The sequence below is a fragment of the Trifolium pratense genome, linkage group LG6, assembly GCF_020283565.1.
Source record: "Trifolium pratense cultivar HEN17-A07 linkage group LG6, ARS_RC_1.1, whole genome shotgun sequence".
In the NCBI taxonomy this organism is placed as follows: domain Eukaryota; kingdom Viridiplantae; phylum Streptophyta; class Magnoliopsida; order Fabales; family Fabaceae; genus Trifolium; species Trifolium pratense.
In genome coordinates this window covers 28,452,761-28,594,741 of record NC_060064.1, presented here as the reverse complement: position 1 = coordinate 28,594,741, position 141,981 = coordinate 28,452,761, and the positions used below count along the sequence as shown (strand labels likewise).

Sequence of the window (141,981 nt, the reverse complement as noted above, 5' to 3'; positions counted from 1 at the left end):
ATAGTCCCTAAAAAAAATTTGATGTGAGGTTCACCGAAGATTGAACTCAAAATAGTAAATACCCCAAATTCTCATTTTTGGGTTGTTAATTGTTATGCCTCAATTGTGCTTTTATGATTTTGCATAGTTTAGGACTTTGTTTCTCTCTTAACATCACCTTAAGAATTTTTATCTGACGTCATACTTTGTGCACAAAGAATCGGTAGTTGCACCGTTTTGGTTTTCTACTGTGCATAAAGAATCAAATTACTCTCTGCATACTCTGTGCATAAGAGAATTAAATTCCAGTTTCACCGAGTATATAGTAACACTTTAATAGTTTAAATTTAAAATCAAAATAATTTTTAGGGTTTATTGAGATTTTGGGGATTTTGATTTTTGAGTTTAGAAAGAGATTGAGAGGAACATAAAATAAAGATTCATGCTACTTTGAGATATATTTGAGTAAAAATTGATTTTGGATTAAGGAAGAAAATGATCATGAAGATGAAGATATGAAGATGGGAAGAACATGTTCATAATCTTCATACATTTCTGCATTTTTTTTTTAATTTCAATCAAAATAAATTTAAAAATATAAGATTATCTTATGTGGACTGACATCTCAGCATTTTTTAATAAAAAATGAGAAAAAAGGATGTATTTGTGCACATTATAAAAGATAAAGGACTTAAACGGTAAAAAAAAAAAATTAAAGGACCAAAGTGTTACAAATAAATAAGATAAAGGACATCCAGTGTAATTTTGCCAAAAATAAATAAATATTTTTTTTAATTTTTTTTTATTAGGGGTCCATTTTTATTATTTGTCCTGGACCTCTAAAATCTTGGAACCGGCCCTGATCCTGTCGTAGGTGAAGAAAGATGTTTTGTTCTTAATTTTAATTGTTGAATAATTTTATTTTGAACGATTAATGATAAATTTAAAAGAAAGATTAAAGATTTAGATGATAAAAAATAACTTATTTTAAGGGGAGAAGCTTTATAAAGTAAACCGACATCAATAACGATTTTACAATCAATCCTCTAGGATTTGAAGTAGTACCTAGAAGTTACAAGATTCAACCAAGATACATTTTAACAATGGAGGGTGGGTTGTCCCCGTTCAACCACGCCTTTCTCTGCGATCACATAATAGTGTTGTTTGCATCCATTAATTCGATACTTTTCCAAGGATCACACTTGTAGTCGTTCAAACAACCTCCATTTATGTTTATCAACCAAGTGCAACTTGTGCAGGTGTCACGTTTTGCATCATAAACATCAAGATAATGACGATAGGGGTTTCCAGGCCATGTAAAACTGCAAAAAAATAATGTTCTACCAAAAATATTTGGATTGAAAGAAAACAGGTAACTATAATATAACTTGATTGTGTGAAATCCAAGATCATCATCTTTGGATTTGCAATGAACAGTGATATTTGCGGGACGTGGAGATTCCACTATTCTATGGATAATAGTTACTGTTGCCGGAGGATTAAAAATTGAAGCTTCTCTAAACTCAAATGCAAGTAGTATAATTAGGAGTATTGAAAATTTGAAGGTAGTTGGATTTGGTGTTGCCATTGTTTACGGATAATGCCTACAAGACAAACATCCATCTTAATTTAAAGAGAAATAAAAAACTTTAGTCAACAAATTACCTTCTCAATTAAAGAAAGTTTCTTATAGTCAAAAATAAAATTAAAGAAAGTTTCTTAACTTTGTTAACTTATTAAAATGCAATTATTATTTATACAGTACTATATTTTAACATACTAAAATAGAAATGTCCATTATCATAAAATAAAATACTAATTTAGGAACATAAAAAAAATAAAAAATAGACCAGTCCAGATTTTTAGACAAAATCCAAAATGATGCTTAAACTATTCAATGAGTAATTAATTTTAAAATATTTCCTATTATTTTTCTAATTAGTAATATGACATATTTCTTTTGACCATCAATAATTTCCTTTTGTAGCATCAATGTTTAACTTTAAGGTAATATATGGTTTAAGAAAGAAAATATTCTTTCTAAAAATGCCTTGAATAAATCTATATACATCATCATAAATGTTTTTTTTTTCAATTTTATGAGTTGAGATCCTCTCCATTTCTTATGTTTTAACTCCAATTTTATATATACTAGTATCCGGACCCGTGCCAAGCACGGGTAAAAAATATATTTATAAAAGAGTTAAAAGAAATTTTTCATCTCTATAAATATTTTAAATTTTATTTTTAGTCCCTGTATTCTTTTTAACATATTTTAGTCCTTTAAATTTTTTTGTCACAATATTTGATTCTTGTTTTTAAGTCAACTCATATGCACTCTTTATATTTCTAAAAGAGTTTTTTTATTCATATTTATGTTTATTTTGTTATAAGAATCTCAAAATGATGAAATTTTGAATTTTTTTCACAGTCATATTTATTAAATATATAGAAATCTATCTTGCAAAATTTTAATTGTTTTTAACATGGGATGAGTTAAATATCAATTTTTAAGTTTGTGACGCTTAATTCGTCAAAAAAAAAAATTGGCATTTAAAAATTCATCTTTTGTTAAAAATTTTATCGAAATTCTCCTATTGAAGTTTAGAATTTTTAACAAAAGATGAGTTGACTTAAAAGCAGAGACTAAAAGTCGTTACGAAAAATAAGACACATGAATTGACTTAAAAGCAGAGACTAAAAGTTATTACGAAAAATATTTGAGGACCAAAATTTGTTAAAAAAAAATTATAAAGAGTAAAAATGAAATTTGAGATATTTATAAAAATAAAAAATTTATTTAACTCTTTATAAAATTTGCAATTTTTTAATATAAATTATAAAAGATGTCTTTATAGTCGTAAAAAGTCAATAATGAAAAATTGTAGATAAATAGTGGAATTATCATGAACCTTTAAAGTCAAATTTTCATGTTTTTATTTATGACCACTAAGTAAATTTTCATAAACGATCATTTTAACGTTCGTCAAGTGGAATCATTTTGTCCACATAAGGTGGAGGATATGAGAATTTCAAGTATAACACATGCTAGAGTTATTCGCATCATGTGGCAAAGAAGCGAGAACTTAAAAACTTAATTAGTTGAGTCTAAAATTAATCCCTTACCTTTTGTCAAAAAAAATATAATCAATTTTTGGCTATATTGCACTTTTGGCCCAAGTTTTGCAAAGTTGCAATTTTGGCCCTCTATGTTTCAAAATAGCATTTTTGGTCCCCTATGTTTACCTCATTTTGCAAAAGGTCAATTTTGACCAAGTCAATGCTGATGTGGTAAGTCACTTAAGTGACTCAGCTGCCACATCATCTTTTTTTGTCACTTATAATTTTTTTTTAAAAAAAAGAAAGTAAAGGAACTATAGTATAGTAGAACGACTGTAAAATCTATGCACATAAAAATGGTCCTTCGCTATTAAACAAAATCATTTTGATGTCACTGTAAATTTTGAAGGAAAAAAAGAAGGTTGAAGCTGTAAATTTTTGCAATTAAATATAAGTTAATTAGAGACTTTGATCATAATTTCTTAGGGTGTGTGTGGTTGTGATAAGAAAATGAGAAGAGAGAAATATGTGAGAGAGAGTGTGAGAAGAGAGAAATAGATGAGAAATATAGTAGATTTGATGTATTGATTGGTTTAACAGAAAAAAGAAAAGAAATCGAAGAGAGAGAAGTGTGTTTAATTTTTTAAAAGACCAAAATATCCTTGCATTTTAATTGAGTTTATGTGTAATGCAGGATTTAGATTGCTGTAAATGAAGTTAAACTCTTCTTTCTAAAAATGTCACGGTATAAGCAATGGAAGGGCATTATAAATAATATCATGGGTAAAAATGCATTTGTAAATTAGATGGAAGGGCATTATCTCGAAATGTCACGAGTAAAAATGCGTTTGTAAATTTATTGACTTATAAATAATATATTTTATTTTAAGCTGAAAAATTAAAATTTTAATTGTTAATAGAAGATAATTAATGACAACTACATGAATATTTACAATCTTATATAATTTAATAATAAAAATACCACTTTGTGATAAAAACTAACAGTAAAATTTATGTATAATATCATAGATTTTTTTTAAGAAATATTCCTATAGTTCGTATTTTTTTTATCAAATTTAAATTGTATCATACTTATTGTTTATATTATTCTCCACTAAAAGAATTATAAAGTTGATGGAAAATAATTTCTCTATGGAATATATGGAAGAGGCTTTGAGGTTTCGTAAAAAGGCTTTGAGGTAGATATGAATTACAGGAAAACAATGTTTGTGGATAGAAATATAGACTACAATATATAGGTTATCGTTGAAATTAAAAAAAAGTAGTCTCCCTATTAATATATAACTAAAAATTATATTAATATATGCAGAAGTATAAATATATGTTATCATATAAATTACAATAAAAAAATAGGCCCCTATTGATGTATGTTGTAATTTTTTTATGCTTGTCCAACTCAAATTAGGGTTATATTTCACTTTGATTTCTTGGAAAACACTACCCCTCGAGTGATTTCTATGTAATTGTTTTTCTTTTGGGATTTTAGGCCTCCTTAATATATATAAAAAAATTGTCATCGTATTAATATGAATAAAAATATAGATTTCATAAAAATTACAAAAAAAAAATATGGGTCTTCATATTAATATATATTAATAGATATATAAGTTTTCGTAGAAATTACAAAAAAATAGTCCTTCATATTAACATGAGTAGAAATACAAACTATAATATATATTACAAAAATAGAATAGATCCCGTAATAATGTATGAATCTATAGATTTCTTTATTGTCATAATTAATGCATATTAATTTATTTTGTTGGATGAGAATGCATATTTTTGTAGACTTGTTATTTTCTTTTGTTAAAAAACTATACTATGTGTTTTTCTTTGTGTGCCCAATTTTGTGTTAGTGTAATATTAATACGCTAGCTATATATTATTTCTATATTTGACCTGAGCAATTGAGTGACAATGAAATTTTTTTTTATCGAAATTGGCAGTGAAACTTCTAAATAATATTCCACGTACAAAACAAAAATTTACACACATAAACTTTAATTTTCTTCGTTTAATTACCTTTTTCCGTTTTTTTCTTCATGTTTTCCTTATATAAACTTTTTTTATTTTTTTTGGACACATAAACACTTTTTTCTTCATGTTTCCCTTATATAAACTTTTTGGACAAAATATCCAAATTTCCATGTTACAATTATAAGATCAACCAAAAGTGACAAACACACAAAACTAATTAAATGATAAATCAAATTTCAATCGACTCTATAACATATTCATTTGAACAATAAAAATTGTATTTCAGGTAAACATTTCAAAACTCTAATTAATTCAAATTTAATTACAATAAAATCAATAGTTTATGAATCTTGAAACTGCCAATAAAAAAAAATATTGAAAGTACCAAAAATAAACCTTGAATCATCTGCAAAAAAGAAAAAAGTTGGATCAAATAAATCACATTCAAGTTTTGAAAGAAATTAACAATAAAGATTAACTAACCAAATATAAAAGAATAAAGGAGTATGAGAAATTATATCGCCTTTTCTCCTCTTTGGTGGTCTACTCTAAATAAATAAAAAATAATACGGAAAATAATTCTAACCTAATAAAAAATAAATCAATTTTCTCCTCAATTGCAATTATCTTGATCTTAATTGAGTCATTTCACATTGTTTCTACATATCTGAAAATGAAATATAACAGATGATTAAATCCAATATAAAACATGATATTGACAAAATCATAATAAAAATAAAAAATCGGGAGTAAATACTGATAAAAAAAAATACATCATATATTTGCAAGAAAAATAAGATATGAGAATAAAAAAAAAAAAGAACAGAAAGACATCAAATAATCACATTAATTATTTTCCCTGATTTATGGATGAAATATCTTAAAATTAAAAGTGTAAATAAATATTAACAAATAAATCTGTACAATAGTAGTCATTTTCTAAATTTGTAATTTTGAATTATAAACAAAATCGTATAAAGCTTCTCAATTTTTAAAAGGAAAATGCTTATTCCTACGAAGGATGTTTTCACGATAACAACGAATCCTTTATTTTATATTTTTTTGTTAAGAAACAAACTGCTTAACCTCATCTTTGGTCTTTGCTTATTATCGTCTCAAAGCGCAAAAATTGTGAAATTCAGGAATGGAAGCAACCCACTCATTCTCTCATGATTATTGCGGCCTTTCCTCCATCAACAACCATAACTTCACTGTTCCTTTTCCTTTCTTCAAAACCTAATTTGATATTTATCAACCCAACATATTGATTTTCTTACTCGATTTTTCAAGATCTACAACCATAATTTTTACTCTATGATTAGTTTGATTTCTTGGTAATCTCTGTTCATCTCTCTCTTTTCTGGGTACTACTTTTCTTTACTCTCTTTACCAATTTGGTTTATGAGGCTTTAAGTTTATTTGTTGACATAAATTTTCTTGTAGTTCATTGTTTGTGCTTCATCAGATTCAGTTTGCATTGGTTTTAAAATTGAGTACCCTAATTTATAGAAGAGAAGAAAGGTTGGAGCTTTATGCAAATAGCTCAATTTAAGTCTCCTAGCAAAGTGGACGTGGAAACTTTTGGCAGTGGTTGGGGAGACAGAAGGATTTTCGGTGAAAGCTACTTACCTTATGATGGTTGCAAAGTTTAATAATAATAGTATGCGTGAGCCTCATGAGGAATATGTGTTCAAACACTTGTGGAAATGTGCTGCTCCGTCTAAGGCTTGTGCATTCTCGTGGCAGCTGCTACTTAATTGAATTCAGACCAAGGATAATCTTTGGAAGCAGAGGGTTATTCGGCAACATCAAACTGATTGTGTTCTCTGTGGTGCCATAGCGGAATCGGGGGTCCATTTGTTTCTGCACTGCAACTGTACGGCGACTGTTTGATACCAGATTATTATGCGATGGTTGGGACTTGTAATTTTACTCCCCCCTAATCTGGTCCTGTCTTTTAGTATGTTATTGGGCTGTGCGTATAACAAACGGCAAAAAGAAGGATTGGCGCTGATTTGGAACCTTTTATCTGATCGTATTTTCAATATCGGTTGGAAAGTTTGGAAAGCTTTTGTTCTCTTTTAGGCATAGGCAATATAGGCTAAAGTGTATAGGAATAGTTGCACAATGTTGTTGTATGTGCTGCAACTAATTGTTCATGTGTTGCACAAAATTTGATTATGTTTACATTTGTTATATTTCAATGTTAAATGTATTGAAAATAGCTTCAATGTTTACTCCAAAGTCTTGTATTATTAAATAACAAATCTTTTAGCATCAATAACATCACAATCCTTACAAATGAAATAAGCAAATGAAAACAGAAAAATAAAACTTCATGTCTTTATGATGATGGATGAACCATTCTTCTCATATCTCGATGATTCATGTTTTCATAATGTTGGCGGCTGGTCTTTCATATGGTTTTGTGCCTACAAAAAGAGACAACATGTTGGTCATTTTATACTTAAAAAATTTGATTGTATTTTCACATAATGAAACAATCATACCTGTGAAACTTTAGAACAAGTAGCAGTTTGGTTTATGTTTTGAGAATAATATGAAACCTACAAAATAAATATACTAAATAGTTATATACATGGTGTGTTTTAAAAAAAACTTAATAATTGTATGGTATTAGACTATATATATGTGCAGCAAAGACACATAGCAGTGCACCAATGTTGCACAGTACCTGTCTATTCCTTAATTTGATTTTGGACTTATAAATGAAAATAAATAAATTCTATATCTATATCCACACCTGATCTAATTCACCATTTTGTACTTGATTTGGATTGAAGGGAGCTAAATTGTATACAGTACCATATTCAGTCCTCCATAGATACCTTTGCTCACACTACAAATGTACACGAGAGAGAAAACATAGATGTTATTCATTTGAAAACAAAGTGATATTTGATTTATAATATAAACAAAGAAATAGATATAAATAGAGCATAATATTCTATGTTTACACCTGATATACATCACCATTCTGCTCTTGAGTTGAATCAAATGGAGCTAAGCTATTTATACCACCATTTCCACTACTCAAAAGATCATTATGCTCATGCTATAGATATAAAATACAAAACATAAATAGTCAGTATGCAGTTTCATATGGATTGTTTCAAATTAAAGTTTTTGTATTATTTTTAATGGGAATGAAGAATCAATGTAAGATAAATCACCTCTTCTTGACTTTGGGAATTTTTTCTCTTTTGGCTAGTTTGAGTTTTCTTTTTTGCAAGTTTCTTCTTCACAATTTGATCAACTTTAGCAGCCTTTCTTTTTTCACGAGGACGTCCTTTTCTTCGAGCCTCTACAGGGTCAAGAATGCTAGACACTTGATTTGGAATTGAACCATCTTCTTCTCTAATTCTTGGAGATGACTTTTTACAAGTTAACTCTATTTTCAAGTCCTTGATCCAATCCATAACTTTTAATAATTCTTCTTCGGTCTTTATCTCTGTAGAAGCAACTTCGTAAAAGGCATCACAAGCCTTACCAACACGCTGGAATTCAGCATTTCCAGTCAAGTTATCAAAACCACATTTAATAAGTGTATGTTTTCGCTTTATATCCTTCCTCCACTGTGAAAACATATAACAAGGCGGCACTGACTCTGTTTTACGTGACAATTGAAGCACACAAAGGATGTGTCTACACAAAATACCTTTAAACTCAAATAAGCAACATGTACATTGTAATTCAAAATCTTTCTCATTGAATGACACCTTGAACTCGATGTCTTTCATTTTGTCATATACTTTCTTATTTTCCATCACACTAAATATTGAATTCACACCATCCAATTTCTCAAACAAAGTATTGCAATACATCATAGCAGGAACCTCTAGTTGAAATTCTTTAAATTTTGCATTAGTAAATGCTTTTTGAAATTGAGACTCAAAGCCAAAATGACTTAAACATGGAATTACTTTATTAAATGAATTGAAATCAGCAGTGCTTTCCTTTTCAATCTTATCTTTTAATGCATTGTCATATTGCTCCACAAATTGCTTCAGTGATGTCTTTGAGTTTACATACCCATCAAAAAATGAGTTCATGCTTTCACTTCTTTGTGTGGTTGACATCCCGGCCCAAAATGTGTCCTTCACATACACAGGAACCCAACGGTGCCGCTCATCAAATAACCCTTTCAACCATTCATTATCATGTAGTTCATAAGATTCAACCATTCTTTCCCATTTCTCCATGAAAACACTTTTACTCAATGAATCATAAACAACATCATGCAAAAGTGTTTTAATAGACTCATAATATGTGTGCCTGCCAAACTTTTCTGGAATCTTTTTCATTATATGCCATAAACACCATCGATGATGAGCTTTTGGAAAGACAATTTCAATTGCATTTTTCATTGCTTTATCCTGGTCAGTAATAATGGCATTTGGTGCACGTTGATGCATGCACTCTAGCCACGTTGTAAACAACCAAGTAAAAGTTTTAGCATCCTCATTTGATAATAGCGCACAACCCAACAACACAGATTGACCGTGATGATTTACTCCAACAAAAGGAGCAAAAGGCATGTCATATCTGTTTGTTAAATAAGTGGTGTCAAAGGTTACAGCTTCACCAAAATATTCATATGCAGCCCTACTTCTCGCATCTGCCCAGAATACATTTCTCAAACGACTTTCATCATCGAAATCCATTACATAATAAAACTGATTATTTTGCTTTTGCATTCTAATAAAATAGTTTTGTACTGCATCAGCGTCTCCTGTCCCAAGTCGTAGACGTCTTACCTTATCTATATAATTTCGACAATCTCTTTCTCCAAATGTTAGATTCTCGTACCCGTTTGCTTCAACAACCAGAGACCTAAAATTTCTGCTCACATTGATTCCTGCCTGGTCATTAAGTTCTAATCTCCTTTTTATATGAGACCCCAAATTCTTGTTGCATCTAAAATACCGTGCTTTGGTTGGACTAAGTTCATGATTATGCTCAAGAATAACACTTGAAACAACAACTGTTCCATCCGAGCATATACATGCATTCAGTCTTGCCTTACATTGTGTTTTAGTGATAGGATTTGGTTTCAAAACATTCTTGGGATTGCTCACATACTTTCCTGCACGACTACATGCTAAAGTAAAATATTTTTTTCCTTCATCTCCATTTTTCGAACTTATTTTACTAATTCCAAAACCCATATGTCGAGCATAATTCATATAATACAAGGTAACTTCCTCTTCAGAACTAAATGTCATTGCAGTCCTAGGTGCTTCTTCTTCGCAAACAATATTTGAATCTAACTTATCATCATAAATTTCAGATTCTTTGTTTTCTCTTTCACGAGATGGTGATTTAGATATTTCTTGCACTAATACAATAAATTGTTTAAAGATTAAATTAATCAACCAAACAATTAATCTTAATCAAAAAAAGAAAATCAAACAATTAATAGGTTAAAACTATGAAACACTTATCAATGTTCCATATCGGACACACGTCGGTGTCCGTCATGACACACCGACACAACATTAACACATATAATTACATTGAATTGTATTTTTTAAAAATTACTTAGTGTCGACATGTTCGTTTTGTATTTGAAATCATTCTTCATTGATTAAACAGCAGTAAATTGAAAATATAGCAAAGATGCAGTGACAAATACTTACTTGTTAATCCAGTTGAAGTTGAAATGTAAACAAAATAGAAACTTTTGCTTGAGAGGTGGTGGTTTAGGTTTAGGCGATGTAACCACTGAGTTTAAGCAGAGAATATGAAGCAACAATGGAAGGGGACAGTTGAAATTGAAGAAATGAAACTGGTATGTGCCAAGATTCAGCGCGGCAACTATAAGGAAAATGGGAGTAAATCGCGCATATTGAAAATAAAAGATTTGATATTTAATTAAATAAAAAAGAAAACAAACCCAATAAAATAGGCACGTGCAGCAGGTATTGTCGTGATTCTCGTGAAAATTAGTTTCGTTGTAAATAGCGGTGCTGTTTTTAAAAATAAATTAAAAGAGGATATCACACTTTTTTTTTAATAAATATGTTTACAATCATTTTTTTTATCCTATTACAATTGCAATGACTAATAATAATTCTTATTTTAAATTGTTTTAATAGTAAGAATAATTCTTATTTTATCGGTTATGTATATTCATCATTCATTAATTTCTTAGTCTTTAATGGCATATATTTCTCATATGTACAGCTTTTTTTTATGTCATTCTTTAATTACATAATTACATAATTGATTAGCATTTATACGATTTTGGCCAAAAATAAAAGTATAAATTGAACAATTTATGTGAAATTTTTTTTTCGCATAAAATTGTGGAATTAATTATTGCTATTGCTATATTTAGACAACTTTTTTCTTGTCATAAAAAGATTCAAATAAATTTTTAAGTCATTTTATTATTTGTATTTATATCAGTTTAATGTTATAGAAAAACTTTTCCTTATTAAAAACACATTATTGGTCTAACAAATGGAATGACTTTTATTTCATCAAATAAATAAATCAATGATGCGTTTAAAAAAAAATGCAAGAATCATAAATGTAATTAATGTGATAATTGGGATTATCATATTTACATATGGTGTGTGGTCAACAATTTTATTAATTTGGTTTAATGAAATAAAATACGCAAATGGACTGGACCGGATAATTGGTTGTTCAAAAAAATATACAAATGGACTGCATTGAACAGCTTTTTCTACATGTACCATTTTCGTATTTTATCATCACTTTGGACAGATTATTTTTTTGTCATTAATTTTAATAATCACATTAAATTTCAAATGCATGAGGAATGAGAATAAATGAGAAGAGGAAAGAGAAAGACAAATAAATCTGGTTTTATCATATGTATAGATTTATAGATTATAAATATAGATAGATTTCATTGAAGGCAAAATCAAAGGAGATGTGTTGGTTGTTTTAATCAGGCCATATGATATAGGAGAGAAAAAATGAAATCGGTTTATATATGATTGCTTATAAAGAATTATATAAATTAGAAATTACATTTTTTTACTTAAGCTTTAATAATAAAAGAATAATAATTTATATATGTATATATATATATATGTAGAATGAACCAAAAGAATAAAGAATGAGAGATGAAAAAATACGTATAAAAAGAATTAAAAAAATAGAGAGTTTCAAATTTTTATTTTATAACAATAGAGAGGTTCAATAAACATGTAAGATAAATATAATATTTGATCTTCTCAATAACAGAGAGGTCCATTAATATAGATGTCTACTACATGTAATTATTTCATCTTCTTAACATGTAAGATATGAATGTCTATTGTCAAAAAAAAAAAAAAAAAAGATATAAGATGTCTAGAAATACCAATATAAAATAAAAACAACATATCTTGACCAAATAAATAAATAAAAACCACAGATCAATCACATATATAGATGGTATAACATTCTTATCTTTTTACTGGATCATGAATCTGCAATAAACAATGAAAACAATTATAATCAAAATTAGAAACCATGTATTAAGGTTATACACGTTGCAAACACTCGAATCAGGGTATTCAATTATGATAGAAATGTATAAAAAATTAGACCAAAAAAAATGTCATACAAATAAGTCACACAAAAGAGGTGAAGAGAAAAAGAGAATACCTATGATTGTTGTAGCTGGAAAAAAAAATAGATTAAACAAAAGTATAAGAAGATTAAAATTAATGTGAGGAAAATTTGATGAGAAAGTGAATAAAAAAAAATAAAGACAAAAAAAGAGTGATATTACTATACCTGAAATACCTATCACGTAAATAAAATGGTGATATCTACATATTGCTGGTAAATATAAATCAATATCAAAATAATAGCATGATTAATTATAATTGTAGGAAAAATAATATCTATCACATAAATAAAATGGTGGTATTTATATATATATATATATGAATCGAGTATATGTTTAGTCCTTCATAACATGATTAATTATAATTGTAGGAAAAATAGAAGAATAAACAATTGCACAAAATAATAGTACCTCAATAATATGAATGTTGCATATATTTTGTTAGATGAATCTCAACTTTATCTCCACAAATCAATCTCCATGGGAATCCCTGGAAATCAAAACATGTATATTTACATCAAATTAACAATAAGAACCATAACACAAAATTCTACCAATGCAAAACCACATAAAAAAGTATATTGTATAAATTAAAAGTAAAAATATTAAAAAACATATATACATAAAAATCAACAAAAATACAACGTATGATAATAAATTAGTTCAAACATCTCATCCATCATTATGTATGATTTTCATTCACAAATAGTATAAGAATTTTTCTTCTATTGCCAAGAAAAACGTATTTTTACCATAATTAGAAATAAATGTATTACTGAAATTATATCACATTTATTGCTCCGTGAAAATTAAGGAAATAATTTTTAAATTCAAAATGTGAGAAAATGGACATTAAAACTCATAATTGTATTTCTTCTCTTAATTAATATGTATATCAACATTAAATATGAGGAATGAGGTTGAATGAGGAGAGGAGAGAGAAATGTAAATATGTCTGGCTTATTACATATTATAGATACGTTTTTTTTTTAATTTGATTAATATTAAGGATACAATTTTTGTTACATCCCTAAATTAAGGGAATAATCAATATAATTATTTCCTTTTTTTTGCTTTTGAGTCGTAGGGTCCGTTTGATGCACAAAATAAGAGACAAGATATGATAGTTGTATCATATGTTGTTTCAATCTAGTGTTTGGTGACACAGCAGGATATGATACGTTAATCTTGAAGCTTATTTTATCTCGTCTCTCTAATTAAAATTCTTATCATGATTTTGAGTTTGGTTACCAACAGGATAGGATAAGAAAAAAAAATTACTGATTTAATCTATAAAATATATTTTAACATAAATAAAATGAAAATTAAAAAAATATAAATAATTAAATTTTAAATATATATATATATATGAGTCAGGATCCGTTGACACCAACTAGTTTGACACCAAATGTTACACCTCTCAATAACGTTTTAACCGATATAAATTTTATAAAATCCACCGTTGGATTGAAAGTTTACATCATATAGATCATTTGTGTAAAATTTCAGACAAATCCAAAATCATTTGATATGCTATTGAGACACATAAAGATTAACGGCATTTAAAAAAATACAAAAACCGTTAATTTTGATGTATCTCAATAACATATCAAATGATTTTGGATTTATTTGAAATTTTACACAAATGATCTATATGATGTAAACTTTCAATCCAACGGTGGATTTTATAAAATTTATATCGGTTAAAACGTTATTGAGAGGTGTAACATTTGGTGTCAAACTAGTTGGTGTCAACGGATCCAGACTCTATATATATATATATATATATATATATATATATATATATATATTTAAAAAATCAAAACTTGCAAAATAGTGATATTAATTTAAAGTAAAATATAAAATATAAAAAATCAAAATTCTACTAAAATTATAATATTTTAAAGTAAAATAATTATTAAAAAATTGCAAAATAGTTATATTAATTTAAATTTTATAACAAATTAAATATAATTCTTTTGTAATAGTAGTTTTATTATTTACGTATGGGATATATCATATATTTATTTAGCTTATCTAACATGTATATATTATTGAGTTATTTATTTGATCATGATTCATATAAAAAATTAAACTTGATTATTTTCTCATGGTTTTTATTTGAAATTATATAAAGGTATTTGATTACTTATTTATATTTTTTATTTATAAAATTCAAAGTATTACCAAATTATTTTAAAAAAATAACAATTGTTTTAAAAAGATAATTTTGTCATTTAAATATGTTACATATCTTATCATATTATTATGAGCAAGTATGTATTAAAAAAAATAGGATATAATAGTTATCATGTTTGTTAGAATGTGTGCACCAAACACACATGATATGATAACTTAGGATAACTGTTATCCCGCTGATATCATATCTTTATCCTGTTTTATATCTTATCCTGTCACTGTCCTATCATGTACACCATCATGAAACACATTATGAAAGTTTGAAATTCTTCTCAAAATCTCCCTATTCTTTTATGAATTTAATTTATATGCACCGCCAGTGTAAAATTATTTTACACATGCATCCAATTATATACTGACACATCATGTATGATATTTAAAAACACATGATGTGTCACATTCATTAAATGATGTGACAACGCATTTATCTCATTATTTCATTCCCTTAATATGGGATTCTAGTTTTTAGTTAATACAATAGAGCTACAAAAACTAGCCCAAAAAGCTATCAACCAAAATTACAAAACAACAAAGGCCAATAAAGAAAACACAACAAAATAGAATTGCAAAAACATCGGAAAAACCAGCAAAAGTCCAAACCCCCATCACAGTCGCAAACCAAAAAACCGCACAAAATTATGTATTTTCATTTTATATTGTTAGAGATCCAGCGGCGATGAAACGAAAGGAAAGAAACTTTTCTGGGTTGTGGGTTGTTTTGATTTTTTTTTTAACAGTTTGGATTTATTTTATAAAATTTAATAAAGGAATGAAATAATGAGAAGCGCACGTGGCAAAATTTGGTAAATCAGATTAATCAGACGGATAAAATTGGCCCAAAGACCGCCATTTTTTCCCGCAAAAATGTCAAGTAGCGACAAATGAAAAGGGGAATTTTACTTTTACTTTGAGTTTTTTGTCTTTTAGTATGGATGTTTGATGCTAACAAACACCTTCATGAGTGTCTTGTAGCAATACCCATATATATATATATGGGTCAGGATCAAATGACACCAACTAGTTTGACACCAAATGTTACACCTTTCAATAACGTTTTAACCGATATAAATTTTATAAAATCCACCTTGGATTGAAAGTTTATATCATATAGATAACTTCAAACAAATCCAAAATCATTTAATATGCTATTGAGATATATCAAAATTAACGGCTTGTGCCTTTTTTTAAATGTCGTTAATCTTTATGTGTCGCAATAGCATATCAAAATATTTTGGATTTATCTGAAATTTTACACAGATGATCTATATGATATAAAATTTCAATCCAACGGTGGATTTTATAACATTTGGTGTTAAACTAGTTGGTGTCATTTGATCCTGACCCTATATATATATATATATATATATATGGGAATTTTTTTTTGTAATTTATACGTGGTTTATATTTATACTCATATTTTAATTTTTTTTTTTTTTTTTTTTTGTAATTGCTAAGGGAAATATATTTATTTATACTCATATGTTAATATAGGGGGTCTTTTTTTGTAAATTTATACGAGGCATATATTTATACACGTGGACCTATATTTGCAATCATATATTAATATATAGAATTTTTTTGTAATTTATATGGGGACCTATTTCATATATTAAATTAGAGGAGCCTATTTTTTATTTTTTTTAATAATATATATGCTGCCTATATTATAACTTTGAGAAGGAAATGGAGGAAATATTTATGTGATTTTTTTTAGTGTTGATGTGTCCCGCGAGAATTGTAGAGATCTATGAGGATGAAGATGAGAATGTAGATGGCGATGAGGATCATTTAAGATGGTGGAGAAGGAGTGAGGATGTACTCTCGGCTCAATCAATATCCCGTTTACCTCCCTATACGTAAAACATATGGCTATACGATTATTATAAGTTTCCATTTCTTATTTTCTAACATAATTTAGCTAACACGTTTAATATGTAACATATACTGAGTGAGGTTTATAAAATATTTTAGAAATAACACTTATTTATATATAATTTTGAGAAGGAAATAAAAGTGGACAACATGTATGCCATTGCTAATTTTGACCTATGTATGATATAAATTGGCCTGGAAACTGGAAAACCAAACAATCAACCAAAAACTTGGAGGAAAATTAGCTGAACAGGGAAAAATTCGACGGTTCAATTTATATCTACTCTATTTTTATTTCTTTTTCGGGGTTAGGTGTATGTCCCCATAATCTTCTATTTTCCTTTATAATTTATTTCTTAATAAATTTTTAGTTTATAAAAAAATTAACTTTAAAATAAAATAATAACATATAAATAACATAATATTTATTAAACTTTTTAAAAAAACATTTAGTCGAATTTCTAGCTCGTGCTTGGCAGGGGAAGCACGGGTGTTTATACTAGTTATTATTTATACAGTACTATATTTTATTATTCTTTTTTAGTCAATTTTTTTTCTTTCACATCCTCTAGTAGAGCAAAGCAAAATAATGTTTCATAACTATAGTGAAATTACAATTAGGCAAAAGTATTTTACTAAATCAGAACAGAACAAATAAGGTGCTGAGTTCTTTGGATGTTCAATAAAATTTGTCTCGTCAGATATTTATATTTCAATATTTGTGATCATTTATTGAGTTCGGACTGTATTGTTTGAAAAAACAACATCGCTTGCTGCTAGCCGCTGGAAGTGGTGAGTACGTGGATCGTTTTCTTGTTTACGGCCGGTCCATTAGCTCCGATTTTTTAGGATTTCTATTTTGTCTTTTAGGATTAACTAGAAGTTGATATATTTTATTGTCCTACGCGATTTTGTGTTGACGCGCACTGGATTAGGTCTATGTCCCCCAATTTTAGTATATATTTAATTTTATTTTTTTAATAATATGAGCTATAGATTGAAGACGGGGGGAAGCCGGATGCCAACAGAGTTGAAATATATGTCTCTACTTTAATATTTAGATGTTCTTAATTTATAAAAAATAAAATAAATGTTATTAAATAATAATTGGTGAACAATTACAAGGATTTATAAGGATGTATAATTTGAAAGAATATAATATTGCAAAAGATGCCATTTCAATGTTATAGAACTTGACTGTATGAAATGTACAGACCAAATAGTTAAGAGATTCAAGTACCACCTCTGCTATATTATGTTGGTGTTTTTTGTTGTTGATGTTAATATTCTTATATATATACTCACGTAAAATACTATGATTGCACAATGATACACATTGCTTTCTTCCTTATTGTTTCCAAATTGTCTCTTACGTAAACATCAGTATTTGGCTTGTCCTCATGAAGTGGATCGAAGATAAAAACAAGTTGTGGGTTTCAATATCATCCGAACTAAACTTATACTAAAAACATTAAAATTCTCTCTAAACTAAATTGAATTCATATGAAAATGCATGTAACAGTTATCATTACCCAAATATGCTTGGAGTGGACCATGCTATTCCTATATATCTACAACTCTAGGATATATAATTGCGTTATGGGAGAATTCTTACGTTACCCACTTCCAATCCTTTGAACACTTATACTTGTTATTTGTGGCTTCACAGTTCGGTTTAGCAAACGATTCATAAGCTCAGATTATACTCCCTCACCACACGAAATTTGTCTTCAACGTACCATTATTCAAAATGTACATTATTCAATGAGTCATTTATTATATGGGAAGAAACCTTAGATGTAAAAATATAAAATAAAATAAAATACAAGGAAGTGCATTGTCGAATAAACTATACCATCTTATTATTTATTTTTATCATGTTGTACGTGAGAAAGATGTTATGTTCTTAATTTTTATTGTTGAATAATTTTATATTGAACGATTAGCGATAAATTTAAAAGAAAGATTAAAGATTTAGTGGATAAAAAATAACTTATTTTAAGGGGAGAAGTTTTATTAAGTAAATTGGCATCAATAACCATTTTACAATCATTCCTTTAGGATTTGAACTAGTACGTAGAAGTTACAAGGCTAAAATCATTCCACCGAGATACATTTTAACATTGGAGGGTGGGGTTGTCCCCATTCAACCACGCATATCTCTACGGTCACATAACAATGTTGTTTGCATCCATTAATTCGATACTTTTCCAAGGATCACACTTATAGTCGTTCAAACAACCTCCATTTATGTTTATCCGCCAAGTGCAATTTTTGCAGGTGTCACGTTTTGCACTGTAAATGTCAAGATAATGACGATAAGGATTGCCAGGCCATGTAAAGCTGCAAAAGAATAACGTTCTATCGAAAATATTTGGTTCGAAAGAAAACACGTAACTATCATGTAACTTGATCGTGTGAAATCCAAGATCGTCATTTTTGGATTTGCAATGAATAGTGATAACAGCAGGATGTGGAGGTTCCACTACTGTATTGATGATAGTTTCTGTTACAGGAGGATTAAAAATTGAAGCCTCACTAAACTCAAATGCAAGTAGTATAATTAGGAGTATTGAAAATTTTAAGGTAGTTGAATTTGGTGCTGCCATTGTTGTATGAATAATGCCTACAAGACTTGCGTCAATCTTAATTTATATATAGAGAAATAACAACCTTTAGTCAACAAAGTACCTTTTCAATTAAAAGAAAATTTCTTAACTTTGTGAACGTATTAAAATGTAATTATTATTTATACTATATGTTATAAATTTCATATATATGTTATTACTTATAAATGTTAATTCATTTTGACCAAACCTTACTCTTTCAGATTAATGGACCTCTTATTATATATCTTCCAAGTTTGTTGATTGACTTACTCACGTAAATTACTATGATTGCACAATGATACATTGGTTTCTTCATGCATTAATACCATTTTTCATACATGCATGTTGACTTTTCTTTTCTGTAATTTGCGGTAATTTTTATTAATTACTAATATGACAATGAAATATGATTGTGGCTCCATGAATACTAGAGCAATCTGCAAAGTTATTCCTTATCTTTCTTATGAAAAAAGAATTATTCCTTATTTTTATTTTATGTTTCAAGTTGGTCCCTTATCTTTTCTGCGGGTTTCAAGTTGATCCATCCCGTCAACTTTTTTCACTATTACCGTTAAATTTGGACATGTGTCATCTTTCCAAGTGTGGTTTTCGTTTGCCACGTGTCCAAATTTAACGGTAATAGTGAAAAATTTGACGGGAGGGATCAACATGAAACCTGCAGAAAACATAAGGCACCAACTTGAAACTTTTAAAAGATATGGAACCAACTTGAAACCTAAAATATAGATAAGGGACCAAAAATGCATTTAAGTCCAAAAAACAAAAAAAAAACTTTTTAGTAAGTAAAAAACAAGTCCAGTATACCATTAATATAAGAAGCCCAATAAGCCCATCTTGACAACAAATATAGAGTTTTACTTACGCACCCGTGACTTACATGTGCGCCCCTTGATATTTCAAATTTATCCCGCAAACTGTCATGATTTTTTTCACTTAGGGAGCGCAGACGCTGGGTTTGAGTTAAAATTATTGTCACTCGCTACTTAGAGTGCGAAAAGTGCTCAATCTTAGAAAGTGTGCGAAAAGTGCTCACATCATAGAAAGTGAGAGGTTAGTTTGGTAATTTTAGGGGGAGCGTTGACGGTGGTTCTGCAAGTACACAGAATTGCTACCAAGTAATAAAATGATAAGTTTATCGTTCTCCACATGGATTGTGTCAAGGTTACTAGTTTCGCTTAGGAATATGGATAAACTATATAATAATTAAAATTATTAAAAATATATAATTAATTTTAGTTAAGATCCAATACCATAAATATACTTGTTATCATTTCTTTTGAATTACCCAATCTAAAGCTCAAAGTTTTTTTTTTTAATTACGAGGGGTTTGAGTAATACGTATAAAGTTTTAAGTTCAAATTTCATAAGCTTCAATATAACAAAAATAAATAAATAAAAGTTATCTATTGAGAGCTGAAACCCTATATATCTAGAGTCCATTTGCAACAGCTAATACAAATAAATAATTTTTTTTATGTTTTTTATTATAATTTTATCAAGGTATTTCGTAAGAAAATATAATTCTCATCAGTTGAAACTTATAAATTTACATAAAAATTTATTCATTTACATAATTTTTTTTTATATAAACTCAAAAATAAATTTTTCCAAATAAAAAGTCAGTTTAACGAGCGGTCTAATTCTGATTATCTCGTCACCGTTGAAGCAAAAGAGTTAAAAAATGTTGTCTTCACATCCCCCTCATCCTAGAACCTTCTTCCCCAAAACCAGCAACTCTATTTGACAGTTGAGTTGACCCAAAAACAAAATTAAAAAAAACACCAAATCTCATCAAATTATTCATTCACCAAAATCACAAAACTCAATTCATTCATTCATCATAATCATAATCATAATCATAATCAATCATAGATATGGGTCTTATTTCCTATGCCTTAACAGGCACAGGTTTAATCCTTATAGGATCTCTTGAATCTCTCCGCGGATCACAAAAATCAAAACTAAACAAAAACCAATCAATCTTTTACATCACACTCTCAATTTTCACTTCTTTCGTTACAATAACTTCAATAATCTCTCTTTTCAACGCACACACTTCAAACGACGCCGTTGGGTTATCACTTCATCTTCAAACCCTACCAATTTCATTACTCTTCCTAATTTACTCAATTTTATCACTTTCACTCCCTTTTCTTCCTTCAAATTTGCTTAACCTAATAATCACATTCGGTTTCGCTGAAGAATTTCTCTTGTTTTATTTGCAAAGAAAAGATCCTAGTGGTGTTGAGAATCGTTATTATGATTTATTGTTAGTTCCTATTGCTGTTTGTGTTTTTTCTACTGTTCTTGAATTAGGATCTTATGAATCGAATGTTCCCAAATTAGGTCGTGGAATTGGACTTATTTTACAGGGTACATGGTTTATTCAAATTGGTTTGTCTTTGTTTTCGTCGAATTTTGTTGCTGAAGGATGTAATTTGCATTTAGTTAGTAGTGGAAATTATAGTTTGAGATGTAAAGGTCATCCTGAATATCATAGAGCTAGAGCTATTGCTACTCTTCAGTTTAATTGTCATCTTGCTCTTATGGTTGTTGTGCTTGTTGGTTTTTATTCGATTGTTTGTGGTCGAAAAATTGGGAATTCGGTTGTGAGTGATTCCACGGGGAATTTGAGGTATACGCCGCTTGGAGCTGAGATGCATTCTTTGGAGAATTTGGATGGGAATTTTACTTTGGATTCTGATGACGAAGAGATTAAAGATGGTAATGTAGGGAGCCAGAAGGTAATGAATGGAATCAATGGTAATTAATTCATCTCATCATTGAAATTAGAATTTGTTTGTTGTGTTTTAGATTATGGTGAAAACAAAGAGGCAATTTAGTTCATTTTATATAGAAGGATTTATGGTTTTTTGTTATGTTTTTGGGTGTATCTATGTAACATAGCGTTGTGTACTTCGAATAAAATATGTGATTTCTAGTTGTGTTGTCAATCGCAGACAATGGAAATTAGTTGTTTGTTCAAATTCGGCTATACAATAGTGATATAATCTTGCTATAGCTGTTATTTGACAACATTTTGTACCAAGTAGTGTATCATTAAACGATAGCTATACGCCATAACACCACTATAGTTGTTATTTAACAACGCTGATTTATAGTATGTGACTCCTTGAATTTTTTTGGTTTTTTTTGGTTGCTATATATGATATGGTTTTTGTGATTCAATGTAGTTGTGATTGGAAGTTCTTTTCTGTATTATATTGATTTGTGTATATGTGTAGTTCAATGGTTTGCTACAACATAATTAAATATTAGTCATTACATAGCTTAGACCCTAAAAGTTGGTTCATTCGATTACAGTAATAAAGTGTACAATTTTTTTATTTGGAAAGACCTGTGGATGCTAAAATCACTAGCAAGGTTTTAAATTGTGGTTGCGGTAATGCTGCAAACCTTGATATTGCGGAAAATGCGGGCATATAGAGTTGATGCAGCCCCAATTGCGGTTGCGATGTTGTTTCAGATATCTCTAAAACCTTTATATTGAGGCTGCATTGCCGTTGTGGACTGCAATTTAGAACTATGCTTACTAGTTAACATATAGAATCATGCTAGTTTACAGTAATGGATAAAAAAATTGTGCTGACTCACTTTCTTGCTTGTTTCTTGGGATACCTGGCTATACTTGTTTAGATTCGCTCGCGTTTACTAAATTAGCTACTCAATGATTCTGATTTGAAATGTATTTTTCCCCAAAACTGATTAAAACAACATGTTATGAGATGTTTATGTATAATGATAATGTAATATACAGAGCAGACCCTGTGAGCTCCATGATAGAAATGTTTTCTGCCATTTGTTCATGACCAAGCAAATTATTTTCTGCATGATCTTCTCTCTGACTCACAAAAGGAGCTGAAGCCTGAACATATTGTATTTGTTTCAAAATTTTTTTTTTTTTTTTATGTTGTTTCAAATTGATCGTATCCGCTCTTCAACTAGTTTTAATGCACTTTGTGTGATTTGTTTGTGCTCAAGTTCTGTTCTTTTCACCATTCTGATGTGCTTCTTTTACTTGGATGCCTGCAATTTTCCTCCAATTTGAATTTGTTTTTCCGTTTTCATTAATGAATGTCTGCAAATCATGTTGAATATCCTCGAGCAATGAAACTTTGTTTTAACATACCATGATCTGATCATTTATGTATGCTATGCTATTAACATATCATACTTTGTATCTTGGTTTAATTTTGTTAAAAGTGCTAAGTTGGAAAGTTGATTATTCATTCTGTTATTCTATCAAGTTATTTGTTTGTCTATAAGTCGAGTTTGTAGGTTGAAGTTATTGATATATGCTCCATAAGTTTTAGTACACTCTTGAATTTGAGACTTCCAAGTTCAATATGGTAGTCATCCTAATTGATGTGCTGAATGTTTTTTGTTAATACTGTAATCGATGAAAGAAACTCGTGTTGTTAGACTAAATATTTAATTGACAGAATATAACTTTTTTTAAGGGTAAAAAAGTTGGGTCATGCTAACTAGTGCCGTGGGAGGGCACTAGGGCAGTATTTAAGGGTAAATTTTGTATTGAAAAAACATTTTTTAAATATTGAAAAGATAAATTACACAAATTTTAATATCATTTTATTATATTAGGCTCCTTAATTTTCATTTAACAACCATTCCTGTTAAAATTTGAACAAATAATTTAAAAGGTTCGAGTGTGGACATCCATTTATTGAGTCAAGGTTTGCTCCATTTAGATTAGTATCCATTTAATCCTTTTAAGTGTATAGATGTATGACATGTGTCCAAAAAACCATTGAAAGGCTGAGATTAAAAGTTGGAAAAAGAGTTAGATGTGTTCCTCTTTGGGTGTGTTTGGTAACACAAATAAGCTAGCTTATAGCTTATTATATGAGCTTATAAGCTTGTTTCAAAAAATTAGAGGTGTTTGGTAACAAGCTTTTTGTACTAGCTTATAGCTTTTTTTCAAATGCTATTTCAAGTAGCATTTGAGCTTATAGCTTATAGTTTTTTACACTTTATTCCATTTTTACCCTTTAATTTAATAACTACCCACTCTGAAAAATAAACTACCCACTATCAATTATGTAATTTTATATTTAATAACCACTTTAAAAGCTAATTTTACCAAACACTTTAATTTCAATAAGCTAGCTTTTCAGCTATCAGCTATAAGCTAGTTTTTCAGCTATCAGCTAGCTTATCAGCTATCAGCTAGCTTATAGCTTATTTTTACCAAACAGACCCTTTGTAACTCTTCCCTCTTCCTCTAGTGGTCACCGTCGGCCATCTCTGCCCAGCACGGCAGCACTGCCTCTCCGTCTGTTGCAGCGTCCCAAATCACCTTTCTCTATTCTCTTCTTCGAATATATCATGAGTGAACCACTATGTTCTGCTGCCGCTATCACGAACCAATCCAGCACCGCCGCCTTTTATGCGATTTTTCATTTTTGGATTTTACAAACAATTTTGTTGATGAAATTTGAAGGAGATTTGAATAATGGGTTTTCCAGTTTTGGTTTTACAGTTCTGCGATTTCATGGTCTTACAAACATTTTTGGATTCTTCTTGTTATTGTTCTTCTTGGTGTTGTCCTTCAACCAAGAAGCTAGATAACCAGCTCACCCCAGAGAAAATAGCAGAAAACTAAAAAAACCCCTATACAATGAAAATTTCCGTAGAAAGAAAATGGAGATCACCATCATGCTTTCCATTGTAAATGTCAAGATAATGACGATGAGGGTTTTCATACCATGTAAAGAAAGTTACAGAAGTATAATGTTTTACCAACAATATTTGGGTTGAATGAAAACTGATAACTATTTGAAAATGGTAGTGTGTAAAATCCAAGATGTCACCTTTGCTTTGGCAATGAACATTGATATATAGATGTTGGATGTGTAGGTACCACTACTATATTGATAATCATTTCTTTTACCGGATGATTAAAAATTTAAGCTTCTCTAAATTCAAATGCAAGTACGTAGTATAATTAGGAGTATTGAAAATTTTAAGAAATAGTTGAATTTAGTGCTGCCATTGGTGTATGCATAATGCTTACAAGACTTACATCAATCTTAATTTATAGAATAATAATTAAAAAAAAAACTTTAGTCAACAAATTACCTTTTACATTCAAAATAGATTGTTAACTTTTTTTCAACTTATTAAAATGTAATCATTATTTAATACTATATTTCATTGTCTTTCTAGTCAATTTTTTTATCCTTTCAAACCCTTAATAAACTAAAACAAATTAATGTTTCATAATTATATCAACATTTTTTTTTTTACTAAAACAGAACAAAAATGAGATGGAATGTTATTATATAATTGGAGAACAAATACAAAGGTGTATAAGGATGTATAATTTGAAGTGGTTTCGTCAAAAAAAAAAGAATGTATAATTTGAAAGAATATAAAGGAGGTGTATCTTAATGATAAAACAATGTTAACTATGAAGTTAGGATCTTCAACTAAAATGAGGATGTTGTGGTAATTTATCTTATTTTAGATTGTTCAAAAAAAAAAAAGAGTTCAATTGTGAAGGACCAAGAAGAAGAATCAAAATGTTATCTCAAACTATGCTTTCATAAGTGGATTTTTATTATCATATCGTAGGTGGAGAGAGATGTCCCCTTCGTATTTTAAATTTTTTTTAATACTTTTATTTTGAGCAATTAGTGATATTTAAAAGAAAGACTACCTATTTAGTTGACAGAAAATAACTTTTTCTAAGGGAAAAGTTTTATTAAGGAAACTTGCAGTGATAGCCATTTTACAACCATTCCCGGAAGGCTAAAATGATACCACAAAGTTACAACTTTAACATTAATACTTTATAGCTATGTAATTAAATACTCACTCCGATTCTTATTATAAGAAGTTTATATTTTAGATTCATAGAATATTAGATGTATCTAATCCATATTATTGACTAGATACATTCAACATTCTATGAATATAAAAAGTGAACTTCTTATAATAAGGACCGGGTGAAATAATTTAAAAGGTTGAACAATGGGCATTCATTCATTGATTGCATCTATTAATTGGATACTTTTCCATGGACCACATTTGTGATCGTTCAAACAACCTCCATTCACGTTTATTAGCCAAGTGCATGTATGGCAACCGTCATGCTTTCCGTCGTAAATGTCAAGATAATGACGATGAGGATTTCCAGGCCATGTAAAGCTGCAAAAGTATAATGTTCTACCAAAAACATCTGGACTGAATGAAAATTCATAAAAACCTGTAAATGGAATTGTGTGAAATCCAAGATCGTCATTTTTGGATTGACAATGAACAGTAAAAGTTGTTGGGTGTGAAGGTAGCTCTACTCTATTAAAAATCGTTACATTGACCGGAGGATTAAAAATATTAGCTTCACTAAATTCAACAGCAAATAGTATAATCAGGAGTATTGAAAACTTTAAGATAGGTGGATTTATAGCTGCCATTGTTGTATGCATAATGTCTACAATACTTAGACCAATCTTAATTTATAGAACGATAAAAAACTTTAGTCAACAAATTACCTTTTAAATTCAAAAAAGTTTCCTAACTTTTTTCAATTTATTTAAATGTAATTATTATTTAATAATATATTTTATCATTCTTTCTAGGCAATTTTTTAATACTATATCAAAATTATAATTAAATAGTATTTGACTTTTTTTTGATAAAATTAAATAGTATTTGACTAAAACAGAAGAAAAGTATAATTAAAATGTAATAATTATTTAATACTTTTTTCGATTTATTAAAATGTAGTCATTATTTAATACTATCCAAAATTATAATTAAAAAATATATTTGTTTGACTATAACAGAAGAAAATGAGATGAAATGTTATTAAATAATGGGAGAACAATTAAGAATGTATAATTTGAAAGAATATAAGGGTCAAAGAGGTGTCATGATAAGATTTTGACTTTGTAAAGTCAAATTTATACTAGGGTAGGGACATTTATAAATTTTTCTTTTAACAATTGCTTTACTATTATCAGAAAAGCTTGGAAGCACTGTTCTCTTGTGATTGGTTGCTACGTGGCTTCCTAAGAGTCAAATTTTGGATTTGTTTGATACTTGTATGTTTTTGTCCTTTCTAAATTTTTTACTTTTTCCCCAAGTTTCTTTGCCCATATGTCCTTTTCCCAGTGTCTATAAATACCACCAGTTGCCAAAGCATTCCATACACCAAATTTAGTTGCTAATAGTTTTTTTAATTTTTTTATCAACTGATGTATGCCAGAGATTGTTGTGGCGTACAAATTTCATAGGATCTTCTTCTCAACATAACAAAAGATAGAACATGAGTTTAAACAGAAGATAACAATACTAAAATTTTCAATTTATATTTCAGGTTGATTTTCAGATTCAAACTTTAAAAGTGAAAGATACAAGCTATGAAGCCCTGATACGTGACACGATACCGATACGATACGTCTGAGATACGTTATTTAAAAATTAAATTTAAAATTAAATATATAAATTCACAATATATAAACATAACTAAAATCGATAATGATAAAAATTAACATTCAAATTACTTAAAATAAAAAAAACAAGTGACAATTACATATATTAAGTTAAGTACTACCCAAAAATGGGTTGCTAAACAATTTTTTTTTTTTGAGCAACAAAACTTTTATTAACAACCACTGCATAACATAAGGCATGTTATGAGGGCTAAAAGAGTACAACAGATAAGCACAATGGAAAGAAACCAAAAGCTAGAAATAGGGCTAAAACAAAAGCCAGTTACTGCTCACATAAAAAGCAGCAAACCATCCATAACATCTTCTCATGCAATTAATCGGACTCTATTTCCATTCATACAGCATACACGGACCCTTCGTCATCCTCCCAATGAACCATTGCCATGATACAACCTTAATTTGCTCTACCACGTCCTCCACCGTAACTGCTACATTGTTGAACAAGGAGTCATTACGTCGCTTCCAAACGGTCCACATAAATGCGTTCCAGATCAAGCACATCCCTGAGGGATTGGTTATTATACATAAGCTATCCTTATGCACCATGCATAAGTTACTTAGTGCACCCCCCAAATTACTTGTGCACCCCCCAAATTACTAGCACACCCCCAAATTTCTCATGCACCCCCCAAATTTCTTGTGCACCCCCAAACTTCTCATGCACCCCCAAATTTCTCGCACACCCCCAATATGACTTTTGCCCCCCAATTTTATTTTTTTGGTCCCCTCCACATTTCTAGCCTAAACCATTTTGTTGTGGGAATGGTTTCAGAGATATGCACTCCAAAACCATTAAGTGTATAAGATGGTTTTAGAGTACAACCCTATAATTAGAATACAAACAATAATTGTGATTTGAAACCATTTAACCAACATAATGGTTTCCAGAATTTTTAAAACCATATAAACACACATAAAACCATTTTACAATACAAATGGTTTCAGTGTATAACTATCTGAAACCATTTAACCAACATAATGGTTTCCAGAATTTTTAAAACCATAAAAACACACATAAAACCATTTTACAATACAAATGGTTTCAGTGTATAACTATCTGAAACCATTTAACCAGCATAATGGTTTCCAGAATTTTTGAAATCATAAAAACACACATAAAACCATTTTACAATACAAATGGTTTTAGTGTATAACTATCTGAAACCATTTAACTGGTTTTAAATAATGATTATAATTGTACCAAAAAAAACAATTATGATTCTAATTATAGGTTGTACTTCAAAACCATCTTATGCACTTAATGGTTTTGGAGTGTATATTTTTGAAACCATTCCCACAGCAAAATGGTTTAGGCTTGAAATATGGGGGGTTAAAAAAAAATTGGGCGCACAAGTCATCTGGGGGTGCGTGAAAAATTTTGGGGGGTGCGCTAGAAATTTGGGGGTGCGCGAGAAATTGGGGGGGTGCATGAGAAATTTGGGGGTGCACGAGAAATTTGGGGGTGCGTGAGTAATTTGGGGGGTACGTGAGAAATTTGGGGGGTGTGAGATTAGGTGTGAGTGTGTGAGTTGAGATTGGCTAGGATTATTACATGTGGATGCTCAATCTAATGGATGTTATTGACTTATGTACCATGCATAAGGATTACACTTATGTATAATAACTTCTCCCCATCCCTGACTTTTCTTTCTTATTCGTAACACAAGTAGCCCACATAGCAAAAGAAATAGCAAGACTTGGTGGAATAATTAAATTAAAACCCAGCCAACCATTGATTTTATACCAGATATTAGCCACACACTCACAATGCAGAAAGAGATGAATTGCAGTTGAGCTAAGCGTTAAGGAGTTGGAGATCTATAAGGTGAAATGCTTAAAATCTTTAGATGATTTTAAGCTTTTCATGTAACCTGACATAATTGAATTTCAAAAGAGTATGCAAAAGATGTGAAAATGAAAAATATTTATAAAAACATAAGGTTAGATATATAGAATATACCTGCATTGGTGTAAGACGTGCATTAAGACAACTTCTAATAACAACATCCCATTTAAAAGAACTTCTAACTCTTCTTTTCAAAAACCCAGAAAAATCATCCAAACTATATTCCAAATAAGCTCTATCAGGTTGAATCATACCATGACCACAAACAGTGACCATATAAACAAAAACAACCAAGCAAACAAGGAGTATTATGAGAACAAGCATTGCAAGGTAGAATATAACAAGACATGTGATTCAAAATTTTCTAAACTTTTCTTACCTTTTCACCTTGTCGTAACAAAGTCAATAATAAAACGTATGACATGTGTTACCTTTGCAGTCTAATTTTGCTTTAATAAAGAAAAAAAGAAGAGCCAATAACCAAATTTGTAATGAGCTTGTGAGGAAAATAAAAGGTTTAGAGACTTTTCCTATGTTTGGTATCACCGTCGTCCACCGTGATTTTTTACACCCTATAGCTTCTGCAAACTCACGATGGATCACCGTGATTCTGACTTACTCACCGTGATTCTATGTTCGGTATCACGGTGGATATGTTAGAATCACAATACTGTTATTCTAGTACACTTACCGTGATATCAAACATACACTTAGTGATCCTTCAATAGCAGAAAATTGTTTAATTATTCATGTCATTTACTTTATCCTACGCATAGTGTCTTAATATACTGTCCTAACAAAAGCAGCTTTTTAGTCGGTTCATTGTAAAAAAAAATACCTCCGTTCTCAGTCTCACTCACTTCCTTTTGCAAATCCCAGTTTCCCTTTTTCGTCCTTCCAATTTCAATGGCGGAGGATGATATAATAAGCACTTTACCGGACGCGATTCTGTGCCACATTCTCTCTTTTCTGGAAACCAAACAATCAGTTGCCACAAGAATTCTTTCCAAGAGGTGGAACCCTCTCTGGCGTTCAGTTACCACTCTGCGCTTCAACACCAAAGTTACAAACCAAATCTCCAATTTTGACTTTAACGACTTCGTCTACTCCGTTTTACTCTCCCGAGATGCCACATTACCCATTAAGACTTTCCACCTTGATATTGAATACTCGCAAGATGTTAAGTGCCCAATCAAGAGTATCACCGAATGGGTCAACTTTGTGGTTCAACGCGGTGTTGAATACCTTCATCTCTATTTGGTGTCAATGTCAGAGTCGTGGCTCAAATTGCCCATCACCATTCTCACCTGCAAAACCCTCGTGGTTCTCAATCTTTCTGGTTTCCGTGTAGAACATTGTTGTTTTTCTTCAATTCTACTTCCTTCCCTCAAAACCTTTCATTTGGATTATGTCCAGTTCCCAAAACTTCAAGATTTTATGCTGTTTCTAACCGGATGTCCAATTCTTGAAGATTTACTCACATGTGATGTGTCCTTTGATTCCGATGAGTCCTTTGATTGTAGCAAGTGGATGAGTTCTTTATTAACTAACTTGGCCCGAGCCGACATTGATTGCTTTAGTTATTATCTTCCTCTGAAAGCAGTTCACAATGTACAATCTCTGCGATTTCAATTTCATCAGGTTTGTTTGTTTTTGATGCTTTCTGATGATGGAATGGAAAACTTGATATGTGTTTTGCTTTCTAACAATTTAACTTTCTACTTATTTGAAACAGGTATATTACCATGATGATATGATTCCTACTTTTCATAATTTGACCCAACTAAAGCTTATTTGTTATGATTATAGTAAGGACTTCTTACTTGATGTTCTCAACCACTGTCCTAAGCTTCAAAGTTTTGATCTTGATGAGGTTTGTTACAGATATTATTCATATCATACTCTTATAATTTGTGTGGGGGACTTCTAACACACATTTTTATGTTTTTTTTTATTTTTTATTTTATTTTGTGCATTATTACTAGGTTGTAAAAACTGAGGAAGCATTGGATAAAAAAGAAGACAAAGAAAATTGGGTATTCCCTGATGTTGTTCCGCAATGCCTTTCATTACACCTTAGAACATGCAATTTGTTAAGTTTCTCAGGTTTACATGGTGAGCTTATGCTAGTAAGGTATATTTTGAAGAATGCAAGTGTTTTACAAACCATGAAAATCTGGAACAGTGGACAGCCTGAAATAGAAAGAATATTATCCGAATTGCCAAGGGCCTCTGTAACGTGTAAACTTACAGTTAATCGTGCTCCATGTAAGTAGTAGTTACTCTATCTTTCTTATCTTTAATTAGCTTCTGCAATGCAACTGCTAGATTTGGTGCTTTGAACTTGAACTTTTTATCGGTTCACAAGTTGATGGAAAGTGATCTATAATTGATCTAGCACTTGCTTACCTATTTGTAGTTTTACTTGTTTATGACATCATATCCACGCTGGTCCATTTTGTTAGTAGTTGTATGCTAAATTTTGATTTGATCCATAAACATATTGTCAGAGGGTGCAATTGTTCCGTCAATAAAAAAAAAGAAGAGGAGGGTGCAATTGTAAATTATTGTCTTATTTATTTCATGTACTTTCTTCATTCTTTTACATAAGCATGGAAAAAGATTAAACAGAGTAATTTTATTCTCAAAGGAATCCATATTTATCTATCAACTGACAGTGTTTGTTTTGACTTTCACATGAAAAAAGACTTAGATCGAAATGGAAATTAGTATAGTAGATGATTTCAATAGACTTATATGTGCTAGATTCAGTTGTGGACTTGTGGTCTCAATTATGCTTAATTTGTAGCACTTTTTTTATCTGTTAACATGTTTTAATTTACCAGTGATTGGTTATTTCGGAGAGAAACCAGAAAACTGAAGAGTCAAAAAACAGCCAATTAATCTGGCATTACCATGAATATTACATGTTGTTATCATGTATCTGTTTGTTTCTCTTGGATTTGTTTATTTTGGGTTATGTTGAGTGGCATACGGACTTTTTATGCACTCTTGTATGTATGTGTGGGATAATATCTGCATAATGTAGAAGGAAGACTTCTTTCACTTGTGCGTTTTGAATGTTATTCTTTATTTATAACATTGATTGAATATACCTTCTGCAAAATTAACCCTCTTCCATTTTGTGGATGTATTGATAAAACTACGGCCAACTGAATATAATGCATACATAGTTGTTTTGAGCTGATAATGCATCAGTTGTGGACTGTAAAATTAAAAAGGACTATCATGAATGCTAAAACACTTATATATGATTAAAAGAAAGATCTATGATTTATTTTGATTCCAGTTTATATGTTTTTATTGTGGTTAAGTTTTTTTTTTTATCCCTCTGTTTTTCAGGGGATGGGGGGCCCGATTATCCACGGTTCGGCCGCTTGGTAAGTAAAGCCTTTTCATTTTTTTAATACTTTATAGAAATCTCCTATGTCCAACTTGTTTATGATAAATTCAATGTTAGGTTTGAATAACCCTTTGGCACTAGCTTCTGAGTGGTGAATAAATATCAATATCATACAAATAACGCTTTGGCACTAGGTTTGAATAGTGTTTACCCCTTCTAATGGACTGTTGAAATATGATTAATTTATTCTTTGCTATTTAAGATACCATTAATATTGTCACTTTTACAAGATTAAGTTCCCTTGAGGCATCTTAGTACGATGCAGTTGCTGAAGTGAAATTTCCCTTTAGACTTAAATATTAATGTTGCTAAGTTGTGAGCTTGAACGACTGGAAAAATAGTTGTGCTGCTGTATACTGTTAATTATTATAGGCCATGTTGTTTTTTGTATACTGTTAATTAATTATTATATGTTGCTTATATTTATACTTTTATTTTTTTGCAGTAACATATCAAGAACGTGTCAACGTTGATGAGGAGTTTGAAATAGTTTAGGATCATGGACCTTGGCAATGAATTTTATGATCTTTTTTTGGAGATAGCTTTGTAGCACCGACACTTCTGATTGAAACCGTGACCGACGTAGACATATGTAATTGTGGTCAATTATATCATTTTCTCAAATTACTCCCGGTTTTGGTGTGTCAATGTTGTATCGTGTAATTGCTTAATAGGGAGGTAAAGTTTAGACTTTATATATGTTTGTACTAATGTTTTTCTGGACAAAACAATTTGTGCATGGAGTGAAGTGACAGTTCTCCATGAGTTGTATTTCTTTTGTAGTAACAATACTTTAAATGCAAAAGGAATTAGTTTTCTTCCTAATAATGAGCTCTGCAACATGTCAATGTGGTTTGAGTAGCTTAAAATTGTTCCTATATTATTGCATTTGTAATTTGTTTATACTTATAGGATTTTAAAAAATTGAAAATTATTTGATGTGTTTGAGACCCATGAAGATTAACGGTTTATGAGTTTTTTTTAAAAAATTGACATGGATGATCTATATGATACAAACTTTTAATCCAATAGTGAATTTTGTAAAATTCATATTCCTTATAGTGATATCAAGAACTTTTGTCTTTTCTTCATAGAATCATTTTCAAAAACACAAGGTGAGTTCTTATTATACTGTAATAGAACTTATGTGAATGAAGTGTATGTAAAGGATTTAGGGATTTTTAAATATATTGCCTCTCAACAATCATCAAGATCATGATTTAGGGATTTTAATGAAGTGTTACGTGAATGAAATGCATGTTGTATATATTGAATGATACTTCTTTTTACCTAATTTTATTTTATCATATGTAATTATCAAAAGTTGTTTATAAAATTTCGGTGGATTAGTCCATACAGTGTAAAAAAAACTCCCGGAATTGAAATTCTGCAGCAATCTAAAGGTAGTATACAACAATTTGGCATTATACTATGTGCTACATTTAGAATTTAGAAAATGTTTTTGCTTTTCTTTTAACTGATCTTCAGAATTTTTGAAATGTAGATATGGGTGATGATCGAATCAGCTCCTTGCCAAATGAAATTCTATGTCACATTTTGTCATTTCTACCAACTGAAGATGCTTTTACAACAAGTCTTCTTTCAAAAAGATGGACCTTACTATGGCTATCAGTTCCCAATCTCGACCTTGATGAACAACGATTCATAAAAAGTGGCAAACCTATGTCACACTCTTTCCAAAATTTGTATTTGCAGCCATTTTCAAACGAAGTGTGTACCACCAACCCATCAAAAACTTCCGCCTCGTATGTGATGAGACTTTTGTTGGTGACACATTCAAATACGATTTTGAGATGTGGTTAACCGGTGCAGCCAAACATAAGTTGGAGCATCTCGGAATCGAATTGGACCTTGGCTATCATTTTCCTAGTTGCATTTTTAGTTTTAGAAACCTTATGGTTCTCAAATTGACATACTTAATCATGTTTACTTTTTCTGATGTTGATTTTCCCTTACTCAAAAGCTTACATTTAAATTATGTTCATTTTGAAGAACGTTGGTTTATTTTCAAATTTCTTGCTGGTTGTCCAATTCTTGAAGATGTTGAAGCAGAAAATATAACTATTGCGAGCATGTCCGATTGCCCTGATTGAGTTCATAAAAGGTTACCCAAATTGGTCAGGGCAAACATTTCAAACATGCCCATCATTTTTTTGCCTTTCGAACCCTTTTGCATCGTTGAATCTCTTCGCTTGGAAGAGGTAACATTTGTGCTTAATTTGTTCAAATTAAATATTATAATGTTTGTCACCATACTCACCTATATGTATTATCATTTTATTTGTGACTTTTGCAGGTTTTTTTCAACAACATTCCTGTATTCTGCAATTTAACTCATGTGCAGCTCGTCTATTATACACATGCTGATTGGCATTTGTTTTTTGATGTGTTGAGAAATGTACCAAGCTTCAAAATATTGACCTTGACACGCCGTCGCCTACATCATTTTTTCATCATATTTCTGGGCCAAGTAATTTGCCTGAATGCATTTCATTGAAGTTACAAAAGTGCATTATTAAAAATTTTATTGGAGAAGAGTATGGGATGAAATTTCTTCAATATATTATGCTGAATTCAAAATCTTTACAGAGGATAGCAATTAGTTGTGAGTCTTTCATGCATCCGCATAGGAAGCTTGAATTGCAACAAGAACTATTCTCCTTTCCAAAGAGCTCAGCTACATGCCAAATTTGTTTTGAATGATTCTTGTTTCTAAATTTTTGTATTTGGTTTTTGGTTTTTACATGTAATGCAACATGGTTAGACTTATGATTGATTTTGCTGATAAATTACTACTATTATAAGGTCCATATATCTGTGAATCTTTCAATACATTTGTCAAGTGAATAATCCTATATATTACCATGATTTGTGCATTATTAGAACAACAAAAAAGTATATATTTTTTCTGTAAGTATAGCTCAATTGGTAGCTATAAGAACATTCGATAATCGATATGCATGGCTCTGGGTTCGAACCCAAAATTCTCCACATTTCCATCAAACGCAACACAATATTTTTAACTAGGCCCAAACAATTCTTTTATTATTATGATCATAACAACAATGTGGAAATCTATTATTGCAAAAAAACATCAAAAGAAGTTACTGTAAATTTAAAATTATCTTAAAAAAAATTTAATATAAAAAACTAGTAGTAGAGTATTAGTAACTCCACAAAATTTCGTTGAGAGTGATTCGAGTAAAGAATTCATCTTATTTGTCCAATATATTTTTTTGACAGAGATTAATTACCACTTATATATACCAATAATAAAAAGAAAACTTGAAATTTGATGTAGCCTCTTTTGTTATTTCCATATTTACCCTTTATTTGAAATTTCAAATCTATACTAAAAAATACCACAATATCCTTAACATTTTTTTTAACTCTTCTTAACTGCTACAATTTTATTTTAAAAAAATTATTCTTAACTTCTATAACTTCTATCCAATTATTAAAAAAATTAAAAAAACTAAAAAAAATTAAAAAATAAACTATACAAAAATAACTTTGTTACGTCACATACGTTCACGTGCCCGTCTAACCACTAGTAATAATAAGGTTTAATTACACTTTGGTCCCTTATCTTTATTTTAGGTTTTAAGTTGGTCCCTTATCTTTTAAAAGTTTTAAATTTGTCCTTTATCTTTTATTCAGGTTTCATGTTGGTCCTTCCCGTCAAATTTTTCACTATTACCGTTAAATTTGGACACGTGGCAAATGGAAATCACACTTGGAAAGATGACACGTGTCCAAATTTAACGGTAATAGTGAAAAATTTGACGGAATTGACCAACTTAAAAACTGCAAAAAAAATAAGGGACCAACTTAAAACTTTTAAAAAATAAGGGACCAACTTGAAATCTAAAATAAAGATAAACGACTAAAAGTATAATTAAGCCTAATAATAATAATGATAATAAAAAATTCAAAACTTAGTACCTTGAAAAAATATATAATAATTCAACAAGCTACACGAGTACAAGGGATGTCAAAAGGGCGAGAATTGAGCCGATGATAAAAAATATCGGTACTAAAATATATAATTTTTAAAAATTGTGAAAATATGTTACAGTATATTTTATGATGTTAAAATAATAGCGAAAAAAAATTATGCTATTTTTAAAAAAAAAAATAAAAAGATTGAATTATTTTTATGAAAAATACAATGATACATCATTTAATATTAAACAAATAAAAATAATTTAAGTAACACTATTCACCCAACAAAATCTGGGTTATTTTACAACCCGACCCAATCCAAGCTATTCACCCAACATACGTATAAGCGTGTTTCATTTATTTGAGATTCACGTAAACCATAAACAGAACACAACTGAGACAGAAGAAAGAAACTGTTGGATCTAAAGATGGCACCGATTGTAGCAGAAACGAAGCCGAAAACGAAGATCGTTTGCACCCTTGGACCTGCATCGAGGTCTGTGCCAATGGTCGAGAAACTTTTACGAGCAGGCATGAATGTTGCTCGTTTCAACTTCTCTCACGGTTCCCACGAATACCATCAGGAAACTCTCAATAATGTTAGAACCGCTATGGAAAACACCGGCATTCTCTGCGCCGTCATGCTTGATACTAAGGTACCGTTCCTTTTTCGATTTTGTTTTATTATACATCTTGAATCTCAACTTTTGATAATTTTGAATGTTTTTTATTTGAATAGTGTGTAAGAAACACAGACACCAGACACGACACGAACACTTTAAGAAAATGACATAATTCAATGTAATCATTAGTGTTGGTGTCAGACACCAACAGGTGTGTCCGACATCAGGACATGCCTAATCTGAATAGTTCATACGAGATTAATCTGTTATTTATATGAATCAATTAAGCGGCAAATGAGAGTAAGTTGATTGTGACCTTATATAATCTTTCATGTATAGAAAAGATCAAAGTCTAGTTAAGGCTCTCTAAAATGGTCTAGTATAATGGGGCTCATAAAAAATGAAGTGGAAGAACAATTTGATAGTGTTCACCATTGGAGAATGGAGATGTTAGAGCATCCACAATGGACCTCGTCACTTTTGGGTGTATGAGTGTGGGTAGGGGATAAGGGTGCGTGTGATTCGCAAAACAGCAAGTACTGGACAATACATGATAGAACAAGATAATACAAGACAAAACAAAAGTTTGAGAGATATAATATGTTTAATATTTGAAAATAAAATAGACCTAGTCACTTTTGGGTGTATGAGTGTGGGTGGGGGATTTACGTTAGTGTTCTGAAGAATAGTTCAAGAACATTTATGACTTAATTGTTTGAGCATGTAATGTTTCCTATAATGAACTCCATAAAGTGAAACCTGCATTGTCATTTTCTTTCAATTTGTATCTTTCATATATGTATCTACTTACATTGCTGTAGGGGCCTGAGATTCGAACTGGATTTCTCAAGGACGCCAAGCCAATCCAACTGAAACAAGGTCATGAAATAACTATTTCAACTGACTATAGCATAAAGGGTGATGAGAATACGATATGCATGAGCTACAAAAAGTTGGCTGAGGATGTGAAGCCTGGTAGTGTCATACTCTGCGCAGATGGAACCATATCATTTACAGTTTTATCATGTGACAAAGCAGCTGGTTTGGTTCGATGCCGTTGTGAGAACTCTGCCATGCTTGGCGAGAGAAAGAATGTTAATCTTCCTGGAGTCGTAGTTGATCTACCAACTTTGACTGAGAAAGACAAGGAAGATATCATGGAATGGGGAGTTCCTAATAAAATTGACATGATTGCGCTTTCTTTTGTTCGAAAAGGTTCTGATCTGGTGCAAGTTCGCAAGTTGCTGGGGAAACATGCTAAGAACATACTTCTCATGTCAAAGGTATGGTTTTTTGTGGTTTTGTGGTTCATGATAATGAAAAGTGATTGTTGCACTGTTTTAAAAATATATTAAGAGTTATGCATCAGACATGATACGATAGAAGAAATGCTTATTGAATCCACATTAATGTGTGTTATTGGGCATCAACTAACAATTCAGGTTGTTCTTTAGATAAACTATGTTTTTAGTACCTAGCGATATTTTCTATCTCTCGTACGTATTATGTTTAATTACTTATTTCTAGTTGTTTTTCCTCTGTTACTTCTAAATGTATGTGGCAGGTTGAAAACCAAGAAGGAGTTGCAAATTTTGATGATATCCTTGCAAACTCTGATGCATTTATGGTTGCACGTGGTGACCTTGGAATGGAAATTCCAATAGAGAAGATATTTCTTGCACAGAAAGTGATGGTCTATAAGTGCAATATCCATGGAAAACCAGTTGTCACTGCGACCCAGATGTTGGAGTCAATGATCAAATCTCCCAGACCAACCAGAGCTGAAGCTACTGATGTTGCTAATGCAGTTCTTGATGGCACAGACTGTGTCATGCTTAGTGGTGAAACTGCTGCTGGAGCTTATCCGGAACTTGCTGTTCGAACCATGGCTAAAATATGTGTTGAAGCTGAGAGCACCATTGACTATGGAGATGTATTTAAAAGGATAATGCAGCACTCACCAGTACCAATGAGCCCATTGGAGAGTCTAGCTTCTTCTGCTGTTAGAACAGCATTTTCAGCTAGAGCAGCTCTCATATTGGTTTTAACTCGAGGAGGAACTACTGCAAAATTGGTGGCTAAATATAGGCCAGGCATGCCAATCCTTTCTGTTGTCGTACCTGAGCTTACGACTGATGCCTTTGATTGGTCATGTAGTGATGAGTCCCCTGCGAGACATAGCTTGATATTCCGAGGATTGATTCCAGTATTAAGTGCAGCTTCTGCTAGAGCTTCTCATGAAGAAACAACAGAAGATGCAATAGAATTTGCACTTCAATGTGCCAAGGGAAAGGGACTCTGTGTTAATGGAGATTCTGTCGTGGTTCTGCATCGTGTGGGCACTGCATCAATCATCAAAATTTTGACCGTGAAATGATCTCTCAATATAAGTAGTATTTCTGTTTTTTGGCAGCCTATTTTTACGATGGGAAATAATGAACTCTTATATTATACCATCTCCAGTCTATATTGGATGCAAAACATCAATTAGATGCTTTTATAGGGGTTTCCCCTATTTCACACTTGTCCACATATCACTGTTTCCTTATTATTGTTATGTTTGAGACAAGTTGTGAACTCTTAATTTTTTTGAGATTATATATGAACCTTGTTACTCGAAAATATGGCCAACTTTTGGCTTTTGATTCTTTTACACTAATGTTGGCAAAATAATACAATATATATCTTGTTTTTCAGGCAATATATATCTTGTTTTTCATTTTAACTTTTGCTTTTTCATATTTATTTGATTATGTTTCATCATTTTGAAATTTAATGATTTGGTCTTTTAAATATTAATAAAATTTCAAATGTTTAAATCTGGTTGTTTGATTTTTCGAATTTGTTATTTGATTCTTGCTTATCTTGGTTCAACTCTAGTTAAGATTAATTTGACAGTTTCAATTTTGTATGTTAGGGTTCATTTTTTTGTTGATTTAATTTTTCTCATTTTGTTTTGGATTTGGGAAATAATTTCATTTTGGTTACCAGCTTCAATTAGTGATATTATTATAGGTTATAGGTTATAGATTCTTAGATTTGGATTTTTAAATATTACCTCCATCCAGTTGTCTTAACAAATTTCCATGTTCATGTCTTTTTTCTTAACAATGGAGATAATGTGTTAATAAGTTTCCCTTCTCTAAGGTTTTAATAACAATGGAGATGATGTGTGAAATTACTATATGAGGAGATAACAAGGGGATTTTTTTTTTCTCTATTTATTAGTATTAAAATTCAGGGTTTGTATCTGCTCGCAACTTCTCTCAGACATGCAGGCTTTCAAGGCTGCGAATCCTGGATGTATTTTGGAGGATTTTGCAATATGGCACTAACCTCCTGATTGGACAGACAATGAGGCTAGTATTGAGGACAGTGATGTTTTTGACAGTGGCCAGTCATTGTCGACCAGAGGCCAACTAAGCCGGCGTAAGCAAAAATAAGGTAATTTGTGGCATGAATTGTGGGAAACATCTAAACCAGTACCAAATGTTAAGCAGAGGCACCTATCTTCGACGAGGATTTGGCAGTAGAGGGCATCCCCAATACATTTGAGGACATCCATCCTTTCGATCTTTTTGAGCAGTTGTTTGTTTCTTTACTTGCGTTAGGATTTGCGATTGCTGAACCTCTGCTGTCTAGTAACAAGGACTTCTCAAAGTTGTTCTATGACTGCAAGGATTACATAGTTACTACATGCCAAAGCACCAAATGGAGTGAGAATGTTGATGACCTTGTCCAGGTATATGAAACAGTGGAGATAATGTTAATGAATACCTGCTATCCCCCTTTAAGCATATAACTGTTCAGTTTCTTTATTCTTTTTCACAATACTGGATTGTTGAATTATATAGCAAATTTTCATGAATGCTGTGTTTTTTCTTTGTTAAAATCTGAAGGAAATGAATATTTATCTGTTTTTTTTTATTTGTTAGATATTGAGTTAACAATTTCATTTACTAATATATTCATATGGTTGTTAAATCATAACTAAAGTTATTACTATTGCAATTAGATGGTTTCTAATGCTTTCTGATTTGAATAATTATTTATAACAAGAAGTAGTTTAATTTCTCTAATATAATTACATAGAATTATATCTATATATGTTTGAAATTGCATTTTTTTTTGAAAACTTGGTATCCGGCCTTAGGACCGACTAATCCAAGGAGACCAATCCTACCGCCCACTTGCGGGGGCCCCATTTATTATTCATCATGTTCATCATCTTATTCATAAACTCAAATTTGAATAATTCTATGTATTTTGTTTACATCAATCTTATCATAAACTACAAAATTGAAATCCCCAATTATCATTAAACCCTAAAATTCTCAAAATCCCCAAATTTTTCATAAAATTAAAATCAACCTTGAAACAAATTCTAAATTTAAACCCAGAAATCTACTTTATATCCAAAACACTACATCCACTAAAAATACTAGAAAACTTTTTCATGTTTCATCAGTTCCCATACCCATATATCATTATATTCCAAGAAACAATATTGTGCATACATCCAGTTTAACAAAAACCCTTTTGGCACCATCCATGACCAGTATTAGCATACATATAAAGCAAAGAATTACTCAAATTGAAGATCTCTCTCAAACCCATGTTAATGAAAATTGTTAGGTTTTAATTTTTTATTTTTAAAAATTCAAAATTTCTTTTAAAATAATTATATGGAAAAAATAATTAAAACAAATTGTGACATGACTGCCAAATTGCTGATTTGTCAGTAGTTTTTAAATAAAAAATGGAGTAAAAGATAAATTTGTGCATATTTTAAAAGATAAAAGATCAAAATATTACACAAAAAAGATAAAGAATCAGAAGGCTTCCGTGTAATTTTACCTAGAAAATAAGTAGCTTCATTGCTCTAATTATTATAGATAGATAGATTGTAGCCTGTAGTTGTAGGTGTAATAAATAAAATAGATAGATTGTAGGAGTAAATAAAACTTTGGGGAACGTAAAATGACAGAGACTTCACTATTCCCGTAACACTTTTCATTGTTCAATCTATACCTATGTCAATATTACCATCAAATCCAGATGTCCAAAGCATGTCTGATTACTAGCTTCTACTACTACTTCTCAATCATAATCATTTACTTCAAAGTGTAGATTACTAGATTTCATATTTACTGCACTGATCTCATCACATCTTTCCCATACACTGTGCTTCTGTATCCGGCCACTTTCAAATGTCATATCTCCGTTCAACTCCTCCAACTGTGGACAGAATCAGCACCCTGCCGGACTCCGTTATCTGCCACATTCTCTCATTTCTCCCTACCAAAGAAGCCGCTGCCACAACCATCCTCTCAAAGAAATGGAATCGGAATCCACTGTGGCTCTCACTTCTAACTCTCGACTTCGACCAACAAAACTTTGCAGACTTCGCCAGTTTTCGACATTTTGTGTACTCAGTCATGCTCATGAGAAACATCACGCTGCCCATCCGATCATTCCTACTCAAATGTGGTAACTCTTCTGACTTCAACCGACACGATGTCAATAGATTTATTCAAGCTGTTGTGCAACGTGGAATTCAGAATCTCAATCTTCACATGTTCACTGCAACGAGTCATTGCTTTAAGTTACCACAATGTGTTTTAAATTGTAATAGCCTCACTGTTCTTAAGTTGAAGTGGCTAAGGATACAACATTTTTCCAAAGTCAATTTTCCCTTACTCAAAACTCTTCATTTGGAAGATATCCGCTTCTTCTTAAGACATCCTATTTATCTTCAGAAATTCCTACATGGGTGTCCCGTTTTAGAGGATCTCCAAATACAAGATATATTGCTGTTTGATTATGAATGCGGAGAGTTTAACGGCTTACTCAAATTGGTCAAAGCAAATATTTTTAACTCAACAATGTGGAATATTCCTTTTTCTTGGGTTTGTAACGCAAAGTTTCTATGTGTAAAGCTGGTATGAATACCATGGCTCCTCCCTAATTTGATACCATAATGTTAACATAAATTTGGTTGTTTTCTAAATTTCTTTTTTGCAACTCATGCATCCAGAATCGCCCTTATGGCTGTCAAGTCCCCGCCTTTCTTAATTTAACCAACCTGAAGATTATATTTGGATCGACTACAAATGATTGGCTTGGGAAGTGGAAGTGGATGACAGAAGTGCTCCAAAATTCTCCTAAGCTTCAAAATCTTACCATTCATGAGGTCTAGTTTAATCTGTTGATGTTATTAAAGGACAATAGTACTTTTTTTTAAAATTCTACTTTTATTATTTTGATTACTTTTTCTAAGAAAATTGTCTATTGTTGACAGAGAAAAATATATGAAATTGGCAATGACGATTGGGTGGACCCATCAATTGTTCCCAAATGCCTTTCATCGGAGCTTAGAACATGTTCGCTTATAGGTTATGTAGGCATGAAGCGCGAGTTTCAGTTTGCAGAGTACATTTTGAAGAATGCAAAAGCATTGCACACCATGAAAATTAGTGCATCAGATGTGGATTTAAGCATAAAGCACCAAATGCTGATGAAACTATCTTTGTGTCCTAGGGGCTCTACTACGTGTAAACTTTCATTTGATTGAGAAAGGTTGGAGCACCGCTACTTTGGTTTCTACTTCCTTACTATTATGTTAGATTCTAGATATGCAGTATTAGCATTGAATGTTTTCAAATACATGAACTGGTGACGCCGACCTCACTAGGTGGTCTATGTCATATATTATCAATTAGATGTTTTGATTATAGCTTCTTCAAACCTTTGTGAACTTTCCCTTCTTACTGATAAATGTTTTGTTTTGAGTTAGATTGATGCATAATTGCATATCATTGTTTTGCTATTATTCATAAATATTGTTATGATGCATAATCATGAATGACAAAGGTGTAAATTCTGAATTTGTGTTTCTTAAGTTTGTTAATCATGCTTTTTATCTCTCACATAAGGAAATTGTTTGTGCACAACGTTTATTGTGGACTTGTGGAAAGGAGGAATTGATATCATAATTTGCAGCTACATATATAGACTTAAGTAGTTGAATGTGAGGGTGCTTTCAATGGAAATTGAATGGTTTGTTCTTAGCTTTTAGAATTTTATCTTTAGAACTTGGTTGTTTTTAACTTAATGCATCCACTTGATCAGGGACCATTGAAACGTTCTCTATTGGATTTTACAAACCTATCCATCTCTGATGATTCTCAACACAGTGGTATATATTATTCATAAATTTTAAAAACCTATCTCGGGAGAGTTTATAAAATTTTGAACTTTCCCTGCCAATTGGAACTTGAAGTAGTCCTGAACAAGGTTTTAAATTACGGTCCGCATTCGCAATTGCGGCCGCAGTATTGTTGATGCGGTAGCGACCGCAACCGCATCGCACCGCAATTGCGGTGTGATCTTAATTCACGTGTACGACCGCATCGTAACCGCATTGGAAGCCGCATCAGATGTTTTCGGCGATATTCATTCAAATTTTCTCACAAAAAAATAAAATTTATGAACTTCAAATCCTAATTTGTGTCAAATTAATGAAAAAACTTACTTTTGACAATCTCTCAACCGTGTATTTTCAATACATTCAAATTATTGTTTATGGAATAAACTAAGACTATGTATTGTTTATGGAATAAACTAAGACTATGTAATGGTGGATAAATAGTGTAGTTACATACTAGTTTCATTTTATATAGCTTGTGAAATTTAAAAATGATTTCAGGCCGCAACAACCGCATTGCGCGTTGCAGTAACCGCAATGACCGCATTCGCAACAACTGCAACCGCAACCGCAATTTAAAACCTCGGTCCTGAATATTGTTTCAACTCTATTCATTTGCGAAAAAGTGTCGAAACCAAAACTGAATAGAGCAAATTTACAGTGAGGTCTCATGTTTCTGGCCATGTTCCGGCATCATCTTCTTAGCAGTTAAATGTATTTTTCATTTATTACTCTCCGTCTCTAATTTTTTATCCTTTTAGCTTTTAATTTTTGTCTAAAAACTTTGACTCTTTTAAGAAATCTAGATACAGTTAATAATGTTTTATCATTTAACCATTTACAAAAGCCAAAAGTATCCATTATATGAATTTTACTTTTTCTAAATGACTTAATGATAAAATGGTCTCAACTTATCTAAATTTATTATTTTTTTAATAGGTGTTCTAGACATTCTATTTACTGGCACTTAGTATGTTCAAACTGGTTTGGGTTTTGGATCCAATTTCCATCTTTAATCTGGCTCAAAATTTCGCTATTAAAGCTATCTCACGAGATGAGGGTGCCCGAGCACATATATACATCCAATAACAATATATATGAGGCTCCAATACAACATCAATATTGTAGGATATTTTAAAATATTTCAAAAGTTTCTACGCTATGTTTAATATTTTTTAGTGAGAAACCTTAAACCTTTTTACTTATTGTTGGATTTTGCCTTCTAATTGAAGTGGAAAAGCAGAAAACAGGATTGGGGGCTGCCGCCTGGGCTAGGCGCAGCACCCCTTGCGCCAGGCGCAATTGAGTTTTGCAAGATGGTGGTGATTGGCTGCTAGCCGCGCCAGGCGCAGGGCTGCTGGTATAAGTGTTCTCTGCTGTGAATAGATTTATTCAAGCTGTTGTGCAACGTGGAATTCAGAATCTCAATCTTCACATGTTGACTCCATATAGGTTTAAGTTACCACAATGTGTTTTAACTTGTAATAGCCTCACTGTTCTTAAGTTGATGCAGCTAACGATAAATAATGTTTCCAAAGTTAATTTTCCTATACTCAAAACTCTTCATTTGGAAAATATCCGTTTCTTCTTATCAAATCCTGAATTTCTAAAGAGATTCCTACATGGGTGTCCCGTTTTAGAGGATCTCCAAATATAAGATGTATTGCTGTATGATTAAGAATGTGGAGAGTTTAGAGGATCTCCAAATCCTGTATTTTGATTACTTTTTCTGAAAAAATTGTCTGTTGTTAACAGGTTTCACATGAAATTGATGATGACGATTGGTTGGAGCCATCAATTGTTCCCAAATGCCTTTCATGTGAGCTTAGAACATTGTTCTCTTATAGGTTATGAAGGCATGAAGTGTGAGTTTCAGTTTGCAGAGTACATTTTGAAGAATGCAAAAGCATTGCACACCATGAAAATTAGTGCATCGGATGTGGATTTAAACATAAAGCACCAAATGCTGATGAAATTATCTTTGTGTCCTAGGGGCTCTACTGTGTGTAAATTGAGAAAGGTTCCAGCATCTCTACTTTGATTCCTACTTCCTACTGTTATGTTAGATTCAAGCTATGCAATAGTAGCATTGAATGTTTTGAAATACATGAACTCTACTTCACTAGGTCGTCTATGTCATATATTTTCGAATAGATATTTTGATTCTAGCTTCTCCAAACCTTTGTGAAGTTTCCCTTTGTAATGATAAATGTAATTCTGTTTTGAGTTAGATTGATCCGTATCATGAAAAATTCAATCAACTAATCCATCTTATCCCTTGCCCTAGTTTTATATTGTTGGAAGTTGAAATGCTTTAGAAGTTTATATGTTATTACTTGGATTTGATACACCCTGAAGTACCATGAAACAAACATAAGTGCTTAATCTTCCTAGTATGCTTATTTTTTAAAGGTTGACACTATGTTTCCATGTTGAGTAAATTTATTTTACTTAATTTGTGTTGGGTTCATGGGACAGCTAACCAAGGCTAATCTCCCGCTGAGCTGTTGGCTTATCGGTGCAAGCTTACCCTAGAGTCGAGCTTCTGCATCTGGGACATCTCAAGCCATCTATGGTGGCCAAAGACTTTTTGCATTTGCAGATAGTGTATAGTGTGATTTCTATTTGATTCAATGGAGTCACTTGTAAAGGATGGAAATATAGTGTTGGATAATGAAGACTGAGGGTAGTTTTGCTCTCAGCCACATACATGGGGCTTCTAATGGAGTCACTTGAACCAAACAAACCCTAAACCTTTTTACTTATTGTTGGATTTTGCCTTCTAATTGAAGTGGAAAAGCAGAAAACAGGATTGGGGGCTGCCGCCTGTGCTAGGCGCAGCACCCCTTGCGCCAGGCGCAATTGAGTTTTGCAAGATGGTGGTGATTGGCTGTTAGCCGTGCCAGGCGCAGGGCTGCTGGTATAAGTGTTTTCTGCTGCGTTTTGCAGCTGCAAAAGGGAGAAAATGTGAGGTTTTTAGGGTTCTTCTTCCAACATCAAGCTAGAGTGTTAGAGGGTTTCTCTTGGATAATCTCTAGGGTTGGGGAAGTGTTTCTAACACCTTGCAATCACTTATCATTGAAATCTCTTGCTCAAGGAAAGAGATTTGGGAAAATGGTTGATTTAGGAAAACTCTAAATCTTGTAACTCTTTGTATTGAATCTTATAATCAAGAAGGAAGTTTGATAGTGGATTGGAGAGTCTCTCTCCCCAGAGTAGGTTGATTTTAACCGAACTGGGTAAACAATTTCGTGTCTCTTTATCGTTTTGTAGTTTTAACTTTTGTGGTTATTGCTCATCCATTTTGATTTGGTTGCTTCAATTCATTTGTCTCACACACTAAGTATTATTGGTGTGTTTTTTCGGTTCGGATTCACAACAATTGGTGCCCACCGTGGGGCAAAGGGTTAAATGGATTAAGTACCATGGGTTCAAAATGGGTTATCGAGGGACTTTCCAGAGACAATTTGAAATTGAGGAAAGTGAAGATAGGAGCAAGAGCAATTTTAAGGTTCGGGATGATGGATAAAACATGGCTTGTTGTTATCCGGTGCCTCGGCGGTAAAAAACTAATGGAGATTGCGATGAAGGCCAGCCTGGAGAGGCGGTGGTAAGAATACTCGGAAAGAAAGAAGAATAAAAGAACTGTTTCAACTGCAAAAAGCCAGGACACTTCATTGCTGATTGTCCAGAGATGTTCTCCAAGGATAAGAACAAGAGGAACAATTCTAAGAAGCAACAGTTTAAAAACAAGCTAAAGAAGAGTCTGATGGCAACGTTTGAAGAACTATCATCTGAAGATGAAGATGAAGAAGAAGAAGAAGCTAATCTAACACTTATGGTTTCGGTAGATTCAGATGATGAGCGCCAAAAGCAGATTCAGATGAAGTAGATGAGATATTTTCTAGTCTTACCAAAAATCAGTTAATAAAAGCTCTTAATAAAACTATTGAGAGATATCTTAAGGTATTAAACAAGCTTAAAGTTTTACAATGCAAGTTTAATACAGTAAGTCATAATTCTGTTTTTAAGTATGCTTGACAAATGTCCCGAAAACACTGTTTTACATGATCCTTTATTTAATTGCCCTTAAAAAGTATCGATAAATTACATGAAAGTCGCGAAAGTAATAATGATTAGAGGTTATAGTTGGAAAATATTACTCTCTCCGTCCCATTTTATAAGACCTACATTAACTAATGCACTATTTATATGTTTTGAGTTTTGACTGTAATTTTTTAAAAGTATATAAATGTAAATATTATCATATAAAATATTTTCAAAATATCAAATTTTTATAATTTTTAGTAATAGACAATCAAAAATATTCGTAATCAAAATTATATTTTGACGTACGTGCAATGATCAATGAGTTATTATATTTTGAGATGGAAAGATATTGAGCATATCGTAGATTTTAAAATCATTGAAGTGAAGCATCCGAAGAAGTGAAAGGTCGGTCTCTTGAATTACTAGATACTACTACTGTAGTAGATTGTAGAGGTGAATAAAATTTTGGGGAACTAAAAAGACAGAGACCTCTCTATTCCCATAACACATTTCAATGTTCAATATATACAAAGCATGTCTGATACAAACACTTCTACTCCTCAATCATAGTCCCAGAAACACTTTCTGCTTTCATTTTCATTCACATTCTCACCTGAAATGTCTTCTCAGCGTTCAATTCCAACTGAGGACAGAATCAGCACCCTGCCAGACTCTGTTATCAGCCACATCCTCTCATTTCTCCCTACCAAACAATCCGCTGCCACAAGTATCCTCTCCAAGAGATGGAATCCACTGTGGCTCACCCTTCTCGCTCTTGACTTCGACGAACAAAACTTTGCAAACTTCGGAACTTTTCGACATTTTGTGTACTCAGTCATGCTCTTGAGAAACATCACGCTGCCCATCCGATCATTCCGACTCAAATGTGGTAACACTTCTGACTTCAACCCACACGATGTCAATAGATTTATTGAAGCTGTTGTGCAACGTGGAATTCAGAATCTCAATCTTGAAATGTTGTGTTATCGTTCGGGCTTTAAGTTACCACAATGTGTTTTAACTTGTAATAGCCTCACTGTTCTTAAGTTGAAGCGCCTAACGATACAACATTTTTCCAAAGTCAATTTTCCCTTACTCAAAACTCTTCATCTAAATCGTATCCGTTTCTTCTCATTACATCCAAGTTTTCTTAAGAGATTCCTATGTGGGTGTCCCGTTTTAGAGGATCTTCATATACAATATGTATTGCTGTTAGATTATGAATGTGGAGAGTTTAACGGCTTACTCAAATTGGTCAAAGCAAATATTATTAACTCAACATATTCGAATTGGAACTTTCTGTTTTCTTGGGTTCGTAACGCAAAGTTTCTATGTGTAAAATTGGTATGGATACCATGGCTCCTCCCTAATTTGATACCATAATGTTAACATAAATTTGGTTGATTTCTAAATTTCTTTTTTGCAACTCATGCATCCAGAATCGCCCTTATGGCTGTCAAGTCCCCGCCTTTCTTAATTTAACCAACCTGAAGATTATATTTGGATCGACTACAAATGATTGGCTTGGGAAGTGGAAGTGGATGACAGAAGTGCTCGAGAATTGTCCTAAGCTTCAGAATCTCACCATTCATGAGGTCTAGTTTAAAAATTCTACTTTCATTATTTTGATTACTTTTTCTAAATAAGTTGTCTATTGTTGACAGGATTCTAGTGGTAGACATGAAATTGGCAATGACGATTGGGTGGACCCATCAATTGTTCCCAAATGCCTTTCATCGGAGCTTAGAACATGTTCGCTTATAGGTTATGAAGGCATGAAGTGCGAGTTTCAGTTTGTAGAGTACATTTTGAAGAATGCAAAAGCATTGCACACCATGAAAATTAGTGCATCAGATGTGGATTTAAGCATAAAGCACCAAATGCTGATGAAACTATCTTTGTGTCCTAGGGGCTCTACTACGTGTAAACTTTCATTTGTTTGAGAAAGGTTGGAGCACCGCTACTTTGGTTTCTACTTCCTTACTATTATGTTAGATTCTAGATATGCAGTATTAGCATTGAATGTTTTCAAATACATGAACTGGTGACGCCGACCTCACTAGGTGTGGTCTATGTCATATATTATCAATTAGATGTTTTGATTATAGCTTCTTCAAACCTTTGTGAACTTTCCCTTCTTACTGATAAATGTTTTGTTTTGAGTTAGATTGATGCATAATTGCATATCATTGTTTTGCTATTATTCATAAATATTGTTATGATGCATAATCATAAATGACAAAGGTGTAAATTCTGAATTTGTGTTTCTTAAGTTTGTTAATCATGCTTTTTATCTCTCACATAAGGAAATTGTTTGTGCACAACGTTTATTGTGAACTTGTGGAAAGGAGTAATTGATATCATAATTTACAACTCAATAGACTTAAGTAGTTGAATGTGAGGGTGCTTTCAATGGAAATTTGGTGGTTTGTTCTTAGCTTTTAGAATTTTATCTTTAGAACTTGGTTGTTTTTAACTTAATGCATCCACTTGATCAGGGACCATTGAAACATTCTCTATTGGATTTTACAAACCTATCCATCTCTGATGATTCTCAACACAGTGGTATATATTATTTCATAAATTTTAGAAACCTATCTTGGAGAGTTTATAAAATTTTGAAATTTCCTTGCCAATTGGAACTTGAAGTAGTCCTGAATATTGTTTCAACTCTATTCTTTTGCAAAAAAAGTGTCGAAACCAAAACTGAATAGAGCAAATCATGCATATTTACAGTGAGGTCTCATTTTCTGTTTAAAAAAGTAAGCTAGCTAGCTAATGTTATATGTTTCTGGCCATGTTCCAGCATCATCTTCTTACCAGTTACTACGAAAAAGCTGAACCGACCGGGGCGAGGATACATATAAGCAGTAAAGGCAACCTAAACTAGGCTCTAATCGGTTTGTAATAGAAATAGGCAAAGAGTGCTCCTGAACCTATTTAATAAAGACTAATCCTAATAGAGGAGAACAAAAGAAGTTAACCACCTAACAAGCGTAAGGGAGGGATTCGAAAACACTTAACCACCCTGCGTGGATACACATGCACCTTTTTACTTTTATCTGTCATTTACTTTCCTGCCATTTATTTTTATCAGCACAACTATCTCTAAACAACAAAGCGAATGCAAAACTATCTAAATTTCTAAACGAAACTAGTAATTTTGGCACAATCCCTGTGTAGAACGATAACTTATCACTTTATTATTTGGTTGCGATTCTATGCACTTGCAGAGCCACCATCAGCTATCCAAATTTTTTTTTTTTTTTACTTTTTTAATATCAAATGACTAAACGTGAATTACTATATTTGTTTATGAAAATTATTCATTTTTTTTATTTTTTTAAAAAAATTGTGTGATGAATTATCATATTTGTTTATAAAAGTTATTTAATCTTTTTATTTTCGTAAAAAATAATATAACTCATTTTCAATATAAAAATATTTAATGATCAAATGACAAAAATTTTAGCATTTTAAAAACAAATATTTAAAAAAGCATAGCATCGGTGGGTCAGTGAGTTTTGTAGGTTGGGTCCGGTTTTACCCAAAACTCAATTTTTTAATGGATTTTCCATTTTTAAAATTCATATTCACCTATTTGTCCGACCCAAACTACTCTTTTGGATTGGATTGGATTGGATTGACTGAGTTTAACTTGTTCGACTGGATTTTCCCATACACCCCTAAGTGAAATGTCCGTTAAATACTTGAATTCCTAGATAGATTGTAGCAGTGAATAAAATTTTGGGGAACTAAAAAGACTACCTCGCTATTCCCATAACACTTTTCATGTTCAACGTCAATATAAACACTTCTAGTACTTGTCATTCATATTCACTTTCTTCAATGTTCACTTATTCACCCTCATCACATCTTTTCTCATACGCTATGTAATAGCTTCCATATCCCTCTGCTTTCATTTTCATTCACATTCTCACCTGAAAATGTCTTCTCAGCGTTCAATTCCAACTGAGGACAGAATCAGCACCCTGCCAGACTCTGTTATCAGCCACATCCTCTCATTTCTCCCTACCGAACAATCCGCTGCTACAAGTATCCTCTCCAAGAGATGGAATCCACTGTGGCTCTCAGTTCTCACTCTCAACTTCGACGAACAAAACTTTGCAGACTTCGCAACTTTTCGACATTTTGTGTACTCAGTCATGCTCTTGAGAAACATCACGCTGCCCATCCAATCATTCCGACTCAAATGTGGTAAGTCTTCTGACTTCAACCCACACGATGTCAATAGATTTATTCATGCTGTTGTGCAACGAGGAATTCAGAATCTCAATCTTTACTTGTTGACTCCATGGATTCGTTGCTTTAAGTTACCACAATGTGTTTTAACTTGTAATAGCCTCACTGTTCTTAAGTTGAAGTGGCTAACAATGGATGATTTTTCCAAAGTCAATTTTCCCTTACTCAAAACTCTTCATTTGGCAAATATCTCTTTCTCAAAACCTATTTATCTTAAGAGATTCCTACACGGGTGTCCTGTTTTAGAGGATCTCCAAATACAAAATGTATGGCTGTCTGGTTATAAATGTGGAGAGCTTAAAGGCTTACCCAAAATGGTCAAAGCAAATATTGACATACAAGGTTGGGCCTTTCCGTTTGCCTGGGTTCGTAATGCAAAGTTTCTATGCGCAAAGCTGGTATGAATACCTCCTTTTAATAACATCATGTTAAAACAAATTTGGTTGATTTTAATATTATTTTTTTTGCCACTCATGCAGTATCGCCCTTATGACTGCCAAGTCCCCGTCTTTCATAATTTAACCCACATGAAGATTGTATTTGGATGGACTGTAAATGCGCTTATTAGGTGGAAGTGGATCGGGAAGTGGACGTGGATGACAGAAGTGCTCCAAAATTGTCCAAAGCTTCAAAATCTTACCATTCACCAGGTCTTGTTTGTTGATGTTATTAAAGGATCATCGTACTTAATTCTACTTTCATTATTTTGATTACTTTTTCTAAAAAATTGTTTGTTGTTGACAGCATTTTAATAATACATCTACTCATGGTAAATTTATATTCGATGAAATTGTCAATGAAGATTGGGTGGACCCACCAATTGTTCCCAAATGCCTTTCATCGGAGCTTGGAACATGTTCGCTTATAGCTTATGAAGGCTTGAAGTGTGAATTTCAGTTTGCGAAGTACATTTTGAAGAATGCAAAAGCATTGCACACCATGAAAATTAGTGCATCAGAGGTGGATTTAAATATAAAGCACCAAATGCTGATGAAATTATCTTTGTGTCCTAGGGGCTCTACTGTGTGTAAACTTTCATTTGATTGAGGAAGGTTGAAGCATCCTCTACTTTGGTTTCTACTTCCTACTGTTATGTTAGATTCAAGCTATGCAATAGTAGCATTGAATGTTTTGAAATACATGAACTCTACTTCACTAGGTTGTCTATGTCATATATTTTCGAATAGATATTTTGATTCTAGCTTCTCCAAACCTTTGTGAAGTTTCCCTTCTTAATGATAAATGTAATTCTGTTTTGAGTTAGATTGATCTGTATCATGAAAAATTCAATCAACTAATCCATCTTATCCCTCGCCCTAGTTTTATATTGTTGGAAGTTGAAATGCTTTAGAAGTTTATATGTTATTACTTGGATTTGATACACCCTGAAGTACCATGAAACAAACATAAGTGCTTAATCTTCCTAGTATGCTTATTTTTTAAAGGTTGACAATATGTTTCCATGTTGAGTAAATTTATTTTACTTAATTTGTGTTGGGTTCATGGGATAGCTAACCAAGGCTAATCTCCCGCTGAGCTGTTGGCTTAATTATCGGCGCAAGCTTACCCTAGAGTCGAGCTTCTGCATCTGGGACATCTCAAGCCATCTATGGTGGCCAAAGACTTTTTGCATTTGCAGATAGTGTATAGTGTGATTTCTATTTGATTCAATGGAGTCACTTGTAAAGGATGGAAATATAGTGTTGGATAATGAAGACTGAGGGTAGTTTTGCTCTCAGCCACATACTCCTTCAGTCAATCTATTAAGGATCTGAAGTACACAATTCTTATTTACTTTTTATACCATTATTCTAATATATGCTATAATTTGCACACATTCTTAATTCTAATATACTATGAGTGGATCTAAAACAAACCAAAATTACTACCAATAATATTATATATATGTAATAAATTATGAAATACAAAGTATAAATCCAAATGTTCACCTAATTAAACACCAATGCAAGAAGAAAAGTATGATCATTGCCTCCACAACTCAACCAACTTGTTCAAATCAAACCTCGAAGACCCACCATCACTAAGTGCTGAAATTGCATCATTTTTAGCACCCAAAACTCTCTCTTTAACCTTTTTTCCTCTCCCTCTATCCGTGTCCATAATCTCTCTAACTCGCTTCTCCAACTCACTTGCCTTAACAAATCCATCTTCATTCTGTTTCAATGCCAAAGCCACCTTCATTTCTTCCACCATTACAACCCTATTCAACCTTTGCTCCGCGTAAATGTTGGGATTGATTGCAATGTAAGTCCCACATTGCTAATGAAGAAAAAGAAGGAGGTTAAAAAATAGCTATTGAAAGTCCCACATCGCTTAGAATTGTGAAGCAAGGAGGAAATCAAAGCTATATAATGGACCTAAGTTCTTTGTTTATAATTGCACCAAGTAGTAACACTTGTAAACACTTTAAGTTTATATTTGTGTCTTTTTGTTTTTCTCTTGTACTCTTGTATTAGAGGGTTGAGAGATGTAGTTAGGTATTTGCTTTGGAGAGTGTGGGTGTATTGGGGGCCAAGGGAAGGTTGAGTGAAGTCTATGTGTTGTAACAATTTTCACATAGTGTTTATTCTCTGGTTGTCGGTTTTGACAACGGCCGTGGTTTTTTCTCCGGTTTTGGAGTTTCCACGTTATATTCTTGTGTTGTTGATTGCGTTCTTTTATTTTCTCTATGCCGATTTTTCCCAACAACTGGTATCAGAGCTCTTGGTTTGATCCAGGAGAGGGAGTTCCGCTGTGAAGTTTAGACTAGAGAAAATTGATGTTTGGCTTGTGGAAAATCAAGTCAAGGATGTGGTGATGCAATCTGAGTTACACAAGGTCAGCCTGGAGAGGCGGTGGTAATAATACTCAACATCAGCCTGGAGAGGCGGTGGTAATAATACTCAACATCAGTCTGGAGAGGCGGTGATAAGAATACTCGAGTTACGTCTGAAACAACAACTTATTATGAGGATGCGGAGGTGCTAGTGGAAGTTGAGAATCGGTGGAGTGTTGAGTCATGGACTTTGGAAGCTCCTATCACATGTGTTTGAAGAAGAAATACTTTTGAATCCCTAGAGCTAGTTGAAGGTGGAGTTGTTCATCTTGGTGACGGAAAGCTTGTAAGGTTCAAGGTATGAGTGAGTTTCTTTTAACACAGTGCGAGGTATTTTCTTGAACTTTGATGCATAGATAGTAGGTAGATTAGTTGTTAGATAGTTCTACTATTATTGGTTATGCATCTGTTACTAGTGGTGATTCTCATGTTTTGGTTAAGTTGTGGATCTTCGGGTGGGTACTTGTTAGTGACATGAGTTTAGTTGGACTAGTGAAATAAGGTTTACTAGGTGATGTAACTAAATTGGAATTGTTGGAGCCTAACAATGGCCTGAGGTGGTTTCACAGATGTTTGAAGTTGTTCAAGTGACACATGGGCATCGGTTGACATGGATGCAAGGTGTGTGATGATAGCGTGCGGGCATTGGTTGGCATTGATGCAAGGTACGTGGTTATCTCGATGGCTGATGAACTTCCAGAGAAAGCCAACATGGAAGTTGCACCATAAATTGTCAGTGAGGTTTCGAGATGAAATTCTTGGGATGACTTGGTTCCAAGTGAAGAAAAATCTTGGGATGGTTTAGTTTCAAGTGAAGAAAATTCTTGGGATGATTTAGTTCCAAGTGGAGTATACTCTTTATGGTGGAGTATGATAATTTAATTTGTCGGTATAGACAATGAGAATTATGATTGTCGGTGTAGACAATGAAGATTGAAGACCATTACAATCAAGGTGGAGATTGTTGGGATTGATTGCAATGTAAGTCCCACATTGCTAATGAAGAAAAAGAAGGAGGTTAAAAAATAGCTATTGAAAGTCCCACATCGCTTAGAATTGTGAAGCAAGGAGGAAATCAAAGCTATATAATGGACCTAAGTTCTTTGTTTATAATTGCACCAAGTAGTAACACTTGTAAACACTTTAAGTTTATATTTGTGTCTTTTTGCTTTTCTCTTATGCTCTTGTTTAAGAGTATTTGAGATGTAGTTCAAATATTTACTTTGGAGAGTGTGGGTGTATTGGGGCATGGGGTGATTGAGAGTGAAGTCTATGTGTTGTAACAATTTTCACATAGTGTTTATTCTCTGGTTGTCGGTTTTGACAACGGCCGTGGTTTTTTCTCCGGTTTTGGAGTTTCCACGTTATATTCTTGTGTTGTTGATTGCGTTCTTTTATTTTCTCTATGCCGATTTTTCCCAACAGTAAAGAGGCCACGCTATCATTGATACTCCACAATTAATTGCTTCCAACACTGAATTCCAACCGCAATGTGTCACAAACCCGCCCACCGAATCATGACTCAATATCTTCACTTGTGGAGCCCAATCTCTCAACACTTTTCCCTTTTCCTTTGTTCTCTCCAAAAATCCTTTTGGTAATAACTCCTCAAAACTAAGTTCTTTCCTTTCATACCCAATTGGGTTCCTCACTACCCACAAAAACCTTTTCTCACTCTTCTCCAACCCTATAGCTATCTCTATTATTTGACTCTTTGAGAATCTTCCATAGCTTCCAAAGCTCAAAAGGACAACACTTTGACTTGGTTGTAAGTTGAGCCAACTAAAACACCCATCATGATCATCATCATCAACAACATCATTGTTTTCCTTAACTGTTTCCACTAACGGCCCAACACAAAAAACACGCGGTTTTTGTTCTTCCATTACACAAGCTCCATTCTTCAATGCCATGAAAGCTTTGGTTTCAAGCATCTCAAACGAGTTAACAATTAACCCATCGGTTTTTCTCATTTGAATTGACATGTTCATGAACGACTTGTAACTTTGGCTTCTACGGTCAACCATTGGTTCCGGCATATCCTCCGGTGAGAGAGGTGGCAAGCCAGGGATATTACGAAGCGCATCATTGTAGATGGAGGTTTTTTTGTTGCTGGTGTTGTGGTATATTGTTGGGGTGTAGAGGAAGAGCGCAACAGTGCTAGCCGCGTTGGGAAAGTAATAGAAGGTTGGGATGTTTAGCACGGTGGTTATCGCAACAGCAGAGTGGTTGAAAAAATCTAAGATGAATGCTTTGGGTTTGGAGGATTGAGAAATGAAGGATTGAAGGCTGGTGGTTAAGTTTTGAGAGCGAGAGAGTTGGTGGAATGTGATGGAAGGTGTGGCGGCGATCAGGGTGGTGATGTATTGGCTGTTGGTAGTATTCGAAGACGAGGGGAGGAAGATTTTAACGGAGAGAGTGTCATGGTGGTGAGTTGTTATGAATTTTCCTAATTCTACCATTGGGACTAAGTGTCCTCTTCCCATGACTGGATATAGAATTATGGTGTCCATTTTTTTCTTTCTATTTTTGTATTTTTATGAGATAGAAGATCAAAGGTTAATGGTATGTGGAGGGGTTTGTGTTTAATTCAGAATTTCTTATGAAGATGATGGGAATATTTGATGGATTATGATTGAGAATTTCAAGATTATGGAAGAAGGTTTGACTTTTTTATTATTGTTCTTTTGGTGTGTACATAAAGAAAATGGCGAGTGATTAGAACTTTCCAACTATAATGGTCATTGGTCAAACTTGGAGGTTACGATGGAATGAAGAAATTGGTAATTAAATTGAGATGAATAAGTCATGTGTCGACTATGCTTGATTCCTTTAGCTGGAATCTGAACATAAATTTAAATTTTGTACACCAATATCCTCAATTTTACATCACCAGAAAAGGTCATAAATGGAAGATTAAAATTCTCAAATTGATTATAAATGCAATATCTTTGGCTAAAATTAATTAAGAAAAAACATCATGTGTTATTTTTCGCGCGATCCTGTATTCTGGTTTTGAATTTGTTGACATAACAATTTTTTTAAGTTGATATAACAACATATTAATAATCACATTCACATCAAATTATACAACTTCAACTATTATTATAATTACAACATATTAACCTGTCACTTATAAACCTAATTATAATAATTTAAAAAACTCCCTGTAATTTGAGAGTTATATTTGTGTCTTTTTTCTCTTAAACTATAGCTTCAATTTGGAAGCTATGGGGAAACCTGAGTACATAGTCTGTGGCTTAAACTTGTGCCACTTGAATTCCTATGTAGTCACTCTTGAGTTATGCCTAAGCACCACTTAGCTATTTAATCAAAGTTTTGAACTCTACATCTTATATACTAATCATTATATCTAATCCAAAATGAGTTCTAGCTACTATCATCAATTTGAAACAAGGCACACAAAATACCAGTCACAAGAATGCAAGATAGCTAGCAACCATATATCTCAAACAAATATCAACCAATACATGAACAAAACTTAATAGGGATCATCCTAACATACATAAGAACAAATTCCTGTATTTAATTTTCTAGAATTCATCATAGAAAAATGCATATGATTAAAAACAGAATTTGTTTTCTCAAATTTTCTGCAGAGAAACTAATAGACCACATTTGAACCTCCAAAATGTTTATGGTAGTCCAGCCCTCATATTCACCATCTTATAAACTAATTTTCAAGCATATAAAATCAATCAAACCAACATCTTTAAACTTTCGAAACCAAAACGGTGGGGGCACAAAATAGCATCATCATCGAACATGATGAGGAACCAAATTAAGATGAATTTGAAGCTCATATACCTGAACCTCCAGCAGACCAGCACAAACAAATTAAGTATCTCCTTATAACTATCATTACTAAAATCTGGTAAATATTCTAGCCAGAACTGAGTTGGATTCGTAATCGTACTATCTCAAGCAAGTAAATTTCATGAACACAACAACTGTGGTTGTTAATTCATTCATATAAGGAATAAAAGGATCAAAATAACTAAAGTGAGTTTAATCGTACTATCTCACTGTAATGATAGTTATAAGGGGATTCTAGTCCTAGATATATTTCTACTAAATCAAAACAAGATGGGGTGGGAGGACTTGTAACAGAGGCACTGATGAGGGTAAGAGAAAGTAGTATGTGATTTGCAGTGTTCTTACAAATCAACAAGATACACAAAGGGAGAAGAAGGATGAATCAATAGTTTTGAAATGTTGAGCCATTCACAAATGAGAGGTTGTGACATATCTAAAAAGAGAACTGCTGCGAGGTAATTTCTGCTACAAGTTACTAGTATTTAGTGTTGAAAATTGAAATTTTGAATTTGTTGGAACCTGTTTATTTCCTTTTGTGCCTCATATGATAAAAAAAATTAATACTTCTGAAAATTCTTACCAGTACCACGTCAGAAGCTGAAATCACCCTGCTTGAGTGTTTGGTAACATTTCTATCACACACAATCAGAGCTGGGGAGAAGCCTTAGCTTATCAGGAAACAATTGAATACGCATAAACAAAATTTACACACGTTTCACAACAACAGCCCTTTTACAAGACACCTATGGATTTTCAACAAATTTCCATCTGACATATATCTGCTTATTCTCTACTTCCCATATTTCTAGCATATGCCTTATTCTCTACCTCTACTAGTTGTCACTGCCATGCATGTAGGCATGCTATAATTTGCCATTATGTATGTCCCTCCACACATTTGTGCTGATTTGCATCCCATACCCAATACCAATACTTTGTATCATAGGCCTTAGAACAAGGAGGCTATTAGAAAGACTACAAATTTTGGCCAATTGCTTAACAAATAGCATATCAGAAATAAAACAAAGAATGACAACAATCAATCTAGATGATTTTCATTGTAAATCAATATTCTAAAAGCTACTACATGGTGTGAGTCATTTTGAACTAGACTCTTTGACTTTAAAACAAACTAAGATTGTACTACCCATTTTCCAATGAAAGCACGCTTGCATTCAGCGGTGGAGCCAGGATTATTATAGAGTCTAGGCAAAATTTAACATGTGACATAATATATGGATTAACACCCTAAACTAACCCCTAAAAATCTCAGTTTTGCCCTAAACAAACCCATAATAATACCAACAGTTTTGCCCTAAACTGCCCAGGCTTGCTGGGCCTTAGAACCGCCCCTGCTTGCATTCAACTATTTTAGTCTATATATTTTGACAAAATTAAGAAACACAAATTCAGAATTTAAACCCTTTGTCGGTTGTGGTGAAGTATCATGTCGATATTTAAAATTAACTGCAAGACAATGATAACCATCAAAAGAGAATCATTTATCAATAAGAACGGAAAGTTCACAAAGGTTTGGAGGAACTAGAATCAAAGTATATATTTGAAAATATATGACTTAGAGGATCTACTGAAACAAAGTTCATGTGCTGCAAACTGTCCATGCTACTAATATTTCATATATAGAATCTAGAATTTAGAATCTAATATGACTAATGTTGACATGCCCTAACCTTCGTCAATCGAATGAAAGTTTACATGTAGCAGAGCCCCTGGGACACAAAGATAAATCCCTTAACATTTGGTGCTTTAGATTTATATCCACCAGGGAGGCATTGATTGTCATGGTGCGCAATACTTTTGCACTCTTCAAAATATACTCTGCAAATCGAAACTCGCACTCCGAGCCTTCATAAGCTATAAATGAACATTTCCTAAGTTGAGAGAAAATGCATCCGGGAACATTTTTTGGTTCCTTCCAATTGTCCTTATCAATTCCATGTCCATAAAGCTATCAAAATCCACATAAAAAAAAAATTAGAAAATAAAAAATCTAAAATAGTAAAAGCAAAGTTAAAACATATCAACATTGACATGAGTAAAACCTGATTAAGAGTAAGATTTTGCAGCTTGGGACAATGTTCAAGCAGTTCTACCAGCCAGTTCCATTTCCTCTGCCAAACTGACTTAAAGATAAGCTCAAAGTGAGTTAAATTATGAAAAGTGTGGACTTTTTGCTCCTTGCTCTGCATGAGTTATAAAGACAAACATTAGAAATCAAGTTGAACTTCTAATAACATTAGCTACCGAGTCGTGACAAATTATACTCATACCAGTTCTATATGTAGAAACTTTGCATTACAAATCCAAGCAAATGGAACATTCCAACTCCAAGTAAGATTACAAATTTTAGCTCTAACCAAATTGGAAAAGCATTTGTTATACTTTCCATTATCACAGTCATTCGATACCCAAAATTGCATATTAGTTGTTTGCAATTCCTCTAGAATGGGACACAACTCAACAAACTTATAAAATTCTTCATTTTGATCTCCCAAAAAGGAAACACTATCCAAATGAAGAGTTTTGAGTAGCGGAAAATTGAATTGAGGAACAACAGTAAATGTTAAACAGGTCAATTTAAGAACAACAAGGTTCCTACAATTGAAAACACTTGAAATTGTAGTACTCAATCCAATTTGAAAATCAAAATCAGTATAGGAAAAATCCAAGATAAGATTCACAATTCCTCGTTGTAAAGCAGCACGAACAATTCGATTGATATCATAGGGATTGCATCCCGAAGAGATGCCACATTTGAGACGCAATGATTGGATAGGCAATGTGGTGTGACGAGCGAGCATGACTGAGTATATTAAATGTCGAAAAGTGGCGAAGTCTGAAAATTTTTGATCGTCGAAATCGAGAGTGAGAACTGAGAGCCATAATGGATTCCATCTTTTGGAGATAATGGTTGTTGTTACGGATTGTTTGGTAGGGAGAAATGAGAGAATGTGGCAGATGACGGAGTCTGGTAAGGTGCTGATTCTGTCAAGAGTTGGAATTGAACGTTGTGAGGACATTTTAGGTGAAAGTGAGAGTGAGAATAAAATTAGGGTTTGAGAGATGGAAGACGGGAGCGTGAGGATGGAAGATGATGGGAGAGATAGGTTTTTCTTCTACTTCCGACTTAATAATTTCTATATTTTTTTATCATTGAATTTAGTATTTGTAAATTTTTAAATTTGATCATTACTTAATTTTCATTGTATTTTGAGGTAAATTTTTCTTTGCACATAATGTTAATCCTATTAAGATTTTTTTTTTTGGTACAATAATCCTATTAAAATTTAATTTGTTTAATTATGATTAAAATTTGGAATTTTTTTACTGATCGTTGGTTTAGTGTGATTGGCGCTTAACTTGTTAGGGAGAATCGCAGTTCGATTCCCGCAACTGCGATCGGGAGGGGGCTGAAATCATTTAATGTCATAACTGACCCACAAACTAGATTAAACTAGTGTGAAAGGAAAAAAAAATCGAATTTTATAACGAGAAATTAATTAATTAAAGGAAAATGCTAACTATACACATTATAAATATGGTAAACAAAGTTTTCAAATTTTTGTGTTCTACTTTTTAAGAATATAAAAAATGTTTGTCCTAATGTGCAATTTATTTATTTTGCCTTATCTATTGTTCTGCAAAATGGTTAATTAAAAAAAATTGTATTTTGTATATCTAAAAATTGATCTAAATTAAACCACACTACACATTTATACATCTGAGAAAGAAATAAAAATGAGTAGATTCAAACTCTAAAAATATCTGGTACAAAATTTTATTTATTTTTTAACAAGAATTAATTAAATATGAATTTTTAAGATATGAATACTTTAATATCCAGATTTGTTAGGGTTGGATGGCACAAGCACTCGCCAATTTACTGTGCAAAACACATATAACTTTTAGCGAGGAAACAATCTCTCCATTGCGGGAAATTAGAAAAGTTTGTGGAGTTGGAATGACCCCATATAATCCAAACATTCTTGTGGATTACTACTCCTGATCGCCTCTTAATTATAAAAGAAGCAAATGGAGGAATGAGATTTCGTCCATCTCTCCTTGTGAGAATGATGATGAGACAATTATCCATGTTTTAAGGGATCGTATACATGCAACCCAAATTTGGATCCGAATAGTGACTTCTAATAATATCACTAACTTCTTTTATTTGTCTTGTAGGGACGGGATCTTCGATAGCATATCGGGAGCGCACAATAAGGATTGACAAACTATTTTTATGGTAACATGCTGGTACTTGTGGATGTGGAGAAACAAAAGTATTTGTGAGGAGGGTTTTCGCTGCCCAGCAACCCAACTCATATCTCAAGATGGTAACCGAGATCGATAGATGCAAGCAAACTCATGTGAATGGAATGCCTTAAAAAAATATACTATTTTTATTGGGTGAAAGAATGATGGATTAAACTCAATTGTGATAACGCTCATGAAAACTCAATTAACCTGTCAAGGTGTGGAGGTTTCCTTCAAAACAATAATGGTAATTGTTTAAGCAGTTTTGCGCGTAAAATTGGCTCATGCGATGCGCTCCATGCTGAGATGTGTGGCATCTACATCAGAATAAATTTAGCTCGTAGCCAAGGAATTACCCAACTTCAAGTAGAAAGTGATTCGAAGATGTTGGTCGACATGGTAACAGGAAATTGCAACTTTAATAGAAATATTCCTACTTTGATCAAGCGTAATTGTGATATCAAGAACATGAATTGACATATTCAGCTTAACCATATATGGCGAGAAGGAAACAGATCAGTTGCTGATTTCAGTCTAACTTTGAACACTTTTAATTTGCATGTTAGGAAGTCCTCCTAAAAAACTCAAAAGTCTTATTTTTGATAATGTTTCCGGTGTTGCATGCCTCGGAGTTCCCATTTTTGCTAATTTCAGTCTAACAATAATTTTGTAAAAAAAAAAAAAAAACTAAAACAATAAATAAACCATAAGTACGAATGTGATATGTGTCAATACACAGTCCTCATCCTCCCGCCTTCTTTCCCCACACACCCATTCTCAGGTCAGGAGGGGCCACACTCACAATTCCTCAAAATCCCAAATTCTTATTCCAACGCTACCCAAATGGCGACAATCTCAACATGCTTAACAATCACACCCACATCTCGATTACTCACCTTCACTTCTTCTTCTTCTTCTTCTTCTTCTTCAACCTTTCACAAACCCTTAACCAAACCCTTTCTCCCTTTCCCGTATAATAACCGTAGAATAATCAATAAAAGGAATTGGGCTTTTGTGGCACCGCGTGCTGCCGTTGATTTGGGAAGAGATATTAGACCGGGAGGTGCTGTGGAAAGTGATAAGTTGCCTACTGATGTCAGGAAACGGACTATGGATGCTGTTGATGGTTTTGGTGGTAGGGTGACTATTGGTGATGTTGCTAGTAGGGCTGGTCTTAAATTGAATCAAGCTCAGAAAGCTCTTCAAGCTATTGCTGCTGATACTGATGGTTTCTTAGAGGTACTTATCTTTCTTCTTTCCTATTTGGGTTTGTTTATTTGTTTGTTTGTTTGTGAATTTTGAATATCTTGTTTGATAATTGAATGCGCTGAATTCTTACCATGGTTATGAATTATGATTACTAGAAGAAAGATTGTGTTTGTTTGCCAGCTTTTCTATTGTAGCAATCTATGAAGCACGAATTCAGACACGAACACCGGATACCACACAGACACTGATACAGACACCATAAATGTCGGTGTCAGACACCAACCCTCCGTGTGTCCTAGACATGCCAAATCTGAGGAGTGTTTGTGCTTTGTAGGTAGCAATGTCGATCCCGACTTATGAAACACGGACACTCCTCAAATAAGGTGTGTCCTGGTGTCAGAAACATGTCCGTTGTTCGACACTGGCACATATGATTACATTGAATTGTGTCATTTTTTCAAATTATTGTAATTGTTAACATGTCAGTGTCGCGTCATGTCCGTGTTTGTGCTTTGTAGATCCCAACTAGGTTGCCAGCGCTACGTCTATCAATCACATGTATCATGATAAATATTATCAGAAATAGAAATTAAAAGGACTACTAGAAAACATGAACTAAACCCATGAAAAAAAAATCATCTGAATTGAACTTGTAATTAGGGAGCCTAAATCTATTTTTGGAAAAGTCTTCTCGAGTAAATCTGGAATTAAATCCCACCAAACTAAAACCACTAATTGAAGTGCCGAAATATGCAAGTTTATCAACGCAATGATTCGCTTCACTAAGAAGGCAGTTAACAACAAACAATTACGCCATCTGTTTCTAATTTTTTAGAGGAAATGCAAATTATTAGAAAAGGAAGAAATTGCAAGCTGAGAGTCACTCTCTAGCCACAAAGTCAACCAAACCTTTTTGTAAGAAATTTCTGTTGTTGCCATGGCACCATAGAGCTCTGCTGAAAAAGCATTTTGAACCGTTAAATTAAAAGATAAACAGCCCATTGTAGTAGCACTTGTGTAATGTCGGTTTTAAATTTTAATTTAATTTGCTTCTGCTTATTTGTTACTTTTATGCCTCTAGTTTGTTTGCGTTGAGTTTTTGTTTGCTAAAAGTAAGTTCAATTGGGACAATATTGTGTGTGTTGCAGGTTTCTGAGGAAGGTGACATTTTATATGTGTTTCCCAAAGATTATCGGTCAAAGCTTGGTGCCAAGTCATTTAGGATTAAAGCTGAACCTTTTATTGAAAAGGCTAAGGTATTGAGGATTGTTGTTGATTGTATTTTTTGTTACTCATAGTGTGATGTTGTATACTTATGACGTTGACTTTGTTAGAACGCTGGAGAATACGTGATTAGGGTGACTTTTGGGACAACACTTATTGCATCCATTGTTATTGTTTTCACTGCAATCATTGCTCTTCTAAGTAGCAGCAAAAGGTACTTCATAACTGAGATATCTCAAATCATAGTTTATCCTGAAAAATTTTGTGGTCTTGATGCACTCATAATGTTTATTAATTACAGTGATGATGAGCGCGGGAGTCGTAGAAGCAGTTCAAATAATTCAGGGTTCAATAGTTCAGGGTTCAATTTCTTCTTTAGGCCATCAGATTTATTTTGGTAAGGGAAAATTACATTGACCTCCACTAAAGTCTATTAAAATGACACAGACATCCCCTCTAGTTTTTATAGTAGACATGATTATTTAGAGAAAGATGTTTGGTGACATATAATCTATTTTTTACCATGGAAGGTACTGGGATCCATATTACTATAGGCAGCGACGAAGGGTACAAGATGATAACAAGTTTAACTTCATTGAATCAGTATGTAATGCCAATGAATTATGTCTTCTGCTCTCATTTTTTCCCCGTTTCATACAAAAACTAGTATTTTGATATGATATCTTTCTTGATAGGTCTTCTCCTTTGTGTTTGGAGATGGTGATCCCAATCAAGGAATTGAAGAAGAGAGATGGAAGTTGGTAATAATTGAGGACTGAATTCAGTGGTCCGTTGCTTTTGAATTGTTTTTTTATTTTATTTTTGGGTTTCTTTTTTTTTCTTTTCTTTTTTCACGGGTACCTTTTCCACTTTATCATGTTAATTCTGTACTTTGTCAAAGTCACGTTGATCGGTTTTTTTTATATATATAAACACATTTGAATCTTTTTTGTTATTTCCCTTTATCTTTTTGTCATCCACCTAAGCATGATTATTTCTGTTGTTTGTTTCATTTTGATTGTCTTATGCACAGATTGGGCAATACATATCATCTAATGGTGGTGTTGTTGCTGCTGAAGAACTGGCTCCATATCTTGATATAGAATCTACGGAGAAAATTAAGGTAATTTAACAAGGATATTTTGACGAATAATTTAACTAGTGTGTTGTTCTGCTTCTGCTCACATGTTTTCAGCCTACTTATCTGGAAAACATTTGATTTGACTAAGAAACGATCATGATAAACATTGTGACATAGTTTCTTTACAAGGCACAGGTCCAATTGAAATAGCACAACCTATTTTAGATGCATGTTGTATTTGAATAAATAGAATAGGAAAGGGAAATGGGAGGCATTCTGTTAGTTTCCAGGCAGAGGGTGGTTAGGAGAGAAGATAGGCTCTCAAGTCCTATATATTTCATTCTATGTAATTCTACTAGGAAGAAACAATTAGTTTCCCGTGTGTTTATCAAAATAAAGGCTGTCTTAATTTGGCAAACCTATAGGTCCTCCTATAACTCCAGTTTTAATAGTGTCCTTTCACATGGCCGGCACTGGCACTTTCTATAAGGGATACAAGGAGCTGTTAGCTGTATTTGTCACTTTTTCACTATGTGGATTACCAAGTCTGGCATGATCAACTCACAGTGCACCAATGTCGCATGAGTTTGGATGATTTATTACTGATAGTGCTGATATTGATTTGGCATGCATTTTGTTGAATGCTTCCACTTGTACTCATGGCTATTACATTGCATCAAGGAGCTCTTAGCTGTATTATTTTTTTTTGCGATTCTATCAAGGATATTAAAGTGGGTGCATCATAATCAATATGTATTGCCTTCATTTATAATACATTCGATATAGAAGGCTGTCATTGTATTTGGGCCATGCTATTATTTTCCTAGTTTGATAATTTTGTCTGCTATAAAACTTTAGGAATGAGCTTTTTCAATATTATTGGTGAGAGCATACATCCTGTTGAAATTATAGTTAGGTAGAAGAGGAAAAAGAAACAACAAACTCTAGATAAGAATATAACATTGATAAATGGGGTGTAGTGATGCTTTACAAGAGACAGCACTGTCAAGCATTCATAGGAATACTAGATGCCTAATTCTGATTTAAAAAGAAAACAGGTTATGAAGTCTAATAAAATATGGAAACTAATCCAAGAGATCTAAAGCGACCGAATGTAAGAAAATGAAATGTGTGTATTATTTAGTTTATAAAAGTATGATTATTATCTTCTGCAATCCTAGAATCGAGTTCCTTCCATAGATAAATACGTAAAGCATCTTCTAGTCTCTTACCTCCTCTTTCTCTTTTTATTTTGCTCATGTAGTCTTTTTATAGCGAGAGCTGAATTCAGTTGAGCATCATCAATAGTAGAATTGTTCTCCAGCAACATTTTCTCTGACTTTTATATTCTAACCATGGCAAAGGCTTCTTTAAGTGGTGGTAGAGTTTCAAGTTCAAGGATCCGTCCCTTAACTTTATTGAATTCTCTTTTAGTGCCACGAAGAAGTCAAATACCATCTCTTTTTCCAGAATTTTGTCACAATAATTCATCTTCAGACATTTCCATCAAACAGTATAAAATAAGTCTGTTTCATCCCATAACTCAGCCAACGTATTTAATTACTCTGATAGATCTGTTACCATGTCTAGTATTGCTCAAAACACTATTCTCTTTTTTAAATTAGTGATTTTTCTTGTATAATGATCACACTGCACCCCTCCTTAGTTGCTGGTCAACTTAGTTTTGCATGAGTGTGACAAGATATCTTATTGTGTTTGGGTAAAGTAATTTAAAAAAAGGCACAGACGGTTGACCTTGTGGCCTAATGTATTTTCTATTTTATTTTTTTATTGCCACTGAATTTCCATTTTTTATATTATATTTTTTTCTATATTGCAACCGAATGCTCTCTAATTTTTTATGCTTTACATATTTTATCATCCAACTTTGTAACCGTTTGTTTCTGGATGTTTCCAGGATGACGAATCATACATGCTACCCGTTCTTTTACGATTTGATGGTCAACCTGTAGTTGATGAAGAGGTATATTGAGATAATGCAATGAATTAAAACACTATAACTTGCACCCTGCATTTTTCTCTCTGATGGTGGTTACAAGAAGATTGTGTTTATATTTGTCATTAATAGTCCTCTTTAAGTAGTATGCCTTTCGCCACTCATAAATATATTTTGGTTTCCGCTGAGTGAATTTTTTCTTCTTTTTATCCTGTTTTTATGTTTACTCGCAGATTGCTTGTTATGCAGGGAAATATTCTATATAGGTTTCCATCTCTTCAGAAGACAGCTTCGCAAAAGAGCAAGAGAAAAGAATATGTTGGGAAAAGATGGGCTGATTGGGTTGGTGGAGTTGAGAAATTTTTTGAGGAGAAAAGATGGGAATTCAGGTTCTTTGTTGTGTTTTTCCACACATACTTGTCGTTATTCCTCACTATTATTTATTTAACCATAATACGGGTGAACCTTCTTTCAGTAAAACTGCCTCAACAGAGAGAGCGTTGGTCGTTGGTCTGGGTGGCCTTAATCTCTTTGGAGTTATTGTTCTCGGAACCCTGTTGAAGTATGCTCTTCACACGACACATTAGTTAACTTTTCTCTTATATTGTTTTGTTTCAGTATACTAACGTTTGTTTTTCATTGATCCAGAGATGTGCCGGTTACGGTTAGAACTGATGGGTTCATTAAATTTGTAACTGACATATTTCCTCTTCTTCAGGTATGACCAACATTTTCATTTACAGACAATAAAGTTGTTTTATATTGAAAAAGGAATTGCAAGTTATCGTTTAGAAGGAACATTTTAATGTAGGATGCTGCTGCTAATTTTTAGAATTTAACGTTAGAATGTAAATAAGGTAATTGTATGTTGTAATAGTATCATGTAATTATTATGCTATTTAGAGTGTCTGTGATTCTTTATATAGTCTATACTCGCTCCGGCCTTGATTATAAGCAAAAAAGCGTAAAAAATTTGGTCCATAATTTATGTGATTGTTTACTAACTTCACTATATTTGCTGCTATTTCTAAAATACCCTCGTTTAATTAAAATTTCATTTTCCAATACCCTTCAGCAATAGATATCATTAAAAATATTGAGATCAAGAAGATCAATTGTGCTTAATTAATTTTTTAATAAGCATGAGGTTAGCTACTTTTTCTTATAATCAAGACAAAAGTCAAGAGGGAGTATACCATTATCATTGTGTGTGTCTCTGTGAGAGAGAGAGAGAGAGAGAGAGAGAGAGAGAGAGAGAGGGAGAGAGAGGGGGAGAGAGAGAGTTTAATTTGATACACTGTTAGTGTAAACAAACAACCATTTGTATGTAAGAATTTCAAAGTAGCTATGACAAAAGTCAAGAGGGAGTATACCATTGTCATTGTGTGTGTCTCTGTGTGAGAGAGAGAGAGGGAGAGAGAGGGGGAGAGAGAGTTTAATTTGATACACTGTTAGTGTAAACAAACAACCATTTGTATGTAAGAATTTCAAAGTAGCTATGATAAAAGTTAAACTGTTTTTATGATCTGAAGATTATGATTAATTGATAAATAAATAAATTCCATGAGGGGGAATCCCTGTTATTGTAATTATGTGCAATGGTTTCACTTTTCTGCGTCCACACACTCAATGATAATATATGCAGATTTATGCTGGTTCCTTCTTTGCCATTCCTTTGGTTCGGTGGTTTTTAATTCGGAAAAGGAATTCTGACATTGAAAAGAGAAACAAAGCTAGGCAGCAGTGTGCAAAAGTACTTGAATTACCTGACATTTCATTGACGCAAAAGGTATGTTCATCTATGCATCCCTGCCATATGCAGTACAATTCATCTATGTTTTTATACACTTTCTTTGGCTCTTCATTCGTCTGGTTTGAAAAAACTTAGGCTCTGAGACAACTCTATATTTTCAGCTTTTCAGCGCTCGGGACATGGCCCAAAAGACAGTTATAGGACAGGATCAAATTGTGTATAGTACTGACAAGGACTTTGTTGAGCAAGATTATGAAGTTGACGATTGGGATAAAAAATTTCGGGAGCTAGAGAGATCTGACTGAGAAGTGTCAACTGTTAAACGGGTGAAACAGTTTAGCCACTATATATGAATAATGTATTTCAACGTTGCTTCGGTGGCAAGTAGCAAAATTATGCTGCTTCAATGATTGGTCATATGCATGAAAATTTCAGGCTCACATTTTATCATTGATCCCTGTATTTATTTACATTTCAGCAGAGCCTAGGCTGCATAGTTCTAGTTCATCTCTTTTGGATTGTGATCTATCTATACAAGACTAATAGTAAAGGTTCTAGTAGGAAAAACAAGATTCATTGTAAGTATCATGGGTTTTATGATTTTTTCCTGATTGATCCTATTGTGCAGAAGAGGCAAAGGAAAAAATGAAAATCAATATTGTGCAACTTCTGTCTTGATATTTTCCTACTTTCAAAGTAACTATCTGAATTTAAATATACTATACAAAAATTACATGCCCTAATTTTCTGTGAGGGAAAGTACTATGAAGTTGGTATATACACATCTGTGGAATGCTTTTAACTAGGGATGACAACGTGGATTGACTTGTTTCGTTTAGTCCCAGCCTTGAAAATGTGGCAGAGCGGGCTAACTTATATGCCTGTGTTCAAAATATCACACAGACTCGTCCGTTAAAAAATTGGCGAGTCAATCTGACAGACAATATTGTTTGACAGACAATATTGTTTTACTATTTTCAATCATGTAAATCATAAAAATTCATAATTTATTATTACCACTAAAAATATATACATTTTGAATTATTCACATAAAGATAACCGTCAATTTTGCTGACGTGTGGTATGCTCCTTTAAAGATAACTCTTGCCATCTTTAACTAATATCCAGAGGAGGAGGAGTTGATGTTGAGTTGACTTTCTGATCATCTATGCTGTCCAGAGGTTAAGATGATCATCTGTGATCCATATGATTGTTGAGCGTCTCAAGACAAACATAATCTTCTTCCTTGGTCTTCAATGTCTTTAGTTGATTGTCCAAATGACAGACATAACACATACTGATACTGAGACGTTCTTTTAAGGATATTGCTTAATCACATTTTGTTCTAACAGTCTCCAATTAGTTGAATTGCATGCTTTGTTTTCTTTTCGAGTAATTACTCAAATTGATCCCCCCAAAAATGTGACAGAGTCAAAGTCTCACTATGTTTGTTGTTGAATTTATCAACTTTCAAAAACATCTTTAAATGGCGTGCGAACCTTAAATGGTAGTAGACATGTATAATTGACTTTGCAAGTATGAAATCGTGTGTTTCAATGATAGAGAATGACGTACAAGCATTGGAAAATATATGGGAGGACAAAAGATACTCATAAGTTGCATGATTTCTAATAAATTGCAAACATTAAATTGCTATACGTCTTCGTAATGCCTGTGTGTTTTCCCAAATGGTTTTTATTTCTCGACGTCTTCCTAAGGTGTGCAATCTTTGAATTGTGTCGCTCAAGTGGAGTGCAAGCCTTGATAAACGCGTGGAAGAGCAAAAACCACTGTGTTGGATGATCTCCAATGAATTGCAAGCTTCTCTACGTCTTCGATCACAAGGTTGTGCAATCATTTTAGTGGCGTGCAAACATTTTGGTGAACTTTTTTGGCTCAATGAGGGTTAGTGGCGTGGCGTGCAAGCATCGATAAATGCATGAGAGAGCAAAAGACATTCATGCGTTGGATGATCTCCATTGAATTGCAAGCGTTTATTTACTAATCCACGTCTTTTTCCCAATGATTGAGTAGAGTGCAAGCATTAATAGATAGGCGTGAAAGTGTTGTTAGTATATTGTTTCAAAGATTTGATAGGTGTGCGAAGAAGACGCAAAGATTTGATTTGAAAGCGTGCGTGCAAGCATTAATCCATAGACATGCAAAACAACTTGAAACGTGTAATAATTAAGGAATGAGAGTGCAAACATTTTGTAAATAGAAGATAGTGACTATCTATTACTAAGACTCTTTATCTCTCACAATCCACATTACCAAGTAAAAGCTCAAATTCATCAAACCACTATTCAATCTATGTTCTCAATATAACTTAAGTTTTTACAATTTGAATGTATGTTTTATACGATTCTACGAGTCAAAGTTTTAGTTAGTAGATTTTTTTTTTTGACAGCTAGTTAGTAGAAGTTTGAAATGTGTCGAAAGAAGATAAAAAGTAGGAAGGATCACGGTTCGATATAATATTACATACGTTGAAATTTGTGAGTAAATTTTTAGTCATTAGATTATTTGATAAAAATAAGAGTTGTGTTAATTTAGCATTAATTTCACATTAAATTTCAACAATAAGTTATATGGTCAACAATTTAAATATAGTTGTCTTATTTAAACATACATTTGATAGGGAGATCATTAGTTGGTTCACCGGTGATTGACGCTGAACTTGGTAGGGAGAATCACAGTTCGATCTCCTACAACTGTGATTGAAAGAGTGCTTACTGACCCTCAAATCAGATTAAACTGGTGGAGAATCCCGATATCTTACTACTAACTGAGGAAAAAATTACTTTTTTTTTTTTTGACAAAGAGTAAAAAAATTCTTATAAAAAGGGGAAAAAAAAAAAAAGAAAACACATTGGGCTTTGGGTATCGTCAAAATGAAAGTCTTCCATGTTATCCCATTGATCTTGTTGTTCTTGTGGGGTTCCCAAGATTCTTCTTCTGTAGTACAATCTCGATTGCTTTCGATTTCAACAAAACCCGACCCAAAAGATGCTGCTGCAACTGCTCGTTGGTTAATCTCTTTCAATTTCTGGGGTGTCTTGAAGTAATTCTCTTTATCTACTTGAATTTCTTTGCTGCTTTTATTTTCATCAGTTCAATTCTGATTCACTTGTTGTTTTTATTTGTTGTTGAATTGTTTATATTATTCATGTTTTGTTTCAGCCAATAATAGTTTTCATTATGTTTTTATGTTTTTTATTCTCTGTTTGATCGATTCATGTTGTTTGTATTCATTTTGGTTTCTAAATGTGTGAAACATTGTTGCTATAGTCCTGAATGTATTGAAATTGCAAACACATTTCCAAGTGTATCTAAACTGTATGATGGAATTGACTAAATTGACCAAAGTGAAAAATATCTAATGAAAAATGCACTTTAGGACCAAAGTGATTAACAAAAGACACACTTAGGTACTCCCTCCAGCCTTAGTTATAAGTAAAAGTTCACTTTTCAGATTTATTGAATAACCGTAATGTATTTGGTTTGTGGTCTATGATATAGACCAGATCCATCAATTATTCAATCAATCTGAAAAGTTGACTTTTGCTTAAGGATGGAGTAGTATGTGTTTGTAATATTGATATATTTAAGGACTATTGCAACAATGCCTCACATATTTTAGAGCCAAAATGTCTGTTTACTCCAATTAGTTAAATTGCATGCTTTGTTTGCTTTTAGAGTGATTACTCAAGTTGATCCCCCAGAAACTTATTTCGGGAGTAAATAGTGTTTTTGTCCGTAAATATGTGATAGAATCAGAGTGTCACATATTTGTTGTTGAATTTATCAACTTACAAAAACATCACTTAGTGCATCTTTTGTTAGTAGTGATTTCATAGATGAAACTGAGTAACGAAAGATACATCCGAGGACCAAACTAATTCTCAAAAGTCAGGTTCGTGGACCATACTGACTAATGAAGAGATATTTGAGGATGCTTTTGTAATATATCAACTTAGTCCAATAAATGTGGGTCAAATTAGTATTTTGTTTATGATAAGTTTTTAGGACGTTTTAGTCTCTATGAGGGGACTCGTTTGACCAACATTTGAGATTTTTAAGGACTAAATTGATATTTTTCATTTTTTGTCTTGGACCTTCGAGTATTTACACTTCTATGGATCTTTTGTAACATAAAAAATATTGTAGTGATGGTTTTCTCACACTACCCTTTAAGATTTTTTCCTGGTTTCATATTGAAATCGCTTAAACAGCTTATTGTTTCTTTGCAGTACTATCTCGACTGATTTGGGCGGAGCACCATTTGGGTAAGCATTTCTTACTGTTATCATTTTCTACATTATGTCTTCAAACTAAATCAACATACAATTTTTCCCTATAACACACCATAGATATGATTTATACAGTTTTATTCTTTTGTACTTTCTTAATTAGAGATGATTATGTTTAGAAGTAGTCTATATATATTGACAAAAAGCCGCATCAGAAATTCTAGTTACCAACATGACTTTATAATACATAAGATGTCCATCCAGGTCATCCACCACACCGATCATACCGCTTCATAGCTGAATGTTTATTATACTCCAGTCACTCTGCCATGATCATGGTGAGGGATTTGTCTTCCTTAGCACCTCTTCCTATCTCCCGGTATCGTCTGTGCCGTGGTTGCCCTTCTATCTATCCCAACATCTCTTCTGATTTCCTTCATCCTTGTCCTTTTTTTCTGCATTTCCTATTCTCCAATTGGGTAATTTGTGTACCCTGTACAGGGATTCTTTGCATCTCCTCCATTCTTTGTCTCAGCTTATCTTCTATTTTTCTTGTTACAATTGTGCTATGTCACTGAAGATTTCTCGCTACCTTGCTAACAAGCTGATCTTCCGTCAATCCAACATGCCCTGCCGAGTCTTTTATTTGAGAGGTTTTCTATCTTCCTTTTTCTTGTGGTCCACCATTGTGACAACTCTTGGTGCTGCATTCGATGATCAATTTGTATAGGTTAGCATGTCCTGGTAATGTTTTAATTGACCACACGGTGGGAGTTAATTATTGTTCCTACAACTTCATGGATTTCAATATTGCCAATAGACTTACAAAATTTTTATGCATACGAAGTAGAGAACCATCACATCATGTAATGTTGAGATGGGGAAGTTTGTTGGTATCCGCAATGGTAACATCCAGGTTATGGGGTCCTGGCTATAGTCGTGGTTAACTAGCTGAGTGCTACTTCCTTTTGTGGCCCTATGTGAGATTTGACTATGAAGCATGTACATCGGACACTGACACGCCGAGACTGATAATAATTTGAAAATATGACATAATTTAATATAATCATAAGCGTTGGTGTCGTGTCGGTGTCTGACACCCGGAAACGCCTAATCCGAGAAGTGTTTGTGCTTCATAGGATTTGAGATTTCTGGGCCTGGGTTGGTACACCTCGTACATTGTTGCCGGTTCAATTTTGCAATGAACTTATTAATTTTTCAATATTTGATTGATTTGAGTAGTAGTTAATAAATTTATCTATATGCAGCAATGTGGTATCATATAGCGATGGATTACCGAACCAAGGAACTGGCATTCCATACTTCTACTTAACTACTCTAGACCCAACAGCAAGAAATGCTTTAAAAGATGAAAGAGCTTCATTCACAGTCAGTGAGTACCCTCTTGGGACTTGTGGCAAGGTTGACCCAGAGAATCCTACTTGTTCAAAAATTTCTCTTACAGGAAAGGTGTGTACGAAAATGAATTCTATTTTGAATATGATTTTGGTTATAAAAAATGTCTCAATGTTTTTCCTTTATTTGTTCTATCTACTTTGTATGTGTTCGTTATAAATTATGCTCTTTGGCGCAATTTTCCGTTTACATACTAGTTAATTGTGGACACGATGTTTCAAGAAAGTCCATAGCTTCAATTAGCAACTCAGTGTAGTTTTAGATATTTATAGAATGAATATTTAAATTGGTCACTCTTTCTTTGTGTTTCAGCTGAAATTGGTTGATGAAAAGTCCAAGGAAGCCGAATTTGCCAGAAATGCCTTGTTTTCCAAGCATTCGGAGATGATGGGTAATTGCCTGAAAGTCAATACTTATTATTCATGTGAATGGTTCTAAATATTCAAGCGTGTTATTATATATACGTACTGGTTATTAAACACTGATTTTAACTTTCAATAATGTTTAACAGACTGGCCGAGTGATCACGACTTTCAAGTTTTCAAATTGGAAATCGAAAATATATTTTTAATTGATTGGTTTGGTGGTCCAAAACCTCTCACGGTGGAAGAGTATTTACATCCTAAAACGTAAGTGAACAGAAATTACTGTCCTTTCCCCAAAACAGTAAATAAATAGGAAGGAAAATGTCTCACTTGTAATGAATAATGTACTAAAAACAAATTGAATTCATGGCCTTTATCTATTTTTCATTTTCATGTTTTGCTGATTCATTTTCTGTCATCTACAGGAACAATCATGGATTCATTCTCTGAATGCTCTTCTAATTATCACCTCCTATGTGGGATGTAAATGCACAAATTGTATTTTTCTTGTTACAAATAATATGTATATATACTGTGTTTCATATCGCGTATTCCTTCCTCATGTGAAAAGCTTTTCTAGGCACCCACCCATGTTATTACAAAGGAAACAGGATTTGTTGTAAATGTTGGTACTATCTCAAATGAATGTAACAACACAAATTGATCTTGGGTACTTTGCCTAGTTGTGGCTACTGTTTTATGAAAATATTGCAATGATTGGCACACATTAATCTATCTATTTTTGTTTTCTGTAATGACATGCAATATAATTTCATACATGTTTCCCAGCATTTTTTCCCACAATGATACAATAGTGTATGAGATCTTCACTACTGATGGAATTCTTATATATTAGGCACTCACAGAACCAACATTATTTGGAAATGTATCAGAGAATGGTTCTATCTATACATATCAGAGAATGGTTTGTATCAGAGAATCAGTAATTGTCTAACTTTCCAATTACTATGAATTATTATCCGAGAAGGCAATATTGGGAGTTGTGGTTCATCCTGGAAAGCATATATATATATGGATGACCATAAGATATTTTGACCAATTGAGGATGGAAAATTAAGGCAATCACAAGATAAGAAGATGAAATTCTTCTACAAAAATGCTTAACGTTACCAAATGAGATTTCATGAATACTCATGAAGAAAATTGATCGTTGATTTCATGTATATCCACCCTTGTTTTCGGTCAAATGGTGTGCAGTAATAACTTTGTAACAAATAGCACATATCTTTCTTCTAACAACCTTTATTCAAAAAGACGAAGAAAGCCATGACTGAAGTATAATTGACCAATATAATAAGTGAAAGACCACAAGGGTGAGAAAGAGGGATATGGGCAGGTAATCAATGCCTTTATATCCATGGTTGAAGTTTAATAATTTCATAATAAGTAAAACTTAGGATATAGTTTTGTAAGACTTAAATACGAAGGTCATAATTTGTAACTGGATTAATCAAGTTGTAAAGTGAATTAGAAGAATTAAGAGAATAAATGAACAGAAATCCAAAGAGCTAATCAACATCATACATCTTAAAATTTAGGTTGGGACTAACTCAACCCTTACAAAGTTACAAAGCCAGCTTTTAAAGCGTGGGATGCCTACCACTTACAAACATATTGTTAGACTTTGTCTCGTCAAATGTGAGACTCTTAACAAGAAAATTATAAAGATCATATATTAAGGTTTGAAACTCAATGTTTCATGGAATCTTATTTCCATACAAAATCTATATCTTTCAGACAAATTATAGAGATAATATACATCATGTACACATCCTTCCAGACACACTACCCCTGAGAACTTCCATAATTTTAAGAACCAATGGCCCGGGCTAATTCAAAACAATGATTGCCTAACAATCTGTTTAACCCACTGACCCCTCAAGCTTCAAGCTCATGAGTTGGTTCACCTCAGAACCAAATTCATCGGGAAGCTCATTGAAGACATCACGGCAAAATCCAGAGATCATAGCAGCCATTGCTTTTTCATAGTCTATTCCCCTTTGTTGAAAGTAAAACAATTGATCTTCACCAATTTTGGAGGTACTAGCCTCATGCTCAATTCTTGCTGTTGGGTTCTTCACCTGCAAAACAATTGCAATTTCATGAGCAGTAGTCTCGCGACGAGTTTCTGAACATTACATACAGAAAAAAGGGTGAAAATAAGTAAAAGGAAACAAAAGGAATCTGCGGGAGTTAACTCGGGTATGGAAACTGCTCATAATACTGCTATAAAAAACACAACTAAAACTCGATATTATTGCTAAATCTTTGCTGTTTCAACCAACAACAGTAGACCACAGCCATTAAAGCTATCAAAGGAGTAAAGACCAAACTTTGCACGTGTTTTACTCTCCTGGAAAAAGAATAAAAGACACACATCTTCTTCAAGCTATACACACACAACAAAGTTGTGTTTAATCAAGTATGGAAAATGGGGTGATGAAAATCAGGTGCCAAAGCTAACATCAAAATTTCCAGGATACTAACAATTTATAGTGTTCTTACAACAACACCTTGAACTAGAGCACATGTATTAGTTGAAAAAGTATTGATGTTCTGCATTGAAACACCCATGTAGCTCTTAAATCATAGCCATATATTTGGCCACGACAGTTGTCAAAAAATAGCCAATTTCTCACCATGTTACAAAGCATAAACATATTGTAATCTGATATAATCAGGGTCTTTATGACCCGATACTTTTTTTTAAAATTCAATGATTATTGGATTCCATAATTTATTGTTATTTTAATAACCAACACATTCAAGAGTCGGGACTAATTTTCTATATTAGTATCACTGTAAGGATTTCTTCCATAACTTGAAATTGGTCAAATATGTTAAAACTTTATATTTGTGTCCCCTTTCAACTACAAAGCACAAATACAATGCAGCGAGCAAATACAACTACAGAACAAGTAAGATCGAACAAATTATTATACAACTACAGAACATGACAAAGCCATAACATAACACATGAAATTCATCTAGAAACACCAATCTTAAATAACTACAGAACACGACAAAGCCATACCAAAACACATGAAATTCATATAAAAACACCACTCTTAGCAAATATATCATAAGTGCCCATAAAGTATGCACAAACACAGCTACATATTATGATGTGCCCATACTTCCGCATCGCTACCTTTCAAAATTATAGTTTGATAGACAATAAGCATTAACTATTAAAACTAAAAAGTAACGAAGAAAAACCATTAACAGAAAAAAAATTGTTACCTGGATGTAAGGATAGGTATTAGCAGCTGCACCATCACCAATAAGCATGGAATCACACTGAGAAGAATTTTTCGCATTCTCCGCCTTAGACTGAACCTGAACAAGCCCTCTATAACAATTCCTCGAATGTCCAGCAGAAATACCCTTAGATATAATCCTACTCTTTGTATTCTTACCTTTATGAATCATCTTAGTCCCTGTATCAGCCTGTTGATAATTATTAGTCAAAGCAACAGAATAAAACTCACCAACAGTATCATCCCCCTCCAAAACAACACTCGGATATTTCCAAGTTATCGCGGACCCAGTCTCCACCTGGGTCCACGATATCTTCGACCTCTTACCAGCACACACCCCTCTCTTAGTCACAAAATTATATATCCCGCCTTTCCCATTCTCATCACCCGCATACCAATTCTGCACGGTCGAATACTTAATCTCCGCATCTTCCCCACAATACAATTCAACCACAGCAGCATGAAGCTGATTCTTATCATAAGAAGGCGCGGTACATCCTTCCAAATACTCCACCGAACTCCTATCATCCGCCACAATCAACGTCCTCTCAAATTGCCCCGTCTCTAACGCATTAATTCTAAAATAAGTCGAAATCTGCATTGGACACTTAGTATCCTTCGGAATATAAACAAACGATCCGTCACTAAAAACAGCCGCGTTCAACGCGGCATAATAATTATCATCACTAGGAACAACTCTACCTAAATATTTTCTAACTAAATCAGGATACTCTTTAATAGCCTCAGAAATTGAACAAAAAATAACACCAGATTTCTCAAGTGTTTTCCTATGAGTAGTTGCAATTGAAACACTATCAAGAACAGCATCCACCGCAACATTCGCTAACCGATTCTGTTCGTTTAACGGTATACCTAACTTATCGAAATATCTAAGAATTTCAGGATCAGCTTCATCTAAACTATCAAGTGTTTTTTTCTTCTTAGGAGCTGAATAATAACAAATATCTTGAAAATCAATAGTTGGATAAGTATTATCTGACCAATTAGGTTCTTTCATTTTCAAGAATTTCTCAAAAGCGCTTAATCTAAAATTAAGCATCCAATCAGGTTCTGATTTCAAAGTTGAAATTAATCTGATTGTTTCTTTTGATAAACCTTTTGGAATTGTTATCGAATCGATATCAATGTTGAAACCGAATTTCTTGTCGTAATCACGGTTACGAAGAATTTCACGGATCTTATCATCGGTTGAAGTTGTTGAAGTTGAAAGAGATGATGATGAATTTCGTTGCTCGTAACTAACGTCGGAACGGACTTTAACGGTTTTTGTTGTAAGTGATTTGTGTTTGGGGTTTATTGAGATTGGGAAGTGATTTAGGTGAATAAGTGATTTTTTTGAGAAGCTGGATTCGCGAGTTGGTTGAGGGTGTAAGGATGAGAGGCTGCCGTTGAGAAGAGAAGCCATGAGGGAGGATTTTTTGAGGTATGAGAGAAAATGGGAAAATTGATTATATGTGAAGTTTGTGGATTTTGTGGCTGTTATTATTGGAGTGTTGGTTTAATAATAGTGTATACAAAGTTCAACCCTTATCGTGTCGTGTGTGTAACACACGGACTAGTTATCGTATGTGTAATTGTGTGAGGACCCATTTAGGCATAAAAAAAGTGTTGCCGGCGAAAGAAAAAAGAACTTTGCATTAATTTAAGCCTCTAGATTGTTCCCAATTTCCCAAAAATACATTTTTACCCCTAAATTTAGTATGGCAGTAGGTAGATACCTTGAACATCGGTTGATTTCGAGTCGAAAATCATCAAACCGTTAAAAATCACAACCATTTAATTTGGACTCAATTCTGATTGTCTACAATTTTTTATTTATTCGGGTGTCGGATCATACATGTGATGTGTAGAACAAGTATTTGTTACGGTTATATTGAAACTTTGTTGTTGTATTCAAAACTCCATTATTCCAGATACTCATATTCTTCAAATAGTTCAATACATCGTACACAGGACAACAAAATATAGAAGAACTAAGTGAACAATAAAGATGGTGAGATGTACTTACTTTGTTTCAAATTTGTAGATCAAAGACAATAATAGATCTGGCAGATGAGACATAAGGGACCAAATTGATACATTTTAAACGTAAGAGACCAAATTGATACATTTTAAACGTAAGAGACCAAATTGAAATCTAAAATAAACGCAAGGGATCAAATTTAAAATATTAAAGTATATTTCACATCTCTTTTATCAACATATTGTAAGTAGCGATGTTTGAGTAAAAAAAAAGTAGAGATGTCAACGAGGTGGAGATTGATCGGAAAGTACTTGATCACTCCATTGCCCACGATCTAAAATGTTTCCTATCTCATATTCATTCCCTGCAAGAAGTATTTTTGCGACCATAATAAACATCACATATAAACAAATTTATATAGATAAGCATATAAAGTATTTAAATAAACATTTATAAATAAATGTTATTTTGATAAAGCGTTCATATACAACCGTTCACGAGCAATTTTTCGCAACGGTTGACCTGACACTCAACCCACACCCGACCGGATTCTTTCAGGTGTTGACGGTTTATGTCGGTATCAGGTTGGATTGCGGGTCCGTGCTCATCCCTACCTTCTAAAATACATCGAGTGAAAAAAAGTTATTTTTATTGAGACAATTTCGTAAGTTATTAACATTTTTTTAGGTATTGATGTTTCTCAAGATTCTTGAGTTAATGTGAAGGCAAACATTGCAGTAATATCTGAATAAACATCAATATCGCACGCATAATTATGTAAAATCCTGAAAATTCATGTATATGGAATGTTAGCTAGTTAAGTACCTAACACAGTTCTCTACTTAAGTAGAGAACAATGTAAAATCCTAAAAACTTTATGTATATAGTGTTAGCTAGTTAAGTAGCAAACTCAATTCTCTACTTAAATTGCAGACAGTGTAAAATTCTGAAAATTTTATGCATAGGGAATGTCAGCTAGTTATGTAGCGAACTCAATTCTCTAATTGAGTAGAGGACGGTGTTTTTTTCAAATTTATCAATTTTTTTATAATCTCCGCTACTTAGTAGCGGAAAAGTAAAAATGAAAACAAAGAGTGCGTGCGAGAAACACTAATGCACCAAAAGAAACTCCCACAAAGATTCAATCAACAAGAAGATCCAACTTTGACTTCCATATCAGAACACACTTCGACATGATATGAAAAAAAATCCGTTTTCCTTGATAGGGTTCGTGTTTTACATTTTAACCGGTCAGCAGTACTCCACCCTATATCTTTGGACAAAAAAAAAAAACTCTTTTCATGTATACGATTCAATATTCTTTTTTGATTCAATATGCTTCTCTTTCATATATGATATTCAAATCTATGCAAGTCAAGTGAAAAGATAAAGTAATTCCTCATCATATAAACTCACTCATAAGGCTGAGTAAAAACAAGTCAAAGTTACATTAACTGTATACATAACATAGAACAGAAATTCCATTTGGACATGTCAAGCAAGTGCAACGAAATCACCTGGACCTGCACTTTCCCACTACTCAGTTGTGTACAACTCAAATGCAGTATGTAAAAAAAAAAACCCTAGATATGGAGGTTCTCTGTAATTTGTATCGAGGCACAAAGTTTGCTTGATTTTTCTTCACCATCATTGTACCTCAAAACCCATTTTTGAATTCCATATTTGGGAATGAATGCTAAAATTGAAAACTGCAAACATTCCAAAATTTCAACACCAGCTGTATCAAGTTCAGCGGCACCCGAAATTCCAAATGAAAGTTAGCCACGGTAGAAACATATATCAGGTTGGTCATAAAACCATCAAGGGCACCACCAAGAAATGAGTATATTCGTCATCCCTGATGATAAGAATGATTTGGAACCAAGATATCTCATTTTTATTAATCCTAATTTGCCTTACGTGTGGCTGGCACTGATGAATTACATTGAATGTTTTTTGTGTATGTATTTGTGAGGGCAAATAGTAACAAAACAAAAACAACTTGGGCACTCACGATACCAAAATGACTGATACTATTTCCAATTTCCATCCAACTTCCGGTGTTCCGAACCTGCCAACCATCAATTTGGGTATTAGTATAACAGAAAAATATCTTCATGGCATGGATCCAGCAGATATGATTATTTAGCACCACAAAATCCGACTTTGACACACTGTTAATGATTATTGGTTATACTTAAGTTAGAATTAGGGTATTTCAATCATTTTGGGTGACAAATATCGTTGGTCTCTTGAATTAAACGAGTAGCATGTCAAGTATCAGAATTATAATAAAAGACAAGTAGAAAAGTACGGTAAATCCAAGTTGTGAACCTGAAATTAAGGATGATAATAAGGGAAATATTAATTCATAACTATAAGATCATTGGTTGACAAGTTACCTATGTATATGTTTCATTCTAAATGTACTAAAAAGTAATAGGTTGTCAGCTTCCAACATTTTACGTAGTCTCTTCTCCTGACTGTATTTCAAACCCTTTTCTCTTTCGTATTATCAATGACCATAATTTTTTTATCACTAAACATATACAAAATGAATTATAAAGAAAAGGATGGTATACCAGGAAGAAAAAGTGAATGGTCATCACGTCGGAGAATAATATGACAAGAAAGTAGCATCCCATCCTTGGAACTTGGTTAAGTTTGGTTATTGCACTAAATGCACATCTGCAGTTCCGTTCATTGCAAGTAATATTAAATGAATAGTAATAAATATATAGAACCACGACAATGGTTCCAAGTCATAACAAGTTATAAGAAACACAAGATATAAATGTCACAACTTCAAAGTAATCCAGAAAACATTATTTATGAAATATGTACCATAGAAACAATATTTATGCAATCCAGATTGTACCATCTGAACACAATTTTTTCCTTCTTTAGTTTTGGGAAAAAAGGAGGTTATTATAAAGTTTATCATGTTTTGTTCCATCAGATTAAATGCAAGAAACAGATGTATTCAAGATGCTATCAGTCTTAAAGTGGATGAATAAATCTATCTTTTCGAAAAAATTGTTCCTCCCTTTTTTTTTTTTAAAAGAATAATGGTGACACTCAATCATGGGAAAATCCATAGCTTAAGAAGCTAATATGATCACACATCTTTTATTTAAGATGCTTTTTCAGCAAGAAAGGACTTCCCATCTATTTTAGGAAGTCTCAAAGATGTATACTCGAGGGATGGTTATAAATAGGTTGCATTTACTAGTAAAGTGCACTTACATTACAAGTACGAAGGGTATAAATAACTTGAAGATAAGCAGCGCTGCCATCAGAAATGGCTGCAATTATGAGGAAATATATCAGTACAAAACTTTTAAAAGTAATAAGTCAGGAATTCAAAGTTCAATTTTCACTTACACTAAAGACAGTAATGAACCGATAGACAGATGAAATCTCAAAACTAGCAATACTGGCAAAATTTCCCGTTCCAAAGAAGGCAATGTTGAATAAAACCATCTGCATGATTTAGTAGTTTCTGAACATGTCAAATAAGTACCAGTTATATAAATAGTGACTTAAAGTTTATCTGATCTATATCTATATTATGAATATAACAAGAAATCTATGCATAATTCTACATGCTTTGGTTGACCCTAAATCTCAATAAGCACTCTTTGAGTATTATTAGGGTATGCTTTAATCATGTCATATCATGTAATTTCTTCAGTCTCATATAGCATCAGATTGTCTATTGTTTATCTATATCGTGTAATTGATTACATTTCAGTCATGCGTACAATTATTCAGTTGTGTATTGGACATATTGTCATCAAAAGACAGAAGTAGAAATGAGGGAGCAAGAAAGGGGTAGAGAAAGAAAATAAAAAAGGAAAGTTTAACAAATAGGAAACTATAAATCTAGAAAAATCAGAAAGAAGAAATGCAACCTTAGCAGTAATTTATTATTCAATTCTACAATCCTAAGGATATTTTAAAGAACTTCCAAATTATAAATTATATAAAAGGATTTTTCTATCATGTGCAAATTTGCACATGTTAAGAAGTTTAAAATGGTAAGTTTGTATTGGAACTTGTGTAGTTTATATTAAATGGTTAATTTTTTAATAAATAATTATTGTTTTTCAATGAAAAGTTACTATTTTTAGTTGTTTTAACATGTGCAATATTGCACATGTTAGACAAACCCATTATATAATTATATATTAATATTTAAAATGTAAATTCTCATCCCATTCTTTTTCACATTGCTAAATTCAAAAAAAGGTTAGTTATTCCTTAATCATCATACAAGGTAACTCATACACTAAACACAATTGAGAACCTGTATGATAAAAAAGATGAACAACCTTAATCTACAAACAAAATAACACTCCACACTCCTCGAAAGTAAACACAGATGGTGTATACTAGCAAAATCTATTGAATAAGATGTATGGTAACACTCCACACCCATCCCAGGTTGTCATTTTTAGCCATTTGTGATTAATTTCAGACAATGCTCCATAGAATGATGTGATAACATATTAAATAGATAGGGCAGAGAAATTAGGAGATGAGACTACTGAGCTTTGGATTTTATTTCAGGCTTACAAGTTGCAAAAGCTATGAAAAGAAAACCACGGATAATTATTAAGGTTAAACAGAATATTCCATCCCATTTTAAAAATTCAATCAGTCAATATTAAGGTTAAACAGAATATTTCATGAAGCTTTATGCAGGGCTAATTTAATTTACTTACACAAAATAAAAGGATGTTCAAATTTAACTAAGTAATGAAGGAAAAAAGACAGGGAAGAATAAAACTTACAAAGACCAATGGGATTCTCACATCAGAGAGCTGCAAAGATCTATTATCATAACCAAGGATGAGATGATTCGTAACATTTTTAGTGGAACTTGATGATGTGTTCATAATATTTAAGTTGAAAAGTGTATTTTCAAAGAGTATCCACGCCATAAGTACAAGACCAAGTGCAGCGTAGAATACAGCTTCATATCTGCACATGTTTCAAGATAGAAAGGGTAAAAACTTATGCATCATTAAATCAACAAGAGAGTCGGAGAGCAACTAAAAATGGATTGGTGAAAGAAAAATACCCAATGGACAGAAGAAGGAATGGAGGTGCAAAGCCAAGGAATATGGAAGTAAGCCGAGATAAGATGCTATTTTCTGAAAACAGTGGGAGTACCATGGAAAAACCTAAAGAAGAGAAATGCTAGGGTCAGCACTGAATCTTCCATTTAAATACTTTATGCAGCACAGTTAATTTAGAAGTAGAGAAATGCTAGGTCACATCCTCTAACACACTCCAATAATAATTACCCACATCATCCACTTTTTTTTATTCCTATTACTGGTAACCGGTTGTACAATTAGAGAAATTACTAATCTCTTTTTGAAGAGTTTATCTTCAACATTCTAAAATAAAAAACACCACCTGTATGCTGTAACACTGCCGTACTCTCCTCCACAACTCCACTGCTCCTTTCAATATGTCTCTGAGTACTGTTAGCCGTCATTGTCTCTGACTCTCTGTCCCAAGCACTTGAGACCGTTTTCAAGATATGCGTTCCATTTTTGTTGCATGTTTTTCCAGATCAATTTCTAAATCATTTTTTAGTTGTGTTCTATTTTCTAAATGAGGTTTTTAATGTATACTGAACCAGAGTATCATGACAGTGGCATTCTCTTTTGTGTTGTTAAATCCCTTTTTCTATACAATCCCATTTCAATTTTTTGTTCTAAACATGTTTGTATCAGAAGTAAACAAATGTTGTCTGGAACATGTTTTCAATGGATTTTTGTTTTGGATTAATCATAATTTTTTACAGGTGGGTTGTTGAATCCTAAAGCTATAAAAAAAAAAAATCAATGTCTTCATTTCCTGTAGATTTGAAAAAGCAGACTAACATTGGAATAGAGTGACCAGCAAAAAATCCTTTTTAGGAAAATCTGTTAGTCTTGGAGGGGCTCTTTCAAGTAGGAGACTGTTGTTACGACATAATGGTTAATTACAAAATAAGACTAAAGGCTCTAACATCCTAATTTGATAACTGAAACTAGAATATTCTAGACCAAAACTACAGCAACTAAAGCGAAGCTGCTACTCAAAAACTAATCAGTAAGCTATCTAATACAAGGAACAAGTAGATCTGTGTGACACAACATGGGATTAAGAAATTAAAGAAAAGGAGAAGAATGAAACGTCAAAACTATACCAGCAACACTCCAATTTATTAACTGGTGAAATGCAAGCAACTCTTGCTTTTCAGTTCTGTGAGAAGTTGATAAGTACACCATGAGCGAAGATAAGGCGACCAAAAAAGCCTGGGGATAGACAACAGACAGTAATCAGTGGGTTTATCAGATATTATGCATAACTAAAATTCAAACACAAATGGCAAAATAGTCATGAGTTGAACCTGAATGTAAAATAGGATTGAATCTTTGGGATTTTTCAGTTCACAATTGCACATACTTAGCCAATACTTCCTCCTGCCAGCATGTAAAGCTAGCCACCTTGCAGCTATTCCTATAATGATAATAACAGCGCCACTACTAACTCTGCAAACACAATAATTTGATATGTTCAACAATGTTGTATGGATTCAAGGGTCAATCAAGTAATAAAGATGAAAAGGAATGAAGGTAACTTAATGTGTAATTTTAAATATTCAATGCGAAATTAGATAAATAAATCTACAAAGAATCATATTACAAGGGTTTCCGTATTTTGCGCAGAATGAACGATCATCCAAAAAATACAGTATACACAGGTCTATATAAAACAGCAAAATATGCATAACAATATAGCTACCTAATGGATTTTACATCAGAAAGTGCCGACTCAGCACTTCTGCTACCAGTGTGTTAATTATAGATTCAGTAGAAGTGACTTACACTAATAGATTATTGTCAGGAATTTCTGCTGGCATCAATGTGAAAATAGACAAAAACCAACATGCAATGCAGACATATATCGGTATGCCAGATCTCCAGGGAATTGATTTAAAGAGATAAAATGAAGCTGTGGCCCCAGCAATTAAAAAACATCCAGTATAGAGTTTCCTGTCAGTGAAGCTGTTAACCTGCAATGCACACCAAATATCTCATCAGATGAAACAGAACTTTACTTATGTTTGACTATATCCATAATTAGGATTATTATCTCTTTTTATTAATTGAGATACTCGCTAGTGTGTGTGTGTGTGTGTGTATTTGTACATCCCCATTGTGAAAGCAAGCAGTTATTCTGAACAATTCAACTGCTAGGTTAGACAATATTATGGAAAAAATACATACCAAGAACTCAGCAATGAAAAATGAAACAGCAGCAGTGGCAAGCAGCTTAATAACTTGATTCTTTCTTCTTTCAAATAAGTGTTTCCATAATGCCTTTATAAACTGGTATTCACTAATTATTTGAACCCATAGAAATGATGTCATTATCATGTATGCATGGTAAAGAGGAGGAGAATGCTCCAGCAAAAATAGCAAACAAAGCATTCCAGTCACGATACATCCACATAGATATATCTGCAAAAGAAGGTAGCTTAGATTATTAATAATGCTTGCATGAACAGTAAATCAGTAAAAAATAAGTTTTTTCATCTAAGAATTTCCTTATAATTAAAAAAAAAATCATATATATAAATATCTGCACTCTCCATAAAGTTCCTTTATTAATAGCAGCTCACACAAAGTTGATAAGATATTTTTTTTTTTTTTGAAAACAAAGTTGATAAGATATTGGTAAAACTATTGATTAAAAAAAATTATTGGTAAAACTAAGCTCTCACAAACATTACTTTTCCATGGCTATTTCTCTCAGCTGCTCGCTCCATTCCAAAAACATTTCCTGGCAGTGAAGTATAAGACTGCAGCACGTGAAGAACAAGGTAGATCATCCAACCAACATACCCAAGGGTAATTACAGACATGAGCATCAGCCAGTCATAAGTCTGAAAATAGTGAAGTCCTTGCAATGCTAAACTTCTAAGGTTTTCGGATAAGTTCATTGCAGCATCGTAATCTTTAGCCAATATCAGACCCTCAATTTTGTCCAATATTGAAGAATAATGAGACAGTGGTTTGAAAGGTTTAAAGTACAACAAATGTGACTGCTTTATATCTGAAGTTGTTAATGAAATCAATATTCTTCAATCCATTTTGCTTTTACATTATCTTCAAGAAAGAAACATAATTTCTATTATTTTCTTACATAATAACATATATCTCATAAATTGGCTGCTGAATTCTTTACATTTTTCAAATTTTGGTTACCCCTTTGGCATATTCTTGTTTACATGGGAAAAAAAAGGTAAATTCATTTTGTATACCAAAATGGAAGATGCCATGCTAGAGACAAGGAAAAATCACTACATATCAAATACAAAAAATCAGTTATGTGAAGGATACGTGATTTACGAAGAAACTGGTTCAGTATTTCCTTTGTATTGGATAGAACAGCTTCAACTTCTTCAGCCTGGAACATAGTATACATTAAATCTTAGTCAGAGGATCCACTGATTAGACTTTTAGTTTCCTATCCTCTCACCACAAGTAGAATGATGGTCAGTCCATAGAAATTACATAATATTCCAATGAAAACACTGAACAAAAGCACATTAACATGCTGTTCACTGAAATCAAGAAGTCCATTATCAATCAAAACTAAAGGAAAATACCTTGGTCATGTTAATGTAATCTCGTGGTAGAATACCGACTGAATTAACAGGACATGGAAGACCAAGTAATGTAGACTGTAATAGAATTAAACAAATACATCAGATAATGAAACCTAAAGATGGATAAAGAGATACGCATCATGATTTGAACATAAACCCTCTAGGAAAAGTTACAACCATGAGTGGTGCAATATCAGCCTGATTGACATCCACCCTTTCAATCCCATGCAAGCCCCATTCAATTGGCGTTGGCGTGTCATGCACATGGTCGTCAACAAACCTAAAACCGCAATCAGAATGGTTGTTGCTAGATGTTGGCATTGGATGTTTAACACCAGCTCCCCATGCAACAAGGGGAGTATCAGTGTTTGTAGGATGCCCATCTCCGTGACTTCCTACGAAGAGAAATGAAATAAGTAACTAAATAAAAGTGCTAATAATAGCAGAAATTAGTCTATCTTGGGAGATTCTCTTGACAAACTATTGCTTCAAAAATTTTAACAGAAAAGAATATGCAGTCGTAAAGATTATAAAAAAGTGTTGCAACCTTTGTCACTCATTCCATGATCTGCTGTGAAAACATACGATGTAAGATTATCCTTGAAATAATCTTGAACAAGATTATATACACTTTCAGCTACATGGTCAACAACTTTAACATTGTTGAGATAAATAGATGAGAACGGCCTATGAGCATGACCATTAGAGTCACATCCAAGTAGGTGCAGGAATACGACAAGATTCTCCTGCTGCAGCAACTCCTTTAGTTTTGGGTCTTCATTGGATCGATTAAGAAGGTTTTTAAATTGATCAAGAGACCACAAGTCCAGGAACGATGCATCTGCATTAAGAAATCAAAGTACTAAATTTATGAAAATTAGGATTGATCAATATAATAAATAGCTTCGCAATACTTTTATTTTCTTAAATTCCTAATTAGCCATATCAAAAACCGTTAAGATAGCACTTTGAGTAGACTACTGTACAATTTTACCGCCAAGAAAGTTTTATAAAGCACCAATGTTTGAAATAATTCTCAATATTTGTACAATTAGAATTAAATAAGGCCAAATTTTTTAACTTTCTAGTTTTTAAATAACTTCAAAAGTCTTGGGCGTGAGGGAAAATTTGTAATTCCACTCATATGGTCTTGGGCATGAGGGAAAATAGAGATCTATTATTACGCCCCCACTAGTCCACGCCCCAGATGTCCAGTCTTGTGTGTGAGAGAGGTTTTGTGAGAGTCTCACAGCAACTAGACATATATGACACGGGTAATGGTAATAAGATTTGTGTACTCCTCAATTTACAAGTTAGTTATGTGGGCTTGAGTTAAGTATAGAACCAAAATTCTAAGAAAGACTTTGAATTAAAATTAGGGTTTGAAACAAAAAAACTAAGCAGTACACAAAATTATACCAGACTCCTAATGCTAAGCAAACAATAGCACAAATATAAAGAAATTTGAAAACTAATCCAAGGAGATAATCTAGAGGTACTAGAGGTACATTTCATATATTCGAAACATTTTTTAAGGAGACAGTGTGCAATCAAATTGTCTAAAAATATTACAGAAACTATGTGCTATGTTATTGAGTGAAATAGTATAAATCTTTTTTAAAACAAAATAGTAATTAATTAACATATATAGTAGTAATTAAATAACATATATGGTCTTTGTCAAAAAAATAACATATATGGTCTACAATTCAATAGCTATAAATTCAAGAAGTACTAGCTAGGTAAAAATATGTTTCAGAAACGAAACCTTGTATCGAAAATGATGTATTTAAATTCTAAACAAGTTTAGTGATTTGGTACCAAGAAATGAAAAGACAAGGATAAGTTTTAATGGAAATACAAAATGGACCACTTGAGTTGATAATTTTTAAATAAATAAAAAAACAGAAAAAAAAATTGTATTAAGGGGAGTTTGCCACATGGATCAAACAATTCAATTATGCTGTAATTCATAGAAATGAAGAACCAATTGTCCCAAAACTTTAAGTTATTACGTGAGGTCCATGTTATGTAACTCAAAACAAAAATTTATGGGAAAGGTTCTATTCGTTATTGAAAGTAACAGCACATATTGAAAAAATATTGTGGAACTCAAATCAGTACCAGTTGCAAAGTCTTCAAACTCGTGTGGATAGGTATCCCATGTGCTATGCTGCAAAGCACCACAGAAAATTGGAACTATGTCAGGACTTCCATAAGAAATCGTATGACGACTTCTGTTAAACACTGAATCAAACTCAACAGGATTAGCCTTCCAACCTGCAACAAACCAAAATCAATCTTTTAGTAGACACTAGGCAGTATAATATAGTCAAGCCTAGTCAACCATCTAAGTTGCTGGCTATGTTCGTATGTAGGGTTTTCAAAATATAATATAAAATTAGTCTTTTTCTTCGTTTTTCAGCAATAAAATATCAAAACAATAGTAATATCCCTCCAATCCATCTCACTCCCCTGTGTTTCTGTTGAATATCAAAACATAAAGGAAAAAAATAACACGGACCTTTCAAAACTGCACTGGGATCTTCATAGAAGCCAGCAATTATGGAAACATGACCAGGCCTCGACTCAGTAGGAGGGCGAGCATGAGAAACCCCCCAACGTCCTTGATTTTTAATTACGCTTCTCAAAAACGGTGCTCTGTAATTCCCTTCCGCATCAGGCTCATAGAACTTGTCAGCACGCAAACCATCAGCTGTATCCAAATTCAACATGTCAAAATTTCATTACTTACTGCTCAATGCTCATACCCCTTTTGTCTCATATTAAATGTCATTTAGAATATGTTGTCTCATATTAAATGCTCATACCCTTGCTGAAAACAACTTATTGTGATGTGATAAATAAGTTACTTCCATAAACTCTCTCAAACAGTCTCACAATTGTATCAATCCAAACAAGTGATTAGCTGATCTTAACAAATACTTTTCGATACACAATGGTCAGAAATCAAACCACTAATCACATACTTACTAACCCAACTATCTATCAATCATGAATCAAATCAATGACCACTTACTTAAAGACTGTCATTCTAGTATTTTACAACAACTAATCGTTCCAAAAGTGAAATAAACAAAACATCAAACAGTTGGTGTGCATGAGTGTATGGATTTTTAGTTAGAGCATACCAACTAGTAGAACGAGGCGTTTAGCAGGGGCAGAAAATCGAGGAGGAACAGGATCAACGCCATGAACAATAGGAGATTTGAAGTATATATCGAAAATGCTGAGCATGTAAATAGCGTGAAGAATGACGCCAAGTACTACCAACCATCGTTCTCTTCTCTTCAACCACTTTATTCGTTTACTTGTGCTGCCTTTGACTCTTATTACTTGCTCATTTCTGTTTCCTAAGATCCCATCGCTTCGCATTTTTGTACTCTTTTTTTGTTTGGATCGAGTTTTATTGTGAAAACTCAACAGTGAACTGGGAAGTGACTGCAATGGATCGAGCTTCGCGTCTAATCTCTTACTATAATCCTTTGTTTGGTTTTTCAATTAAAGTTAATTTTGTATTGTCCACAAATTTAACTCAATTTACAGAAATGTTGAGATCGTTAGTAAAAAAATCATAAATAACATAATTGCTTTTGGAAAAAATGGATTTTCTTATTGATTTGTCTCATAACAAAACTTAAGGAGAGTTTTTAAAATAAGATGAGTATAATATTTATAATATTCTATAGCGTTGGATATATTTAAAGAGTTTAATTGTTGTGCACCGTCGGTGTAAATTATTTTTACACATACATTCAATGACATGTTGCCACATCATTTAATGAATGTGACAAATCATGTGTTTTTAATGACCATATATGATGTGTCGGTTTTTTATTGGACGCATGTGTAAAATAACTTTACACCGACGGTGCATATAAATTAAATTCATATTTAAATAACATGATTTGTCTCATATTTTTATGAGCTACTAAACTAAAAAAAATGCATAAATTAAAAGTAAAGTAGGAAGGTACAATTATAAAATTGTGAAAATAGTTTGTTTGTTTGATTGTGTATGTTGAATGAAATGTATAACTGTATTACTTATAGACAAAAACACTAGTCGTATTAACCAAACAACAAAAAACGTGGCCAATGACTCAAGATCCGCCACTGCTTATAGCACAAGCATTTATCATATAAGCGCATATGTATAAACTATTTTTACAACACAACCTAAAATAATGTATAAGTGCATATAATAAGCTATAATATTGTTGGTATGCTTCAGCAGTTAGTTGCACTATAAACATAGGACACGAGTAAATTTTCAAGTTCTACTTAGCTTTGACTAATTTTGACACTTTCACGGCCTTTGTGAACCTCTATGAAATTGAGAGAGATTCGACTATCTCACATTCGGCTGACCCTAAATTCGGATGTTTATCATTCTCTGCTTACAACTTATTTAGTTTAGGGGTAACAACACCTCTTAGACATTTGGAACAATATTCGCAATCTCAACATCTCTCCCTAAACCTAACTTCCTCTGAGTCCCAAAGACGGTGGTAGTTCTCACGGAAGGAAGCATTTGGTGATACAATGATCCACGATTCATGTTGTTAAAAGTCTAACATTAGATAAGATCAAACCTGAACATATGTTTATAAGTGAAGACATTCACCACCTTACAAAGTTTTTTGCAGGGTTTTGTGAGATTTTAAGATGATAACATACCCTACCCAAAATTTGTTGCGCCACCTGGTATCAAACTACATCTATCGGACCACTCAAATCACGCTTAAGAGGATAAATCCCATACGGGAGACTGGTTTGGGATAATACAAGTCTTTCAACCGTGTTCATCTCTCTGATTAATATTCGTCCTCATTACAAACCTATATGCGTTTTCAATCAGAGTTCGAACTTCATACATTGCATCTGATAAAAAAACTTCATACAATGCATATTATTCTTGTACATTATTTCACACCACTTATTTCATACAATAGATATAAAATATTTATATATGGGTTATCATTTCCCATTCTAAACCTGGAAGGCAACGTTCCTTCTGTACATTATCTCCCTCAACACTACATGTTCTCAACTATAATATAAAACAATATAAACATAATTGTCATTCTAGGAAAACATATATACTACTATTTTACAACAACTTTAGGTAAAATACTATTCTTCTTCTTGAAATGCTTACCACTTATCACTCAAATCTGCCATTACATTCTCCATAGTCGGTCGGAGATGAGGAGATTCATCGGTGCAAACCAAAGCAAGTCCCGCCAATTTCTCTGCCTCTGATTCTAAGAACTTCCCTTCAAGATTCTCATCGATAATATCTTTCAAACCACCACTTTCCAACGATTGTCGACTTAAATGAGTGATATCATGTTTTCCAGTGAGAAGCTGGAAAACTATCACGCCAAAAGCGTACACGTCACTCTTTTCAGTGAAACGGCCGGTTGTTGTGTATTCGGGTGCCAGATACCCCATAGCAGCACTAGCTTTGAGGGTGGAGAAAACAACATCATCTGCAAGGAGTTTGTGCAATCCTGAATCTGCAAGTAAGGAATTGTATCGATAATCGAGAAGTACTTTTTCAGCTGATATATTCTGATGAACTAGAGAATGTTTGCTTCCTTTATTTCCATGCAGATAACCAATACCTGAATTGGACACAATCAGACAATGTGTTAAGATAGCCAGCCTAATAATACCGAAATATAGTAGTTGACATTTTTTCCATTATCGTTTTCCAAATTTGATATAGTAGAAAATTTTGTCAGGTTTCAATAGACATTATGAAAAGTTTAATTTGATAATAAGCTTGCATTGATTTAATTTGGAAGCAAATTGAACCAAAGTGGTTATTGAACTTCAGTTAAGATCGAATAGTTCAGGTGAACCCGATTTCGAACCTTGACTGAAACAATCCTGGTAAGCGTTAACTTAATTCGAGAGAGGATGCATAGAAAATCTAACCTTTGGCAATACCATGGATTATGGACACTCTAGTGGACCATTCAAGTACCTCAGCACTTCCTCTTTTAACATCAAGATACTTTGACAAACTCCCATTTGACACAAAATCATAAACCAGAAAACATTCTCCGCGGCCTTTCGAACAGCAAAAGCCTCTCAACCGAACAAGATTTCCGTGCTTTAATGAAGTTAATAATTTCAAACCTTTCAAGAATTCGGTTTCATCAGACTTGCAGCTTGTCTTGGCAATGCACTTTATAACCACAACAGATCCATCTCTCAAGATTCCTCTATAGTTAGCTGATATATTATTCTTCGCCAATAAATTCATCTCTGAGAAACATTGAGTTGCGCGATCTACTTCTTCGAGATTAAACATAAAACTCTGGAGAAATTCCTGAGAATAACCGAGATCTTTGGATAATGGATCCCATCCACTGGAATACTCCAAACTTATAAGTGGCGACACGTTTTTCCTGTATACTTCCTTGATCTTGTCAGTACTAAGCGAGATATTAGAAATTTCAGCAGTGTTTCCAATTTTCTGTTTTCACGGCGGTACCGCAAGATCAGAAAAAGTCCAGCAACAGAAGAAACAATAACAACGCCAATCACCGCAAAAACTAAACCAACTGTCGAAGATTCTGACCGCTTTCTACAACCGGCATTACCACATTTTTTCGCCATTATTTCAGGTGATACTGGAAAACCAATTGTTGAATTTTTACTTGGTTCATATGGTTCTGGTCTAATTGGATCTGAATTGCTTACTATTTGACAAGAATCTAAATCGGAAAATCCAGTTCCACATAAACCATGATTGTTAGAATACTGTAACCCTCCTTTCAATCTTTGCAGTGCTGCATTGTTACATAAAGTAGACAAAATAAATTCAAGTTTTCATAAAATCAATATGGTAAGCTAAATAAACCATAATCCCTTATATGTAGCACCGACAATTAGGATTAAAGACGTGTCTGGTGTCCGACACGTGTCAGTGCCCGACATACAAAATAAAATCAACATGGTAAGCTAAGTAATCCATAATCCCCTATATTTAGCACCGACATTTAGGACTAAAGATGTGTCTGGTGTCCGACATGTGTCAGTTCCGATGCCAACATAACTCTGACGCAAGTGGTTACATTCAATCACTTCTATGTCTCGAATCAATATCTGTGCCTACATGTCAGTGTGAGTGCCGTGTCTGGTGTTTGTGTCAGTGTTTCGTAATGACTGATTACCTGTAGGGACACTGCCGGATAGTGAATTGTTTCGAATATCAAGAGTCTGTAGTTTAGGCGGATAAGTTAATGTCACTGGAACTGGACCAAAAAGGGTATTGAAGCTGAGATCCAATCTTTCTAGGGTCTCTAGCTCACCCAAACTTGCAGGAATTGCGCCACTTAAGTGATTATATTGGAGCGCAAGAACGCTTAGCCGTTTTAATTTTCCTAGCTCGGTAGGTATACTTCCATTAAGCTCATTATAACAAAGCTGCAAAACTGTAAGCTCTTACAGATTAGAAAATATCTTGAGCTATTTTGAGGAAAAGAATCAAACAACAATAAAAGGTAGACGGACAACAAGTTGCGCCGCTAAACTTTTCTATATAGCAAAACCAAAACTTTTGTCCGTGAACCGGCCAAAATGCATGAAATCCAAATCCAGAATTATTCACATATGGAGTTTAATAAAGTTTTGTATGTTTTATTCAATCAATCTTTCTCTAGTGTTTCCCTCCTGCTATCATTTCATACATACTCTTTTCATCTCCAGCAAAAGTGTTCTAATTTCTAAATGACAGAATAAATGAAATATAATTATTAACTAATGAGAAAATAAGAAAGAAAACAAGTAATTAAATATATTCTAAGAAAAAAAACAATAAATAACAAAAAGAAAACAGAGAGAAAGAGACAAATGAAAAATCACCCAAAGTACTCAAATGAACAAACATGATAACATGTGATTGTGGAATTACCCAAAATAACCAAATGGCCAAATACACCAAAAAGGACATAATTTTCCTTAACCACTTAATTCATTTTCAAAGATAAGCTAACAAATAAGAACTGCAATTATAAAAAAATAATAATAAAACTTCTTTGAAAACAAAATTACAATAGAAAAAATAAATTATCATGATAAACACTTATGTATACTAAAGAAAAATAAATTACATAAGAACTGTTTGGATAAACAACTTATTTGCAGCTTATAACACAATCACTCATCATGATAAACACTTACGTATACACAGAAGATTGTCGTAAGTTGTTTTCATAAGTTTGTTCTCCCATGTTAGTAGATAATTAAACTCAAATAAATTGATCCATGCACATAATTTTCCTTAACCACTTAATTAATTAATTTTCAAAGATAAACTAACAAATAAGAACTGCAATGATTAAAAAATAAATTAAAAAAGCTCTTTCAATTTCAAACAAAATTACAAAAGAAAAAAAAATTATAAAAGAAAAAAAAGAAGAGCAACTAACCTTGAAGATTTGACATGTTACCAATCTCATGAGGGATAAAACCAGAGAAATTATTTACATTAAGATACAAATCACTAAGCTGAGTTAATCCTGCAATTTCCTTAGGTAAAATTCCATTTAAACCATTGAAATGAAGGTAAAGACCAGTTAAACTCTTAAGATTACCAATCACTGATGGTATTTTACCAGTTAAACCTTTTCCTTGAAGTGAAATATTAGTAACAAGACCTTGTTCATTACATGCCACACCTTCAAAAGTTCCACTACATGGATCAGAATGAATGTTCCATGATGTTAAGACAATGTTTTCTGGGTCTAAAGAGTGTTTGATTGCAATTAAAGTGTCAAGTTCATTGTTAAAGGAAAGAGATTGAGTAGAAAATATGAGAAATATTTGTAGCTTTAGGAGAAGGAGTAAGAGATAAGACATGTTTTTTCTTATTGGATTTAGAATGGAAAATGTGATGAATTGGTTATATTAATGTAATGTTGGGGTGAGAAAATCTTAGTGTGTGTGAGTTTGTGATTGTGAATAAGCAGAGAAACATGTCACGTGAAGTTAATAAAAGTGTGTTGAGATAATGTGGTTTTGTTTTTGAGGGAAATATTTATGTGGTAACAAAAAGTTAGGAACATGAATAGTATGGCTAGCTGCATGGGAAAGGTTTCAGGTTTATAATGGGAAGAAACGTTTTTAATTGATTATGATATGATTATTATAATGGGGTCTAAGTAGTAATTAATTCTAACAAATCTACTTAGGGTGGGAACAAGTCAGCTTCAACTTTTATAGTCTGATTTGAGGGAAATTATTTTAGCTCTAGGTAGAATTCTCGTGCGCTCTATCAAAATTTAAAAATATCTTGTTTGAGTTTTAAAACTCGAACAATATTTTTGAGGTTTTGGGTTTTAAAACTCGAACCAGGTTTTAGAATCTTAATTGGTGACCTTTTTTTATTGGCCTTTGGAGAGATGCCTTCTTTTTTCTTGGCGAATTATTTATCTTGTTGGAGTCTATAAATTGAATTCACTCGTTCCTTTCCATCATTCATCCTCCTCTCTTCTCTCAATTATCTTCATATATGTTATTTTCAAATGTTTCTGGTTAAACGGTGTATAACCTATCGTTGATGATGATTGAGAATGTTATATCGATCAATGAGGGACTATTGAACCATGATTATTGAGAACTTTATGGCTAATCAAACAAAAGCTCTTAAATTGCTTTCAAACTGCAATGTACAAATTGTGTTTTCCCTGTGTTGGGTGATTATTCTGCGACATTTGTGAATACGAACAAGAGCGTTTTATTTGCTCTCATTTTCCCCTAAAAATGGAAAGTTGGGTAAGACCAACTTTCCTACACAGTAAGAACAACTCTACAAGTAAGTTGGACACCATACTTTTAACCCAAAATCTTAAAATGTTAGGTTTATAGGTCATCTCACTTATAAAGTGTTAAATCTCCGTTTTGTATGTAATGACTCACACTTGCCAACAGTAATAGGGTACTATTTTTATGTCTTCTCCTTAATTGATAATTTATGATCAAAATTGTGATTATTTCATATAGTTAAATTAACTATAATTTTAGTCATGAATTATAATAATCATCTGTACTAGTATGTTATTAGGTGGCCATGCGTGTTGTTTACATCTCTTTGCAATTTTTAAGTGGAAACTAGTCTTTAAAACAACAATTTTTGGACAAGCATGTGATAAGTTTTATGAAAATGCTAAACAGTACCACCGGACACTAGTTAAGTATATTAATATAAAAGTTTTATTTTAAACTTGTGCATTTAACACATTAAAAACATAAAAAGTCATAATAAATAAATAAAAATATAGCATTAACTTTATATTTTAATTTATTTTTTAAAATCCCTTTTGATGACTAAGCACTAATTTGGACAGTATTGGTGTTGCACACCTATTATTTTTTTTGCGGGAACGTGAACTGTATGTTGGGTTGTCTTTATTCTCTTGAATAGTAAAGCTACTTGTGCCCGTGACTATGTTCAAACAAAACGGGTACCATTGATGTTGAGAACATGTTTAACATTAACATAAAATTAACATTAATTAATGTACCAAAAAAAAAAGTAACATTAATTAATGGAGTTTCTATTTCATTTATTATGCTTCAAATTAGACAAGCTGGTGTAGAACTAGTGAGAAGGACACGTCAAATAATATAATTAGTTCCGTAATCATTCCAATTATAAATTTATAAATATAAATCTATAATTATTTTCGTAAGTATAGCTTAATTAATAAGGACACTGCATGTAATATATGAGAATCATGATTCATAACTGGCACTCCCACTTAAAGGTGAAATTCTATCCATTAGATTATTTGGCAAGAAAATATGAAAGTACACAAGATTTTGATTAAAAATAAGGACAAAAAATTGTGATAAAAATGTTTGAGGGACAAAAAATTAATGAAAATTTTCATAAGGACTAAAACAAAATTTAAGATATTTTTTGGTCCATAATTTTTTTATCGTATCATATGTTGATTTCTAACCTACCTTATATTTATGAAATATCATTAAACTAATATGATAATGATAATGGTCAACAAATTAAAAAAAAAAACTTATATATCATGTTTGTTCATCAAATGGTAGATGAGTTATGATATTATTGTCCAAAAAGTTTGTAACTTCTGGAATTAGAATCTCAAATAAAATAGTTGTAGCATTATTATTGTATTTATGTGAGTTTAACTCAGTTGGTAGAGACATAATACTTTATATGCAGAAATTGAGATTCGAACTTCAGACATCCCGCTTATTTACTTTGAAGAAATTCTAGCCACTAAACTACTTAACAAAAATAAAGGCTAAGTTGCACTTTTATCCCTTAATTTTCACAAACTTACGATTTTGTCTCCTTAGCAATTTTTTTGCCCCTAATTTTCACAAACTTACGGTTTTGGGCTCCTGACCAAGTCAATGCACATGTGACAAGTGAGTCAATGTCATGTGGACAATGATTCATATGTCACATCAACATATGTGGCAAAATATGCTTACATAGCATGTGAGTCACTTGCCACATGTACGTCAACTTGGTTAAAATCATCGCAGACCATCTTTTTGAAAAGGGGCTAAAGCGAGGAGGTCAAAAATTACAAGTTTGTGAAAATGAGGACCAAAAGTGCTATTACGAAAGTTAATTAGATGCCTCGTCATCAACTTATTTACTCATATACTTTATTAAGAAAGAGAAAAATTCATTTAATAAATGTTTTTATTCTTATAAGGGTATGAATAGTAAAACATCAATAATTATGCCTTAGTTCTTTAAAAGAACAAAAAAATTTGGAACAAAAATAAAAGGCCAAAACGACTAAAATTTTAGTAGGAAGGGAGTATTTCTTTATCATGTTCAATCTTCTATTGCGCATTGCATGCATCAAGAACTACATTAATGAAGTTAATGGCTGTACAATCTTGTTTTGGATTGATAATCGGCTAAGTTAGACACCACAAATAGCAGAGATGATTTTCCAAGGCAATTGGATTTGGACCTTTCCTGCTTACTAAGAATACAAATTTCCCTTTGGAAGATTCCAATGATCAAGTTTTTGCCTGAATCATTGGAAACATCTGACCATAGTTTCTTGAATTGTCTTTTTGCTATTTTGTTCTGTATGTGACTGGCTTAACAATTTGATTGGCTAATAATTGTAGAATGGTCATTAGCATTCCAATAAGTTTATCATGTTTCAATGGCATGTCATATGCATCAAGAGTTCAATCTTTGTATGTGACTGCCTTAACAGTTTGATTGGCTAACAAATTGACAGATCCTTGGCAATCACTTTACTCAGCTATTATAATTAGAATTAGAATTGATGTTGATCTCAACGTGTATAGGACACAAATAAGTAAGTGAAAGAACAAATACAATTAAGATCCATTCACTATAGTGGGAGTTATAGGAAATTAAATGGAAAGGATATGATGGACATCCACTAAGAACAGTTCATTTAAATAGTATTGTTCTACTATATGCAACACTAGAAAACCGTTATCATAGATACCAACAAAAACGGTTTTTTATTTGTAATCTAACGGTTAAGAACAATACTCATAGTTTTAAATTATTTTAATTAATAAAATATATTTTTCATTGTACTTTTTTTTGTGACACGTTTTCGGTCCTCGGTGTGATACGTTTCTGGATCTGTCCCTATCTGCAGCTTTTAGTAAAAGCTGTGCTTTACGCAAAAAATCCCCATACTCAAAGTCTCTACACTCATCTCCCTCTGTTGGTTTATGATGTCATTAACAACACTAACTTCAAGTTCGAAGACCCCTTCATTTGGATTAACAACAAAAACGGTAAGTACATTGCTAAAAGTGGCTATAACTGGTTACTCTCCCGGAGAGATACAGTAACAAATCATAATCCCTCACATTCTTGGTCTTGGATATGAAAACTTCACCTCCCTGAAAAGATTAAATTCTTCTTTTGGTTGGCTTGTCAAAACTCTGCACCTACCCTCTCTTTACTCAATCACTACAAGATGAATCATCCTTCCACTTGCACTCATCGTGGCCCAAGATGAATCATTTCTTCATTCCATTCGGGATTGTGAGTTCTCTCGTAGCCTCTGGAACCACATTGGTTTTAACAATGTAGATTTCTTCTCAAATCTGGATGTGTATGATTGGCTCGAGCTAGGTGTCATAGGTTCTAAGGCTATCATTTTCTCGGCTGGTGTCTGGTGGTCTTGGAGACACCGCAACCTGATGTTCCTGAACAATGAGACTTGGTGCTTAAATCGGCTCTCCTATCACATCCGAGCTATGGTTGAAACCTTCAGGAACTGCTTTTCTCTCGCTTCTAACAAAGGGTCGGTTGATAGATATATCAAGTAGAACGACAACAACTATTCCTATACCATTCTTAATTTGGCGGTATTATTATAAACACTTTCGGCCATTATCTTGCTGGCTTCTCAGGCTTCATTCAAAGTTCATCTGATATTTTGTTCGATGAACTGTATGCTATCTACAAGGGCCTCTTGCTGGCCATGAGTATTAATGAACTTGTCTGTTACTCCGACTCTTTACATTGTGTCAACCTAATCAAAAGTCCTCATGCTAAGTATCATATTCATGTTGTGTTGATTCAGGATATAAAAGAATTACTCTCCCAAACCAATGTTTCTCTCTACCACACACTTAGAGAAGGGAATCAATGTGAAGATTTCTTCGCTAAACTTAGAGCCTCCTCAAATGCCGACTATTTGACTAGTCTTCTCCTCTAGAAGAGGTTCGTGATCTTCTTAGAAACGACGCAATATGAACCTTATTATTTCTTCGTGAATAATAGTCGCTCTCTTTTTTTTTTCTTTCTTTTTATCCTCTTTACCAAACACCGTTTTTCTATTTTGTGAAATTTTAAAAAGATTTTTAGTAAAAAAAATAAAAATATAAATTACTTGAACAAAATAAAAAAGACAACACGGCACAGTTTGTTTGATACCGACCATGTTTATCTTCCCTTAAAAATACAATGGTGCAAGCTAATTAGGTTTTCTTGCCTCAAAAACCATTCAAAGGGTTCAATATTTTCACTTTCAACATCTTACTGCACCGTACTCATGAGTATCCCTCCTCCTTCTAAAGCGGCGGCATCACCGGTAATCCTCCCCGAAAATCTTATCATGGAAGTCCTATCGTTCTTTCCAGTGAAATCTCTTATGCAGATGAAGTGCGTTTGCATGTCCTGGAAAACCCTAATGTCTGATCCCTTCTTCATAAAATTGCACCTTAAGAAGCAATCCACAAGAAACACCACACACTTCGCACTTCTTCATCGAGATAAGTTCCACTCTTCTTTGAGTGTCGTATCCATCCCTGTGAGTCATTTGCGGGAGTGTAGGTCTCTCCCCATCGCACATTCCAACTATCCTTACTACCAATTAGGGTCGAAATTCAGCTGTACGATCGTTGGTTCATGCAATGGATTGATCTGTTTGCAAAGTTATGATTCTTTATATTTATGGAACCCTGCCACAAGGACACAATCTCAACCATTATGCTCTTATCACAAGCCCCTTTATAAAAATTGGGTTGCGTTTGGTTATGATAATTCAACAGACACTTACAAGGTGGTTGTGTTAAGTTTTAAAATTGAGTTCAACCTTATAGAAGATAATCAAGTGAGTCCTACAGTGAGACTTTTAACTTTTGGTGATAATATTTGGAGGGATATTCAAAGTTTCCCTATGGTAATACTTAATGGGCGTACTTGTTCTAATGAACAAAGTGAAAGTGGTGTTTATTTGAATAATAGTGTTAATTGGTTGGTCCGTTGCCCATATTATTGTCATTTGAAGAATGTTACAATTAAACGATTTGTGATTATCTCGCTTGATTTGGGAACAGAGACATATACACAGTTTTTGCTTCCTCGATGTTGGGAAGCGCCGAAGCCACTTAGCCACAGCCCATCTTTGTGTGTGTTGATGGATTGTCTTTGTTTTCTTATAATTTCGAGGAATCTAATTTTGATTTATGGCAAATGAAGAAATTTGGGGTTGAAGAGTCTTGGACTCAATTCCTTAAAATTAGGAATCTGAATCTTCAAGTTCGAATTTATGGAATTGATGATTTTCGATTGAATCCATTGTGTCTTTACGAGGACGGTGATATATTGATTTTTGCAATCAATCGCCGTGAAGAAGCAATTTACTATGATTGGAGAAATAATAGAGTAAAGAGAATCATAAATACCAAAAAAATGTTGTACACTGCCAAGGGATATTCTGAAAGCTTGGTATCAACTTGCTGAAAGTAAGTTCCTCTTCGATGATTTACTTGTTTGATTTAATGATAATTCGTAGATGTTTAGATTTGATTATCTATTTTATTGTCAATTTTATTTCAGTTTTCTCTTTGTATGGCAAGCTCATTTGTAGCAAGGGTTAGTTAATTTTTGTAGTCGGTAACAGCTGTTATAACGGCGTTGCATAGCCGACCCTAGGCGCTACTTGAAACTCGGCCGCTTTGCATTTTTAGTAGGTATCATCACAGCCAACATAGAAGCCAAATATCTGCTGCACATAATAGTTTGAGGTTAAATCATTTTTTGTTGAACTGCAATAATTCTTATAAATATAAGATGAACCAAACTACCAAAGTACATAATGTACTAGCCCACTAATGAGGAGAAGTACAAGTGGTACTCTATTCAAACACCACAACAAAAACTACCAACAGAGATCTTAGGGGCACTAATAATTAATCACCTAAGAACACAGCCACCAAAATAGCAAGGATCTAAAATTGAAATACATAAATAAGGTATTAGGTAGTATTGATTAATATTGACTATGTTCTCTGAGTCTACAAGAATACAAAACTTCTAATGATTAATCAAAACTTCTAATATTGACTATGTTTTGATCAACCACTGATGCAGGCTGCTGATCCTTTTCATTCAATATTAGACATGTTTCTTGATACATTAATTATAGTTTACTATACTCTTCCTGACGGGTGTTCTTCTTCTCGTGGTGGTGCACTCAAGGGGTTCTAGTTTGTTGGTAGTGTGCCTCCTAGTTTCCTAGTACTTTTATTTTTGTTTTCTTGTCTTAGAGATTGTTTTGTTCTGGTGGATTGTACTTCTTGTACCTCCTTGATGTACTGAACTTTCTCTTGTATTTTGATGTTATAGAAACGGCTGGACATTTTAATCATTTGCCCTTTTTGATGTTTTTTTTCACTTTTCTTGTTTTTAAGTCAAGTATCTTCTCTTTTTCGATTATTTGTTTGCTTCTGGGCTTCAATTTCTATTAAAATTATACTATTTTACTACTAAAAATATCATTTAATTGGTTGTCATCATTTCACTTATATTTTAACAATATTATATAACACTTTTTCAAAAAAACAATATTATATAACAAATTTTTAAATATTTTATTTTAAATTAATTTTTTACCATAATATAATAACAAACTTAAATATCTCGCACGAGTCTTTAAACTAGTAAATAATAAAATAACATACATACTATTTTCTCAAGATCCAACAAAATAAATCATGACCAAATATTTTATTAAACTCGACTCTGATGTTACAATATCAGAGATTACAACCAAATTTAAACATAAAAAATAATTTAACAAATATTAAAGAACAACATGTCTTAGAAGAGAGAATATAACTCTTCACTTTATTCTTGTGGACAAATGTCTTGATACTACTTCTCAATTGTATGGTGGGCTGCATATAAAGGGAGAAAAACATTATAGAGTGAAATAACAATTGCAATATAGTAATGGATAAAAACGAACACACAAATACATTTGAAACATAAACACGTGTACATGTCTACATACACTACGACTAATATAGATTTTCTTTTTGCTGGAATTAATTTAGAAATGTTACAAAAATAGATAAATGATTTTTATACAGCTCATGTTAATTAGGGTCAAACCTCAAATACATAATTAATATACAAAAAATATCACATTAAAGGGTAACAACATTATATCACGAGCAAAGAAAATGTACGGATATAATAGAGAAATATTAAATTTCTTACAATAGATTTTTACAGATACCCTTGAAGCACACCTGTGCTCCACTAGGATTATCCGGATATAACGTAAGACAATCGGAGTCACGAACACATTCTTCTGTAATGTAAAATACGAATAAATAAATATTAATAAAATGAGTGAAATATTAACAAAAAAAAAAAAAACTTGAGAATGAACTTACTTTTACCAAAGGTTAGAACAAGATATAGGAAAACAAAAAGAATCACATTATAAACAAACATGAGAGTTTTAACCATTTTTTCACCTTTACATGTAAAAAATATAAAATAGTTTGATCATTTTATAGAGTAAAAGACCTCTTGCTTTATGTCAATTAAGTAGTTTTTAATTATTATGTTGTTACAAGAAACCCTTCTTTAAATTAGAATAATTATTAAATGTCTGTAAAAAATATATATAAAATGATGAATATTTGCCCTTTTAGCTTATAGAATAGATCTCACAAAACAATTTTGATTGAAATTAGAATTCTTGTTTGCCAACCATTTATTAATTTTTATTTCTTATCTAACCTTTCATAACAGTGAGGGGAAAACTAACATTATTATTAGGAGCTTCTACGGTACATTCGAATAATTTGAATGTACTAGTACATCAAGTCAATAAATTGATAAATTAGAGATTTTTTTATGAATTAAAAAACTATTCGCCAATATATTATTGTATTTTAGAAATAATAATATCACAAAAAAAACATAATTTTATTGTTTATAAGCATTATACTAATTTTTCTAATATTGTTTTTAAAAAAATTCAATATTGACTATTATGATGAATAAAAATTCAAAAAATATTGAATTTATATTTTGACAGTTTTTGATGAATAATATGTAGTTACTATAATTATTTTAATAATAAAAAATGATTTACTTTAAAAAATATTTATTTATCTATTAATTTAATTAACTAATGTACTAGTACATTAGAAATTAGTATATGCACCATGGATTTGCTTTATTATTATGTTGGCATGACTGAAAATCGACCCACATATTTTGTAAGTCTCGTGCTCAAATTTTGTGATTAAATAAAATTTAGTTAAAGCAGTAGACCCCACTTAAGATGACCAATAAGATTCTCTAGTTGAGATTAATCATTCATAAATAATGGATATTTTGTACATGTATCATGGTGATTGTGATTTTGGTCCTAGACTCGTTTGTAATGGTACACTACAAAAATATATTCTTAAATTACTTCCCATAATTCCAAGATGAAGAGAAAAAAATACTCACACATGAAAATTCCCGGCGAGTACCAAAAAATAAAATAAAAACAGTAAACTCAAGACAATAAATTAAAGAAAACTTAGAATAAAATTGCAACCTTTAGAAAGAATTATAAGAGTCGCATTGCAGTGGCTGCATTTATCCTCAAACAGAGGCAGCGCTGAAACTGCTTTGGTTAAATAAAGTGCCATCAAAAGTTTGTATTTTTGGTTGGCGGTTGTTACTAGAAAAATTACCGACGAGATAAGCCTTATCAAAAAGGAATTATTACTAATACTTATGAAAAGAGAAAGTTCAATATAAGATGACTTTCTTTGAATCGTAAAGTGTTGAATACCCTTTTTATTCTTTATAATTCAAATGTTTGCTTATAAAAAAAAAGGGGCGCAAAGAGTCAAATTTATAGCGTAGAGGTCCTAAATTCCAACATTAAAGGATAATCTCTACCATAATCTGCATCAAACTCATCATTCTTTTCTTATTATATATTATTCACTTAATTTATTCATAACTAACAAAAAGAAAAAAAAAACAAGTAAAATATTCTAATAAACTTCAAAAAAATATTTAAAATATTTTGGTCTCTTAAGTTTTTATCGTTATTTTTTATTTGATACATTTTTATCGTTATATTTTATTTTTGTAAGTTATTAATGTTGAACACTATGGTCCTTTAAAATATAAAAAATAAATAAATTTAAAGACCAAAGTGAAACCTAAATACAAAAAATAAAATACATTGATTTCAGATCTTACATATGTACTCATAATAAATCATTTAAAATAAAATCTATTGACATCATAGTCTTATAAATGTACCTCGGTACGTTTTGTGTCAGGGTGACTGATTCAGTTAATATATCTCATTTTGGCTTGTTCAAAAATAAATGTATTCATAATAAAATAGTAACATACATACTATTTTCTCAAGATCCAACAAAATAAATCATGACCATATTATTAAACCCAACTCTATGTTACAATATTCGTGTCTTACAGCCAAATTTAAAAATAAAATATAATCTAACAAACTTTAAAGAACACCATATATATCTTATTAGAAGAGAGAACATAACTCTCCACTTTATTCTCGTGGAAAAACACCTTGATACTACTACTCAGTTGTATGGTGGGCTGCATATAATTCATAAAAGAGAAACATGAGAAAACATGGGTGAGATAAGTTCCAAACTATATAAAGTGAAATAACAATTGCAATGGATAGGAACAAACACACAAAGATACATTCGAAACACAAAACCATCTAAGGTGTACATATAATTGTACAAAAGTCTGTTTGTTTGGTATAAGCTTGCCAGGTGGTTAAGTTTTCAGTTTGTTTTTCCCAATAATATCGCAAGTCTGTTCGAGGGGTTTCTAGGTATTAGCATGAATAGGAAGTTCTAGTTAGGTTGGGTGTTAATTTGGCATGCTGTTGTGTGAGTTGTTTGGAACTTTTGGAATGATTTAATATTTGCTAGGGGAACTGTTACTGTCGAAACTTTGGTTGAAAAGGTGAAACTTTCATCCTAGAAGTGGTTCTTGGCGAAAAAACCTAGTAACCCCGGTTCCTTCTATGAGTGAGAGGTTGTTGGGGTTTGGATTTGGGTGCTGAGGTTTCTGCGATATGGGTGGTTTATTCGTTCTACTTTAATTTTTCCCTTGTCCTTTCCTTTTCTCCAGAACCAGTTGTTGTGGTTCGGGATTTGGGTGAGCTGGTGTCTTGTGCCATGTTGTTTGTGTTTTTGCGTGTTTTTCTTCCCTTTTTTGGTTTTTTCTTTTTTGAGTACTTCTGGTACTCCTCTTTGTATTATTTCCTTCCTCTGATAACCTTATTTTGTGCGCTTTTTTATTTTTAATATATATATATATATATATTTGCCATTCAAAAAAAATAAAAATATAATTGTACAAAAGATTTATTATCAAATGCAATGTTCATGTACTTCTACTCCTTATGCATGTTTTTAAATTATATATGAAATTTAAGTCGTGAATATTTTTAAAAATTATATAGATAAGACGATAGTCAGCCAGTCCGACCAGTGATTCAGTGGTACGACAAATGACCCAATATCTTGACCGGGTGAATTATTGGTTTGGAACTTAAAACTATATGTATATTTGTTTTTTCTAAATTCCTACAATCATTTTTATTTTATTTTAAAGAGAGTTTAAAAACTGAGCAACAATGAAAACTCCAATAAGTCAATAAGTACTCAACAAACTACTAGCATACAACAATTATAAAAATTACAACCAGCTCTCGGAGGAACCAATACTAACTTAGAACATCAACACATTGATTCACGATTAGACTCAAATTCCTCCAATCATTTGCTAAGTCGTTTTAATGCCGAAATTGCATTCCAAATTCCCACTCTTAATTCGGATTTCTCACATGAAAGGAGCGGTTCTGTCAGGGACGGATTTAGTATGGGGGCAATGAGGTCAGCCGACTCCACTTGCCTATTATATTTTTAGTTAATACTAGTATTATTTATGCAATGTGACCCCATATATCTGATATTATCATTTTTATATAGTCAATTTATAAGACTAATTTATAATACTAATGAGTATCTTGAGAGTATTGACTAATAAACCAAAATAAGTAATTTTGTATAAGAAAATGTTAAAATTATATAAATAACAATTTATATTTTTTTACGTTATAATTTTGACCCCACTTACTAAAATTCTGGATTCATCCCTGGGTTCTGTTTCTAATTTTTTGGGAGTTATACACTCTACAGTCTACTCTCTATATCTATATTTATATACAGTTAGGATGAATTTTATAAATGAGGCTATTTCTTTTAATGACAAATATATATAATATATAATCATCTCTACAACCGTATATACTAGATGAGTATTTCAGAAAAACAATTTTATTGAGCCTAAGTAAAAATTATAGAACTAAAATATTAAACTCAAGTGATTAATAAGCTTCTCCCAAACAATTTTAAATCGAATTATTTAGGAGAACTCGAGTTTAATTTCTGCTGAGAACAATTTTTTGTTACACTTTACATACCTCATAGCCGAGCGTAATTTAGATTATCAGGACCTCTTTTTCCTGAAAATCAGAGAATTAAAAAAGACAAATAAAGATATGCAAACTTGTTGATTGTACATTCCACATCTAATCTAGAAAAAAAAACAGATAAATGCACTATGACTTGTTGATTGTAAATGCACTATGACTTGTTGATTGTAAATGCACTACTAATATAGAAAAAAAAAAAAATTTTGGTGGAATTAATTTAAAAAAGTTACAAAAATAGATAAATGATAGTTATACAGATCAGGTTAGGACCAAACCTCAAATACATATATACACTTTTTGGATGTTACAATTACTAAATTGTTTTTGTGAAAAGATGTATTTGTAGTTGATGACCTTTTCCAATGCAAACAAGGATTATGTTTGAAAAAATAATAATAAATGTGTTTAGAAATTTGAAAATGAACTTATATTTAGAGACAAATTTTATTTTTCAAATGGTGTGTTGATAATTAAGGACGCAACGAGTATAATGTTTAACATGTTTTTAAAGCTATCAAAGAAATTGCAAGATTGGAGAAAGCATAAGAAATTTGACGGGTAACAATGTTATGATGAGCGAAGGAAATACATACAAAGACATAATAGAGAAATATTTCTTACCATAGAGTTTTACAGGTACCATCAAAGCACACCATTGATCCACTAGAATATTTATCCGGAAATAATGTAATACAATCGGAGTCAAGAACACATTCTCCTGTTATGTAAAACATGATTATAGAAATATTACTTAAATGAGTGATATTGTGAATAAAACAAACAAAAAAATTATGAGAATGAGCTTACTTTTACCAAAGGTTAGAACGAGAAACATGAAAACAAAAAAAATCACATTATAAGCAAACATGAGAGTTTTAGTCATTTTTTCACTTTTGCATGTAAGAAATATAAAATGATTTGATAACTTTATATAGTAAAATTTTTCTTGCTTTACGTCAATTAATTAATTTTTAATCATTATGTTGTTGCAAGAAATCCTTCTTTAAGGTTAAATAATTATTAAATATCTCTAAAATATAATGATGAATATTTGTCCCTTTAGCTTATACAATAGATCTCACAGAACAATTTTGATTGAAATTCGAGTTCATTCTTGTTTGCCAACCATTCGTTATTATTATTTATTTTTTATTTAACCTTTCATAATAGTGTGAGGAAAACTAACATTATATTATATTTGGTATGATTGGAAATTGACCCACGAATCTTATGTTCGAATCTTGCGGTTAAATAAAATTTAGAACAGGAGACTCCATTGAAAATGGCCAGTAAGATTCTCTAGTTGAGAATATTAGTCGTTGATATAAATGATGGATACTTTGGACATTTATCATACTGATTGAGATTTTGGTACTAAACCCAGTTTGTAATATATATTATGAAAAATATATTCTTAGATTACTTGCCGCTGAGAAAAATATTCACACATGAACATGCATGAGCAGCTACAAATAAAATAAAGGGTTAAAGTTAAATACTAGTGTTTACCCCTTAGCGAATTTTGATTTATTCTTTGTAATATATGTTTTTCGATTACCTCATGTAATGTCAGGAATTAATATTATGTTGGTTTAAGATTTCGTCCTTTTGCCACATGTAATGTTAGCGAATTTTAGTTTACCCACCTCACTAAGCATGTCACATTATCATTTATGAGGAATATTAAGCCAACATATTATTTGTTTGACTGGTAATCCAAGCTCTGAAGCGTTTTAGACTCTGAAGCAACATAGCCTCTGAACCTTGCAACTCTGAAGACTGATATAAGTTCTGAAGCATATGAAACTCTGTTTTGGTTCTGATGCACGTTTCTGTTTTCTTGGCTTTTTAGAGGCAGTTAGTTAGTTAGTTTTTTGTACAGTTGTAATTCAGTTACTTTTGTTTGTCCTAGGTAGTTAGGCAGTTACCTTCAGTTGAAGTAACAAACTTGTATATAAACAAATAAGGACCTTTGTGGAAGAATAAGATTTTTACTTTTCCTTTATTCAATTTCTGCTTATTCTAAATTCATTCTTCATTCATCTTTCATTCTTCTGTGCTCTTTGTTTTGGGTTAATTCCCCAACAAAGTGGTATCTAGAGCTTTCACGATCCAAGGGATCTTGATTCGGATCTTTCACCACGAAAGAAAATCAAAGGTTGCAGTGATTCAATCATGGCTGGGAAGAGTAATTTCCATGCGAATTTGCCAATTCTTGATGGAAAGAACTAGGATACATGGGTCAAACAGATGAATGTGATATTCATTGTTCAAGAAGTGGATGAACAAGTGAAGACAATCCTTGATCCATTACCAGCAAATGCAACAGCAGAACAGAGAACAACGTTCAGAGAAGCACCGAAGAAAGATAGCAAGGCTCTATTTCTCATTCATCAATGTGTTGATGTCAAGGTATTTGAGAAGATTGCAGATTTCACAACTTCCAAGGAGGCTCGAGACACTTTGCAGAAGAGCTATGGTGGTGATGCAAAGGTCAAAAGAGTGAAATTGCAAGCCTTGAAGAGACAATATGAACTGCTGGAGATGAAGAATGATGAGACAATTGCAGATTACTTCACGAGAGTGGTGACTCTCACTAATCATATGAAGAATTGTGGAAGTAATCTTGCTGAACAAGAAACAGTGGAAAAGGTACTTAGAACTTTAACTTCAAAATTTGAACACATTGTGGTGACAATTGAAGAAACAAAAGACTTAAGTGAAATCAAGATTGAAGACTTGCAGAGTACACTTGAGGCTCATGAGATGAAGCATGGTGGAAGAAACCATGGCAAAGAAGATGAGCAAGCTTTGTTTGTAAAGTTCAAAAAGTACCAAGATGACAAAAAGAAATGGCAGAAAGAGAAAGAGTCCAAGAAAGGGAAAGAAAATGTTGAAGACAAGCCTGAATCCTCAAAAGAAGGAGGAGGGAAAAAGAAGAATTATCCAAAGAAGGATAAGAGCACCATTCAGTGTTACAATTGTTGAAAGTAAGTTTCTCTTCGATGATTTAATTGTTTGAATTTTGTTAATTCATGTACGGTGCAAAACGTATCTTACGATGGTTTTAATTTCAGTTCTCTCTTTGTATGACAAGCTCATTTGTAAGTTTAGCATGAATTAAATCATAGTTTCAATTATAGCAAGGGTTGGTCAATTAGATTTTTGTAGTCAATAGTAGCTGTTATAACGGCATTGCGAAACATCCCCTAGGAGCGCTACTTGAAACTCTGATGCAATGCAGTTTTTAGTATATATATCTTAAGTGAACTTTGATTATTACCAATGAATGTGTTCTATTTTTATTGCCATGCCGCTATAGTGTTTATTGGGCCCAATTTCTATGCTCGGTTATCTGCCGTTGATCGATCAACCTTGTTTACCAGAAGCATGCATAGAAACCAAATTATAAGGTTGAGTGCATTCTGTAGTTAAGGAATACAACTGTCCATTACTCTATAATGTTCTGTTGAAGTCACAGATATCAAACCTTATTGAAGTCACAATGCAAAATAGAACATTCAGGCAATCTATAGAATTTAAATTATAGAGCATTATTGTATTATGTTCTTGCTTGTGTTGTTTAAGACGATACTTAGTCGGTGATCTGCCGAGATATGTCTGGTTTAATCATAGAGTCTTTTTGAAACAAAGGACCTCTCTCTTTATAGAGGTTGGAGGAGAAGTTACTAAAATGTAGTGAGGAGTTGGGATGCATTATGTGTTAGTAGGAAGAGAGGGCCGAGATAGTGGACCGAGCTAGTGGGCCGAGAGAGAAATATTTTATGACAGTCCACAGCCTCCCAAGCATGAGGCCTGTAAGGGTGAAATGCTTAAGACAATCCAGATTCCATCAAAGAAAGCTTGTGAAGACTGGTGGTTTGACGACGTATCTTCCTTTAATGTTGCGAGTTACATATTATATAATACCTAGGAGACTTGTGGTTTTTGAAATTAAAAGTAACAAGTTTTCAACAACAATATCAACGTTTTAATCAACTTTGTTACTTTTTGGACCAGACATGCAGGATCACCATAAGCTGAAGAACAATGAGTTTCATCTGGTCCTCCCAATAAATAAAGGCACTGATTATGCTCATACAAAGAGAATCTGATAAATTATTAATGCTAGCTTGTTTTGATCAAGCCTTGAAGTTGCAGACTGTTTGTTACCTGCTGCTTATGCTTTTCATTTTTTATTTTAATTGCATGGATAATTATATTATATGATGTTAAAGGCATATTCACATTACACATATTTCTTGACATTAGCCAAGAGTTGATAATTATAGTACCATTTTGATTTCGAACGGAATTTAGCTTAACTTTCTGATTCAGTTTTTAAAGTTGATAGTTTGCACAATTTTGCATTCACTAGTACAAAACCAAAGTTTGTTCGAATGGAACTAAGCACGGAGGCATTTACGCAAGGTCTTGAGTTCGAACAGAGACCAATTTGATAGTCTCCACGTAGTTTTAGTAGTGAAGTTTACTTTCCTCATATAATATGGTTCATACAAAAATTATAGACTTGTGTATTTCTCCGCGTAATGCTATTGTAACACTTGTTTTCTCTAGGACTAAAGAAGAAGGAAGCAAATTGTTTGTAGAAAGAGTGTTTAGATTTTGTATAACCTACCAAAAATTATAACTAATTAACAAACTTGTTTTTGTTTTGTTTTTTTAGGCGACTTTAATTATTGTTTTCAACTGATTTGAAATTAAAATCAGTTAATAATCATTTTACATTCATTCCCGAAAGGGTTTGAACTCATACCTTGTGATTACAAAGTTAAACTCTTACCATTGAGCTAACACTTCCTGTGTTATCAATTACAGATATTGTGAATGCTTTAAGTATATGAAAATTTGACAAACTTATATATTGCATCTGTATAAAAACTTATCAATTACAGATATTGAACAGAAGGAATGTGAAGTTACTGTTGGAACTTAACAGTGAAACCATAGTTCAAAGATACAAGTTATAGCATATGTTCAATATCAATGATAGATCATGAACGAAGTACCTTCAAATTCATGGAAATAGAGAGATGATGAAAAACAGAGAACATGAGAGTGATGACTATCCTCATCACCATTTAGTGCTTAAGAGGTTTTCACTATATGCCAAAAGTTTGATGTGATAACGTTTATATAACTAAACGACTAAAGACATGATCTCTCACTAGGCTTAACTGAATTGTCCAACCCATCACGGTCCATTCACTTACCAAATGTATAATTCTTAGCTATTATTATTATTATTATTATTATTATTATTATTATTATTATTATTATTATTATTATTATTATTATTATTATTATTATTATTATTATGAAGGCTTGGAAAATATTAACATATAAGTGAGTATGAAGTGGAAATGGACAATTTCAAATGCTACGAACATGAAGAGTAGTAATTATTCTCTTAGAGTTGGATGGCTTGATCAGAAACCTGATAGCAGACGGCCTAGCGAATTGTGGAGAATGGAGATCAGGTTCTGATACCATCTTATAATTCAACCTAATTCAACCCTACAAAACCAGCTTATAAGGTGAGGATTGCCTTCACTTATAAACATATATATTCAGGTCATCTCGCAACTGATGTGAAATTCTTGATTTATTCAAAGTAAATGTGTATCGGGGAGGCGACGATTGGAAATTTATGGGTATTGAAATCTATGTTAAGGGGTTTTGAAATGGCATCCGGGCTCAAAATCAACTTTTGGAAAAGTTGTGTTATAGGGGTTAATATAACAGATGAGTTTCTTGGTATGGCTGCGGATTTTCTAAATTGTCGAATTGGAAGGACACCGTTTAATTATCTTGGCCTACCCGTCGGTGCAAACCCCCGAAAGATGTCAACTTGGGAGCCTATGTTGGATTTGATTAGGAGAAAGCTTGGTTCTTGGAGGAATAAATATGTCAGTTTAGGGGGAAGAATAGTGTTGATAAATGCTGTCTTGAATGCAATACCAATTTTTTTCCTATCTTATATGAAGATGCCAGTGAAGGTGTGGCGACAACTAGTGACGATGCAACGGAATTTTCTGTGGGGAGGGTCATCAAATCGAGCTAAAATTTGTTGGGTGAAGTGGGATGATATTTGTAGACCAAAGAATGAAGCGGGACTGGGAATTCGGGACCTACGGTTAGTCAATATAAGCCTTCTTGCAAAATGGAGGTGGAAATTACTGACACTTGAACCCGATGTGTGGAAAGATGTCGTGATAGCAAGATATGGTAGAGATGTTATTGGTAAGCGTATGTTGGGGGAAGTGGATGTACCAAGATTAGCTTCATCTTGGTGGAGAGATTTATGTCATTTGGATGGGGAAACTAATTGGTTTAGCTCGGCCTTGGGAAAGAAAGTTGGCAGAGGTGATTCAACGACTTTTTGGAACGAAGTGTGGATCGGTGATCAATCTTTACGACAACGATTCCCACGTTTGTTTGGTATTTCTATGCAGCAGCAGTCGATGATTCAAGATGTTGGTAGGATGATTGAAGATAGATGGCAATGGGATCTGGTGTGGCGAAGAGATCGTTTTCAATGGGAACAAGACCTTTATAATGAGTTTGTCGAGATTATTGCCCCGTTTGTCCCTGTGGATAATTTCGATAGGTGGTTGTGGCTTGGTGATGGGATTCAAGGGTTTACGGTCAAATCAGCTTATCTTCTGTTGGAAAATATGGTGAATAATCGTCGAATTCTGGAACCAGTAGAGGATTTTGTGTTTAAAAGATTATGGAAGTGTGCAGTGCCGTCCAAGGTACGTGCTTTTGCTTGGCAACTGTTACTAAACCGTGTCCAGACTAAGGAGAATTTATTTAAGCGCAAGTTGCTGCAGATGGATCAACAACTATGTGTGTTGTGTTGCAGGAAGACAGAAACTGCAATTCATCTCTTTCTGCATTGTGAGTGTGTGGCTAATATCTGGTATAAAATCACTGGTTGGCTAGGTTTTAATTTAATTATTCCACCAAGTCTTGCTATTTCTTTTGCTATGTGGGCTACTTGTGTTACGAATAAGAAAGAAAAGTCAGGGATGTGCTTGATCTGGAACGCATTTATGTGGACCGTTTGGAAGCGACGAAATGACTCCGTGTTCAACAATGTAGCAGTTACGGTGGAGGAGGTGGTAGAGCAAATTAAGGTTGTATCATGGCAATGGTTCATTGGGAGGATGGCGAAGGGTCCGTGTATGCTGTATGAATGGAAATGGAGTCCGATAAATTGCATGAGAAGATGAATTGTGTGCTTTTTGTATCTGTGGTATGGATGGTTTACTGCTTTTTATGTGAGCAGTAACTGACTTTTGTTTTAGCCCTATTTCTAGCTTTTGGTTTCTCTCCTCTGTGCTTATCTCTTGTACTCTTTTAGCCCTCATAACATGCCTTATGTTATGCAGTGGTTGTTAATAAAAAATTTGTTGCTCAAAAAAAAAAAAAAAAAATGTGTTTTACTGTCTCATTCAGATAAAATCAAGGAGTGAAACTATATAATGTGCAAAATTTTATTGAAACTTTTTACAATTATACATTGCCAAGAATCACCATGTGTTCTATCAGCCATAAATACTATACAACCCAATTCTAAAATATACAATTACATACACAAAAAAAGAATATAACAGAAACTTATGATTCTTCTTGTCCCTTTTACTTCTGAGTGATGTTAAGGGACAAAACAATCATAAGAATCATAATGAACAACAATTCAAAGGAACTATAGTACAACAATATGAAAACAATCCATTACTCATCAGCTTTCTTCCCAGCAGAATAGTAATTAAGATACCACCTAACAAAATTCTTCAAACCAGTCTCTAAATTCGTCGTAGGTTTATAACCAAACTCTTTTTTCGCGTAACTAATATTAGCATGAGTAAACTGAACATCACCGTTTCGCGGCAACCTCATTATATTTCTCTTAGCCTTAACCTTCAACAGCTTCTCCAAAATAGTAACAAGATTATTAACCGGAACCGGCGATGTATTTCCCAAATTAAAAACCCTCAACTGTGCCGGACCGGTCTTCTTACCACCGCTACCTGTACTCTTCTCAGCAGTATCCAATGCACCTAAACATCCTCTCACAATATCATCAATATAAGTAAAATCTCTAGCAACAGTTCCATGATTTGCTGCTTCGAAAATCGGTATTGGTTTTCCTTTCAAAATATCCTTTGTGAAAAAAAAGTATGCCATATCAGGTCTTCCCCAAGGTCCATAAACAGTGAAAAATCTCAAACCTGTTAATGATAGTCCATAGATATGATTATAAGTATGGGCGATTTCTTCTCCGGCTTTTTTCGTAGCAGCGTATAAACTAGCAGGTTGATCAGTCCTATCTTTTTCTGAAAAGGGTACTTTTGTATTTAATCCATAAACTGAACTAGATGATGCCCAAACTATAGCAGGTTGTGGATCAACAGCTTTACAAACTTCGAGTAAATTAACGAAACCGGCGATGTTACTATGAACATATGATCCAGGATTTTGCATAGCATATCTCACACCAGCTTGTGCAGCCAAATGCATTACATGAGTGAAAGGAACAATATCGAAAAGTTTCTTTAAAAGTGCTGCATCATTGATATCGCCTTCGACAATGAACACGCCAGTTCGTTCTAGAAGTGCTTGACGACCGCGTTTCAATGATGGATCATAGTAGTCATTGAAATTGTCAAGACCAAGAACACCATCGCCTCGGCGTTTGAGTGCAATAGAGACATGGCTTCCAACGAAACCTGCTGCACCGGTTACGAGCACAGAGACTCCGTTTTTGGAAGCAACTCTTGCAGACGAAAGGACCTTATTTTCCCACGCTGCACCTCCGTAAGTATAAGTTCTTAATGATCGACGCGCGTCTGAAGAAAATGATGAAGGTGTTCTGAAGAAAAGGAAATAGATGACACCACAAAATAGAATGGACCAAAATGTTAACTTTGGTAGAGTTTTGTGCCATTTTGTCCTTTTCTCCTTGAACTTGCCAGGTGATGAAGGAATGTCCATGTCGTGCGACAATTGTTTCGTTCCAACAAAAAACACTTTTCGGAGTCTGAGGGAGCGTTAGAAGCAACAACGGATCAATGATCAGGTTCCTTGTTTTTTCGCGAAAATGATGATGGAATGTCGGTTTTTTTTCGTTTGTTTTAGAAATAGTACATTAAAATAAGGAGGGTTTTGAGATGATTGAACATTACTACAAATATAGAATATGTTGTTTATTCAAGATAAGGAAAATGATGGGAATAAAGAGAAAGTGATTTTTGGTTTTGGTGATCATGTTCTTTTGCACTTGTTTCTCATTGCTTCATGTAGGGCTAAATGATGCTTTTGGTGACCAATCAATGGATTTATTGTTTCAAAGACAAAAGAAAAAAATTAGGATTTCATTTTGATTTTGAACAATCATTGACTAGCTAACTTCTTATGTGTTGAATAATAAGCCAATTTGATTGACTGAAAGGCCTAAAATTTTGGAGTTCCAAGAATTTATGTAACAAATTTATTTGAGGATATTTTGGTTTAGGGAAACTTGTTTATGAATGGAGGAGAGTTGAAGTTAGAGATTTGAGGAGAATAATCACTTGTTTTATGGAATGAATGCCATTTTGAGGCTTTTCTATATGGGGTACCCTGTTTCTCCACCAATGATTAAAAAGGTTTGACTTTTTTTAAGAGCAAAAATAGATTATAAATGGTGTGATATTTGTCACTTTGTAAATTTGGAACATCTATTTCTATGTATTAAACAATTTAGAAGATTTGGAATCACAATATTAAATTTTATTTATTGTTTTCATTCAAGTATTAATTTTTTTACGGAATATCAATTTATTTTTTGTTTTGTGTAATTAATAAAAAATATTTATTTTTAAGCATTCATCGTATATATATTTTTGTCAAGTAGCTTTGTAGTTAGAATTTCGCTTTTTGACTTAAGAGAGTTTAGATATTAAGAGAGTTTAGATGAGATAATGCGTTGTTTCTTATAGTTTAACTAAAGTTTTTGGTTAAAAAAATTCACCTTTTAAAGTTTTTGGCCTAAAAATTCACCTTTCAGAATTTGAATCATATATTACGTGTAATATTCTTATCTACCGAGCTATATTCGAGAAGAAAAATGAAACCTCTTTATTCATAAAATGAAATATCTATATTCATTTTTTTTTTTGACGTAAAATATCTATATTCATATAAACAAACCACATGAAACACATTGTTCTTCGGCTTATGGTGATCCTGCATGTCTGGTCCAAAAAGTAACAAACTTGATTAAAAAGCTGATATTATTGTTGGAAACTTTTGCAACTTTCAATTTCAAAAACCTCTAAGGTTAATCAATTTGACTCAGGAGTCAGGACAATATACCCAATTAATATTTATCAAAACTCTAAAAGAAATTACTTTATTCAAAAGTGATTTTGCACTTCAAACATGTTCCTTACTTGGACTTTATGGTAAAATAAGACAGGTAATTAATTTGATCTAGGAGGTCCGGGGTCCCGCTAAGTGCTCTAAGAACCTTAAGGTCTTTCCTGTCTTGGACTGAGTCACTATCCCCTCACCTTATAATGGATAGTTGTCCTCCTGCACTACAGAATGCAGTGAAGCTCAGAATCAATGATACCAAGCTTTCAGCATAGTACTCTTAGGCATGGAACCAATGATACCGATTTGTTTCGTCTCCAATCTTGGTACTTTTGATTTTCTTTACTCTGTTGTTTCTCCAATCATACAGAATTGGTTGGTCTCCAAAAAATTGTTAATAAATAGCAATGCATCATCATCAGAAATACACAATGGAATCAAAAAAATTAATGTCACCAAGACACATGCCCGGGCCAGACGCCAGTGGCGCGCATGTGTGAAATGAACTTTTTCAAATTCATACTCACACTACACTTCAGTTTATTTGTATACCAAGTTATTCGTCCAAGTTACTAACTTGTTCCATGGTAGCCTTCGTTTAGTTAATTAACCTTGTCAAAAAAAAGTTACCTATTCTCAATCTAATGAATATAATACTGAGAATTAAGATTCAATTATATCAATTCAATCCTAGCCACCAACTGCACAATATAAAGGACAATATTCTCTCATAACCAATTCCTCCAAAGAGAATTCAATGGATTGTATCACAATTAAATATATAAATTGTGCAAACTATAAACTTCTTTAAGAAAAATGAAACAGAAAGCTATATATAGCTAAATGGACCAAATCAAAATAGTACTATAACTATCAATTCTTCCTAATACCAAGAAAAATGTTTAATGTAAATATGCCCTTAACATCATATAAAAATTGAAAAGGATAACTCATAGCAGCAGGTAACAGTCTGCAACTTCGATGCTTGATCAAAATAAGCAAGCAGTAATAATTTATCAGATTCTCTTTGTGTGATCATGATCGATTCCTTTATTTGTTGACAGGATCAGATGAAACACATTGTTCTTCAGCTTATGGTGATCCTATCTGGTCCAAAAAGTAACAAAGTTTTGATTAAAAAGTTGATATCATCAAAAACCTCTAAAGTTAATCAATTTGACTCAGGACAATATATCCAATTAATATTCATCAAAACTCTAAACAAAATTACTTTATTCAAAAGTGATTTTGCACCTCAAACATGTTCATTACTTGTAGTATTTTTAGACTTTTATTACACATATGACATGGCTATATATATATATATATATATATATATATATATATATATATATATATATACAGGTCTTAGGTACAGTGCAGAGGGATATTCATTAGAACCGTGCGGATGTTGAAGACCAAAGTGAAACCCTTAGAAATTGGGAAATTATGTAGCAAAAATTCAAACAATTAAATCATCGAATTGGAACTTACTTTCAACAAGGTGATACCAAGCTTTCAACACTGTACTCTTTGGCATGGTACCAATCATCGTAACAAATAGTACCATGATTTGTTTTGTCTCCAAACTTGGTACTTTTGATTATCTTTACTCTATTGTTTCTCCAATCATATAGAATTGGGGCATACCCAAAATTGTTACCTAATATCAATGCATCATCATCAGAAAAACACAATGGAAACAACCGCATACCATACTCCAAATCACTAATATTAATATTAAGATCCAGATAACTAATTTTAAGGAATTGAGTCCAAGACTCTTCAACTCCAAATTCCTTCATTTGCCATATTACAAAATATGTTTTCTCGAAATCATAAGACAAACAAAGGCAATCCATAAACACAAAAAGAGCTGGAGTAGGATCAACTGACATTTCATTATTACAACATTGAGGGAGCAACAACTGTGAATATGTCTCTGTCCCCAAATCAAGCGAGACAATAACATGTTCTCTAATCATAAGATTCTTCAAATGACAATTATACTCATGATACACCAACCAATTAATAGCATCACTGAAATAAACGCCATCATGTTGAACCAAACAATCAGGATAATCCACTAACACCACAGGGAAACAATCAATATCTCTCCAAACATTATCACCCAAAGTAAAAACTTTTACGGTGGTTCTAATACTACGATTATAATTGTAGCAGTTGTCTTTGTCAAAATTTAGCCACACAACCTTATAAGTGTCTGTTGAATTATCACAACCAAACGTGAACATGGCAGAATCGAAGGTATGGAAGTTCCTGTTATTGCCAATAAACCCTAATTTTTCAGATTTTGTCCTCGTAGCCGGGTTCCAAAAATACAATGAATATGAATGCTCTACATAATCCGCACTACTAGTACTACTATCGAGCAAGCATATCAATCCGTTGCATGAACCAACAATACGACGGAGGTCCTTGGAACGAAATCGTCGGTAAGGATCTTCGGTTAGCCTGATTACAGTTGTCCTCCAACTCTTCAGGAAATGACTCACAGAGATGGGTAAGATATTAGCAGAGACGAACCTGGATAAGCCACGGTAATTGTTGACAAAGGGAAGTACGAAGTGTGTATTACGTGGAGAGCGCATGAGATGCATTTTGACAAAGATTGGATCGGAGATGAGAGTTTTCCATGATTTATTGACGCACTTCATCCGCATCAGAGATTTAACTGTAAGATATGATAAGACTTCGCCAATAAGATCTTCAGGGAGGGTTACCCGCAATCCCGCCACTTGGCATGAAGTGTTTGTCAATATACCAGTAGTTGTTACTTGTTTTTTATTATTCTTCTTCTTCTTCTTCTTTTCATCAAGATTTTCTCTCTCTCTAAAGAGATTTTCTTCTTCTGAAAGAGATTTTCTCTTCATTGTTTTTACAATGAAGCTGAGAATCGAACCCAGACCTCTAGTAAACTACCCAATACTCTCACTACTAGACCAAACCTAGTGACATCTACTCATAGCAAGGTCCTGATTTTTTATATTTTGGAATTTGATGGGATATGTTTTTATGAGAAAACTCTCTTGAAATATATTGTTATCAGAAGAATGCTCTCAATGTTGTTATTTTATTCATTCATCCCGACTATAATGCTCTACATATAAGCTACAAATAAAATAAACTTTTAAATCATATCTTTTAAAAAACAAACTAACCATAAATATTCTAAATATATCTTAAAAATTCTAAACAGAAATATAAATATTAAATTATAATAGAGAAAATCTTAGGTGAAGTCGAACCTAACACAACAATCTTAGTAAATCCAATGACAATATGACACCTCACTAAAAATATTAAAATTTAAATTAATATGGAAACATCTAATCTCCTTTATTTAAGTAAAATAAAAACCATTCTCCTTTATTTTTGCTCAAAAATATAACACCTCATTTAAAAAATTAAAATCTAAAATTAATATGCAAGCAACTAATCTCTTTTATCTAAGTAAAAATTATTTAAGTGAAAAAAAAAAATCAATCTCCTTTATTTTTGCACAAAAATATAACACCTTATTAAAAAAATTAAAATCTAAAATTAATATGGGTCTAATCTCCTTTATCGTAAGAAGAAAAAAACTCCTTTATTTTTGCTCAAACAAAAACTAATCTTGTTTCTTTAGCAAAAAAAAATCAAAAAAAAAAAAATTAATATAATTTTTTATCAAATCACTCACACAACACATGCAGAACAGAACCATCATTCCTTAGGTATCGTTTGACCAAGCTTATTTCCTCTTCTTTTTTCTTAGAAGTTAAAAACTATGCCAAACAACAACTTTTAAAAGATCTATTAAGAAAAATAAAACAGCTTCTATATTTTTTAAAAAATTATAATATATTATCAAACATATCTTTTAACCATATATATTATAATAATTAAAAAAAACCTTTTAACCTTTTCTTTTTTAAAAAAACGTAAGATTTACCAAACAACTTTGATTTTAGGCCGTAAAAAAAAACTTTAATTTTAGTTTTAAAGCTATTATTTATAGCTTTATGATTAACATAGCTTTTACACCTGAAAAAAGCTGGGTCAAACGGTACCTTAAGAATAAAGTTTTTAATGTTAAATAAATATTGAAAAAGATGAGAATAATTGACAAAGAGTATAATTGACAAATCATATTCTTAAAACACAAACTGGAGAGTTAATTAGAAATGCTAAATATGATAAAACTGGACACTTCTAAAAAAACGGAGGGAGTATTTAATAAAAAAATAAAATGTCACGTACCAAAAAAAATTCTAAAAAAACAAAAAAAAAATTTAGTTTTCCAAATGTATAACATTAATTTGTTTTATTGAAAAAGATTAGAGTAATTTATAAGGGTATAATTGACAAATCATACTCTTAAAATACCAAAAGGATAGTTAAATTGGAACGCTAAATCCGATGTCAAAAGACACTTAGAAAGAAAAGGTGGGAGTACTTTTTTAGGCCCCCGTTAGTATAGCTCAGATTATTGGGACGTTGCATGTAATAGCAGACATTTTAACCACTAGGCTATTTGACCAACAACCAAAAAAAATACTTGTTAATATTATAATTTTTAGTTGTTTAATATTATAATTTTTAGGCTTAATTGGATACTTGGTCTATTGCGTTTATTTTAGGTTACAAGTTGGTCTCTCATGTTTTAAAGGTTTCAAAAGTGTCCCTTTATATTTTAAACATTTTAAGTTGGTCCTTGATGACAGAAATTTATATGATACTTTTAGATACTTTTATGCTAGTTTTTGTTCATTTTAGGAGTTTTTAGGAGCAAAAACATGGAAAAGACCTGCGGAATTAAGTTACTTGAAGAAGAAGCAAGAGTAAAAGAAATTACACAAGCAAAAATTGAAGATAATCAGCTCAGCATGCATCGTGCCACGATGGGCAGTATCATGTGCCACGATAGAAGAATTAATTTTAGGAACTCTTTTGTCATAATTATGCATATGGATAACTAATTACCTTAGGAGTAGATGAACTCCATTAGGAACATTTGATACATGTAATAAAGGCTTGAAAAAGTTTATATTACTTGCAATTATATTTATCATTTTTAATTATCTTCTGTTCAATGCCACTAGGTTTGGTTTAGTGATGAGATGATTGAATTGTATGCTAGGTTTGATCGTCAATTCTATTATAAACCAAAAAAAAATCTTATGTTCATGATGATATGATACTTTTTGAAGGGTCAATCTAAGCTAAGTAAATTGAACGATGAAGTTAATTTAGGCATAACTAGGATGGTATATATAGTTGAGTGAGACATTAGTTGAATGGTGGAACTGAGCTACGTATGAGCTATATAGTTGGATGGTCGAGTTGATCTAGGCGTGACCTGCATTGGAAATCTAAGTTGTGCATGACTTTGATGGTGAAGCTAAGCATGACTTGGATGGTGGAACTAATCTAAGCATGAGTTGGATGGTAGAGCATTTCTGCAGAAAATGTTTTGGTAGTACAAGAGAAATATACGTCACATTTCCACTAAAATTTTAAGACATTAGATATATTGATCATCTGTAATATATTCAATATTTTTTCATTCATAATCGATATGGTATTTAAACACCTGAAACTCATCTATAAGTTACTTGCAATGCATATTACGCACTATGGGATCTCCGTAATTTTGTATGTATAATGGAAATATTATATTGGTTATATTAATCTTTATGACCATTGACTCAGGACAAAGTTGAGTTGATACTCTGTGATGCCTGACAAAAAATAAAAGTCTAGCACATAAAAAGGCATCATTCAACAAACCCAAAAACAAACCACTATCTCACTCTTTCATCATCATAACCAAAAACCACACAAAAACTAAAACAAAGGATCACATTTGTTGGAAAATAGGCTAAAGAAAAAAATGTTTAGTCTTCAACTACACTCAACTTATAGAATCATATTAGCTTTGAGACTCTCTTATCTTCTAATTTTCATTTCATCACTTCCTAATTCTCATAGCTATCCTTCAAGAACTCACATCACAATCTATGCAAGCTGCTCACAAGAAAAATACCAACCAAACACACCCTTTGAAATCAACCTCAACAACTTTCTATCATCAGTTGCAACATCATCATCCGAAGTTACTTACGATACTTTCTCGATTGGAAACGGAACCTCAACAACACAAGATGGAGCTGTTTACGGTTTATACCAATGTAGAGGTGATTTGCATCCAATTGATTGTTCAAAATGTATTGGAAGATCTGTTAATCAAATAAGCTTGGTTTGTCCTTATTCACTTGGTGCTTCTTTGCAACTTCAAGGTTGTTATGTAAGATATGAACATAGTGGTGATTTTCTTGGTAAATTGGATACAAGTATTAGGTATAAGAAATGTAGTAAAGATGTGAGTAGTGATGTTGAGTTTTTTCGACGTAGAGATGATGTTCTTGAAGATTTGCAAACGGCGAATGGATTTAGAGTTAGTAGTTCTGGATTGGTTCAAGGGTTTGCACAATGTTTAGGTGATTTAAGTGTATCAGATTGTTCAACTTGCTTAGTTGATGCAGTTGGTAAGTTGAAGAGCTTATGTGGATCAGCTGCAGCTGCTGATGTATTTTTGGGACAATGTTATGCTAGGTATTGGGCTTCTGGTTACTATGATGAATCAGGTACATTTTATTCTCATTCTTCTTTTTCCCTAGCTACAATTTTGAGCAAAATTAGACTCGTTTTCATATTTATGGTTCTATATCGCGGTTACGGTTATGCATGGAATTTGTACCATGGTTTTAAATTGTGGTTGCGGATATGGTTGCAGACTTGCAGTTAAGTATAGCTGAAAAATGTGGTCAGAGAAGTCACAACTCGCAATTGTGGTTGCAATGTCGTTATGGAGATCTCAAAAATCTTTATATTGTGACTGCAATTACAATTGCTCACTGCAATTTAAAACTCTGATCCCTAATATCAGATTTTACCCATGATGTCCTTAATATCTCTAGTTTAAGGGATTGGCTTTAATTAACTCTGATCCCTAAAGTTGCATTAAAATATTTTTGAAGATAAGAATGCACAAAGCAAAATGAGAATAAATAAATAAATAAACCAAAGTATTCTTATGTGAAGCAGCAACGGCGGGGGGAAGTTGAAATTGCTATCAAAATTATATAATTTCATTATGTCCGTGGTGGTTGGACCTGCCGTAACCAATATGAGCTGTCTGATTTCTAATTGGCGGCTGAGATAATTTTGCTTTATAAAACAGTGTTTAAAATTTAGACAATACGGTTTTAAATCAACAACCGAAATTCATTAATGCAGGAAACTACATGATTAAATTACTGCACTGAATCCGGATCTTAAAATTACCTATATAACACACTGCCAAATGAAATGGACAATGTTCAATAAGAGCCAAAGCCTTTCGCACATTTTCTTTTACACTTTATTTGGTAAAGGGCACCTTTGTGCCATTGGTCTACATTCTTTTTCATAAGAATCCTTTGTTAGCATCATATTCTATATTCTTCACCTTCAACTAGCTTCTTGATTTTGGATAAAGTAACGAATGGTATTAAAAAGAAGGGGCATGGAATATGACTTCCAACTTTTGATCCACAACAATAAAAAAGTTATATTCTTCCCAAATTTTCTACCATAATTTTAAATTGAAGTCATAATATAAATGTTGTAGAGTTGTCCACAATAGCATCACATTTTCAATTGCAGTTGCATTGACTATACTTGTCTATACTTTTTTTTTATAAGCATACTTGTCTATACTTTAACCCAATCGCAATTTAAAACCATAAATTCTCGAAATTCTTTATGGGATGAATTACAACACTCGAGATTTTTGAATTAATTGTCACTTTACAAAAAATAATTGGAGTTGAGTTATATCGCCTAATATTTGACTATGTAAAATACTAAAAATCGCAACAGCGATTCAGATGAGCTGAAACTACTTGATGTCGGAACTGACTCTCGAATCAGATTAGGTGGTACAGTAGGCCGAATACTGGTGTTGAAAACCCAAAACATATTAAAAATCAGCTTTAAATGGTATGATTCGATAATAGTGATCTGATAGCGTATGAGTTCAATAAACCTAAAAAGTTATGATATTATATTATATTAGAATTTTAATTATGTCTAATTCAATCTTTAGAAAATTGGTAAGGTGAGTACTATCAACCAATAATAAACACATATTCTTGATTTCTTTTCTTGTTATATATTTCATCAAATGTAAACTTCTTAAGACTCAACTTTCATCCAACATGGTGTTTTGTGCAGATTCCCACAACAATGATCAAGTGGGGAAATCAGTTGCAATTATTGTGGGAGTATTTGGGGGTCTAGCAGTTCTAGTTGTCCTTCTCTCAATTTGCAAAAAAGCAGCTGGTAATCATTTCACAAAATATTATCCTTCTAATGAAATACTTATCATTGATAAAATGATATGCTAATCATGATTAATGTATTTGTTTATTTCATGCAGGCTAGGTGATATATGAAGGGACAATCATCAAGAAAGATCTTAAAATGTTTGTTAATTTTAGTGAAATCCTGCTTTTTCTTTTTGATCAAATTAATATTTTTACTTTTGACAAAAGAAAGTGGGAGTTATCTTTTTGTTTGAAAAGTAGAAATATTATATTCATCAACATTGAAATGGCTCCATATTGTCTTGCCTTTTTGATGTCCAATAAAACCCATCATCATTCATTTAAACATTTTAAATGCATTTCTATATTATTTCTTTTGTGCTCTTATTTTCTAAATTACTCTGTTTTTATTAAGACATTGAATTCAAGTGATTAATAAATTGTTTGAGAAAATTCGAAATCAATTCTTGAAAATAATTATTGATCAGACTTTATTTATCTTGCCGATGAACTCTATATAAATACTAAAAAGATAAGTTACTTTGTTTTCTTTTTCTTTCTTTTTTTTTTTTAAATTTTTTATTTTGTTTTCTAATTACCTTTTTTTGTAAAAATTTCATGTTTACTTTTTAATTATCAATTTGTTTTTAATTTATATAATTACTTTTCTTTCTTAATAGTGACAATAAAAATCTTTGAACCTTAAACTACATTTTATTCCATAAAAAAATTTATTTTGTTTTCACCGTTTCCTATATAAATCATTCAATTTAAAAATATAAATTTAAATTGCTAGTTCCACAAATTCTACGCTAGAAATGTCGAAATTGCTGGATCGGATTTCATGACCGGAGTTTAAGTGGCCTCAACAAAGAGTTGAACCTTGCCAACCCCCCAACAAAGCATATTTTACATAGTTATTTCCATTTAATAATCTTATAAATTTAAATATATTTCATGTATACCCTTATTTATTAATTACTCTTAAAACATTTGAAAATGGAACAAAGTTAATAATTGGAGGTAATATTTTTGTGAACAGAGTCCTCTGTTTTTTGTATAAATAAAACAGAGCCCCATGTTAAGATGAGTACATGTTCCGAATTCCTTTGTGCGGAAGGGCGATCGATTGGAAATATTAATTTATACAACCATATATATATATATATATATCACACTTTGTTAAAAACAATATTAAGCAAACCTTGAGCAAGGAAAAAAAAAAAGTATCATCTACATGACCAAAAAACTTTAAGCTTGTATTGATTATGGTCTCTTGGCAGCTCTAGCAGCTGCTGCTGCTTTGTACCTAGCAGCATACTTGTGGAACAAAGCAAGACCATTACTAGTAACCTCAGCAACATTTTGTGCCTTACTCTTTATAGTAGCAGTCCTCTTACTCATCCTATGACCGGGAAACGATTGCACACAATAGCTAGCATCGGTTAAAGCAGTGCTCACCCATGTCTCGACGTTACTTATATGCCACAACATTTTATCATCAATAATTGTACCTTTGTTCACCCGACGAAGCTCTTTAATTGCTTGGCTAAGTTGATCAACGCTATCGCTGATTTGTTTCTCACAATCTTGCATAGTTAAGTATGCAAGACCTGGCTCGCTACCCTTGTTGATTTCTTCAATTTCTTTTACTACCTTTAATAAGTAACCTCTTGTTTGAAGTGCTTTGACGAGGCTTACAGATAGGGCTATGTGGGCTAAGTGGTCAGGTCCAACTACGGTGGAGTATTTGGCGAACGAGGCTAAGGACCGCATGCATAGATCTGGGTATCGTGTTCCTTGGCACGAGGACTCTATGTATGCCATTGTTTTGTTGCGAGTTTGGGCTTGGGTTTCAATTTCAGTTTTTGTTTGGTTTGGGGTTATTTGGGACTTATGTCGAGCCAAAGATGGTTTTGGCTCGACTCTTGCAAGACATGAAGAGATAGAGAGAAAAATGATCATGATTGTTAGGTATTGAGGTGCCATCTTCATAGTATGTGAAGTCGATGCAATTGTTGCAAAATTGAGAGAGCTTTCAATTCAAAGGTCAAGCTGATTTTTTGTTGAATAAAATGTCATGGGGGATGATTCTTATATAGAGAGAGAGAGAGATCTCTTTTGAAAATACTAATGGCGTATGATATCTATATCTTGATCTATTTTTTATTTTCTAATGTTAATAACTTACGTGTTCTATACGTGCGGTTATGTTGCAATAAAGAACTACAAACAACACTAGGATTCATTAAAATTTCTATAAAATTTAAGATGGTCGGTCAAAGAATAATTTGCATTAGCATCAACTTAATTATGGCCGAATAATAGATTATGATTATTAAATTAAATGAAGATGACAAATAATGAATTGGTACAAGTGGTAACGATCTTGATCCCATTAAGCATGTGGTCAGAAGTTCGATTTCTGACTCACACGTATGGAGAAAATTCGGCTGAAAAGGGAGAATCCACCTTATGTGAAATATAATTAACAATGTATATCAATACTTGATGTGTAAATGTAAGTTTTCGTAATTATTTGCTCCTTTTGATTTTTGTTATCAAGTAGGTTAAATGTTGGAATTTCACTCTTAAATTGAACAAATAGAGTATCCAAAGTTCAAACTTTAACTCTTGCATATAAAATGTAATGTTTTTACCAATTGAATTAACCTCACACGTGTTTATGTTGCTATTAAGTGTTTTTTTGTTTTTTAAGTTTTAATCATATGTACTATCAATATTCCATTGGTAATGTTTTGTACTACCTCAATCCCTAATTATAAGACCCCGTTTCACAAAAATGTACTATTCGTTTACCTTGTTTTGACCGTAATCTTTTAATAATATATAAATGTAAATATTAGCATATAAGATCTTGTTCAATTTGTTTTGATGAGTATTTTCAAAATATTTAATTTTTATAATTTTTACTAATAGACGACTAAAGATATTAGTGATCAAAATTGTGCATTGACGTACATCAAACATGATCTTATAATTAGAGACGGATGTAATATTAATTCCCCCTGTTTAAGAAAGACGTTTTGAGCTATTTTAATTAATCCCACATGCAGTACTCAATGCTGGTCTACTTTGTCATGGTATATTTAAATAAAGCATTTAGGATAATTTTGACCATATATTATAGTGTTACGTAGTGATAAATAAAAGGAAATAATTGCATGCGTAAGAGGAAGACACGCATAGAAGTTGTATGAATGAGAACGGTTTTTATGATGATCTTGTTAGATGATTCATGGTGCAACATGGAACTTATGCGGCGTCACTAACGGGCCTTTGTCCACCGGAAAAGTATAAAGTTAACATAAAACACATGTATGAATAAATATGGAACAATTGGTTGGCAAATCATGATAACTACAAAATCAAACTACAATAATGTGACTTAAAATGTTTAATAATGGTCGCAAGTGAGCCAGTTAGACAAATGTGTTATTCAAGCAATTATAAAAAAAATGTTATTCAAGCAATAGTGTTTTTTTCTCTCACAAAAATGCTCATAACATTTCATAATTCATAATCAAATGACTAATGTATATCCTTACGTACATTGGAACTAAGGAAATAGCTTATCCAATATAAATTAAATTTTATGTTATTTTATAAGTTAGTTTAAATATGGACATTATTATTTTTAGTAAATTTTAATAAAATTTTACATCTATTCTATATATTTTATTATTGTAAAATTTATTTTTCTTAAAATGTTAAAGTTCACTTTTATGCTCTCTTTGGTATTAAATATAAAAAATATTTGAGTTAACAAAAATTGATGTATTTGGACAAAATTTTGAACAAATACCTCAATTTTTAGAGATTTACTTTTGTCACCTATTATTTTTTCGCGCCCCCTACGATTTTACCGAAACACACGTGTCCGCTAATTAGGTAGTTGATACACCCCAAAAACATCATATCTTTATATCGTCCGCTACTTAAGTAGTGGACGACATCTTTCAAAAATTCTCATTTTATAACGTCTGTTACTTAAGTAGCAGAAGAGTAACATGAAAAAGACATAAGGCGCACGAGAAACAGGTATCTACTAGGATGGCATAAGTAAATTTTCAATTTTTATTAACTAAATTTTTTGTTATATTTAAGAGCGGAGTTACTACTTTTTTTGAGAGATCCACAATAGATAACCCAATCAATATCATAGTCGGCCCAAGAAAAAACAATTAAAAAGTAGCTAGTACAATATTATATACTTTGCTATTTTGTTTGTTTTATTTGTGTGTGTAACTTATAGCCTTTTGAAACTCATTTTTAAGTTTTCATAAACTCATACGAGTCTACGAATCGAGTCTGCGAGTTGAGTCTGCGGCCCTTTGCGAGTCTGAGTAGACTCGCGAGTTTGACAACCTTTGTAACAAAAAAAAAAACTGTACAGAACAACTTCAATTGTACTTTGTTTTTAAAACTATTACTGAGACTGGATAAACTGTGGACGAAAGAACAAGACAAAAAATGGAATTTTTGTCCCACGTAATCACGGGACAACTTTTTTGTCTTCGGTACAAATTGGCTAGTAAGTAATATATTAAAATAATTTTTTGTCCACAAAATATCATATAAAACAAAATTTGTTTAATATTTTAAATTTTGTCCAATGTTATTCTATCATGTACAGACTATTTTTTTTTTTTCATCATCAGAATCCAGCTCACTAGACCACCTAATTTGGTTTAGGGGTCAGTTCTGGCATCAGGTGGGTTCAGCCCCCTCCCGATCGCAATTGCGTGGATCGAACGATGGCTCCCTACCATTTTCAGTGTCAATCACTACTGAACCAACTAACTATTGGTCCCTGTTCTATCAAATACTTATAATTTGCAAATTAAACTAATCTTAACACTAAGTCTTGCACGGTGCACCACTCTTAATAAATGCTATAACGAATACGAATTTTATAAAATCTACCGTTGGGTTAAAAGTTTATATTATATAGATCATTCATGTAAATTTTTAAAAAATTGAAATTCATTTGATGTGTTATCGAGACCTACCAAGATTAACGATTTATGAATTTTTATGAAATATCGTAAATTTTGGTGGGTCTCGATAACACATCAAATGATTTTCAATTTTTTTTTAAAATTTATATGGATGATGTATATAATATAAATTTGCAATTAAACAGTAAATTTTATAAAATTCATATTCGTTATAAAGTTATTAGAAGTGTTCTCACTCTTTCATTTTACATAAAGCCTCTTTAAAATGTTGGTTCGACTCTCATCCACATATCTTGGAAACTATAGAGAGCCGCGAATCCTTGTTCCACTTGACAAATTGCAACAGCCAAAACCGTACAAGTCACTGCCTATTATCTTCGAGCACTTTCTTGCATATATAGCACTTGAAAAATATTCCAACCTCTTTGAAAGTTCTAGTTGTTTGAGTCCTTCGACGTTCAAACTTTGAACTTTGCCTTGTTCAAAAAAACTTTGCCAACCCTATATTTCCATTATCCTACACAATTCATATTACAACATATATAGCCTACCACAACACAATCCATAAATCATTGCAACTTTAAATCCCATGGCTCGTTAGTTCTGTTTGTTTGATTTGAAAATCATGTCAAATATACCGACCTCACTCTCTAATATTTGCCTCACACAATTTCGCCTTGCCATGTCCATAGCAAACCCATGGCCCTTCTCATGAACCCCTAACTCACCACGCACTAGCATATCACAATCTTCCCCCTCAACGTTCTCTCACCGACATGGCGAAGATTCACGGATTTAAGCTCGGGAGGCGCCTTGTACAGTTTTCTAGACGTGTCTTTAAAAACAAACGGATCCGACCTGACTATCATCACTTTGGTTGTCTTTCTCGTACTCCAACAATGAAGATTCTCAGGTGGGGCCGTAAGCTCACTGAAGGTGCCATGTCACTTTTTAATAGACCGAGTTATATCCGGTTAGGATCCGACCAAAAATTCAGCGTGCCGAAGGGACACATGGTCGTGTATGTGGGACAGAAAGAAGAAGAGATAATTAGGGTTATGGTGCCGGTGATATACTTTAACCACCCGTTATTCGGTGAATTGCTTAGAGAGGTTGAGGAGGAGTATGGGTTCAACCACCAAGGGGGGATCACGATACCATGCCGGTTCACGGAGTTTGAACGGGTCAAGACATGGATTGCATCAGGATCCGACAATTGCACCGGTCGAAAATTGTATTTGAAGACGTGATGTTGTGATATAGTGATCGTGTAACTAAAGTTGTGTTTGATTGTTGCGAGTATATTTAGATTGATTTGTTTGAACTTTGAAGTTATCTTATTTATATAAATAAAAATATATGTGATTATGCTATAATTAATTTGTTTATTCAAATAGAGTTTATCATAAATCTTTACCCTAGATTTGGATATTGTTTTTTGTGTTTTACTGCCATACTGTATATATTATTTTATTTTAAAAGTGATGTTGCAAGTGGTAAATTAGCTTCCTCTATAAAGTCTAATATTAATTCAAGCTAAAGTTTGTTTAGTAGTGAAAAATTTAGGTAGTATGTATGAAACTTTAAGTTCGATCTTTGTTGTTTCATTATAAAAATAAAATAAAAAATAGTCTAATATTAATCCGTTGACCAATCTAGTGTCACACAACATATATAGATATTTAGATTCTTAATCATTTGATACGAGGGTTTTTTTTTTTTGGGTAAGATAATAGTAACTTCTTTTTTTGTATTTTTTTTAGCTAAACAAACTTAATGTATTTCTTTTTTTTGTTTACGATGTTGCCAATGAGAATCGAACCTAAGACCTTATGCATACTACCCAAATTTCTTACGACTAGACCAAACCTAATGGCTTAAACTTAATGCATTTCATTAATTATCAAAATTCCACAAACTTTTTTTTTTGTTTTGAAAATGGTAAGATAATAGTAACTTTTATAGCTATGCCGTATGCGTATAGTATATGCCAATAAAGGTTGAATAGTTGGATTAATGTTTGGGGAAGAATAGAAGGGTTATAACGCTAAGACTAATTATGGGACAATATTTCATTGGATTATATGCAAAACATTTTTATACTAAACTATAAAGAATATGCATCTTGTTAGTATAAATAATACAAATTAATTCTTATAATAAGTCTTCATTTAACCGTATAGTCTGATCCGCACAACCATGATTAGTCTCATCCGATATAAATTCAGTTTATTTATGTATCAATTTTTCTTGAAGTATTCCAAGAGCGTTCTTTGAACATGCATGCCTTATGCACCAAAGAACTCTACCTAGCTCCTAGCACAGGCACCACATTTTTATGTAAAAGAAATTTTATGAACAATGGAAATCAAATAAGAACTTTCTTATCTATTCAAATGAGTCACTTTAGCAAAATCCTATGTGGAATGAAGAAGTTCCCAATTCGGGGTATTTATGTAATTAATTTGGTATATCAATTATTCTTAGTTTTGATTGTATTATTCAATCCATAAAATAAAATATATACCTTCCGCGGCATCGTTTTTCAGCCAAAAATATCCTATCACTTAAAGATAACAAAGGTGTTGGAGAATCTTTATATTCATATTCGATGTACAAAAATAAAAACATTCTTTTCAAGAATAATTAAAACAAGATAAAACAAAAACATCTAATGGAAGAGAGGTTCACCTTCACTAGCTAGGTGTTGTCAAGGAAGTTTCCATATTCTCAAGGACCATGTAGTTCCAAGAGAAAGATACAAGAGGACTATGGTGAAGGTATATATGGTCATTCATTTAGTTTTGCCATTTTAAAAAATTTAAAAAGTGGTAAACGTAGGTTCATTCATTTAGTCGGGTGGTCCATAAAAGAATCAAATATCTAAGATTCAATCTTGTTTGTGGGTCATGATAATACTTCCTCCGCAAAAAATAAATTGGTCAAGTGATAAGGATTTTGATCCTCTTAAGTATGTAGTCAGTGGTTCGACTTCTAGCTCATGCGTATAGAAAAAATTTCGATTAGAAGGAGAAAATCCACCTTATATACCCACAGACTTTCTGTCGAAGATTATTGCTAACGGCGATGAAAACTTCGTTTCAATAATATGTTAACCCAAAAAAAAATTCCTCCGATCTTAATTGTAAGCCAACATAACCTAATAATATGTTCCTAAAATATCTTAAAAAATGTGGAAGTAGTATTAATAAATTTTTATTTTTTTGGTAAAAGTATTAATAAATTTATCTTTTAAGAGAGTTTATTTATATTATAATCATAGCATCTATTGTATATTGTAGAGAAAAAAAAGTAAAATAATTAGGGATATTTTGGTAAAGAAATAATTAATGTGGTTGAAAATTCAAAAAAGATCTTGTAAATAGGGATAAAAAAATTACAAGAAAAATATAGGGTGTGTTTTTCGAAAATTGAAATTATAATCCTAGGAATATTATTTCCCGGAACATTATTACTAGGAATATTTTTTAAATTAAAGTGTTTGGTAAATAAATAAATTTCGTTGGAACAATTTTAAAATAAATTCAATTAAAATATTAAAACTAAAAATTAATGAGTAAAAAATAACGGGATAACGGCGAGTTATGGGTGGTTACCTCTTATTTCCATGAGAATGTAAGATTCCCGCACTTTAAAGAATAAAAAGTGGAGAAGTCATGTGTAAATTGTATTCCCAGAAATAAAAAGTTCCTATGTATAGTTTATGAAAATTTGAAACAAACATAGGAATGAAAAATTCTCAAAGTCACATTCCTTGGAATAAATTTGTAATCCATGAAACAAACATCTGCCCCATAATATTCTGGTTTTTTTTTTCTGGTTTAAATGATATTTTGGTCCCTGTAAGTTGGCGTATTTTTACTTTTGGTCCTTGTATTTTTTTTTAGTAATTCATCTTGTAAATTGATGTGTTTTTGTTTTTAGTCCCTAAAGCTAAAATCCGTAAGAAAATTTGTAGGAAAATTCGCAGGAAACATGCAGATTTTAAATCCGCAGGAAAATTCAAAAGAAAATCCGCAGGTTTTCCTGTGGATTTTCTACGAATTTTAGCTTTAGGGACTAAAATCAAAATATTTTAACATACTGGGATGTATTGCTAAAAAAAAGATACAGGGACTAAAAATAAAAACACGCCAACTTACAGGGACTAAAAGATGATTTAAGCCTTTTTTTCTAAACTACTCCTTGATAATTTGAGGAAATTTACCCAATCGATCACTAATGAGAAGAAACCATATACATGTGAAATAAAAATTGGTTACAAGTTTATTGTGGATATCACATATAAATCTACTTTTGTATCAACTGTATCAACTCAGTTGAGTCTTGTATATCCCAAGTTATCGATTACTCGGTCTTTATCGATTATAATTAGGAAATTTCCATACATTAAAATTAATCCTTGAATTGCCGAGACACTAACTATTACAAGAAACTATAGCTGAAATTATTGCAATGAAAACGTAATCTCTTCGCACAATGTTCTCTATCATAACGGAATAGACAAGAGGATGAACATATACGCCATGACAACACAAGAACTCCGTCCTCCAAAATACACACTCCCGTCATGAAGTGACATAACTCACAAGACAATGATTCCTCTTCTCCACCACGAACCAATAAAGTTCAAACTCTTGATGACATCTTTCCGACCTATGAAGTAATTACACATCTATGATTAAGCATGTCGTGGTGTTGGGCACATGTCGGTGTTCGATACTCGTATGACACTCCTCCGATACGTGTCTAACCACTCAAATAGGTTTCCAAAAAAAAATTATTTTTTCCTATACTCCGATACTCCTAAAATTGATGTTTGACACTTGTAAGATACTCATGGAATACGTGTCAGACAAGTGTCCTAAAAAAATTATTTTTCTTTGTTTCTACTCTTCTTAGGAGGGGTGCTCAAATCCAAACCAATCCAATTAAAAACCGAAAACCAATCCAAAAAAACCGAAAATCGCAAAAAACCGAATAATTTTGGATGTATTTGGATGCCCTTTTGTAAAAACCGCTGGATCGGATCGGATTTTAGATTGATTTCTCAAAACCGATCCAAACCGAACCAAACCGCATATATATATTATAATACTTATTTTTCTTTTTATTAGTACGATATATTACATTAACCTATTATATATTGGTTTTAAATTATTGGCTTAATTAGTAAAATGGTCCCTTAAAGACATTTTTTGTTTCAGATTGGTCCCTAAAAGAAAAAAAGGTCCAAATAGGTTCCTTAAAGAAAAAAAAGGTCTGAATAGGTCCCTTAAGACATCTCCGTTAATCAGTTTGGTCCTATTTAGACTTCTTTTTAGGGACCAAACTGATTAACGGAGATGTCTTTAAAGGACCTATTCGGACTTTTTTTTCTTTAAGGAACCTATTTGGACCTTTTTTTCTTTAAGGGACCAATCTGAAATCAAAAATGACTTTAAGGGACCATTTTACTAATTAAGCCTAAATTATTTTATATATCTTATAGTTAC

General features: G+C 32.5%; 18 protein-coding genes, 2 long non-coding RNA genes and 2 pseudogenes across 21 annotated transcripts; 11 read left to right on the top strand and 11 right to left on the bottom strand.

The window, feature by feature from the left end:
- Window positions 1-7,270: 7,270 nt before the first annotated feature.
- LOC123892056 (protein FAR1-RELATED SEQUENCE 6-like) lies at window positions 7,271-10,612 on the bottom strand. The gene is made up of 6 exons (XM_045941904.1): window positions 10,600-10,612; window positions 8,232-10,396; window positions 8,018-8,113; window positions 7,802-7,897; window positions 7,548-7,604; window positions 7,271-7,469 (listed from the first exon to the last, which is right to left on the bottom strand). The coding sequence occupies exons 1-6, from the start codon at window positions 10,610-10,612 to the stop codon at window positions 7,431-7,433; spliced, it is 2,466 nt and encodes an 821-aa protein (XP_045797860.1). The 3' UTR covers window positions 7,271-7,430.
- Window positions 10,613-21,000: 10,388 nt separating this feature from the next.
- LOC123888722 (transmembrane protein 45B) lies at window positions 21,001-22,337 on the top strand. Its single transcript, XM_045937867.1, has one exon. It carries the CDS (start codon window positions 21,225-21,227, stop codon window positions 22,119-22,121), a length of 897 nt encoding a protein of 298 aa, XP_045793823.1. The 5' UTR covers window positions 21,001-21,224; the 3' UTR covers window positions 22,122-22,337.
- An 8,168-nt stretch (window positions 22,338-30,505) lies between these two features.
- On the top strand, window positions 30,506-33,940 carry LOC123888718 (F-box/FBD/LRR-repeat protein At4g26340-like). The gene is made up of 5 exons (XM_045937863.1): window positions 30,506-31,335; window positions 31,430-31,567; window positions 31,680-31,962; window positions 33,058-33,095; window positions 33,564-33,940. The coding sequence occupies exons 1-5, from the start codon at window positions 30,601-30,603 to the stop codon at window positions 33,564-33,566; spliced, it is 1,197 nt and encodes a 398-aa protein (XP_045793819.1). The 5' UTR covers window positions 30,506-30,600; the 3' UTR covers window positions 33,567-33,940.
- Window positions 33,941-37,459: 3,519 nt separating this feature from the next.
- LOC123888716 (pyruvate kinase, cytosolic isozyme-like) lies at window positions 37,460-40,405 on the top strand. Its single transcript, XM_045937860.1, has 3 exons — window positions 37,460-37,740; window positions 38,529-38,990; window positions 39,272-40,405. Exons 1-3 carry the CDS (start codon window positions 37,513-37,515, stop codon window positions 40,082-40,084), a joined length of 1,503 nt encoding a protein of 500 aa, XP_045793816.1. The 5' UTR covers window positions 37,460-37,512; the 3' UTR covers window positions 40,085-40,405.
- Window positions 40,406-42,820: 2,415 nt separating this feature from the next.
- LOC123888721 (F-box/FBD/LRR-repeat protein At4g26340-like) lies at window positions 42,821-44,334 on the top strand. The gene is made up of 3 exons (XM_045937866.1): window positions 42,821-43,640; window positions 43,745-43,900; window positions 44,009-44,334. Exons 1-3 carry the CDS (start codon window positions 42,918-42,920, stop codon window positions 44,279-44,281), a joined length of 1,152 nt encoding a protein of 383 aa, XP_045793822.1. The 5' UTR covers window positions 42,821-42,917; the 3' UTR covers window positions 44,282-44,334.
- A 5,248-nt stretch (window positions 44,335-49,582) lies between these two features.
- LOC123892055 (FBD-associated F-box protein At4g10400-like) lies at window positions 49,583-50,907 on the top strand. Its single transcript, XM_045941903.1, has 3 exons — window positions 49,583-50,299; window positions 50,404-50,559; window positions 50,629-50,907. Exons 1-3 carry the CDS (start codon window positions 49,583-49,585, stop codon window positions 50,905-50,907), a joined length of 1,152 nt encoding a protein of 383 aa, XP_045797859.1.
- Window positions 50,908-52,826: 1,919 nt separating this feature from the next.
- On the top strand, window positions 52,827-54,521 carry LOC123888719 (F-box/FBD/LRR-repeat protein At4g26340-like). The gene is made up of 3 exons (XM_045937864.1): window positions 52,827-53,625; window positions 53,707-53,877; window positions 53,972-54,521. Exons 1-3 carry the CDS (start codon window positions 52,912-52,914, stop codon window positions 54,272-54,274), a joined length of 1,188 nt encoding a protein of 395 aa, XP_045793820.1. The 5' UTR covers window positions 52,827-52,911; the 3' UTR covers window positions 54,275-54,521.
- Window positions 54,522-55,044: 523 nt separating this feature from the next.
- On the bottom strand, window positions 55,045-59,018 carry LOC123888717 (UDP-glycosyltransferase 13-like). Its single transcript, XM_045937862.1, has 2 exons — window positions 57,493-59,018; window positions 55,045-55,473 (listed from the first exon to the last, which is right to left on the bottom strand). The coding sequence occupies exons 1-2, from the start codon at window positions 58,574-58,576 to the stop codon at window positions 55,211-55,213; spliced, it is 1,347 nt and encodes a 448-aa protein (XP_045793818.1). The 5' UTR covers window positions 58,577-59,018; the 3' UTR covers window positions 55,045-55,210.
- A 2,365-nt stretch (window positions 59,019-61,383) lies between these two features.
- On the bottom strand, window positions 61,384-63,050 carry LOC123888720 (probable FBD-associated F-box protein At1g32375). Its single transcript, XM_045937865.1, has 3 exons — window positions 62,192-63,050; window positions 61,964-62,104; window positions 61,384-61,869 (listed from the first exon to the last, which is right to left on the bottom strand). The coding sequence occupies exons 1-3, from the start codon at window positions 62,939-62,941 to the stop codon at window positions 61,597-61,599; spliced, it is 1,164 nt and encodes a 387-aa protein (XP_045793821.1). The 5' UTR covers window positions 62,942-63,050; the 3' UTR covers window positions 61,384-61,596.
- Window positions 63,051-64,906: 1,856 nt separating this feature from the next.
- LOC123889101 (uncharacterized protein At5g03900, chloroplastic) lies at window positions 64,907-72,065 on the top strand. Its single transcript, XM_045938300.1, has 13 exons — window positions 64,907-65,414; window positions 66,533-66,640; window positions 66,719-66,822; window positions 66,910-67,005; window positions 67,139-67,211; window positions 67,304-67,369; window positions 67,642-67,731; window positions 69,608-69,673; window positions 69,896-70,035; window positions 70,122-70,208; window positions 70,295-70,364; window positions 71,292-71,435; window positions 71,561-72,065. Exons 1-13 carry the CDS (start codon window positions 65,019-65,021, stop codon window positions 71,702-71,704), a joined length of 1,584 nt encoding a protein of 527 aa, XP_045794256.1. The 5' UTR covers window positions 64,907-65,018; the 3' UTR covers window positions 71,705-72,065.
- Window positions 72,066-74,258: 2,193 nt separating this feature from the next.
- On the top strand, window positions 74,259-78,188 carry LOC123893052 (protein CREG1). The gene is made up of 6 exons (XM_045942971.1): window positions 74,259-74,463; window positions 75,653-75,688; window positions 76,921-77,122; window positions 77,381-77,459; window positions 77,580-77,697; window positions 77,859-78,188. The coding sequence occupies exons 1-6, from the start codon at window positions 74,294-74,296 to the stop codon at window positions 77,881-77,883; spliced, it is 630 nt and encodes a 209-aa protein (XP_045798927.1). The 5' UTR covers window positions 74,259-74,293; the 3' UTR covers window positions 77,884-78,188.
- A 755-nt stretch (window positions 78,189-78,943) lies between these two features.
- Window positions 78,944-82,353, bottom strand: LOC123893284 (UPF0051 protein ABCI8, chloroplastic). Its single transcript, XM_045943218.1, has 2 exons — window positions 80,698-82,353; window positions 78,944-79,535 (listed from the first exon to the last, which is right to left on the bottom strand). The coding sequence occupies exons 1-2, from the start codon at window positions 82,138-82,140 to the stop codon at window positions 79,317-79,319; spliced, it is 1,662 nt and encodes a 553-aa protein (XP_045799174.1). The 5' UTR covers window positions 82,141-82,353; the 3' UTR covers window positions 78,944-79,316.
- Window positions 82,354-84,077: 1,724 nt separating this feature from the next.
- LOC123893283 (GPI ethanolamine phosphate transferase 1) lies at window positions 84,078-95,041 on the bottom strand. Of its 2 annotated transcripts, XM_045943217.1 has the most exons (18): window positions 94,528-95,041; window positions 93,900-94,091; window positions 93,500-93,655; window positions 91,923-92,216; window positions 91,553-91,770; window positions 91,376-91,450; window positions 91,107-91,173; window positions 90,497-90,819; window positions 89,991-90,224; window positions 89,589-89,776; window positions 89,111-89,252; window positions 88,907-89,015; window positions 87,785-87,887; window positions 87,495-87,684; window positions 86,083-86,181; window positions 85,945-86,003; window positions 85,281-85,386; window positions 84,078-84,769 (listed from the first exon to the last, which is right to left on the bottom strand). In XM_045943217.1, the coding sequence occupies exons 1-18, from the start codon at window positions 94,769-94,771 to the stop codon at window positions 84,605-84,607; spliced, it is 2,964 nt and encodes a 987-aa protein (XP_045799173.1). In that variant the 5' UTR covers window positions 94,772-95,041; the 3' UTR covers window positions 84,078-84,604. The 2 variants fall into 2 exon arrangements, 1 of the variants encoding a protein (XP_045799173.1); XR_006803400.1 differs by lacking the exon at window positions 84,078-84,769 and having other exon boundaries at window positions 85,305-85,386; window positions 86,083-86,200; window positions 94,528-95,015.
- A 1,215-nt stretch (window positions 95,042-96,256) lies between these two features.
- On the bottom strand, window positions 96,257-100,384 carry LOC123890034 (annotated as a pseudogene).
- A 5,087-nt stretch (window positions 100,385-105,471) lies between these two features.
- Window positions 105,472-107,552, top strand: LOC123892053 (annotated as a pseudogene).
- Window positions 107,553-107,911: 359 nt separating this feature from the next.
- LOC123891299 lies at window positions 107,912-108,765 on the bottom strand. The gene is made up of 3 exons (XR_006803054.1): window positions 108,605-108,765; window positions 108,426-108,519; window positions 107,912-108,100 (listed from the first exon to the last, which is right to left on the bottom strand). It is a non-coding gene; the product is annotated as an uncharacterized LOC123891299 (long non-coding RNA).
- A 1,840-nt stretch (window positions 108,766-110,605) lies between these two features.
- LOC123889993 lies at window positions 110,606-113,687 on the bottom strand. Its single transcript, XR_006802682.1, has 4 exons — window positions 113,533-113,687; window positions 113,347-113,443; window positions 112,714-112,755; window positions 110,606-110,807 (listed from the first exon to the last, which is right to left on the bottom strand). It is a non-coding gene; the product is annotated as an uncharacterized LOC123889993 (long non-coding RNA).
- A 6,802-nt stretch (window positions 113,688-120,489) lies between these two features.
- LOC123892052 (UDP-glucuronate 4-epimerase 3-like) lies at window positions 120,490-121,843 on the bottom strand. Its single transcript, XM_045941902.1, has one exon. It carries the CDS (start codon window positions 121,747-121,749, stop codon window positions 120,490-120,492), a length of 1,260 nt encoding a protein of 419 aa, XP_045797858.1. The 5' UTR covers window positions 121,750-121,843.
- A 1,999-nt stretch (window positions 121,844-123,842) lies between these two features.
- Window positions 123,843-126,005, bottom strand: LOC123892051 (F-box/kelch-repeat protein At3g23880-like). The gene is made up of 2 exons (XM_045941901.1): window positions 124,606-126,005; window positions 123,843-124,218 (listed from the first exon to the last, which is right to left on the bottom strand). Exon 1 carries the CDS (start codon window positions 126,003-126,005, stop codon window positions 124,608-124,610), a length of 1,398 nt encoding a protein of 465 aa, XP_045797857.1. The 3' UTR covers window positions 123,843-124,218; window positions 124,606-124,607.
- A 2,874-nt stretch (window positions 126,006-128,879) lies between these two features.
- On the top strand, window positions 128,880-131,848 carry LOC123893199 (plasmodesmata-located protein 8). Its single transcript, XM_045943131.1, has 3 exons — window positions 128,880-129,761; window positions 131,392-131,499; window positions 131,597-131,848. The coding sequence occupies exons 1-3, from the start codon at window positions 129,008-129,010 to the stop codon at window positions 131,599-131,601; spliced, it is 867 nt and encodes a 288-aa protein (XP_045799087.1). The 5' UTR covers window positions 128,880-129,007; the 3' UTR covers window positions 131,602-131,848.
- Window positions 131,849-132,615: 767 nt separating this feature from the next.
- Window positions 132,616-133,549, bottom strand: LOC123890145 (pectinesterase inhibitor 9-like). The gene has a single exon (XM_045939699.1). It carries the CDS (start codon window positions 133,476-133,478, stop codon window positions 132,750-132,752), a length of 729 nt encoding a protein of 242 aa, XP_045795655.1. The 5' UTR covers window positions 133,479-133,549; the 3' UTR covers window positions 132,616-132,749.
- A 3,203-nt stretch (window positions 133,550-136,752) lies between these two features.
- LOC123893027 (auxin-responsive protein SAUR36) lies at window positions 136,753-137,886 on the top strand. The gene has a single exon (XM_045942943.1). It carries the CDS (start codon window positions 137,242-137,244, stop codon window positions 137,713-137,715), a length of 474 nt encoding a protein of 157 aa, XP_045798899.1. The 5' UTR covers window positions 136,753-137,241; the 3' UTR covers window positions 137,716-137,886.
- The last annotated feature ends 4,095 nt before the right edge of the window (window positions 137,887-141,981 follow it).

What these genes read in the sequence shown, in the direction of transcription:
- LOC123892056 (XM_045941904.1), bottom strand. An exon ending in ATTCCCAAAGTCAAGAAGAG is followed by an intron (nt 8,114 to 8,231) that starts GTGATTTATCTT and finishes TTATATCTATAG; the next exon opens with CATGAGCATAATGATCTTTT. An exon ending in CTTGTTCTAAAGTTTCACAG is followed by an intron (nt 7,470 to 7,547) that starts GTATGATTGTTT and finishes CTCTTTTTGTAG; the next exon opens with GCACAAAACCATATGAAAGA.
- LOC123888722 (XM_045937867.1), top strand. Translation starts at nt 21,225, where the DNA reads ATGGGTCTTATTTCCTATGCCTTAACAGGCACAGGTTTAATCCTTATA.
- LOC123888718 (XM_045937863.1), top strand. Translation starts at nt 30,601, where the DNA reads ATGGCGGAGGATGATATAATAAGCACTTTACCGGACGCGATTCTGTGC. An exon ending in TGCGATTTCAATTTCATCAG is followed by an intron (nt 31,336 to 31,429) that starts GTTTGTTTGTTT and finishes TATTTGAAACAG; the next exon opens with GTATATTACCATGATGATAT. An exon ending in TACAGTTAATCGTGCTCCAT is followed by an intron (nt 31,963 to 33,057) that starts GTAAGTAGTAGT and finishes TCTGTTTTTCAG; the next exon opens with GGGATGGGGGGCCCGATTAT.
- LOC123888716 (XM_045937860.1), top strand. Translation starts at nt 37,513, where the DNA reads ATGGCACCGATTGTAGCAGAAACGAAGCCGAAAACGAAGATCGTTTGC. An exon ending in CCGTCATGCTTGATACTAAG is followed by an intron (nt 37,741 to 38,528) that starts GTACCGTTCCTT and finishes ACATTGCTGTAG; the next exon opens with GGGCCTGAGATTCGAACTGG. An exon ending in ACATACTTCTCATGTCAAAG is followed by an intron (nt 38,991 to 39,271) that starts GTATGGTTTTTT and finishes TGTATGTGGCAG; the next exon opens with GTTGAAAACCAAGAAGGAGT.
- LOC123888721 (XM_045937866.1), top strand. Translation starts at nt 42,918, where the DNA reads ATGTCATATCTCCGTTCAACTCCTCCAACTGTGGACAGAATCAGCACC. An exon ending in GTAACGCAAAGTTTCTATGT is followed by an intron (nt 43,641 to 43,744) that starts GTAAAGCTGGTA and finishes TCATGCATCCAG; the next exon opens with AATCGCCCTTATGGCTGTCA. An exon ending in AAAATCTTACCATTCATGAG is followed by an intron (nt 43,901 to 44,008) that starts GTCTAGTTTAAT and finishes TATTGTTGACAG; the next exon opens with AGAAAAATATATGAAATTGG.
- LOC123892055 (XM_045941903.1), top strand. Translation starts at nt 49,583, where the DNA reads ATGTCTTCTCAGCGTTCAATTCCAACTGAGGACAGAATCAGCACCCTG. An exon ending in GTAACGCAAAGTTTCTATGT is followed by an intron (nt 50,300 to 50,403) that starts GTAAAATTGGTA and finishes TCATGCATCCAG; the next exon opens with AATCGCCCTTATGGCTGTCA. An exon ending in AGAATCTCACCATTCATGAG is followed by an intron (nt 50,560 to 50,628) that starts GTCTAGTTTAAA and finishes TATTGTTGACAG; the next exon opens with GATTCTAGTGGTAGACATGA.
- LOC123888719 (XM_045937864.1), top strand. Translation starts at nt 52,912, where the DNA reads ATGTCTTCTCAGCGTTCAATTCCAACTGAGGACAGAATCAGCACCCTG. An exon ending in AGTTTCTATGCGCAAAGCTG is followed by an intron (nt 53,626 to 53,706) that starts GTATGAATACCT and finishes CCACTCATGCAG; the next exon opens with TATCGCCCTTATGACTGCCA. An exon ending in AAAATCTTACCATTCACCAG is followed by an intron (nt 53,878 to 53,971) that starts GTCTTGTTTGTT and finishes TGTTGTTGACAG; the next exon opens with CATTTTAATAATACATCTAC.
- LOC123888717 (XM_045937862.1), bottom strand. Translation starts at nt 58,576, where the DNA reads ATGGACACCATAATTCTATATCCAGTCATGGGAAGAGGACACTTAGTC. An exon ending in ATCAATGATAGCGTGGCCTC is followed by an intron (nt 55,474 to 57,492) that starts TTTACTGTTGGG and finishes TCAATCCCAACA; the next exon opens with TTTACGCGGAGCAAAGGTTG.
- LOC123888720 (XM_045937865.1), bottom strand. Translation starts at nt 62,941, where the DNA reads ATGTCCTCACAACGTTCAATTCCAACTCTTGACAGAATCAGCACCTTA. An exon ending in AGTTTCTACATATAGAACTG is followed by an intron (nt 62,105 to 62,191) that starts GTATGAGTATAA and finishes TAACTCATGCAG; the next exon opens with AGCAAGGAGCAAAAAGTCCA. An exon ending in AAAATCTTACTCTTAATCAG is followed by an intron (nt 61,870 to 61,963) that starts GTTTTACTCATG and finishes GGATTTTGATAG; the next exon opens with CTTTATGGACATGGAATTGA.
- LOC123889101 (XM_045938300.1), top strand. Translation starts at nt 65,019, where the DNA reads ATGGCGACAATCTCAACATGCTTAACAATCACACCCACATCTCGATTA. An exon ending in AGGCCATCAGATTTATTTTG is followed by an intron (nt 67,006 to 67,138) that starts GTAAGGGAAAAT and finishes TTACCATGGAAG; the next exon opens with GTACTGGGATCCATATTACT. An exon ending in AACCTGTAGTTGATGAAGAG is followed by an intron (nt 69,674 to 69,895) that starts GTATATTGAGAT and finishes CTTGTTATGCAG; the next exon opens with GGAAATATTCTATATAGGTT.
- LOC123893052 (XM_045942971.1), top strand. Translation starts at nt 74,294, where the DNA reads ATGAAAGTCTTCCATGTTATCCCATTGATCTTGTTGTTCTTGTGGGGT. An exon ending in TTGGGCGGAGCACCATTTGG is followed by an intron (nt 75,689 to 76,920) that starts GTAAGCATTTCT and finishes ATCTATATGCAG; the next exon opens with CAATGTGGTATCATATAGCG. An exon ending in CAAGCATTCGGAGATGATGG is followed by an intron (nt 77,460 to 77,579) that starts GTAATTGCCTGA and finishes AATGTTTAACAG; the next exon opens with ACTGGCCGAGTGATCACGAC.
- LOC123893284 (XM_045943218.1), bottom strand. Translation starts at nt 82,140, where the DNA reads ATGGCTTCTCTTCTCAACGGCAGCCTCTCATCCTTACACCCTCAACCA. An exon ending in ATACCTATCCTTACATCCAG is followed by an intron (nt 79,536 to 80,697) that starts GTAACAATTTTT and finishes ATTGTTTTGCAG; the next exon opens with GTGAAGAACCCAACAGCAAG.
- LOC123893283 (XM_045943217.1), bottom strand. Translation starts at nt 94,771, where the DNA reads ATGCGAAGCGATGGGATCTTAGGAAACAGAAATGAGCAAGTAATAAGA. An exon ending in TCATGGAATGAGTGACAAAG is followed by an intron (nt 91,771 to 91,922) that starts GTTGCAACACTT and finishes TTCTCTTCGTAG; the next exon opens with GAAGTCACGGAGATGGGCAT. An exon ending in CCTGACAATAATCTATTAGT is followed by an intron (nt 89,253 to 89,588) that starts GTAAGTCACTTC and finishes TTGTGTTTGCAG; the next exon opens with AGTTAGTAGTGGCGCTGTTA.
- LOC123892052 (XM_045941902.1), bottom strand. Translation starts at nt 121,749, where the DNA reads ATGGACATTCCTTCATCACCTGGCAAGTTCAAGGAGAAAAGGACAAAA.
- LOC123892051 (XM_045941901.1), bottom strand. Translation starts at nt 126,005, where the DNA reads ATGAAGAGAAAATCTCTTTCAGAAGAAGAAAATCTCTTTAGAGAGAGA.
- LOC123893199 (XM_045943131.1), top strand. Translation starts at nt 129,008, where the DNA reads ATGTTTAGTCTTCAACTACACTCAACTTATAGAATCATATTAGCTTTG. An exon ending in TGGTTACTATGATGAATCAG is followed by an intron (nt 129,762 to 131,391) that starts GTACATTTTATT and finishes TGTTTTGTGCAG; the next exon opens with ATTCCCACAACAATGATCAA.
- LOC123890145 (XM_045939699.1), bottom strand. Translation starts at nt 133,478, where the DNA reads ATGAAGATGGCACCTCAATACCTAACAATCATGATCATTTTTCTCTCT.
- LOC123893027 (XM_045942943.1), top strand. Translation starts at nt 137,242, where the DNA reads ATGGCGAAGATTCACGGATTTAAGCTCGGGAGGCGCCTTGTACAGTTT.